Below are 141,919 nucleotides of genomic sequence, written 5' to 3'. Positions count from 1 at the left end.
ACTTTTTTTTCTTTGTTAAGAAAACGTAACACGTGACCACATACTTCATTGCAAAAGGGATAATCATGTGTGCACCGCATATTTTAACCGTCCGTTATTAAACATTTTTAGTTAAAATATCCATCAAATAAAGTGTTACATCTATTGGTTAACATGAAAGTGCATGTAAATAATAAAGATATAATAAAGGACGTTTTAAAGGTATATCTAATTTTTCTTTTAATGTGGTATATTTTATACACTATACTTGTCAACTCGCACTTTCTGACTCGACTCAAAATCTTTATTTTTTGACTCATGACTTGACTCGTAAGAGTCAGAACAATTTTTAATATAACATAATTATATATATGTGATACATATAGACCATATATAAGTTGATTATCTAAATATATTCATTAAAAAAATATTAAGTGTTCACTTTTATATAATATATATCTAATTTTATTGTATATAAAAGTTTGCATCCACTGATTCATATATTTTTGAACTAAAATATGTAAAAGATAATATCATCATCATCATATTTGTAACATCCTGAATTTTTTTAAGACCAACAAAAAATTAATCTTTATTATAGTTTTGTCTTTAAAACAATTTCTTAGTATTTAAATTTGAGATATAAGGTTAAACTAGATAGAACTTTAGTGGATAGCGGATATTTTACCCATCAAGATAGGGTTTATAGAAATTGATAAACTAGGGTTTTTAAAAGAGATGGTATAGGGTTTATAGAAATTGATAAACTAGGGTTTTTAAAAGAGATGGTTATGTTATAATGTTTTTCTAAGATCTTATTTGTAATAATACATATTAATATGTAGTTGCATGAATGTTTTGATAAAGTTTTTTAGTAGCTTTTATGGTTAAAGCAAGAAAATGAAGATTTTGAGTGATAATGTAGTATGGTCATATAGTAGTGATTATGAAAAGCTAGAAATAATGTTTTGTTTTTTTGAGTAAAATGTTGTATAGCCATATTGATGTGAATAGAAATGACATTAACATGCGTAGTCTTGGAATTTTGATATGGCCGTGTTTGGTTAAATTGAGAAAATGATGAAATTGGTGATTATGGTATTAATCAACCCAATGTCCATGTATATAAAAGATGGGTTGGGTATTGAAATACTACTAAAGCTAGTAATTTATGACTCGATGGTCTTGTATATGTTGCCATTGTGTTAGATGACCAAAGATGCGTTTGTGTTCATTGCTAGGTTGAAAGCTTCTAATTTGTGTTCTTACGGTCTATCATGGATTTGGTTGTCGCGAAGGAGGTGAGTACTCTTGCATACGATTATATGTACGTTGGGTTGATTATCATATGATGGTGGATTTCGTGTGTGGTAATCGATTTGGCGTTAGGGCCTAAATTGAGGTCGGGGCCTAAGAACCCCATAGTTGAATTGAGATGAGGCCTAAGAACCTCTTGTGTTTATTGTTAGCGTATATTGATCTATGTATATGTTGTTAGCGCAAAGGTGAGTATGCAAGTGATGGTATGACGATGCCATTGGCTACATGTGATAGTTCTTTGTGTGTTTTTGCCCTCCTTCGTGTGTACAAGCGTATGCAATAGTATTCACTAAGCTTTGACTTACTGTTTAGTTGTTTACCCTTTTTATAGGTTTTTCCCGAAGTGGAAACAAGATTTAATGCTTTGAAGAATGTGGATGATTTGAATTGTGAAATGTTGACTTTTGCAGTACAATTGGTTTGTGGCTAGAACCCGTAGTAGCCCCCCTTTGAACTAGTGGCTCTCGGTACAAAGATTTTATTTTGGAGACTTCTTGATTTGTATGGTGTATTTCAGATTTGGTAGAGTTGTTCTTTTGTAAGTTAAAGGTCAAAATGTTGTATGGATCATTGAACAAAACGGGTAATGAACCCATTTTATGTTAAAATGTACATTTTAGCACATTGAGGTTTTTGAAATGTTTGATTTCATAAATATGTCTTATTTGAGTCATGGAGTCTTGAATTGAAATGATTTCATGATGCATTTCGTCAGGTTGGGTAAATGTGTGTAAACGACCCGTTTCGTTGTAAATTGTACCCTTGATCAAATTAAATCTTTTGAAACGTTGAGTCATGTGTCCTTAACTCATTTGAAGTTTGGCAAATTGGTTTTAAGGTGTGGAAATGATTGAAGAAAGTTTGCAAGTCTTTTAAGTATTCATATGGTTATGTTTTCTTCACCTGGTTTATGTTATCCTTCATCTGGGTTGTGCTTTTGTTCATTTGGGTTGTCATTCGTTCATCTGGGTTGTCATTCGTTCATCTGGGTTGTCGCTTGTTCATATAGGTTGTCATTCCTTCATATGGGTTGTCACTCCTCCACCTGGGTTGTCATTTGTTCATTTGGATTGTCGTCATCTAAGTTGTCGTTTATTCATCTGGTTATTAAAAAAAATGTCTTGTTTCACTTAAATCGAGTGGTGTCGTTTCAATATTTAATAAAAGAAAGTCACATTCCGAATGATAATGGATTACTAGAATAATTTATGTTTTAAAATGGGATAAAAAATTTATTATTGTTAAAAGATTAAAAGATGAGATATTATAATATAATAAAATATATATAGGTAAATGCTTACAACCTTTTTAGAGTTGTATTCATAACTTGTAAGTCTATACACTTTGTCTATAGTCAATGAGTCATAGTTCTTGAATAAAAAGACAATTCTAGTAAAAAGACATAAAAATAAGAAAGAACCGCACCCCACTCGCCTCTCTCTCTTTTGTCATCCTTTCTTTCTCTCCTTTTGCTTTCTGCCTTTAATGGCTTCTTGGAAACGGATGGAATCTTTCACCTTCTACGTCTACCTGTCATCAGGAGCCCAAGGTTACCTATCACCTTTTCCTTTCTTCCACCTTTTTCTCTCCCTTTTCTTTGTTTATCCAAACTCGGACGAGTTTCCGAGTTGAATCGACTTGGACTGAGTCACACTGAAAATCACGAGTCAGAATGCGAGTCAAGATCTTTTCGGAGTCCACACAACAATTCACCTCGTTTTCCCTTCGTTTTGACTCGACTCGTACGAGTCACGAGTCAACTCGTACGAGTTTGACAACTATGCTACACACTCATAGCAAACACTCAATTTTATCATTAATAAAAAAATTATACTCATGCCTTTTTCTTTTAACTTTATGCATAAGTGAATGACTCATGCCATAAGATGACACTGTGACATTTTTTAATTCTTTTATGGTCATATGTAGGCATAGTAAAACCATGATTTGTTTTATGAAACCATGTCTTTGTGTTGATAGATCAAAAGCAAACACAGTCTTTTTCTGTGTCCGTAAACGTTAGATCCATTCACTCTTCTTTTCTATTTCTTTGTCTCTCTTAACTTATATCAAATTTTTTCTTAAAGACCCACACATACGATGAAAAAATAAAAGAATATGACTCTACCTTTCTACATCTACATGTTTCATCATCTTATTCGGTCAATGAAGGAGGACATCCGTTGTTACCGGCAATGGTTCCAACAATTTCGACCACTACAAGTCGACCTGTATCTATAGTACCACTCGGCACCGGCGATGCTCATCACAACAGTTCTGCGAGACCACTACAGTTACAACATCTATTTTCTTAATCATGTTAACGTGTAGATCCATGATTTGAAAATCTATTATGTATGTTTTATATTTAAATATGAATATATAGATTTTTTCTAAATACGTATGAGTTTGAAAGGTATGTTTGTATTTTCTTCTTTCTTTTAACCTCTAGCGAGAAATAGGACGGCGCTTGGAAGCATTGAGTTGATAGCCGAAGATATAATCCAAATTTCTGTTATCATTTTAGTTAAAATTCACTGATTATAAAGAGGTGTTAATTTTTTCTTTTATTTTTCACCCAAAGTTAGTAATGTATTTTTGTTTATATTGTTACAAATATAATTGGGTTTTGAAAGTAGTTTTTTTGTGAGAAAATGTCGCCGGAAAGTCAAAAATTGGTGGTGGTTGCCGAATTTATATTGTGGTTATTGTTGTTGTACTTCCTAGATACCTTTTTGTACATTGAAGGGCCAAATGCGAAGAAACAAAAGTTTGTGGAAAAAAAGCAAGAAACCTCAAAGTTGTGTGGTAAAAAGTATAAAAAAAAGAAGTTGGTGTGCTCATAGGAAAAGATGAATGTTATTTATGTCAGGGGTAAATATAAAGAGGTATAAACTTTGGTGAAAAAAAGTCAAACCCCATAAACTTGAAGAAGAACAAAATAAACGAAATAATTAAGCTCAATTATAGGTAGAAGCAAATCTAATAGATCTCAACTCTCATATATCGCCAATAGATTATAGAGTTAAATTACCCTCGAGAGCCTCGACTTCTTATTATAAAGAAGAAAAATTTCCAAATAAAATTAAAAGCTTAAAAATTAACAAAAACAATATTGTTCAAGAAGTAAATTAAAATGGGGATCTTACTGCCTCGGAAATGGATTTTAATATTTAGTGGATTTAGAACAAAAATTGGATTTTAGTCCAGGATCAGTTACAAGAAAATTGATAGCTGATGGATTTAATCAAGATAAATGGAAGCCATTCTCAGATATGACTTTTTGAGAATTTCTCAAAAGAATAAAGAAAAAATTTTCAAGAAGAATTTTATAATTATTTAATAAAAATAAATAAAGTAATATATAGTGTACCATGGTTTGTTGATAACTATATAATAAATTTTATTTGTACCCTTGATAGAGTTTACATTATCTAAAAAGCTATAGAGCTTTTTCAAGGACGACTCGCCTGTAGCGCTATTGGGAGAGTCGAGAGCGCGAGCCCTCCGAAATCTGCACGTCCGAAATGGACCCTCTAATTCTATCATTCAGAAGCCTCGGGACCGTATCCATGAGGGTACAAAGATTTTTATAGCAACCGTAGCATTAGGATCAACATTGTAAGATTTTCGGGTTTCAAGGTCATACTTAAACCGTATGATCCTTATAACTCATGATACTTTGACATTGGAGCTTACTTGTTCTCAAAACAGGTGGTCAAGCTAGTATGGAAGTCGATAGGCCGGCAAACCGGAGACGTATGATCACGGTCCCGACCTTACCAACACCGGGTGTACTAATCAATGAACCCCCGAGACCTACTTTCTTTTCTTACAAAATCAACCAGGCCTAACCGGTCACGACATGTTGATATTGATTGAGTTGGAGGGACTTTCGATTACTGAATCCATCCATAAACGTAGACCCTGATAACCTTCGTAACCAAAGCATCATGACAACATCCGAAGGTCACCCTTGGATTCTTAGGGGGCAAGGAAGAGGCTTTTATGTTAGTTGTAGCGCGTCTTCCCTCTTTATAACACTTAGGAAAGATTTTGCAGTTTTTTTCTTATGATGACCTCCAAATGTTAAAAACAATATATCCTCCTCAAAGTTCAATCCAACTTGAAAAGGAAAATGTTAATTTAAACTTTATTAGTATACAAAAAATTATTTGAAAATAATACATTAGGTGTTACCATAGACCATATAAATAACTTATTACAACAAAATAATTTCACTAATTTATATTTAATGGTTTAGGAGAAAGATAGGTTCTGTAACATCCCAAATTTTCTTTTCGTCTTCTTTGACCTTGTGTATCAGTCAACTTGCCTCGTGTCACTTATTATGTCTTTATTATTATGCGATAGTATTTATTATGTGTTTAAATGTGATTAAAATGTATATTATATGTGTTAATTATGTGTAATTAACAGTAAGCGGTGACATAGCGATTAAATGTTATTTTAGGTTGTTAGTGAAAGGATTAGAACTTCAGGGACTTAGGGTGACATGTTGGGAAAGTGTTGGCTGGAGTTCTAGGTTAGGTTAGGATCAGCCATAATCACCTCATTTTATTCATTAATCACCAAATAGTGCAGCCATGAACCCTCCTTAATCCATCTTTACGTTCTAGAGCTTCCAGGTAGAAATTTGTTGTCCGTTAAAGCCTTAATACGTCCCCATGGTCAAAGTTCATGTTTGAGGTATTATTCTCCTTTATATTAATTGTATTTTCAGGTTTTGTAATTAGTGTAATCTCAGAAGGTATGTGTAATTGATTTCATAATCGAAAATTAACTTTTTTGGGTCAATTGGTAAACTATTTGTAATGTAAATGCTATGATTGAGTAAGGGTTGGTTTTGTATCATCAAAATGGTCACTTATATGTGTAAACACGATCCGGAAGTATATGTGGGTTTCGGTTTTGGTTTGAGGGTCGAATTGATGTTAAAAACCAAGGGTTTTGGATGTCTGAAATTTCAGTCATGTTGTAAAAATCATAGTAAATACATATGAACGAGATATCTGATGAATATTATCTTTTTGAAAAGGTCTATGTGTCGACTATATCCGTCTAGAACAATGTTTTTCTTGATTTTGCCTACAAATGGTTCAAAAATGTCGATTTCCAGAAAGGGTCCGATTTTGGACGAAAGCTGATAGGGTTGTGTATGATAGACCTTTTGGCTATCAAGCTTTTCGAGAGCTTTTCAGGAGCTTTAACTTTTTATTTTAAACTAAAAGCTCCTAAAATATTAAAAGCTTTGTTTGGATGCAACGAGCTTTAACTTTTATTTGAAAGAAAAAGCTCCAAAATAGAACGCTACTTAAGTAGCGTTTCAGGAGCTTTAGCTTTCCAATGAAGTTTTTATTCTTTAAAACTACACAAATACCTCTTGAAGTTGCAATTACAGCTACCATACCCAAATACTTTTAGAAAATAAAAGCTACAGCTTACAGCTCTAACCAAAAGCTACAGCTTACAGCTCGTACTAAAAGCTACAACTACAAGCTACAACTACTTTTGCCAAACATACCCTTTGAGCAAGTTAAACTTATTGAAAAATTCTGTAAAAATTCAAAGATACTCTTAACATGTAGTGTTAGATGGTGTAAAAGTTCATGTCTTAAAACATTCGGGATGTAAATTAATAAGCCTCTCAAAGACAGCCTAGTTTTGTGAAATGTGTCTTGGCTGTTGCCGGGTTCTTGGTCACTGACCTAGTTGTTGTTAAGTCTATCTGTTGCTCATCAGTTCATAAGTTGGTTGCTCTGCTGATCCATCAGCTCTCATTCATTAGCGACTCTTGTGATCTGTCGCTGAACTGGTCGTTGTGCCGATACTATGATTGGTTCTCTAACCTAAGCTTGTACATTGTGTCCATAGGTCGTGGAAACATCTATCAAGCTCTATAATCATCTTTTGTGTATTTTTAAGTCATTTGAGGTAAGATATCGGATTTCCCCCTGTGAGACGTAATCAAAATGTGTTTCCTATTAAATATGAAATGGCTAAATGAAATCTCAGGTCCTTTATGTGATTGGCTATATGGGAGGGTTCTTGTAGGATCCAATTACGGGAACTTATGATGTGAGGATTGAAAATATCGACCTATATGTAGTTGGTAGTAATGTCATGTGTGTTGCTACCTTTATGCCCTATTGATGTTTAGCTGATTTGGGAGGCTATTAAAGGATATATAGGTTATGAAGCTATGTGGGATTTTGTTTGATATGCATGTGGGATGTGATAGTTACCCATGTGATTGCCTTAACTCACCTGATGTTCGATTGAGGAGGTTGAACTATGACAGGAGGGTGATTGAGTTTTCTTGATATGTATAGTGTGCTTGGAATTTGTTGTGTTATCCTGTAACTTTGTGTTATTATGTTATATATATTGACATCCATCGTGTAATTTCATGTCATTGAGCTTTGTTGATCAATTTAGTTGCTTGTAGTAAGGCTAGTAACCATAGTGTTGCCGTGATCACTTGTGTACGTGATAGGACCCTGGAATGTGTATAGGTATCTTGTGTTGTTGGTAAAATAAAGAAACAGTTATTACTTGAGAATAAACAGTGTATTGTGTAATTGGCACTACCTTATCCCATAGTGAATCGTGTAATTGACACTATGTCATTCAATAGTGTATCATGTAAGTGGCACTCTGCTATGTCATAGTGTATCGTATAGTTGACACTATGCTATGTTCCAGTGCAATGGAGATAGGATTCCTTGCGGGTAGGAATCCATATGAGTTGAAATGCTAGACAATTTATAGGATTTATGGGCTAATCCTATATGTTGTATATGTGTTAATGATTTGTTGCAGGTCATATTTGTTGGAGTAACCTGATGTGTGATCTGATAGACACATGCATCAGATTTGCAGGTTATAATGGTAAAAATATTTACGAATGGAATATTGATGGCTATCCTGAAAGACAAATTTATAATATACAGTGGTACACAGAATGATGATGTACTGTACAATATATAAAAATAATGGAAATAATGATAAAAATGTAGCAAGTATGATAGTTGCAGGTTTTAAAAGCCAATTAAAAGGATGGTGTGATAATTAACTTACCACTATAGATGAGACTCAAATACGGAAGACGGTTAAAGAAGAAAATGGTACAGCAAAAATGAATGCGGTTTATTCACTAATAATTTGAAATGCCCATTTTTTTTATATTTTTTATATATAGAAACATTGTTAAATAACATATACACAAGAATTCTTATTAATACATATGTATACAAAAGGTCCCGACTTTTATACAAACTAAAACTGGCCAACAGGCCGTAGCAACAACTATTCAACAGCTTATAAGTTGAATTTAAATCTGATGTAGACTTTAATACCATGACCATTAGAAAGTAGACTTCACCCCCTTTCGGTGGACAGCTCATTTGATAAAAATTGAGTTACCGTTTGAAAGTTATGACTATTTCATTTTCAGTTGATTCACTTTCAGCTGATTTACAAGTAAAACTGCTTTAACGGGCTGTTTTGTGACATATATTTGACACGCTTACAAAAGCTATTGCACAAAACCTATACCATTTAAAAGACACATAAAGTTATTGCACAAAACCTATACCATTTAAAAGACATAAAGTTACAGCCATTCAAAAACAGCCCAAACACATTTATACACGCTTACAAAAGCTATTGCACAAAACCTATACCATTTAAAAGACACATAAAGTTACAGCCATTCAAAAACAGCCCAAACACAGTCAGGGCTGTTTTACGACCCATTTTGAACCACTATTCTTTGGATAAACCTAGACATATCTTATACCGTTTCTAAGTCCTCAGAGTCTACTTTCCAACCCAATAAGCCACTTCTACCAAAACTGAACCGTTGAAGAAATACAGGCCTCCAAAGTGGACACAAAAGTCATTTTTCTAACTTTTTCACCAAAATGGACAACGACTCCTCATTCTACCAAAACTCAATTTCAAAACACCAAAACTTGCAGGATTAGTTAAAATTTGAGTCTTTCCTTCCAAAATTTGAGCTCAACTGAGCTAAACAGGCCAATGGTGCTAACACAGACGCTATATGACTTTGACTAACTAAAATAAATACCAATTAACTTGTCATCGACCAACAAGGTTAACCAAAATAGTGACGACCCGTTCCATTGCATATTAATTCAAAATAAATGGCATTTTAGTTCAAGTTGGGCATCAACTCGGCAATCCAAAAAGAGACTTTCATATACCTATTAGCACAAGTAAATCCACGCTAAGCTTCCTCACTAGCCTTCCCTTCTAGTGTTCTTTCTTAACACCGGACACGCTCCTATGGGCCAACCTCGATCCACAACCCCTATAAATTCCTATCCCAAATCCTCATTTAGGATAAAATACTATTCACACACTCAAAATACTTAGTGGCGTGGATGACGAATCCATCACCGTAATGAAATTGCCAGCAAGTATCCGAAACCTTCCCATCTCATCCCCGACAACATTAACCTCTCGTACCTAAGTGAGCACCCCTTGCTTAAACAATGTGTATCAATAAAAGTTATTAGTTTGGAAAGTTTTCATCACCCAAGTAAAAATACAAATACAAATTAACACATCCATTGTTAAAATTAATTGTAATATTGATGTATAAAAATATATATTTATTTATAACTGTTTGCATGTTAATATATAATAAACACTCTCATTAAAAAATATATATTAATATAAGTACTCTTGCATTTAAAAATCTACATTTTAAAGTTAGTAAAACTATGACTTGTATTGATTGATGTATAAAAATATATATTTATTTATAATTGTTTGCATGTTAATATATAATAAACACTTCTGTTAAAAACATATATTAATATATGTACTCTTGTATTTAAAAATCTACAATTTGAAGTTAGTAAAAATATGACTTGTATTGATGTGGACTCAAATTCTCGACAACTCCGGTACGTGCTCGTTATTCCTTGTTAAGTGTATTTATATGTTAAAATTTATAATTTATATAAATATTATAATATACATATGTTTAATCAAAATAGATGCATAAAAAACGTGATTTTTTTCAATATTGACGGATTAAACACTTAAATAATGATAATTAGTAATACACTATGTTAGTTTCTGGACTTTTATTGCATAAAAATGTAGTTTTTAAGTGTTCTCACCGTATTTTGTATGTTGATATAATATATATATATGTATTATAATATATATAACCTATATTCCCCTATTTTTTCATGCTCTGATACCATAAAAGCCCAAGATACGTCTAAATAGCCATTATTTAATCAAAAGATATATTAATAATTAAATAAAGGTTAATTATTAAAATTTTAATTACGTAATTTAACATGTCAAGACACCATTTTCAAATCATATGTCTATGAATGATAAAACACTCAACCACGCCAAACCCGACCAAAATAAGGCTAAGTCAGACCAAGACACTGGTTTATTCTTGATGATTGTTGTCTAGTTTAATTGACAACCTTGAATTAAAAATCAGGGGCGGAACTTCATAGGGGCAGGGGGTGTCTCGGCCCCTCTAAAGGTTCAAGGTTTAATTAGCATTTATCTATAAAATATGAGGGCTGGATTAAAAAATATCACTTTTTGTATGCTATGGTCCCTCTAAAGTACAAAAAGTTCATTTTAGCCCCTCCATGTAAACCCCTCAAGTTCCGCCATTGTTAAAAACTATTGGTTATTCAGACTTAATCTAAGAGTCTATTTTATTAGACTCGTGAAATTATAATATGGGTTGGTGTCATCTAACATATTAATATTTAGCCTTTTATTATGCTAATTAACTAAATAACAAATATAATTAGTGAAAACTAACCTTATAGTAGGCCTTAGAAAAATTAAATATCCAAGACTAACCGTACTTCAAGATTTCTTACAAGCTTTTCTTATTTTATTGATTATTTTCAAAAGTACAATGAGAAAACTTTTGAAAGTACAGAAAACTAGAAAAGAAAAACTCCTCCATAACTATTACAATTGCATGGCTTTTATGGAGTTTGAAGATTCTACTTAATCTTGATTTTCTTCCTTGGAATTTAAGGATAACGTGCTTTTTTCGATGGAACATACATGTATCCCTTGATGTGCTTATTCATGTAATCATGTTAAGTTATATAAATAAATATTTGTATAAGGATTTTAACAATATAATAAATATATTGTTTATCATTTTGGATAATATTTGTATGCATATACTAGTATTTATATCCACAAAACCATACATGTGTATCTATATCTCGACACTACAGAGTAGGTATGTCATGTATAAAAATATACCCGTGTACTTGGGCCCTGACAGCTGCATATCAACCCCTATTAGTTAGTGATTTTTGATAGCATGTGTTGAGTTATCCTTATATACACTGAGTTATTTTTATATATACAAATCCTGACATTGTCGTCATATTACTTTTCAAAAATGGATGACAAGTCCAACACCATTCTTTCTAAAAGGAATTTCGAAAATTAAAGTGATATGTAGTATACTGACAATGACTAACTTACTTTGGAAAAATATTTTGTTTTTTTTGAACGACAACTTTGAAAAAATATTCGTTTCATTTTATAATGCTATCTCACCCTCTAAAAGCCATCATACAACTAATCTGGCTAATCTTTAAATATGATATGAACCAAAAAGTTTATCAATGTTTCCATACAAAGTTACAAATTATCTGACAAACATTTCAAGACCGGCCATTATGTTCCAAAAATGAAACCAAATTCACGACCCTTATTCTTTCAAAAATTCTTAGTCGGCACTTATATATATATATATATATATATATATATATATATAAAGACTCTGGTAATAATCTTTACCATCTCATACGAACAACTTGAAATATATATCTATTAAAATGATAACAAAAATCCTTTTTCTTGAATTCAATTTTGGGGGTGATGAAAACAACAAATAAAATAAATACTTGATGAAATGAATTTGTGAACACTTTATGTCCATATTATATATATACAACTAAAAACTAAATGTCGATATACTGACACTGACACTGTAGCTAAAAGTAAAATACTTATACATAAGGTCGAACTTCTAAAGCCGGACTAATACATACGAATAACTAGCATCTTTACATTCTTACCTACAAAATACATACACATACATTTTTTCTTTAACCAATTCCACCAAAACCGCCTCTAACACCACCCGATCAACCACCAACACTGTGACGCGGCTACAACCTTTTATACATGGCCTTGATAGAAGTGTGCAAACATGAGATACAACTTCTTTTTTCATTCATTAACATTTCAACCGAGAGGGATAGAGTGGTAGATAAAATATTGACACATGTAAGAAGTTTGTCTACTACCTAACACGTATAATAGTACTTCATTTCTGCTTGAGTTGAAAAAGAAATGTAAATAAACCACCCATTTTAATATTTATTCTATCTTCAATTAATTAGTTATTGAATATAAAATTACTTCGGTAAATAAAATGTTTTGTTTACAACTCTATTAAACATAAATATAGTGTTTCATATAGTTGCTTTAGAACTTTAATTTCGTATATTATTTTTATTAATGTATCATATTGAGAAACTCATATTTTTTTTGTTTGCTAAATTATTTGTATGTTTCTTTGAACTATTGTTAGCTTTATAAGTTTGTCTATTAAATGTTTATTTAAATACGTCATTTTTTTATCTGCCGCGAAGCGCACATTTAAAATACTAATTCTTACCGAATTTCAAGTGCTTAAAACCAAGGGTTAAACACTCAAAGGATTCCAAGTATATTGAAAGAGAAGATGGATTATTGGTGGGTTCCGAAAATATTTTAAAGATAGTGGTGTTGGGGATGATTTACGTGGTGTTTCTGGTGTCACGTTTTCCGGTGAAGTGAGGCATTAGTCAGGGCGGTGGTGGTGGTCGAACTACGAACAGATAGGGGGAGGGAGAATATAAGGTGTAGGGTATATTTAGTTTTTACTTAATAGTGAAGTATGTGGGTTAAAAGAATGTGGGAGACTATTTGTTGCTTTATATATATATATATTATTTACACTTACAAACATGAGCCCATCATATTTAGTCTTAAATTGTTATGTGGCTTTGGGTATGGGCGGGAGAATGAGCCGAAAGTTTATAGAAGTGTAGACTACTAGATTAGTAGATTGAGTTGTCATTTTTATCCATTGTATTGTTATGTATATGTATTAATCACTTATTCTTTTTGTGCATTTGTAATAATATTGCTACATTATAGCAGTCTGTACTTAAGTCATTTTTAAAAATAGGTTTTGATATTTAATGTTTACTAATATTTCTCATGCAAATGGTCGGTTGACATGTCTAGGATATGTGAAGGTCTTAAGTGTAGCGATTTATTGTCATATAATGTGTTCAAGTAGTGTATTGACTAAATAGGTTCATGTTAAAAATGGATGCACATATAATGTATATTTATTTAAATTGGTAGATATAATAACTTATTTTCTTATTATAATCGACCTGAAATTTAGTCCAAAATTCTACGAGAACCATATAAAGGTTATTATATTGAATGGGTAAATGTCAGCCCAAAAGTAAAAGAGGTAATATCCAGATGTCATGAAAGTTCCCAACGGATGGACACGTGCAAGATTGAAAGGGAAAATACATTTTCAAGAAAATTCTCTATAAAACATCAATGACATGGAACTCTAGGAGGCAAGAGAAAAGTTTTGGAGTTTTTTCAAGTTTCAAGTTGAAATTTACAAGAATCTTGAAGTGCTTTTGGTATCAGACATGTGATTTAAAAATGGTGTCTTAACTAAATAATGGCTAATTACATATAACATAGACTTTATGATATTAGAGCCATGAAAAGTTTATGAGTTTTTTTGTTTGTTTTGTCAATGATCAAATATGACACTACTTAATTTTACTAGATCTATACCATATTGTAACTATAATCTATACCATATTATAAATATAGTCTATACTATATCTATATATATACTATATCATAAAGCAAATTACATTTTCAACTTTGAACATTCAACATTTATAATTCATCAAAACCACATTACATCTAGATATATATTCAATTGATCATTAATCCACAGTTATATGAAAGATGAGAGACGCCATCAATCCCAGAATTACACAGAGCGCAATGATAGGAATTGACGTCCACGCCGCGTCCAAAAAAGTTGACGTTGATGGTTTACTTATTTAGTTTCTTAGGCCCTTCCTTATAGGCGTCCAAAACTTGCGTTCACATGTGTTCTGAATATAGAACTTATTAGCACTACTGTGTCTTGAGTTGTCCTATTTGTTTCTCCCATTTTTAGATGCGCATCCACTCAGTTTTGTGGGTCCTTTTGTTTCAAGTTGTTACAAATAAAATAAATAGGTAAAGAATAGAAGAAGAAGTGGGGGTTATAAGGAGTGAAATACTATTGGGGTGTTCTAAGAGAAAGAAAATCTAACGTGGCTATAAGAATAGAGGAAGAGTATGAGACTTATAAGAAGAGGCCTTAGAAACATATGAAATGAATTATATATTTTAGTTGGAAGAATTATGTTTTTTAAAAACATGATTCCATAATTGGTAGTGCAGTACATGATTGGGATTGAAGTTAGACAGCCAAAACAACAAAATACTCCGCTTTATAACAAAATATCAATATTTAGGTTTAACGATTTGAAAGATTTGAATGTTAACTAAAAATTTTGAAATTATTTTATTTTAACTATAAACTTGAACTTAGCAACATGTATATTTATATGTCGAACTTCAATTAAAGAGAAAACCCATTATGGGAAAACATTTGAACATCTTAGAGGGTGTTTGGTTCATGAAATTTTTAAGAATTCAATCGAATTGGAATTTGAATTCCATTCATTTACTTGTTTAGTTGGAAAAATAATGAAATTGGAATTCAAAATTTTTCTTCAAATTCCATAAAATAAAAAACTCACAATTCTTTCACTAAACCCATGAAAAGTTATGAATTCAAATAATTTGACAAAAAAAACCCCCAAAAAGAATATAAACTTGTATATAAATGAAAGGACCAAACTCGACTCGACCATTTTATAAGAATTTTTTTTTAAAGAATGTACTCAAGTATAAATATCGACAAACACATTTAGCAAAACTCGTTATAAAAGACAACGCACAAAAATTAGAAATTTCAGCATGACCTGTTCGTAAAATCGTCGTAAAAACTTGTTACGGATTATGAGTTTTCTAAAAATACATTTCAATCACAATCCAACTCATTTTACTAATACAAAATGACTCAAAGAAATAACCAAAACTTCTTAATTCATACACTTGACATAATCAATAATTAATTAAAGTATTATGAGCCAATAGTTCAAAGGGGTCTCTACGGGTCCTATCAACGTTACCATTTTCCGCATTTAGCTAAAGCAATCAAAATCCATAAAGCAACTTCAAACTTCAATCTTTATATTACTTAACTTGGCTTCCGCTTCCGGGACAACCTATAAAAAGGGTAAACAACTAAAAAGTAAGCAAAGCTTAGTGAATAATCTTGCATACGTTTATACACACGAAGGAGGGCAATGCACAAAGGTCTGTTGCATATAGAGTATGGCACCGTCATGCCATATCTATAATACTCACCTTTGTGCTAACGCATTACATGGATCCATATAAATGATTACAATCTCAATAAACAATATCAATGCTCCACATGAGCTATGTCCCACAGGGACTATGGCCACTACTTAGGCCCGTAATCAAAGACGGTCACTACTTAGGCTCAACGCCAAATCAATTACCACACACGGAATCCACCATCATATGGTAATTGACCCAAGGCATATATAAAAGTATGCAAGAAAATTCACCTCCTCCGCAACAACCAAAAATCATAAATCAAGATGACCGCAAGAACACAAAATATGTATTCTTCAACCTAGCAACAAATCACAAACGCATATAGGATCATCAACAAGTCATAAATCACAAGCATTCGAATTCACATTCACATTTCAAGTTTACATTTTTATTGAGTTGACTTATATTACAAAACTTCATTTCTATAACCATAAACACAACAATTTGTTTATACTATTACTTTCCACAAAGCATCATTTCCATATTTGACTACAAAAGCCACCAACATTCTTATTATCACAATAACCCTTTTCAACTCAACAAGATGCATATAATCTCATAGTTTTACTGTTTCTCATGAGTTATTTCATGGTTAAGAATAAAGATTTGGGTTACAGTATTTTTAACACTTTAAATTCAAGGTGTTTAGTTTCTCCATGATTTTTGCCTTAATTTATGGATATCGTTTACTATTTTTGAAAAATCTTTGAACCCAACAGCTCAAATTTCTTACTTTTTGCGCAACAGAAAGTTGTATACATGTTCATGGTCCAAGCAATCTTTGAAAAAACCCATTAATTTATTTTAACTTCTGTACATATAAAATATGTTACACAAAAAGTGAAAAGTCCTGAATCTTCAAGAATTGAGAGTTAAAATTCCATGAACATGACTAATTTTTCAGCTAAAAATCATATTTGACCAACTGACTTCAAACATGCATATCTCAAGTTCTACTCACTCTTTTTACTTGATTCCAGTGGCCAAATTTATATGACACATTTATCTACATTTTATCTTTGGTGACCAACATGTGAATTCTCCTTCAAAGGTGACTTCTTGTCGTTTTAAAAACTAATAATGTTGTTGTTGTCATTAACAAAACAGCTTTGACACTACTCACTTCAAATGATCCTAACTTGAGTTCTACACCATATTTTTACCTCATTCCAGTGGCCACTTCAATCTAACACATATAGCTACATTTTATCTTCAATGACCAACACAAGATTTGACCCGTATAAGTGTGTTTTAAGCATTTCAAAACCAGATACAAAATCATTTCTTGCTGAAAGATCAGCATGACCATACTAACTTCAAAAATTCATAACTAGAATTCTACACCATATTTTTAACTCATTCCAGTGGCCACTTCAAGTTAACACATATACCTACATTTTCCTTTTAGGAATCAACAAGTGAATTATCGTTTACAGGGGTGTTTTACACGGTGCAAAATCAGAGACAGAATCTGTCAATTTCTTTCTTCTCACTAAAATTCATCAAAACCCCCAAATTGATTAAATTTCAAGAAACCTAACTTGTATTATAGTAATTAACCCAATATATAGAAAACCCTCAAATTCCCAAATATAATTAGTTACATGAACCCTAATTTCTACAATACATCAAAACTAGGTTAGAAAGATTATTACCTTAAGAAATAATTAGTCAAATAAATTAGAAATCAAACTTTCTCTTCTTTCTTTTTTGCAAAATCAGCCCCCACACCCAAATACACACCAAATCCTCAATTTGATTGCTAGAAATCTTGAATGCTCATGTTGTTATTATTATTATTATTATTATTATTATTATTATTATTATTATTATTATTATTATTATTATTATTATTATTATTATTATTATTATTATTCTTACTTGCAAGATTCATGTTTTGAAGGTAGGAGATATTACCAAATCTCTTGAAAGACATTGGAAGAAGGATTGAGAAGATTTTGAAGGATTGAATATTTGAGAGAAATGAAGTTTTGAGTCACCAAACAAATGGCTGGACTTGTTCCCCTCATGTCAAGTAAATTTCAAAATAAATGGGTATTATACCCGTTAGCCACTAAAGTTCCAACCAAATGAACTTCATAATCAAAAATAAAATATTAGGAAATTATTTTAATGTCAAAATTATAATAAAGGTTAATTTTCATTGGCTTAAAAATTTAGGATGTTACAATAAACCACTTTGTATTGGCGATGTTGGGTGATGTGCCGCCACCATTTGCCAACGACCATCTACTACCTCACTGTCGTGATGGTAGCCACCGCCGACGATTAGATTACATCCAACAACCACCCGTTAGGCATTTAGAATATCGTTAATGTCGCTAGATTAAACACCCATGTTCACCACCATGGTTGCTGCTCCTACTTATTGATGGTGCCACCATCACTGCTTATTATTATTATTATTATTATTATTATTATTATTATTATTATTATTATTATTATTATTATTATTATTATTATTATTATTATTTATATTACTATTTTTATTATTATTATGTATTATAATTTATGTGTATCGTCGCTGTTTGCTTTTTAATTTTACAATCAATCTTTGTGATGTGCATAAAGTAATGGGAGGGGTATAATGATGGGTGTTTGTCTATTTGTGAGGGTCAATATACCTATACGTTTATTATTGGTAGCAGTAGTATCATTGTTAAAGGTTAGTTTTGTCTTTTAACATAATTTATATTTTTATTTTTTAACTGAATCCGGTGAATTTTGAAATCAAACACAAAACAGATTTTCAGATTCCAATTGACTTAAACTCTAATTTATTTAATGTCACACCTCGACTAAGACAGGAAACTTGAGGTGCAAGATAAGCACATGGATGCGACATAGGAATAACTAAATGAGTGCATAGATTAACCATAAGTAGTCAAATACATAGTTCAAATAAGGAAAATAGAAGTCACAAACATAGTTTCAATAGCATTCAAATAAAACATAAGATAAGTTCTCACGCAGGGGAAACGATTAGGCATAATACAAACTAGCACATAGAAAAGCATGCAAAACTCCAAAACCTAAGCCTGAAGTTTGCTACAGGTCCCATACTACCATCCTAGCCACGATTTTCTTGATTACCTCAAAGGTTGGTGAGTTCGTAGATTTGAAATCTTGATTGTTTACTTGAAATCCTCATTTGAATCACAAATTGTTCACTTAAATAATCACTTGAAAATATCATTTGAATAAATAAGTTTATGCCGTCAAATATGAATACGCGGATAACATAGTAAGAAGTGGCTATAGACGTACTTACAGTACATTTAGTATGAATACATATAAATGTGTCCTTATAGTCGACTTGGCTAGAATGAATACAAGTATGAAGCCTCTTACGGTCCTAGACCTGGCTAATGAATCCAAATACGAAGCAGCTTACGGTTATACACCTGGCTAAATGAATACCAATATGAAGTCGCTTACAGTCATAATATGAAGCCGCTTACAGTATCCGGATAAATGAATACCAATATGAAGCCACTTACAATCATAGACATGACCTGGATAGAATCCTCAAGAATGTATAGTAGTCTAATAGCCATCGAATAGCAACGAAAACAATTACGACATAAATGAAACACATTTTGTATTCCTTTCACCCCAAAACGTAAGTAAAAAGGGCTACGAAAACTCACCGGACAGTTTGCTAAGATGAATACACAAGTTTGCGAAGAATAAGTAGAATGTATGCTTGACAGTCAACCTAACCAAATAAAATGAATCCACATATATCATAGGATAATACGATTAATACGATTATATGTGTACTGTTTATGTCTTATGAATACCATTTACTTTAACTTTGGAAAAAACGTGTCATTGTTAACTTATGTGGTTAAGAGTTCAAAATCTATTGACAATACTCAATACGAGTTTCTGATTTTATTTCTTATCGAGCTTTGACTAAACTTGACCAACTTTGCAAGTCGTGGCCCTTTGTGTATTCTTAACCATTTGTGTGTTCCTGGGCATTTGAGTGTTCCTGACTATTTGAGTGTTTCTAGTCATTTGAGTGTTTCTGGCCATTTGAGTGTTTCTAGTCATTTGAATGTTCCTGACCAAACCAGATATGTGTGTTCTTACGAATAACTCTCAAATCACTTATCTTCAAAATTGTTTAGTGTTTTGGAAATACGTTTGTACTTTTACGTTTCTTATCACTATTAGAAAACAATATTAAGCATACGGCCTCTAAAACGAACCATAAATACGTGACCCATTTGGTAAGAAAGTAAGTTTAACAAAAGTCACAAAATCCTTAAAAAGACATAGACTTTGTAAATGTATGAAACTTTAGGTTTAGCTATGACTAGTGTTTCTACAACTACCGAACATAAAAAGTTTCAAGTTTGATGATTAAAAATAAAGTTTGTTTTTAACAAGGTTTCGTAAGACATAAACATAAGACAAAAAGTTCGGGTTTTTGATAAATTACCTCAAGAATAGAACTGTTCTCGTTGTTAGGAGTGAAAAACTAGTAAAATATAATGATTTGGTGAGTGATTTTTGGGAAATGATATTTGTGTGTTGTGGGTCAAACTAGAGGAAAAATTTGAGATTTGTGTGTTTGTATTTGGTGTTTTTGTTTTGTGTGTTTCTTTTGTTAGGGTTATGGGGGTATTTATAGGGTGGGATTTTGAGGGTGTTTGAGTTTTGGGTGGTGTTGTGGTTTGAGTGTTCTTGATTACATTTTTCTTTTTATTCTATCACTAGCATTTTCTAAGTCTCAACTAATATTAACAATAAAAATAATAATGAATACCCTTAGTTATTTCTTTAAACTCTAAATTTTGAAGGTTATTAGACCAATATATATATATATATATATTTTCTTTTTTTCTTGAACAACAACAATAATTTTATTAACTTAAAATCTAGCAAGGTGCTAGAACAAAGTTACAACCTATTATACGAGGGAAAACAGAAACAAAAAGGTCCAGAAAACCAAAACAACAGAAATTAGAAGTTAAAAAAGTTTCATTTTTTCCAGCTTAGATCAAGGATATTCGAGCGGTTTGTAAGCCAAAGGAAACTGGTTCCTTTAAGATCTTTGACATCATGTCTTAATGATGGGCTTTTTGCTGAGAAGACGGAGTCGTTACGACTTGCGAGTTTTCCATATCACCCAAACGTACGTAGGACATGATTACGAGTTGGAAGAGCTTTTGAATTCGATGGTTAGAATTGACCTGTTTATAACATTCCATAAGATCTTTGAGATTTTGAGGTTTCTGAGCAGATATACGACACCATGAGAGAATGAAGCTCCATAGATAATCGCCAAATGGGCAAAAGAGAAAGAGATGCTCAGCGGTTTCATTTTGTGTTCTACATATCGGGCATATAGACGATGAAATTGATATGTTTCTCTTTGCTAGCTAATCCGTTGTCCGTTCCATCTCTATTCTCCATCCAAGCACGTTTACTTTGTGGGGGGCGAGCTTATTCCACGGGAACATCCAATATTTGGGTCCTTATTTTCAAAAATCACTTAACGTTACACAATTGTCGTGCGCCTAACACGTATAGCATTGATTGAATTCCATTGAATGAATATCATAAATTGTCTATATGACTACATGAATTCTTAACGAATTCGAACCTCAGGTGTAACATTTAACAATTTTTAATTCCATAAAAAACATTTTACGAACCCCTACTCACACCACAATTTGAGTCTAAAACTTTTAGTGTTTAAATTCCCAAGTATATCAATAATAGTTAATGTACGACATCTATCCTTAAGTTTTAAATAATTACAATACCTTTTTACAAAAACCATTTTTTTACGTTAATTAAACTTATGCCCGTACAATGCGGCGGCAGTGGGGGTAGTGGTGGTGACGGTGGTGGGGGCGACAGTGAGAATGGATGTGGGCCACGATGGTGGTGAATGTAAAAGTAATTAATGTTAAAAGTGGTATTGCAGTTATTTTAAGTGTTGAAAGATCTATATTGTAAATTATTTCATTAAGGGTATTATATGTATATTAGATGAAGATGTTTAAATTAGTGAATAAAGGAGAAGATAAAAAGGTGATTTGTTTTATTAGATAGTAATCAAGGTTGTAAATATCGCTTTTCGGTATCGTCTCGGTCGACCACCGATAAGCGATATATCGAGGATTTATCGGGGATATTTTGGATTTATCGGGGTTATATCGGAAATATATCATCTCGGTCGACCACCGATAAGTGATATATCGGGGATATATCGGCCGAGATAACCGAGATTTACAATTATGGATAGTATGGATAACCGCATCACTCACCACCACCCTCCTGCCACCATAGTTGTCGACTCAATTCGAAATCTGATTTTTCGACTCGTGACTCGAAACGTGACTCGAATCGTAAGAATCAGGATATTTGAAAATATAGTATTTTTATAATTATGTGCAAATATTTATTATAGACATATTGTAATGTATTAACGTATTGAGCTAAAAATAGAAGATACTGCTAAACTCAAATCAAATATAAAAACATATAAAAGAGTTATGCTTAAAAAAAATTTAAAAAATAAAAAAATAAAAAATATATTTTATGACTCGTGACTCGGACCGACTCGCATCACAAAACACGAGTCATGTTACGAGTGTGGAGTAAATCGAGTCATCCCATCGAGTCGTTGAGTTTTTCCTTTGTTTTGACTCGACTCGTATGAGTCGACTCGTACGAGTTTGACAACTATGACTGCCACCACCACCACCACTACTACTGCCACTGTCCACCGCATTGCACAAACACCTATAAACACAAAACATATCTCCATTATTTTATAAAAATTATCACACTCTCTCTCCTAACACTTTTCAACACTCTCTCTCATAAAAATGTCTCCATACGAAATTACCATTCTATCCTTACACTGTATTCTCGAGTTTTTTTAAAGGATAGGAAAGGAGAAGATTGGATAAGGAAGGAAAAGAAAAAAAATTATATGTTAAAAAGGCAATCTCGAGTTACATGGAAACTAATGAAAAGAAAAGAAAATATCAAGTTAATAGTGTTCTTGAGTTAAAAAGAAAAGAAAAGAAAGGGAAAAAAGTTATAACTTTACAATTATGCCCTTTTCTTCATAAGTTTTCATTAGTTAATATAGGTAAATTAGTAATTATACATATAACATAAAAACTTTCCATCCAAATCCTTCCAATTATTAGGAGGAAAGTTTTTACATTAGAAAGGACTTAGTTTTCTTTTCTTCCCCTTTCCTTTCTTTTAGCAAAGAAACTCAAGAATGCAAAATAGAAATTTTTTTTTTTTATCTTTTCTTATCCTTTCCTTTAAAAAAAACTTGACAATGGAGTGTTAATGAATGAATTAATTCTCTCTCTTTTTATTCATTAATTTAATCATTTCCACTTAAAAATACCTATAATACTCTTAATATAATAATTAATTTACAAGTCCGACCCAACTCTTAAAATAACTACACTACCCCATTTACATTATTTTTTTTACAATACTGCCATTACCCATCACGCCACCACCACTCCCAACCACCACCGTCAACACCACACTACCACCACCAACACAATGCGGCTACCACCACCGTCGCATTATGCGGGTAAAATACTAGGAAACACAAAACAAATACTCTCCTTTCATTTCTCTCTCCTTGTTAAAATATTCTGGAATTTTCCATCAATTGTCAAAAAGCCGAAAACTTTTATTACGTATGGAGAAAAGGAAGATCTAACATTTTGTTTTTTCTTGAGCTTTTTAGCTTGAGAAATTACTTAATTTAGCTAAAAATGTCTCAGGCTAACTGGGAAGCTGATAAAATGTAAGTCGTTATTTGCTAATTTATCAATAGTTTATTGTCGTTTTTTTAAGTTTTGTAATTATCTTTACTTTTAGCAAGATTTGTGATGTGGGTACCTTCCATTTTTGCTGTTTTTGTTCTTTTTGAGTAAAGTTTTGATTTTTTGTTTTGTTGTTGTAGTAGCGTTTGATATCTATCAGCTTTTGTGTTCATCATTTTCCAAATTATGTAATTAGTCCTCTTTGTTTACTATATAAAATCACTATTGCTGCATTTTCAAGAAAAATAAGTTTTTTGCTTTCATTAAGCTTTTTATGTGAAAAGATTTAATATTTTTCCATTAAATTTTTTTTCTTTGTAATTAACAGGTTAGATGTTTATATACATGATTATTTGGTAAAAAGGGATTTAAAAGCCTCTGCTCAGGCATTTCAAGCTGAAGGAAAAGTCTCAACAGACCCTGTTGGTATGATGAATACCTTGTAAAGATTCTTGTAATAATGAAATGTTTTCATGCATACTTCAATATATATATATATATATCTTATATTTTGTGAAATGAAATGCAGCTATCGATGCCCCTGGTGGCTTTCTCTTTGAATGGTGGTCGGTTTTTTGGGACATTTTTATAGCAAGGACCAATGAGAAGCACTCGGAAGTTGCAGCTTCTTATATTGAGGTTGATTTATATTCTCGCTTTTTCACTTGTAGGAATCTGTTCATTCATTTTATCCTAATGGGATGTTTGGATTTGTGTTTTATAAAAAATCAAATAATCACCTGAAACTGGAAGCGGCCTCTCTACTTAGGTAGAGGTAAGGTCTGCCTACATCATAACCTCCCCCATACACCGTCGAGGTATTGGGGCTCAAAACCCGCGGAATGCGGCATTGAGCAGTTTCTTTCTTTCAAATAATCACCTGAAAAAAAACATACCGTTGGAGATAATGTTAAGATGTAGCTATGTTTCGAGTAGTAATAGCTATTTTTCTGGTGTTAGATGTTCCCAAATCCTGATTACAAGCTACATTATATCGTTACATAATTCTAGCAAAAGGTTTAGGTCGGCTCAGAAACCCTGCCCCCGTGGTCCTTTGGACACAATAAACCTTCCCCAAAGACCAGTCCTAGGCAATGAGCACCTGTCTGTGTGTACCATCAAATGGAGTTGGAATGGATTCGAACCCGTGACCTTTTTTTTAGCTAAGTCTTCCATACTGGCCCCATAAAGCATGGTAGCTAATTAAATTTATTTTAATTCTCGTCTCTAACCTACTGTGTACCGAGCCTGCATTGTTATGCACATAACATAAAATTGTTTATGTGACATACATACTAATATACATATGCCGGTTTTAGAAACTTTAAATTGCTGCAATTGATTCAGTGAACCACGTTTAATGTAAGTACACCAAAATACATTTCCGAAAATTGCAGACGCAGTTGATTAAAGCTAGAGAACAGCAACAACAACCGCAACAGTCGCCTCATCCACAACAACAGCAGCAGCAACAACATCAACAGATGCAAATGCAACAGATGATGTTGCAACGCCAGGCTCAACAAGCACAGCAACAGCAGCAACAGCAACAGCAGCAGCAACAACAGCAGCAGCAACAGCAACAATCAGCACAACAACAGCAACAGAGGAGAGATGGCGCACACCTACTCAACGGAACTTCAAATGGGCTTGTCGGAAACGAACCCCTTATGAGGCAGAATCCCGGAACTGCTAATGCCATGGCTACTAAGATGTACGAGGATAACTTGAAAGTGCCACTTTCAAGGGATTCTATAGATGATGCAGCTATGAAGGTAGATCTTTCTTCATTATCTTTTCAAATATTGGATTATCTGCAGCTATGATATATACAGTATATATATATATACACGAGTTGTTCAAATTTGTAAAGTGATATGCTGATGACATAACGTGTATGGCAACATACTATGGGAGGATAATTATGTTTAATTTTCATATGAACCAACGCAAGTATCTTAAATCGTAATTTCCCTGAAGTCATAGTATTATGTGACGACATAAATAGATAGAGAGCATGTCTTTAGTTGTTTTAAAATCAATATTATTCTTTAATACTTTAGTATTTTGTTCAAACAACAGCGTAAATGCATGCAGTGTTAACAATGAGATGAAAAAACGCATTGCATGGCAGCTTTTGCTAATAGCCTAATACAGAGATTTATCATTCTTTATCCAATATATCTGATTATATTTTTCGTTTTATCACTAGCAACGATATGGCGAGAATGTTGGACAACTTTTGGACCAGAAACATGCATCGGTTTTGAAATCAGCTGCAGTAGGGCAGCCTTCAGGGTAATGTGTTTATTCAATGTTTACTAGAAAAGATATTTATTGTGTTTGGAACTTATGTAAAATTGAAAAATAGCTTCTACCTGGTTATTAAATATTATATCCCTGTGTTACTAAAAAAATGACATGATTTTCTCTAAATGAGAGCCATCTGTTATTTAGATGCATCATTTGTATAATAAAATAAGTTCATTGCATGCTCTATGTATAGTAATGTAAAAATGAAATTTTGAAACCATTCTTTTCCAGCCTTGTGTTGCATGGTACTTCTGGCAGCATGTCTCCTCAAGTCCAAGGTCGGAACCAACAACTTCCAGGAACTACTCCGGTAAGTAGATGATAGAATCTAGAGTTTAATCAAATATTACTGAATTGATTACAGGCATTGATAGGGCCAATTCGACAGGGGCAATCTCTCCAATCACAGACAAAGATAATCAGAATATTTTTTGGATGATAGAAAACTAAAACATAACGTGCTATATATAATGCATAAATTTAATAACCACTCTTGGAATTTGGATGGTGAGGGACTCCTCACATTCCTACTGCCATGTTGCTTGGTTGACCCAGTGGGTCTATCCAATTACCAAAAATTGTATTAAAATGCTCCAAATTCAGATGCCCCAACCCGCGACAACATGTTTCTTTTTTCGAGTATCAATTTTAAGATGAATAACGCCTTGTCCTCAAGGCGAAATTGGGAATTGTTCAGCCAAGTGGTCATAAGATTCCCAAGTAGCTTCTTCGGTAGGACAATGACACCAAGAAATTAACAGTTCTAACACTTGTTTTCCTGCCTATGCCACCCATGGATGTGATACCACAGAATTGGATTGTAAATCAAATCCCCAATCTTTAGTAATAGGTAGAGGTGGGATAAACATGGAATACCGGATGAATTTTGGCATCAGCAGGTAACTCAAGCTCGTAGGCAACCGCACCCACCACACGTTTAATACGGCATGGGCCAAAGAATCTGGGAAATAACTTTTCGAATACTCGTTTTGCCAAGCTACATTGACGGTATGATTGGATCTTCAGGAAAATTGGTCACCCTGAAACGATACTACGATAGTTTCCTGTGTTTAGGAGTTAGCTTGGGCGTGCATACGATTTTTAGCTTTACTAAGGTTGAAACGAAGCAACTTAAAGCATCTCGTCTCTATCAAGCAATTTTTGTTCTAGTTCCGCATTTTTGTCTCCCTTTACCATAAGGTAAGAGTGGAGGAGGTGCTCCCTCATAAACCACAAAAAAGAAAACGTTGTAGTGTCTGTAGAGGTGTGATAGCCGGTATTGTGCCAAAATTCAGCCCAAGATAAATAGGCAGTCCATTTGGTTTGTTGTTGATGGGCAAAACATCGGAGCTAACCCTAGAGACAACGATTGACAACCTCTGTTTGCCCATTCGTCTGTGGGTGATAACTCGTGCTCAACTTCAGTTTGGTTTGACGCAAACGAAATACTTCTTGCCAAAAGTTGCTGATGAATATCACATCACGATCAGAGACAATGGAACGTGGGAAACCATGTAATCGTACAATCTCTTTACAAAAGACAGCAAACCACACCTTTAGCTAAATGGGTGAGACAAACACAGAAAATGAGCATATTTGCTTAAGCGATCCACAACCACCATGATAGTGTCATATTCACTGAAAGGGGGTAAACCCACTATGAAATCCATCGATATATCTTCCCAAATCTGTTTTGAAATCAGCAAAAGCCGAAGTAAACCTGCGGAGGATAACGTTTGGTTTGCTGTTGACAAATTGCACACTGCTTTACATAGATTCGAACTTCATGTTTCATTTTCGGCCAGAAATGGTTGGCTGACAGACGTTTGATTCTTTTCAAGAAACCCCCATGGCCCCCCATAGGGGTGTTGTGTGCTTCCTGCAGAGCAATGTGAGCTTGATATTGGGCGGGTATCACCAAACACTTATAAAACTGTATCCACCAAGTTGAAATCAGGAACGAATGTTGGGTTAGAAAGCAATTCTTGGATGATGTTACTTGTGTAGAGATCGGTTTGAAGCCCCTCTTTATTCTCAGCAATTTCTACACAAAAAGGAACGGTTAAAGTTAATAAGTCATCCGAGACAAATCATCTGCCCCGTGTTTCTCTTTCCTATCCCTGTGACAAATAGAAAAGTCATGAGGCATAAGCTTGAGTAGCAATTGCTGCTATTCGGTGGTTGTTACACGCTGCTCAAGTAAGAATCTTCAAAGTGTAGTGATCTGTGCGGATGATAAAATGACGACCATTAAATAGTGGTTCCATTTTTGTACCACGAGAACCAAAGCTAATAACTTTTGGTCGTAGGCTGATTTCATTCTGTTAGAAGGTGAAAAGCCCTTGCTAAATTAGGTGACCGGGTGTTCATCTTGTGACAACTGACAAGTAGCTCCCACTCCATCAGATGAAGCATCACATTCAGCTACAAATGTTGTGGAGAAGTCTGGTAAATGTAGAACAGTGTCAGATACCAGGGCTTAATTTAGGACTTTAAACGCCTCCCAAGCTTCATCAGACCAAACAAACCCGTCTTTCTTTGTAAAGCTGTGAGAGGTCTCGCAATTAAACCATAATTTTGCACAAACTATTGATAATAAAAATCCTCGAACCTGCTTAACATTAGTCGGAATCGCCCATTATTGAACTGCCAAAACCTTATCCTGGTCCACCTGAACCCCTTCGGGTGTAACCACGTGTCCAAGGAAAACCACTTTAGATTGGTCAAAACAACATTTAGTTAATTTGGCAAAAAACAGTTATCATGCAACAACTTCGGAGTTTGTTCAAGATGGCCTGCATGTTGTTCCATGCTTGGGCTATACATCAGGATATCATCAAAGAAAACCAGTAAACGACATAGAAAAGGGCAAAATAGGTTGTTTATAACGGCCTGGAAGGTTGATGGGGCATTTGTCAGCCCAAAGGGCATGACCCTAAACTCATAATGCTCTGAATGAGTGCGAAGTGCTGTCTTTGGCACATCCGGTGCAAAAACTCAAATCTGATAGTAACCCGACCATAAATCCAATTTCGAGAATATTTTTGCCACATGTAACTCGTCCAAAAGCTCATGGATATTCGTGATAGGGTACTTGTCAGCAGTAGTGATCTTGTTAAGTGCCCGATAATCTTCACACATACACCAAGAATTATCCTTTTGTTAACCAAAAGTACGAGCTTGAGAAAGGGCCGGTAATCGATTGGATAAACCCCGCTGTTAAGAGTTGCCCCGCTTCTTTATTTCAGTTTTTGGGAGTGGGGATATCGGTAAGGGCGGATGTTAGGTGGAGCAGAATTTGGGATTAAGGCGATTGAGTGAGTTTGGGTACAGTTAGGTGGTAAATCTTTCAGTTCGTCAAAAAAGTCTGGTATTTAGTAATAATAGCCTGCTTACAGGCTGGCATTTTTAGGCCTAGAAGGAACAAATTGCAATTTGTATCTCTTCCCATCCACCATAAAAGTCATAAACATCTCCTACCAGTTCGCTCCGTATGCAGGGTAGCAAGCCATTGTACACATAGTACCAAATCAGCCCTACCAAGAAAAAAAGGATGAAAATCTTGGGTAATTTGGACAAGTGGTTAACACCCTTGCCTCTGGTCTCAGAGGGCAAGGGTTGAATCCTCATGCCTTGCAAGGCTGGAGGTCCTTTCTATCTTAATTAGAACCTGGAAGCAACCTCTCACCATCATGGTAGGGGTATGGCTGTTTACATCTAACCTGCCCCATATACTGTCGAGGTATTGGGACCCAAAACCCGTGGACACTGCATTGGAGCATCGCCTTTTTTTCTTTTATTTATCTGCACAAAAAGATTTTTGCAAATTCTACTGCAACGAATCACATCCCCATTACCGATTTCAACACCAAATGGAGCTACCAATTGGGTAACAAGTTTCAACTCATTTACCAAAATCTCAAAAATAAAATTGTGGGTAGAAACCCACAATTAACTCGAATTAATACCCTAGTAGAGTTCAGTGTACTGTGGACTCTCACGGTAGTAGGATGTGACTTCCCCAATAGTGCATGTAGGCTGATTTCAGCTGTGTCTTCCTGCACATCAGTTAATTCTATGGTTTGAACACCAAATAGAGCTACCAATTAGGTAACAAGTTTCAAACTCATTTACCAAAATCTCAAATAAAATTGTGACTTCCCCAATAGTGCATGTAGGCTGATTTCGGCTGTGTTTTCCTGCACATCAGTTAATTCTATGGTTTCTAGTGGGGGTTGCTCATCATCTCCCTCATCGGCTTCTAAAGTTTTGAATTCACACCTATGCCCCAAACCATACTTGTCCCCACATCAAAAGCACTCACCCTTAATGAAGTGAGCCTGTTTTTCTGCATCAGTGAGTTGAGAATTGTGTTTTAGGTTTAGCTTTTGGTTGGTTACTGGATGATAAAGAATAGGCAAGGTTGTAAATAACGGTCAGCGGTCACTCGGCGGCCGACCACCTTTAAGGATAAATCTCATTTCACAGAGATATATCGACGTTATAACGGAGACTATAAATTATAAAAGGGATTTCTTTTTTAAAAGATATATCTTAACAAAATCTCTACAAAATAATTCAATAACCATAAAAAACTATTAAGTATAACATAAATTACTTATCTTATTTTTATATGAATTTTTTGTTTATTTAAAATTTACAACAATAGTGTACCTACCCAAAAATGTTGGTGGTTTTATTTAAACTAAGTCATCCTTCTGTTTCATAAGATATTTGTATTGGTTTCAAAACTAAAGTTAGCCTCATAAACACAAAATCATTAGGTTAAATATATGTATCTATCTATTATCCATGGCCCCAGCCTCGTTAAGTTCGTTGTTTGACCCTTATTGACCGCAACCAATAAATCTACCCTACAAGACACATAACGTAACGACAGACCACCTTTAAGCATTATAACACCTTTATAACGGCTTTTAAAACCTTTATTTACAACACTGAGCATAGGTCACTGGAGTGTAGGGTTTTGATTCAGGTTTCAATTGAGAGTTACATTTTCTTTTCGGGGCTTGAATGGTTGAGTTTGGATTTAAATTCAATCATTAGGCTGGCTCACGGCTTTGAAACTGAATTGGGTTATGGATGCGAAAGTCTGCCTTGCACTCATCCTTGAGTCCATTTAGAAAGACTCCTAACAAGCAATGTTCGGGCCAATTGGAAACCTGAGATGATCTATGTGCAAATTCCTGTCAGTGCTCCTGGATCGTCCCGGTTTGCTTGATACTACACAAATACTGATCCGTGTCCTAGAACTCTGGTGGCCTAAAATGATTTTTCAAAGCAGCGGTTAATTCTTCCCAATATGCAAACCCTTGTTCAGCCGATATCCATGAGTAAAGATCCAGTGCATCGCTTTCGAAATGCATAACTGCAATATCCATATCCAAGGTTTGGTAAAATAGCAAGTATTTTTCTGTTTTCAATATCCAACCCCTTGGGTCTCCACGGCTGAAAACGGGAAATTCAATTTCGTGATAGGGACAGTGATAGGGACAACGCTGCAAACTAGGATAGCTATGCTCCCCTTCATCATGCTTAGTTCCGCTACTACTCGATTTCTCTCTGGCTGCCGCTTGTCGCTTTAACCCAGCCATATCATTCCTTAAAGATTCCATGGCTTCAAGTTTAGCAGCAATTGCACTCAATTGTTGTGATAGCATCTGGTTGAAAACCACTGTTTTCAGAACCGCTCAGCTTAGTTGTTTATTCGTTTCCCGGCAATGGAACCAAATGATAGAATCTAGAGTTTAATCAAATATTATTGGAATTGATTACTGGAGTTGATAGGCCCAATTCGAGATGGGCAATCTATCAAATTACAAACAAAAATGATCAGAATATTTTTTGGATGATAGCAAACTAAGACATAACATGTTATATATAATGCTTAAATTTAATAACCACTCTTGGAATTTGGATGGTGAGAGATTCCTCACATTCCTACTGTCATGTTGCTTGGTTGACCAAGTGGATCTATTCGATTGCCAAAATGTTAGAAGAAATTAGGGTTTTGAGAGAAAAGAGAAATGATTTCACACACTAATTGTATTATTTCATATCACAACCAAGTATTTATACACAAAATACTAATCTGACCAAAATAACTGCCCTTGACTAATTTTGACTTCTAACGGACACTAAACAGAATATTCAAATAGTTCCACAACGCCCCCCTGAACTATGACATATTAACTAATTTGACCCAAACTATAATATTCATATATCAATACCCTCCCCTTTAAAGGATTTTTGGCCTCAAAAAGGAAATGAAGGGAAGCTAATGTTCAGGTCATCAAGATACTCCCAAGAGGCTTCAGACACTGGCAGACCTTCCCAATGAACTAAAACCTTCATAGCCATTTTGGAACAACGCTTCACAACTTGGCAATCAATAACTGCACCAACTGCATTGTTGAGTAAGAAGGGATCCCCATGAGTGCATTCAAAGATATTTGAGGCTCAACTTGCACTAATTGTCCCTCATTCATCTCCACAATATCTCCCGCAATCTGTTCCCCTGTTTCTACTCCATAATCTTCCACTTCCACTAAAAACAGTTGTTTTTTCCCTTTACATACTCTATTATGGCCAGGAACAAAGTTTTCATTACAATAAAAGCACTCTCCCTTATTCCTCTTATCATCCATAAACCTATTAGTGACCTTAATAGGTACTATAGCATTTGAAGGTACAAAAACCACAGGTGTTGCTAGCAATGGTTGTTTAGCAACATTAGTCCATTGATTACTAGGTCTGCTACCTCCTCCCTTAAAACCTGAGCTACTGGCATATGAATGAGGCTTACTAAGGGATTTATTACAAGTATTCTGCATTTTTGCTATGCATATGTATCTCTTAGAGTTTTAGGCTTAAACATACGAATAGGACACTTAATTTCAGGTTTCAAACCCTCAATGAACAAGCTGATAGTATACTCTTCAGCGAGACTAACCTTAGTGAGTAAAGCATCAAAATGATCACAATACTCATCTAATTCACCTGTCTGAATCAAAGCCTTCAGTTCTCCCATAGCATCATCCATCATTGTAGTAGAAAACCTAGCAGCTATGGCTCTTACATAATCAGTCCACCTTATCTCCTCCATGACCTTCTGGCCAGCATTCATGTATGCTAGGTGCCACTGCAAAGCTCTGCCATCCATATGTATAGCTGCATATCTAACCTTCCTTGACTCAATAGTTTCATCAATTTTGAAGAAATGATCGCATTTATACAGCCACTGATCCACGCCATCGCCATTAAATCGAGGAAAATAAATCTTAGTTAGCTTATTATTACTCATCCTATCACCGTCTTGATGTAGTGTTAATGAATTACGATTTTGCAGCTCATCAAGACGTTTGGCCATGTCGTCCATGGCGGCTCTCATGTTGATCATCGACTCCATTGTTGAAGCCGTATCCTTCTGGTTCTGAGCAAATTCCTTTTGAAACCGCTCAAAATCCTGAGTTCGCGTTTCCGGCGCCATCGATTTTAGGAGAAGAGAATCGGAATCTCAATCGGAAGTAATGCCGGAATCTGATTCTCCGGTGATCGGAGTCTCTGATATCAATTTGTTAGAAGAAATTAGGGTTTTGAGAGAAATGATTTCACACACTAATTGTATTATATTATATCACAACTGAGTATTTATACACAAAATACTAATCCGACCAAAATAACTGCCCTTAGACTAATTTTGACTTCTAACGGACACGAAACAGAATATTCAAATAGTTCCACAACTCCCCCCTGAACTATGACATATTAACTAATTTGACCCAAACTATAATATTCATATATCACAAAAACGGTATAAAATTGCTCCAATTCAGCTGCCCCTGAACCTGCGACATGTCGTTTCTTTTTTCGAGTATAAATTCTAAGCAAAATTGTATCAGTAGATGTTCAACTTAGAAAGAACCCTTAAAGATAATTACTCAAAATTTGTAATGAAAATATTAGGCAACAGTATTTCTCTACTGTGTATAATGTGAAATAATTTTCTGATTTAGCATTTTTGGTACTAGATCTTTTGTTTCCATCAAATTACTGCTATTTTACATGTGATATGATCTTATATTGTAAACTTTATGTCAAGCAGGAGATAAAGACAGATATGAACCCAATATTGAACCCCCGTGCTGCAGGTCCTGAGGGGTCGTTACTTGGAATTCCTGGTAATATTGGTTTAACTCTTTGGATAATAGTCATGTTCATCTATTTCATATGCAAGCACCACTCACATTTTGTTTTAGGTTCTGTTTAGCAACACTTTTCTTTCATTTACTTCCTAGAAGTGAACCAAACAAAAACAAGTGTTTGGTAAATTGAAAAAACTAAATTAGCATACCCTGTCTTGTAAGTGGAAATTGCCTTTATTTGTGATTTTACAAAGAAAAGTTTTTTCAAATCTAAATATTCCTTGTTTTTAATTTTTTTCTAATAATATAGGCCAGTTATACCATTTACTTTTTTGATTTTCTGTCACTTTCCAAACCGCATCACGAGTCTGACACTCTGGTACATGAAAAGTATCACACCAGAAACAGAATGCAAAATTTGCTAAATGATGCCTAGCCATCCATTCATTTAACCAAGTTCCTTTTTACAGGATCAAATCAAGGGGGTAACAATTTGACATTGAAAGGATGGCCTCTCACGGTGAGTTCATGAACGATTGGTTACATCAAATACTTTTACCTTCCTATTGAATAACATGGCAAACTTGTGATGATCGTGTATGTTCTCATTGAAAATCTTGAACGCTTTTCAATTAAAAGTACGCTACGAATCTTTGATGTTTAAATGTAAAGGTGCAACCCAAGAAAAATATTTCTTTGATTGAGGTTCTATCAGTTGTGTGCTTACTCTACCTTGGTTTGGGTTCCACAGGGTTTAGAGCAACTACGGCCTGGTTTACTACAGCAACAAAAGTCATATATGCAGGGTTCCCAGCCTCTTCATCAGCTACAGATGCTCACACCACAGCATCAGCAGCAGCTTTTGTTAGCACAACAAAATATGACATCACAATCAGCTAACGAAGAAAGCAGAAGGCTGAGAATGCTTCTTAATAATAGGAGTATGAGCATGGGTAAAGATGGTCTCTCTAATTCCACGGGTGATGTGGTTCCGAATCTTGGATCATCTATGCCTGTTCTACCACGTGGGGATCCAGATATGTTACTTAAAGTACCGTTTTTAATTCTTATGCTACCTTTTTCTTTGGTCAAACCTTGAAGGAGGAAAAAAAAAAGAGGGAGGGGGGGGGGGGGGGGGGGGGGTTCTACCATATTATGTAAGAATGGAGTCAGTTACGGTTGTATATTGATTTCTAATGAGTTGGATGTTTAAATTTTAATCCATTTCTGTGAATCTGTGTCAATATGACTCAACTTTTATTCATAAAAAGGATTTAACAAGGAAACTGAAAAAATAGCTAAAATGGAGATGGATCAAAGAGTTGAAACATTACTCAGTTTTTTTTTATAGTCATTTGTACTTGAAATATATTGTTTATCTGCTAAGTTAATGTAATGGACAAAACTAATGAAAATTTAACCCAACCAAATCTCATCTGCCCTAAATAATGACCAATTTTAACCCTAAGCCATGATAAACCTTTACCAAACCATCCCGATCCACCTATTTGACATCTTATATGCATTATTATGATATGTGTTAGGCAAGTGCATAATCTTTGGCACATTTGACTAGTTAATAATAGAATATAACCCATTATATCTCTACATTTATGAATTTTAATCTTCTCATTTCAAAACACACTGGTCATCTTTGCTACTTGGGCATGTAAGAATGTATTGTCTTTTAAATAACTAAAGTGCACCTTTTGCAGCTAAAGATGGCTCAGTTACAGCAGCAGCAGCAACAGCAACAGCTGCAGCAACAAAACGGTAGCCAGCAGCAGCAGCAGCATCTTCAGCATTCTCTTTCTGCTCCAATAATTCAGAATTCTAATCTAAATCTTCAACAAGATAAGATATTGGGGACAAGCAGTGTAACTGGTGATGGCAGCATGTCAAACTCCTTTAGAGGAAATGATCAGGTCAGTTCACTTTCATATGGAATGCAAAGTTTTGGCTTTTTTAGATGTGCCTTTACACTGATTATAGCAATTTGAAAAGGCAATAGTCAGCAGAGTGGTAGGATAAAAGTCATGTTATTTATCAGATTCTTTTTAGTGTCGGAATAATCAGATTTAGACGTGTGGCTTACAAGATTTAGCTGATTCTGATATTATTGCCGACTTTAAGCAACTGACTATCTGATTCTGATTCCTAGTCTCAAAGTTTTACATTGGGCAAGAATTGCTGTAAGAACTCTGACTAGTAAAAAGAAAAGAAAAAAGGTGGAGGTGGTGAATATGATACATTTACTTATAAATGGATTGATTCGGTTTAGCTGATCTCTAGGGTATAACAGAAAATAGTTAATGATTGCCAAATGAAAATCTTTAATCTATAAGACCTCCTAAACTGTTCTATTCAGAAAATTTAGATATTCTCCTGATTATGTAATGCTATAATCTCTTTGACACACTTGTTATTTATAAACAAAACATTAAGAGAAAATGCAGGATTAGTCAACCTGATCTGATACGTACAGAATTTATTACCCAACCTGCTCATCCAAACAACCCTATTCAGGATTAGTCAACTTGATCTGATACGTAGAGAGTTTATTACCCAACCTGCTCATTCAAACACCCTATTAGATTCGTTATAAGTTAGTCGAGGTTAATGATGAGGAAAATAAACTACTGTGGTCAAGTGTAGAAAGTTTATCCTTGAATACACTTTATAGTTTATAATAATGTCTAATGCTTCCATTAACCAGGCTGGAAGAAAGAGGAAGCAGCCCGTGTCATCTTCGGGACCTGCAAACAGTTCTGGAACTGCAAACACCGCAGGACCATCACCAAGTTCAGCACCTTCAACGCCATCAACTCACACACCTGGAGATGTAATATCAATGCCTGCATTGCCACATAATGGGACCTCGTCAAAGCCTTTGATGATGTTTGGCACGGATGGTCCCCCCACTCTTACCTCCCCATCAAATCAATTGGTGAGTGTGAAGTAACGTTTGTGGTGAGATGGTTAAGGTATATTGCATTTTAGTTCTTATTGGCAATATTTTTGCAGTGGGATGATAAGGACTTTGTGCAGGCTGACATGGATCGTTTTGTGGAGGACGGATCTCTTGATGATAATGTCGAGTCTTTTTTATCTCATGATGAGACTGATCCAAGGGATGCTGTTGGCCGTTGTATGGATGTAAGCAAAGGTGAGTCACATGGTGTATCATTATAACGTATATAACCTTGCTTGAAAAATTGTTCATCGAAGTTGGCTAAATGGCTTGATGGGCATGTTAATGGTGGAAAATAAGTTCGATCTGGTTTTGTTGACCCGTGAACACTTCCTTGTCTAGTTTTTACCTGAAAATAAACACATATAATTACAAAAGTAATCAGTAATAAAATCACAAATAGAACAATTTTGAGTTAATGAGGTTTTAAGCTCTTGGTTAGCTTTGGGAAATGTTCAAACCAATTAATATATTATGTGTTTGAGCCATTAGCAATTTAATATATCCTAACTTAAGCCATGATAATGAGTCTTCCGTGGTTGTAACTTATAAGTAAAGACCGTTTTGCATGTTTTAGGAAATTGCGATGAATATTGTCTTCTGTTTACTATAGCCTATAAGTAGAAGGTTGTTTATTTTATATCCCAATATAAAGGTGTTTTTCTGTCTTTGCAACTTTCATCTAGCCTTATCTCCCAGTATAACTTGCTTTGTTTACTTCTCTATTCTTGTTAGACTTTTTGAACCATTGTCTTTAAAAAATGTTATGATATACTGCAAGAATGAACTATAATGGCTAAATGTGTCCATAGATTGTTAAATATTTTTCCTTCATAATTACAATCCAACATTTGTTCAAAGCTACTGGTCTTGACTTTCTCATACTATGGTGGTTTTTTTTTCTTTCACTAGTATGATTTCTCACCATTTTCTATGGAAAAGTAGAGTTCACATTTACAGAGGTGAATTCTGTTCGTGCCAGTGCGAGCAAGGTAGTCTGCTGCCATTTTTCTTCAGATGGTAAACTTCTCGCGAGTGGTGGCCATGATAAAAAGGTAACAATACCAAGATTACTTTATTAACATCTGAGCATTAATTGCATAATGATATATCTAATTTGAACCAAGATTTCACTTTGTAAAAAGAAAATGTGGAGATTAAAAGATTTAGAGAAAGCACGTCGAGAATAGACTTTGTCATGCTTCCAAAGTATCTTTGTTGGAGAAAAAGATGGAAATGGTGGCTACGTTTATGACTTCTGGCTATTGTTTTTTTCATAACTTTAACCAAGGCTACGTAAACATATTTTACAACGAAACTACCCCTTTGTTTACTCTGATAACATTTTTAGTGATAACTAACCCTTTATCGAGTATCCTAACATTTTTAATGACAGAAAGCTAATTTTAGAACACCACCTAATTCTCTATAATTACAAAGCTAACCCTTCTCTTTTCTTTAGTTATTTTACATGTCCTCTCTTATTTCTTAACATTATTAATTACAAAGCTACTCCTTGTCTTCTGTCTTAAATTTTATAGCTGGTAGAGAGATGACAAAATATGGATAGGAACAATATAGTTAAAAAATGATTTGCTTTTCTTCCCCTTTTCAACTTGAGAAAAATTCCAAGCGTAATTAAAACTCAGCATTTCCTTTCTTTCTAACTTGTAGACATCAGAAAAAGGTTATTATCTTTGTGATTTTTTATTTTTTCAAACTCAAGAACAAGAAATTAATGTGTGATGGGTTTGTAACGCAGGCTGTATTGTGGTATACAGATTCACTAAAACCAAAGAGCACTCTTGAAGAACATACATCAATGATTACAGATGTACGCTTCAGCCCAAGCATGCCACGACTTGCAACATCATCTTTTGATAAAACAGTCCGTGTTTGGGATGCTGATAATGTTAGTTCACTTTTTTGCTGCTGATTCAAATTCAATGTATTTCTAAAAGTTTCAACTTTTGACTCCATGGTTGGATTAGTTAGAGATTTAGTTCTGCCTGTTTATTTGAATTGCAGCCTGGGTTTTCATTACGTAACTTTATGGGGCATTCTGCATCTGTGATGTCATTGGACTTTCACCCTAATAAAGATGACCTGATATGCTCATGCGATGGGGATGGGGAAATCAGGTACTGGAGCATAAATAATGGTAGCTGTGCACGTGTATTTAAGGTATATTAACTATGATAAACCTTTGTGCTTTTTAATTTTAAATACATTTCTGTCGATTAAAAATGGGCAGGCTTTCCTTTTGTTCCATAATATCTAATAGGAGTTAGTTCCATTTACCACTATAAACTTTTTAAACTTTAAAGTTCCATGATGTGAGATGGGACATTGTTACTCATGAAAGGAGACATGAAACCGAAGACTTCCACCATGTGTCTCCTCCTTTAACACTGTTATGTATGTGAATACAAGTTTTTTTTTTTTTTGTAATTTGGTAGTAGACGATCATGTGTCCCATGAGATATAAAAAGCAAAACAGTGCTGATTATTAAATCAAAGTCCGGTTCGGACTGAGCATGACCTGGCTAAGGAGTAAGGATTGGTCAGGGTCCAAAAAGGCCATGCTTTCTGGGACAGGCCTCACTTGTACCAAATGCATTAACTGTACCGTTTTGAGTGTTGATGGATCAGGGTGGGACGGCTCAAGTGAGATTCCAGCCACGCCACGGAAGATATCTTGCAGCTGCAGCAGAGAACATCGTGTCAATACTGGATGTGGAGACACAAGTTTGTCGACATTCTTTACAGGTTCTTTTGTACTCATCTTTTATATTTATGTATATTTTCTTTATATGAAGTTGTTAATAAACTTTGGTGGGATTTTGCAATTTAGGGACATACTAAACCAATTCATTCTGTTTGTTGGGACCCAAAAGGCGAGTATCTAGCATCTGTTAGTGAGGATTCCGTTAGGGTGTGGTCCTTTATGTCCGGAAATGAAGGAGAGTGTATACATGACCTCAGCTGTAATGGAAACAAGTTCCATTCTTGTGTCTTCCATCCTAGTTATGCTTCGTTGTTGGTCATTGGCTGTTACCAGGTTAGCTTTCCGATTTTCTCAACAAGTCATAAGAAAAGGTTTAGTTATACATCTTTTTTGGCGTATTTACATGATTAAATAGTGATAGATTAACGAAGTACACGCTTCCATTAGGGCTTAGACACGGCCCAAAATTTGCTTCTAAATCTCTACACTTTTAACATATGGAGAAATTGCTTTAATCTCCACGTGAACATTTTTCTAGATCTCTAATCATATATTCTAATTTCAATGTCTTCTATTCATAGTGATTATCATTTTTGCATGTTTATAAAATTCCAATGCTTTTATTATCTTCATTCTTTCTGCACACTTGCCAGTGGGTTATTTTTTTTATAAATATGCATTAATTGTGGTGAAATGAACACATGGAAATCGTATTTGTTACGAGGATGAGAGATTATCTTTTTCTGACATGTTCCTTGCGCTTACTCTTGTAACTCGTCTGCTGCTGTCTTGTTGATAGTCTTTGGAGCTATGGAACATGTCAGAGAACAAGACAATGACATTGTCAGCACATGAAGGGCTAATTGCTGGTTTGGCATTGTCGACGGTTACAGGTTTGGTAGCTTCAGCTAGCCATGATAAAATTGTTAAACTTTGGAAGTGAAAGTCTCACAAAGTTTGCAAATTCCATGTATCATTACGTTTGTCACATGATGTAGTTTGTGTTATGTATTGTATTCCTTGTGTTTTAGGGATGCCAACTTTTAATCTAATCAGTATGTGTTGTAGCGATCATCTGTAATGGAGTTTCGACTCCAATTTAGTTACAAAAGGGCCAACTTAAGTTACGTATTACCTTTAAGGCGGAATATGAGTTGAACACAAATAATAGAGAGAAAAGGAAGCAAGGGTTAACCTTGTTGAGGAAACAAGTTGTCTTCATGGAGCCTATATGGCTATGTAATAAGGTTTGGAAGGCCATCCTAAACACAAGCAATTTGGTAAACGTGTTCGTTGTGTTGATCCATTTATATGATTTAAACACGTTTTGTTTCCACCAAAATTGTTTATTTATTAAATGTTAATTTATTAAAGGAATTAGTCGTATCGACATCAATCGGAATGCAATTCTTAGCCATTTAGCAAATCAAACTTGAACCCACGAAAGAAAGTATAAAAATGTATAAAGTTGGAGAAAGAAACATTGTTCCTTACTTTTGCATCCTTCTGTCTCATTCTGTACTCCATTCTTTGCCTTTTGCCTTCTGCCACCATCATTTTGGGTGCATGTATATATATGTATATTCATACACACATACTTTGACACATCTAACCTTTATTTTTTACAAACACATATATCACATACTCAAGCCTGAAACTTTGACCATAATGTCTTTATACGTTATTATGTATTACATATGCTGGCTTGTAGAGGTACGGTTTTTTATTCCTAAATGTACGTTTTGTACAGTTTACTACAAGATAGTTGCATAAGACTAGTCATAATTATCTTATCTTAACTTTCGATAAAAGGTGATTATCAATATATACAAGGGCGCAATTTAGGATAAAAGTCTTCATTTGTTGCAAAAAAATGTAAGGAGACGTCAAAAGTGACACGTGTCTAATACAACTTTTTTATATTGAAATGAAATTTGCAGTCAGAAAATCTCATACTATATCAATCTTAATATATATACCATTTTTTTTAGGGTTTAGGGCTTTCTTTAAGGTGCATTAAATAATTGTACACTTACCATAAAAATCAGGGGTGAGCTTTTGATATAGAAACGTATAACTTTTTTATGCACATTAAGTGAAGCCTTAAGGACTTCATTTAGCATTTTACTTTTTTATGATTGATGTGAAAAAATTATTTTGAGATGTTTACTGTTTGCTGTTTACATATTATTACCTGCCATAATTATAAAAAGAAAAATACATTGCTTTTGCTATTTTTTATAAATTGGGTTTTGTTAATAACATTCCTGAGTAAAAACAAATTTGATGCATTATAATTTATACCTTGGTGTTAAAAATTCAGGTGACGGTTTTTAATATAAAATGTACAAGTTTTTAAGCATGTATTAGATTGTCAGTGACGATGTCATTGTAATTTTCCTTTTTATAATTGTTGTAAGTAAAACTAATAAAAACAGAAAAGGCAAAATAGAGGAAAATAAAGGTAAGAAAACATATGGTCCAAACTAGCTCCAACATGTCTTAATAATAATGCAATCTATACAGAATCTATATATACATTATATCTATATGTACGTAGTACTAGAGAGAGATGAGATGAGAGTGTGAGACACAGAGAAAGAAAAGGAGGGAGCTTGAATTTAAAGGACAAAACATTTTCTGTTATCTAAAATGTTGGGAAGTAGTTACTACTTTCAAACATTGAGCAAAAAATATAACTCTAAAAGACTTGCCAATTATTCCTTGCAGTTCTTAATGCTCACCTCTTCATCATCCTTCAAAAGACTCAATTCTCTGGTATCTATCTATCTATCTATCTGCATTCTCATTTTACGTTTCTTTTATTTTTATATACACTTTTTGACCTTGTTCAAATTAAGATGAAATATTTAAAATCTGATTTAGTAATGCTGCATTTCTGTAAGTTACTCCCTACGTGGCATTTTAGATGTCCATTTTGGAAAATTATGTAGTTGTAGGAAAATTTATCACAGAACATGTAGGTTACATATGATCTATGTTGCCTTTTAGATGCCCACTTTGTAAAATCATGTAGTTTTAGGAAAATATATCACAGAATATGTAGGTTACATATTATCTATGACTCTATGCTGCGGTTTAGATGTCCACTTTGAAAATTCATGTAATTTTTGGAATATATTGATATATTTTCCTGAAATTATGTGATTTTTTGAAGTGGATATCTAAAATGCGACATAAATTATATGAACCTACCTATTGTGTATCAGACATGTCACACAATAGGTAGGTTACATATGATCTATGTTTCATTTTAGATGTCCACTTTAAAAACTCACCTAGTTTTAGGAAAATATATCACGCAATAGGTACGTTACATATAATCTATGTTGCATTTTAGATGTCCACTTTGAAAAATCAAGTAGTTTTGGGATAATATGACACATAATGGGTAGGTTACATATTATCCTTGTTTTGTGCACAGTTTTTAAGAATTTAACTTCATGATAAAATGTTCAAGGGTGGAAAAGTAACCTTCATATGTTATTATTTTGAAGTGGACATTTAACTCTGGACAAAATTTTATAATAAAAATAAAAGGTGTACATCTAAAAACAGATGGAGAGAATTATAGATTGCATTTTTAAGTGGCCAGATTGCAGTACTTTACTATGCTAGTCGGGATGGGTTTATATGGATTAGGTTATTATGGGTGTTATGTTTCAAGTGGTACTTTTGGTGAATTTGAAGTTTTGTTTATTGCATTGTATTTTTAACCTTGTCCGATTTACAGAGACAGTAGTTAAGTGTTTTGTAAAGAATTTTGTAACTTTAACCATGAACCGGATAGTTAAATGGTTGTAAAAGACAACCAAAAAAAAGTAACTCCTTTAGTTTGTTACAGGGTAACATGTATGTTTAGTTGTTACATTGTCTTGTCAAGGTTGTCTAATTTGCAGACACAGTTGTCAGGTGTATTGGGAGATAGAGTAGGGAGGAAGAGTAGTCTATCAGTGATGGCGGGTAATGAAGATGACACTAACACCGCCAATGATGATGATGACGATGATCAACCATTTACTCCTTGGGTTGTCTCTGTTGCCAGGTCATTTGCTTAATTACGTACTCTTTAGTTATAAACTGATCATTCTTCATCACTAGTGTTTTGAGGTATGTAAGAAATAGATATTATTATTATTATTATTGTAGAGCATACCCTGAAGGCCTGAAGAATTTTTTTTTTGTTTTTGTTGTGCCTACCATGGCAAATGGCTTATAGTAGCATTGCAAATTCCTGCTTTAGAAAGCAAAAGTTCAAAACGCATCTCTTTTCTTGAACACATTAGGAATGAAATTCATCAATTTTTGTGTTTCAGTGGGCACACTTTGTTGCGCAGCCCGCAACATAACAAAGGGCTTGCTTTCACAGAGAAAGAAAGAGATGCTCATTACTTGCGAGGGCTTTTGCCTCCTGCGGTATTCACACAAGAACTCCAAGTAAGTTCATAATTTAAAAGTCGTTTTCTTTGACCATTTTGTTGACTTAGGACTACATTCGTATTTCATACCAACATACTTAAACTCAACAATCAAGCATATTGATGGGATGTTAGGATATGTTCCTAAATATAATATGATTATATAACTTGGATTGCAGTAATGTATTCAATGTATATAAGTAACCTACTGTATTTTTAGGAAAAAAGAACTTTGCACATACTCCGCCAATATCAAGTTCCGTTGCATAGATATATAGCCATGATGGATCTTCAGGTACCCCTCAATCTCACATATTTTCTACTTAGGTACACAGATTTGTTTGTTGGATATCTAATCAATACTTTTTTGCATTTTTGAGCAGGAAACCAATGAAAAATTATTTTACAAGCTTCTTATTAATAATGTCGAGGAATTACTCCCTATAGTCTACACTCCAACTGTTGGTGAAGCTTGCCAGAAATATGGCAGCATTTACCGGCGTCCACAGGGACTTTATATCAGCTTGAAAGACAAGTATGTATCATTAATTAAAGTTCAAATATGGACTCTTTTCTTTATACTTGGACTGATTGTGAAGTTTGTTATACTTGACTATGCTATATCAGGGGAAACATTCTTGAGGTGCTGAAAAATTGGCCAGAGAAGAACATCCAAGTTATTGTTGTAACCGATGGTGAGCGTATATTGGGGCTAGGCGACCTCGGTTGCCAGGTAAAATCCAGTCTCCGGTCACTGCATATAATTCGTTTTTCGTACTTTAAGATATGCACTTTGAATGCTTATTGTGTGGTTTCACCATTTTGTGACTGCTTATATGTTTATTCTTTCTCAATTTGTTTACTTTAGTGTTTTTCTATTACAGGGTATGGGAATACCCGTCGGAAAACTGTCTTTGTATACCGCACTTGGAGGAGTTCGCCCTTCAGTCGTAAGTCTGAATATTGATACCATGCAATCTTAACCGCTTTTGAGAACTTTACACATGTATCTTTAATATTAGTTATAACTTTGAAATCCTTCAAAAATGGCAAATCATAAACATAAAAGATCTACAATGATAAATTTGTGTATGATAAGAATTGCAACTTGAAACCTCCTGAAAATAATATACAGTTGACATCATGAACTTGGAGCATTTGCAGCTTTTTTAAAGTGTGTTTTGAATATTATAATTGGACTTTTGTATCTGGCTACTAGTTTGTGTCATGTGCTAACAGTTCTAACTTCATTTTGCTTACAGTGCTTACCCATAACAATTGATGTTGGCACAAAAAATGAGACATTGTTAAACGATGAGTTCTACATTGGTCTCAAACAGAAAAGAGCAACCGGAGAGGTATCGTTGATCAGTTATTTTTCATATCTTTTACTTTCTAAACTCATAGCCTTAGCTTTCACAGTTGTTGTTAAATCCTTTATTAAGATGATTGCTTTTCTTTAAACTTAGGAATATGAGGAATTGTTAGAGGAGTTCATGACTGCTGTCAAAAAGAATTATGGAGAAAAAGTTCTCATTCAGGTCTGTTTGTTGACTTGTTTTTTTGGATATGTCAAAGTCTAAATGTAAACCTGTTTTGTCTGTTCAGTTTGAAGATTTCGCCAACCACAATGCATTTGATTTGCTGGTTAAATATCGAACAAGTCATCTTGTTTTTAACGATGATATTCAGGTATCTTAGCTTTGTTAGAACTTCCATAGGAAAATGGGTTGAGTAGACCCAAAACAATCTTTTCCAACATTTTGTAATCTTAATCATACATAGTCTGTTTATGAAGATATGATGTAAATAGTAAAGTAATATTATTTCTATTATAATACTTAAATGATGTAAGAGGTTTTATATATCCAATTTACACTTTAGGATGTTAATGATAAAGTATAACCCGAATCTAACCATATATATGTAAATTGGTCAAATATGCCTCATTTTTGGTATTTCAATGTGATTCAGGGTACTGCATGTGTTGTGCTAGGAGGTTTGCTTTCAGCTTTAAAATTAATTGGAGGGACTCTATCTGATCATACATTCTTATTTCTGGGTGCCGGAGAGGTCAGGATGAACTATATATATTTATATTCACTAACCAATTTCTCACATTAATGTTTGTTACTTATGATTTTCCTATATATTTTCTATTGTTGTAAAGGCTGGTACTGGTATAGCGGAGCTAATTTCACTTGAGATATTGAAGAAGGTAATTTCTTCATGATTTTTAATCTTAGTAATTTTTATGGCGAATTGCAATAAGTTGCATGGATGCATAATGCCTAGATGTGAGATTAGAGAGTCATATATGGGGCAGTTTGACAATGCTGATCATAACTTTGTAATTGCAGACAAAATTGACTGTGGAAGAGTCTCGACAGAAAATCTGGCTAGTGGACTCAAAGGTATTAGAAATATTAGAAGTGGCAACACTGGAAAGTTTAACTGTTTCTGTCAGCTCGAAACATGTCAAGAAATGGCTACGTCTAAGAACTTTTACCATGGGTACTGTTCCTATAAGCTATATTACGGTATGAACTTTAAAGTGTGTTCCTTTGCTACAGGGCTTGATTGTTAGTTCGCGCAAAGATTCCCTTCAACATTTTAAACAACCATGGGCTCATGACCATGAACCGGTTACAGGACTTTTGGAAGCCGTGAAGGTGTGATTATATTTTCATATAATATATTTCTTCTTATATTATTTTTTCAAAAGACTAGACTCTTCATGGAATGTTCATTAAAGATTGTTTACATTACATCTGTTAACACAGGCAATTAAGCCAACAATATTAATCGGAACATCAGGAGTGGGGAAGCAGTTTACAAAAGAAGTTATTGAGACCATGGCGTCTATTAATGCAGTGAGACTCTCTTATTATCTCGCATTGATATAAAATAATCGTTTTCAAAGGTGATAATTTTGACCTATACTTCTGAATAGGTCGATTCAGGTTATGTTTTTGTCCCTAATGGGTCAAACATCTAAAATATAGCTTATTTAAATAAGTCAAACAAGTTCATAGTGGCTCAAAGTGTTTTACTAATGCATTCGAAAATTGTTATTATGTGTATAAAAAAAGATCATTATTGGTATATAATTTCAACCATATTGGCACACTAATTATACATGAGAAGGCTAGAATTTTCAGGAAAAAAGAGGTTTGGGGTTCAGACCCTTTCGATCCATACTAAAACGTTATTTGTTAGCAACCCACCCATTTTGCACCTCTAAACTTTTTGTGACACTATATACAAGATTTGATATTATTGTTTTGTGTGTAGAAACCTCTCATTATGGCTCTCTCTAATCCAACGTCACAGTCTGAGTGTACTGCTGAAGAAGCTTATACATGGAGCCAAGTAAGTTGGGAATACTCTTCATTCGTCATTTTGTGCAATTATCATGTAACTGTACTCGAAGAAACTAAAATGTTGAAAAACCAGAACTACTGGAAGGCTGATACATGCATAGATGATCCAACACATGCTGGTAGAAGTCTAAGATTATCTGACTCAAATGTCTATAATAATCTGTAAATCTGTAATAATGTTACAATATCAAAAATATATAAAGATAATGACTGATCCGATAAGTACATGATGAGCTCAAAATATTTTCAGGGTCATGCAATATTTGCTAGTGGAAGCCCATTTGATCCTGTCATATATGATGGCAAAGAGTTTGTTCCGGGACAGGTATGGCACATATATGCAAGAAAAAACTTGCATAATTTCACTTTTCTTGATACTTGAAACCTAATGTTCTTATGTTACTCTTTTTGTCAATTTTAAATGTAGGCAAACAACGCTTACATATTTCCTGGATTTGGTTTGGGGTTGATCATGTGTGGAGCAATCCGTGTGCACGATGAGTTCCTCTTGGCAGCAGGTAAATGGGAAATAACTGCTCCCTACATCTTTGAGTTGCACAATGCGACCTTTTCTTTGAAGTGCTATGAGTTTATTTCGTGGGTGCATATCCACTTAAATGGTACACATGAAAATTAAATATTTATGTAGATAAATACCTAGTTGTTGGAGTGTCATCATTTTATTATAAATCGTATGTCCGGGAATAATTTAAGCCTACGGGGTCACACGAAATGACACGGTAACTCGATAATATTAATTGATATATTAAAGTAATATATTGATTAGTTTGATCACGAAATGATTAATTAAACATAATTAAAGGGTTAGTTATATATAATTGATTAAAGAGGAGGATTAAAATGTGAAAATCGGAAAATGGACTTGGACCTAAAGCCCATTAAGGGGGGAACGGCACATGAAGGCTTGTTTTAAGCCTTTATGTTGCTTACTTTCCAAGTTAGGATTAACCTAATTAAGCCCTATAAATAGATGCTTAATTCTTGGTTTTTCATATGCTTTTTCACATAAGCAAATTCTCTCCTTTTTCTTCCTTGCTTTGAAGTGGCCGAAATTCCTTCTTCTTGAGGGGTTTCGACTTTGAAGTTGAAGGTTCAAGCAAAAGGTTTGTTTGGTTTGTGATCGAGTACTAGCATACGTTATTCGGAGTGTCTAGTGTGAGATCGTAGAGGGGTTTTGCTTTAAACCCTAAGCATTAATAATAATCTTGTTATTATTATTTTTATTGAAGCTTGCATAAGGTACACGACTCAATTCTAGTCTTTGTTAATTAATTTGATTGCATATATGCTTCGATTTCTTCCGTTGCGCATACTCGTGATTATGGTTATTTATGTGTTCATATTCTAACACTAGTATCCATCTTTAACTTTCATACGGCGAACATCAAATTCATTTTTGCTATAGGATGGACATTTGGGCATTATTGTGATCACTAGCAGTCGAACGTGTTTACATAAAACAGGAAATGAGTCTGTAATAGGAGTGACATTTTCAACCTGTTTTTGTGTTGATATAAGTTGACTTGGGCTTTATAGTGATCACTAATGGGTCGAATGCGTCTCTGTTTAGACTAAATTCTTTCATTTTTAGCTGTTCAAAAGTTGGCCATTACATAGTCAATTGTTTATAACTTCCTGAAGTTCTTCTGTAAAAAAATAAATCAGATCCTTATTTATTGTAATAAAATGCATCCTATATATCTTCTATATACCGAGTGACTTATGATATACGTATGCAAATAAATAGCGGAAGCTTTGGCATCTCAAGTGACCGAAGAAGACTATGCCAAGGGTATTATCTATCCCAGTTTCAGGAATATCAGAAAGATTTCAGCAACTATTGCTGCAAAAGTAGCTTCCAGGGCATATGAATATGGTAAGTATTCGTATAATGAAATGCATAAGCTATTTTTCCCTTTAGAAGCTGTACCTGATACCGTTGTTTTTTCAGGTTTAGCGTCTCATCTCCCTCGTCCTAGCAATCTTGTTAAATTCGCAGAGAGTTGCATGTATTCTCCGACCTACCGTAATTATCGTTAATTATATAGTTTTCAGGTTATGTTTGTTTACTTTCCTGTTATAGTGGTGGTTTTACTAGTCTTCTAAGCGTACAGGTCATATGTTGTGCACTTAAAGAGTTAAAGTATTGTACAATGTTATTCAAATGATGGTACAGTCTTATAGGTTTTACATCTAAAGAATTAGTTCCAACTTTTATTTGTTGCACAACTAACCTTTATGTTTATTAGAATATTTGAGACCAACAGGCCCTACACAATTTAGGGATGTGCATGGGTCGAAACCCGGCCTAACCTATCATGTCTCGAATCAGGTTGATCCGTGATCCGCAAGTGCCTTAAAAATGGAAACATGACCTGGCCCATGAAGATTCGGGTCCGGTCGGTTCGGGTTGTGTTCGAGCGGGTCACGGGTATTCTTCACATTTTCTTGGTTTTTGGCATCACTCGACCCTGCCCGACCAAGCCGTGACCCGGTCCGTTAGGGCTTCGGGCGGATTGATACGGGTTCGGGCGAGTCACATGTTTACGGATCGTAGCTTTGTTGGCTCTTATACGATAGGTACCGGCCTCTTTCAGTGGTTCTTGCTTGCTCTTGCTTGCTCTTTAAAGTTGATCGGGTGTTGTCTCGTTCCTTCAGTTTGTTCGGATTCCGATGAGTGGGAGGCCTAGTCGATGTAGGCCCCCAAACGGCGGGCAGACCAGTCGAAGGAGTAGTTCACTTACCTGTTTGTACATCTCATCGTTAGATGTTATAGTGGATGTTCGCTCCTCTTTCTCTTCCTCTTTTTCTGCTTCTGCTTTGCACATCCTTACTAAACATTATGTTCTTCTCATTCATGTGTAGCTGTGTTGGTAAAGAGTAAAATAAATTTGGCGTTTACAAAACATGAAGTCAATTTTCCGTAGCTTGATTGATCTTTGTATTCGATACCACTCCATCGACTTGTTGCCACTCACCAACTTTACCTCACTTGTTGCACATGCTTCGGCTAAGGGTCTAGTAATACACTTTTGCTCTTGGTATATAACCGAGTTGATTAAAAGAAGCAGTTTCACCCTTTTCATAAAATGAGGTTAGGTGTTTGATCCTAATAGTCAACACCACTCCATCTCCTTATCATTTAGTCAGCTCGTTTTATCTCTTACGAAATAAAAACATACAATGTTCAATAACATAATTAAAAGTCATATAAAATGAGAATCACATTTGTTTGATGTTAATTGACCTATAATATTGACAAAAGTTTTAGTAATATCAAAAGAAGCAATGTTAACGTAAATTTGATTATTCCTAAATGGTCATTAGTCTTTGTGAACAAACAACTTGGCATGACAAATTCAATAAAAAATAATGAACTAAATAATTGATTATATGATTAAATAGTAACAATTTTATATGAAATATCAAAAATAAAATTAAAAAATGATAGCATTTTTCTTAGAAAAAACAAAATTGAAAACCATTTCCAATTTTTTTTTTTTAATTCAAAATAGTCAAATTTTGAAAAAAGTTTAATACTCACAATTTAACATTCAAATTTTTTTTTTTTTAATTTATTCAAAAAAGTCAAACATCTAGATTTAAACAATCAAACAAATGCTATATTTATTTACATTAAAAATTAAAATTTTAAAGACATAACAAATAAGTATTATAATTTGTCACATAATTTATGCTAACTTTGGCATATATGAAGGCCGGCTCAAATATACACCAAAGTTAAGTATGGGCTTTGGGTCTCCAAAACCCAAAGGCCCCCAATTTTTGCTAAATGTTTATATACATCTAAATTTATTTTACTCTTTACCAACACAGCTACACATGTTTTGTAATCTATCAAGCAACGGCCAAGCTAAAAAAAAAAAAGAAATCTCTAAATAAAAAAGGAACGCAAAAAGATTAAACGCAACTTCTTTTCTCAAAGTCTTCATCTTATTGAAAATTGAAGAGCCTGCTCCGTCGATTATGATGACATCATTCAAGACTCATAATTACAGTAAAGTTGAAAAGGCTACAACCCTTATTATGATTGAATATTTGGCTATAAATATAGGTAAATTTATACCATATAGTTTCTATTCTCCAAAAATCATACATTGATGCTCTCAACTTCTTAATTCATATGCTCAAAAATTCTGTTTGATTGTTTCTGTAAATCAGAATCATTGGCGTTGTAGCGTCACCACGGTTAACTACCAACGACAGCGGCACATGCACACCGACACTTTACTTCGTATGTTAGGAAACTAGGCCCCAAATTTGATCTTGTTTAAGGTCATCAAAATGCTTGAACCGGCACTACATATATGATTAGCTTTCATGTAGGGATTTGAGTTATGATCTTAAATTTTAAATTTCAAAAAAATGAATATTGCTACCGGCCTGTCAATTTTAGTTTTTTTTTTCCTTTATAGATGCGGATCGAATATCACAACGAGGGGTACAGACTATGTTTTATTAATCGGGTCCACGCTAAAGAGTCCATCACCAATACACAATAAGAGGAAAGTAATAAATAGAAATAAGAGTTAATTACAAAAATCGTACTAGCAACTTTCGTTCCTAAGTTTAATAAATTACAGTTTTAGTCTAAAAAACTTTCCTCCGTCAACACTTTTGGTCCTAACCATAAACGTCCGTTAAAAAGAAAGTCACGTGTTTGGCACGTAATGGGTAATCTCATATATTAACTTAAAGTTAATTATAAAAATTGTCCATATCGTGAACCACCACTTTCCGTTTTGGTCCCTAGCTTTTAATAATTAATTTTAAGCCAAATTAGTTAATTAAATTTAAAAACCCAAAATTTTATCAACACATATTAAATTAAATCTTATATACAAACTTTTTGAATTGAAGAGACGTAATCACTATTCCCCCATAAGCACCAAATTGATGTAGTTATAATTAAGTAAACCATTTCTTTCCATTTTAAATGACATTTTTAACTATTGTTCTAAAGTGAGTAAATATCTGAAAGATAAGAATAAAAAAAAAATATTATACACCATCATGATACATATTCCCAAATAAATGAAGCTAGTAAACATGAGCCAAAAATATGTTTCATGTATATTAAAATTTTGAATTTATAGAGGTTATTTATTTATACTTATTTAATAACTTATTTTATTTTGAAAATGTTAATAATTTTGTGCATATTTAATACAAGATTTAAATATAATTATACTATTACTGAGGATATCTACTTATACTTATATTTTTTTATAAAAATTATCACACCATTCATTTTTAAAAATAGTTACATTGTAACACCCATCATTTAAAAACAAGGATTTCCAAAAATTTTCACCTTACGGTGTCAAAGAAAGCGGAATAAACGTTTAAAAGTCCAAACCAATAAATTCAGTTTGGTTTATTCATCAAACGGTGTTACTAGCCATATCATTGAAACAAGTCTAAATGGAAATCCATCGGTTGCCCAACATAAAACAACCGATCACAAGTCAATATAATTCATAAACATCATAACATAAATTCAAAGGTCTAGAAGGAGCAGCCACTGTGGGTAAACTATGTTCATCTTCAAGCAATCTACCCATGCCTCGCTCTTTATTCATCAATACTCAAAGCTTGCTAAACCTGAGGGGGCAACACATTTCAAGAAAACAAGTGTTAGCTAACGAATTAGCTAAGTAAGAGTACACAAGGTTTAGAAAGCATTTGTTCAATTTTAACTTTATATAAGCGTCGTATTACATAATTAAGGCACATATCATCACATAACGTCACATCTTTGCATTAATCATCTTTCATATAGGATAGATCATCCTAAAGGTGCCTAATCATATTTAGCATCTTCACATATCACATCTAAACATCTTTTAAGTTTTACATAAGTCACACCCGACTAGATGGATTAACCTTACAGTCCATCAATGTCGTTAAGGAATGACAAGCCAATCCCTGAGTAATCCGTATGTACAAGACAAGTGGGGCTGGTAAAACCTTCCATATTACTCTCCACGTTGTACCTCGTTGCAAGGAGCCACCCAAGCAACCACTTCAAATGCACAACCCTGGTAAAGGCATGTACGGGTTAAGCTTAACACTTTCATCTCTGTAAAATAGATCGAGCATTAACATAAATCACATCACATCAATTCACATTAATGTTTGGGCCCTTAAACGTGTACGTGACATGGCACCTTAAAGAGTCTAGTGAACTAGATGAACAAGCCATACAATCATACACATTTCAATAATCATCAACAAGTGTCATAATTCATTACATCATAAGACAGTACATATCATTTCATAAGATAACATCACATCACATATCATTGGGACTGTATTTCAGGTCTCAATGGTCATTTACCTAGCCTATAACACCTCTCATGTAACCCCGAATACCCATAAGCAATCAAGATATCATTGGGGAAGTTATTATAAGAAAACCATGCTTTTGTTGAACCCTCAGCGTGTCAAAGTAGTGTATCTTACCTCGTAGAAGCGTACGCAAACGAAACTAAAGTTACCGAGCTTTGTAAGTATTCCTGACTACCTATAATCATTAAACGTCATAATAAGCTAAACAAGTACCTACTTACTTTTGTTCATGAATCAAGCCTAAGTATCTATAAACATGACCCATGACAAGGCTTGATGCATCGGACATTCGATTAATACTTTAAAGCTTACATAACTCGACGAAACTCGACATTCACTCACTAAGTTAACCTTTCTGGAAACTTGACATCACAATCATCTTTTAAAAACATAACCATTAGAAAGTAGACTTTCTTACGATTCTGTGGATAACTTATTTGTTAAAAACGGAGTTACGGTTCAAAAGTTATGGCCATTGAAAAATTCCGTCGCTATTGCGTCGCAACTACCAAGTTCCGTCGCAGCTATATGTCACTGTTTTCTAGTTGCGTAGAAGCTTAGTAGCTGCGCCGCATTTAGCCCCGATTCTGCACAAACCTCATTGTTTAACCTCCAAAACTTAACCAAACACACCTCAAACGACCCCAAACCTTATGAACGACTTTTAACCCTCAAAATCCATCATTTTAAGACTCTAATGTTGTCATGAAAACAACCCTTAACATCCAATTGATTTGCAACACAACAACAATCGTTTTAGGTTACCGAATCGATTAAAACTCACGGTTTTGACTCCAATCAACCCTCTAAAGACCTAGATTAGTTATGAATCGAATCAAGGGATTGAAAGAACATGAAATCAATGTTATTATACTTGGGATACCTGAAGATTATAAAGAGAATGTAAAAACTTGATCAAAACACTTTCGAATCAACCAAACGAAGATGAAATCGAACAAGGAATTGATTATGGCAATGGGGAATGGTTAGGTCTCAAAGAGAAAAGGATAATATGATTAATTAGAAGCTAATGACTTGCTCCAAGATCCTAATCCCATTTTTTAGTTTCCATCTATGTCAAAACTAGTCCTTAGGCTTCCTTATGGCTCATATTTAGCTCAAAACACCTATTGGGAATACTTACAACAGATTAAACACTTTAAGTACATCAAAAGGCATATAAAACATATCTTAAGCACTTTAGCACATTAATCATTAAGGCACCAAAGCCTGACACATATAACACATTAAATCATATAGTCATATCTTAAGCACTTTAGACCGTCTTCTCCGTTACCGTCGCCGCATTGCGGGTACCATGCTCGTAAATATAATAGGCGTATTAATTTGCTTGGTAAAAAAAAAAAATCGACTATCGTGAATTATCAAAGATTAGGTTAGTAAAATGGGCTAAAGGCAAATTTTGAAAAGGTTAAGAAAAAAGAAAAACATAGTCCAAATACGCCATTCAGTATCACAAATCACAATCCCAGTAATGTGTTCTGGAAAATTCTTGAAAAAAAAAATATAAGAGAGTAAAATATAAATCACCGCCACAACACAAAAAGAAAAACACAACAATATAACGGAAAATTAGAATTTTAGAAACCAACGCAACATCCCATAATACTAACAACATTCATCATTCATTCATTATATACATATATTTTTTTGTTTTATTTACACTATCTCCAACTCTGCTTGACGCATAAATTCCCTTTTCTTGTAATTTATTTTAAACTTTTGATTTTAATTTTGATCAAAGCAGTATTCTTTTTTTCCCCTGTAATTATAAATTATATATATATATAGATTTATGATACATGATATAGAGATAATGTGGAAAAGAGATTGATCATCAAAGAATTATTGACCAACAGACGGCCTCAGTGATTAACAAACAAGAAAAGTGTTTGAAAAAAAAAAAGAAAAAAAAAAGATGAATATGGATAGCGGTCCAGAACCACCAACTGAAGAACCAGAAGATGATGACCCCTCTACTGCTCCACTTCCCGATACAGTATATATCTATCTCTCTGTTCACATATTTATATTATATATATATATACACACACTATATTTATTTTTATATGTATAACTAAACTATAACCAAACCCCGGCAAAAGCGGGTATCAACTATCAAGATGTAGACAGTCGTAGCTCTACTTTATTTATTATAGTTGTATATTGATTCCCAGAATTAGAATTAGAATTAGACTAGGGGGCCGTTTGGTTACCAGAATATATGGGAATTTGGTGGAATGTAATTTGAATTTTCTTTCATTGTTATGTTAGGTTAATATGAGAAAGTCTAAATCTTATTTAACCGGATTCCCATAAATTCTAGAACGAAACGGGATCCTAAATGTATAAATTTTTTTTTATATTATTATATCATTGTTATTTTACTTTTGTACTGGTTAAATGGATTTTGTCATCTTTTTTCATAGTGTGTTTAAGTCCATGTTTTTTCGAGCACTCGAGTGTTGGTTTTTGTTGTTTCTAGTTGTTTTTATTAATAAAGAAAAGAACTTTTTTGCTCCCCTTTACAAGTGAAGAATGAATTGAGGGTTGAACTGTAGACCGCTTGCACAGGGTCGATGTTATTAGTTATGAATTTGAACTGGTCATAATTCTTGATTTTGCTGTAATGTGATTAATAATAATGATATATTGATAATGATAGCTATCATATTGGTTTTTCTGCTTGCAACAGGTCCAGTTTGGTGGTTCTCCGTCGTATAAGGTTGAGAAGAAGCTCGGAAAGGGGGGATTTGGGCAAGTATATGTAGGCCGTCATATCAATCCACCACTTCCGCACGAACTCACTGGGCCTGGAGCAGTTGAGGTATGATCATAGTCACATGCTTTAATAATCGCTTGTTGTCATTTTTGTAGTGGCATTGATGAATGTCGTTTCTAAAGTATCATTTATGATTGAAAATGTATAGGTTGCGTTGAAGTTTGAACACAAAAGCAGCAAAGGATGTAACTACGGACCACCATATGAATGGCAAGTCTATAAGTAAGTGAACCCATGTTTTCGTTTTATCGTTTGTATGTTGTGAAATTTCATATGCTCTAAGTGCCTATAATGATGATTTTTCCTCCTCCAATTAATTAATAGTGCACTTGGTGGAAGCCATGGCGTGCCTCGTGTTCATTATAAGGGAAGGCAGGGTGATTACTATATAATGGTACGTCTTACTCATCTTTATTTTTGTATTGGCATTTTTTGAGATATAAGTCTTATGTGGATACTAGTTAGCTAACATTGGTATCTTTGAAGATCATGGATATGCTTGGACCTAGCTTATGGGATGTCTGGAGTAACAACTCGCACTCGTAGGTCCCATTTTATTGTGGCTTATATTAGCAGTTAAATATATGCTTGTTATTGAAATAATTATCAGCAGCTTTTACTTCTTCGCTTGTTATGCTCAGGATGTCAATTGAAATGGTTGCTTGTATTGCCATTGAAGCCATATCTATATTAGAGAAGATCCACTCCCAAGGGTATATGATTCATTTGTTTTTTTAATTACGACTTCTCATATCCTCCATTTTTGGTAAAAAGGGAAATTTGTGTAGTATATGTGTAGTTGATCAGGTACATGTCAGTAACTCTAGATGGTGTAAAATTTTTGGATGACTCACAGGTATGTGCATGGTGATGTTAAACCTGAGAATTTTTTGCTTGGTCACCCTGGATCAGTAGATGAGAAGAAGCTGTTTCTTGTTGATCTTGGTTTAGGTATATCGTAGATCAATTTTATTAATCTTTCTATGCATAAGCTTGTTTCAGAAATCTCTAGAGTGAAAAGCTGAACCATTTAATACCTGCCAGCTACCAAGTGGCGAGATACTTCATCTGGACTGCATGTTGAATATGACCAACGACCAGATGTGTTTAGGTATGTTGTGACAACTTCAATGTAACTGATAATATATGTGAGCCATGTTCAGTGGATATGACGTCAAACTGGTATGTTTTCTGTGGTGGGCCAAGTGCTAATTGTTTGAAAATATAGTAGAATTTGTCTAGATAGTCAGTGTGATGTATTTTGCTAATGGTTAATGTAAATGTGTCAAAATGTGTGAGCCATGTGAGGTGGATATAACGCGAACTGGTATGCTTTTTGTTGGTGGGCCAAGTGTTAATTGTTTGAAAATATAGTATAATTTGTCTAAATAGTCAGGGTGATCTGTGTTTTAAAGGTTAAATTAGCTGAGTTTAGTCTATTTTTAAAAATAAAATCATCTAGGAGCTAGTGTGCTTTATAAATAAATAAATTCTGGACGATCAGTTTATCTGTTAACTATATGGTTAATTTATTGCTTTTTACCCATTTGACCACTTAGTGGTCCAACATAAATCCAGTCAGATCACTGTAGGTTCAGGCCCCTTTAATTTACACTCACACACTCACTATTATATAGATATATATATGAGTATTAAATGTGTAAAAGAAAAAAGAGAACAAAAGTTATACGAACTAATTTTCTGCATATAACAAATGAAAACATGGGGCATATATATAGCCTTACACATACATGTAAAAGCAAAACTACCCAACTAGCCTAATAGTAGGAAACTGCCATGACCACTTTCTTTTAGTTTCCCTTTTACCTGTTCATAGCTAATCTCACTTTCTAGATTAACATGCATAAAAACCTTACTAAATAACTTACTAATTATATGATAACATACTGAAATAAAATACTAGACTCAATCTAATTAAAACCGACACATTGACTTGTTGACACGTCAAGATTATCCCAACAATCACTTTATAGAGGTAGATAGTGTATACTATTCTTCTGCTGTTTTTCTCTAAACAATTGTTCATATTTAATATCCATTTATGTATTGATATTTCTTATAATGAAGGGGAACCGTCCGCTATGCAAGTGTGCATGCTCATCTTGGAAGAACTGGAAGTCGACGGGATGATTTGGAGTCCCTTGCTTATACACTTATATTCCTTCTCCGTGGACGTCTTCCATGGCAAGGATTCCAGGTGCAACTTTATAGTGTTTCTTATTAACTTATTTAAATTCATAGTCTCTTATCTTGATAAATAGTTTCTTATGTTCTTTGGTGGTGTTTTCTTCTCCTTACATAGTTTTCTGATATATTTAGGGTGAAAATAAAGGATTTCTTGTAAGCAAGAAGAAGATGGCAACTTCTCCTGAATCCCTTTGCCTCTTCTGTCCAGCCCCTTTTCGGCATTTTGTTGAACACGTTGTCAATTTGAAGTTTGACGAGGAGCCTGATTATGCAAAGTACATCTCACTTTTTGATGGTATAGTTGGTCCAAATCCAGATATTAGACCAATCAACACTGATGGTGCTCAGAAGGTAATTTTTTAGAATATTAAAATTGTGATATATACCTATATTTTATGATATGTTTGTATGTATATTCTGTTAGCTTGTGCATCAAGTTGGACACAAGAGAGCAAGATTGACGCTTGAGGAAGGTGGTGATGAACAACCGACAAAGAAAATTCGCCTGGGAATGCCTGCAACTCAATGGATAAGTGTATATAATGCTCGGCGTCCAATGAAGCAGAGGTAGTGTACTGTGACTGTTAATATCATACACATCTAGTTCTCACTTGGATTGTTCACTGGAAGCAGATGTGGTATTTTGATTTGTTCTCTTATTTAATAGGCCACAGCCTGGGATTTTTTTTTGTTCCTCCTAAGGGTTGAATGGTTAAAACAAAAAACTTTGCTGAATTAATCATAATTTGTTTTTTATAAAAAAGGAAAGAAAAGGTGACGGGTGAACCTAACGTCATTTTGCCAAAAATGTAACCCAACGTGCCCATTTTTCTAGATGTAGACCGTAAAATCTGACTAGAATGAGTGGATCATTGACAATATATGTATGGTGGTGTAGATACCACTATAATGTGGCAGATTCTAGACTTGCTCAACATATCGAGAAAGGAATTGAAGATGGGCTATTAATCAGCAGTGTGGCTTCTTGCTCAAACCTATGGGCTATTATCATGGATGCTGGCACCGGATTCAGCTCTCAAATTTACCAACTCTCCCCTATGTTTCTTAACAAGGTCTTCCAATCATTCCCTGCTCTTGGATCTTATTTGTCTATCTGAAGAATCTATCTTGAACTCCTGAAATGTGTTGCGGAAGATTATCATCTTACATTTATAAACTCGTTTTGTTTGTTTTTTTCCCCAAAGGATTGGATTATGGAGCAGTGGGAGAAGAATTATTACATTAGTTCAGTAGCAGGCGCTAACAATGGGAGCTCGTTAGTTGTAATGTCAATGGGTATGCAGAATTATATACCAGCCCATTATATCTTCTGAACCTGAGTGTCATTTTGTTCCTTGCTAAATTTAGGTACCCATTACATTCAGCAGTCATATAAAGTCAGCGAATTTTTTCCGTTCAAGTGGATAAATAAGAAATGGAGAGAGGGGTTCCATGTCACTTCTATGGCAACTGCAGGTAGTAGATGGGCAATTGTTATGTCCCGTGGCTCTGGATTTTCTGAACAGGTACGCTTTAAGATACAAAAAAGCTTACTGTTACGCCCTTGTTTAAAGCTGTTTATGTGCAGTTCGTATTCTGTTGTATATGTATATCGTCCTTGAGCTTTAGCTCAATGGTTGAAAGGCCATCCCCCCATTCATGAAGTCTTGTGTTCAAGCTTTGGGGAGGACATAGGAAGTCCTTTTATGAGGGCTTGGCTTGGGTATACCTAGGGAGGTTCAAGTCTGAGGGTGCAGGGTTTACCCCTATTAATCATCGTGACTTCTGGCGGATTAGTAGGGGGTTTTCCCCCATTGGGTATTTGAAATAGGCATTTCTACTTCGAGGGAGCTCTCTAGCGCGGACTCAGTTAAGACCACGTGTGCTAGACCTCCCAATGTCGAATCGCGACACGAAGTTTTCAGGGAAATTCACCTTCCAAAAAAAAAAGAGAGTATATCATAGCCACAGGTTTGAAGATTAGAACTCTCCAAAGTATACTCATCATATGTTTATAACCTTTTTACAGTTTGTTTTTACATTTTTTTTGTAACTATTTATAAAAAACTCTTGCACCTGTTACTTAACCCTACAAACTTGTTTGTTTTGCCAGCTATCCCAGCTGTGTTTCTATGCATGATTGTCCATAACAATCTGGCTTTGCAATATGTGATTGCAGGTAGTGGAACTAGACTTTTTGTATCCAAGTGAAGGTATTCATAGAAGATGGGATGCCGGATATAGGATAACAGCTACTGCAGCCACATGGGACCAATCTGCTTTTGTTCTTAGTGTGCCGAGGAGAAAACCTGCAGATGAGACACAGGAGACTCTGAGGACTTCAGCCTTCCCCAGCACACATGTTAAGGTTATGTTTCACATTCTCTCAGTCTAATGTATGTTTGTTCAGATTTTTGTCTTGATTTCTGAACTTTGTTGTCTATTGCAGGAAAAATGGGCAAAGAACCTTTATATAGCTTCTATGTGTTATGGTCGAACTGTCTCATGAGGTGTCACAGTTTTGTCTGGTCTTAAATAGTAACCAGTGAATCAACTGCCTCTTTCTATTTCAAAGAAAAGTCCAATTTCCATGTGCAAACAGGTTTACGGTTCTGAGCTAACACTAACATAGGGAGTTTTTTTTCTTTTCTTTCAGTTCTTCAGATATTCTTCTTTTTAGCTGCCCGCATTTCCCTATGGCACGACCTTGTACATACCTTTTCAACAATAGCCGCATGGTTGACGGATTGCGCACATGTTTTCTTTGATGTTTGGCATTAAGTTTCGATGAATGCTATAGGTGTCCATCCATCCTCTAAGAACTTAACTAGTGGAAAGCAATTTGCACAATCTGGTGAACCTATTACTCATGGGACATCAGTTGGTGATTATTTTATTTTTTGCCATCTGCTCTTCAACTTCTTGTCCATTGCCTTGGATACAGATGACACGCTGTGTTCCAAACCATTAATGATATTCACATGTGATGATGTTTGAAGTTCTCAAAAACCTGTAATTCGGGGGGGGGGGGGGGGGGGGGGGGGAGCATAGGTTTTACTCATTCGTGGGTCGGGTTAAGTCATTACCTATACTTTGATAGTGCACAACTATCACCTACTAACGGGTCCATGTCATTGAACTACTTGATAACTTACACATGCATTTGCGACTAACGGTGCAAGTAAATTTCATGGGTGTACATACATTTTTAATGGGCAGGTGTCGTAATCTGTGACATGCCTTTTTTTTTCCCATAACAAAATAAGATTTTATTGAGTAGGACTAGAGGGTGCTAGAACCAAAATTTCAATTATGAGCTACATTTTTTTTTTAACCAAAATACGGTAACAAGTTTCAAATTATTACATAGATGGAATACAAAATAATCTGCGGCATGCCTAAAGGCTAAATTAAACCTAGAGTCAGTCACCTAGGTCCCCATGGTTGGTCAAATCCTACTCTTCCATAGCAATATCCGTCGAACGTCTTTTAAGGCATCAAGTTTTCCCTATGGTTTGTAGATGGACATTTGGGTGATCCACGGCTCAAGTGGAAAAATGCATATAAGTGGGAGTGTACTATTCACAATTTCATATATGAACATATCAGATCATCAAGTTATTATGTAGAGGTTACACATGTGATAGTGACCTCTATTATACTACATGATCACAACTCGAGTTAACAAAGTCTATTGAAACTCAATCCGCAAGCATGTTATTTATTTGGATAATAAACTTGTATACATGCTTCATAATCTCTTACACGTCAAAGTTTCCTCAATTAGCCATGGTTCTTTGAGTTGGATCTAACCAAATTTTCCCTACACCAAACTTTAGTACACTTGCTACTAGCCCTTTTGCAATTCAGAGCGACACCTTTCCTTCATTTGTATTAGGAAAGTGTTTAGATAAGTGGCTAAATAATCAAAATCTTATCAAGCCATTGAACAACTAAAAAAGTACACATGAATCAAGTAATGGGCACCTGGGATTCGATGACGAATTGGACATTTTAGTTCGGTTGGTGAAAGTTCAAATACTCCAAGCTGAAAAAGAGGGGAATACAGTTTTCTTTCAGCTTGAAGGAGATCTAACGTACGGGCATATTTAAACATTAACAAATTCATATATGAATACCTCATTCGTGGAGCCAAAGCGATTCTTAAATGCACAAATAACAAAACAATTAATATTTACAAGTACATCATCATCCTTAAAATACATATTCCCAAAGGTTTAGGATAGTTCATCCAGATATAACTTTAGATTATAGAGATAAAAAAATCTTAAAAGTATAGCAAGAAGATAACAATCATAAATCGGGTATAAAAGTACTCACCAACATTATCAAAACCATAGAAGTATAAAATTTGAATAAAGTGTGATCAAATGGTGTGAAATGCATAAAATTTGTGAGAGAAAAATATAAAATTATGGTGAAAGTGATGAAATGGTGTGGAATGGGGGTATGGTAGTGATTTAAATAAGAATTTTTTTCTTAAAAAAATAACAAAACGAAATAGTAACGGCCTAAAGATTTCAAAACTAACGGCTAGATTTTCAAAAAAATTCATTTTTTTATTTACAACGGTACACACTTTCGGTCCCACAAACAGGGACGGAGCTAGAAAACTTACTGTGAGGGGGCAAATCTAAAAATCTTATACTCTTATGTCATACTTAGGACTGGTCTTGAATTTTTTATTCCTATGACGAGTCACTTGAAAATACTTCTATTAAATTTTGTCATTGAATTTTAAATTAAAAGAGGTACAGTTAGTTTATAAACGCAAATAATCAATTTTTTGGATATTATATATATATACTAAAAAGCAAGTTTGCTTTGTGAGACAAATGTACTGTAGCTAAAAGTATAAACTATAAAGCTAGAGATACAATTATATAATGCATAGATAAAACAAAAACATTTAATAACCTTAATGGCCGTTAAATATAACCATAAAAAGTACTACAAATCAGGTCCTTTTTCTAACTGTCGTTAACTTTCATATTTACAGTTTGCTTCCCCAAAGATTTATTGTTGCACAACCAAAATAATTAACAACGGTTAAGTGTTGTTTGGCTAACTAACGGTAGGTACAAAATGGCATTTAACAGAGATTTTTTTTTAAATTTTAGTTTTTTTAACTTTTGCCACTAAAGTTTGCCTTAATTACCTTTTGCCACGTAACTTTTGGTTTTTAATCTTTATCCAACAAAAAATTTATTTTTTTCTTATTTTTAACAAATATCTTTTACTTATTTCATAACTTTAACAAGCTTTGCTTTCATGTTCAAGTTTCTTAACAAGCTTTGCTCTCAAAGTTTTCTTTTATTTGCTTTTTACTACATAATTTTGTTACCAAAGTTTCATTTTCTTTATTTTAAACAACGACTTTTATTTTCTTAAATTTTTCGCTACGAAAATTTTGTTTTTTGGGCTTAATGTTTTTTAACATTTCTCACGAGAGTTTTGTTTTTCCCCGTAAAAATAGCTGAACATTTGCAGATAAAAGTTGGAAGCCCTCACAGCAAAACAAAAGATATAGATAGATAAAACAGATGAGAAGATGAGATGAGGATGTTTGGAAACCAATCTCACTCCTCAACAACAAATGTATCTTGTCATTCTCGTTCTTATGATCACTATCACTTCGGTTTTTTTTGTTTTAACATTTTTTTTTGTGGGCAACAGAAGAAACAACAAGGACAGAAAAGAGGATGGTTTGTCTGCGGTGGCAGCTTAAAGCCTGAGAATTTAATTCCAGGAATTATTATTGGTTTCATTTTTGGTGTATTATTCGACTTTTCATCCAAACTCAATCCAACAAGCAACAGGAGGAGGAGGAGGTCCATCTTATCATCATCATCATCATCATCATCATCATCATCATCCAATACCCACAATGATCATGATCTCAAAATGGTTTTTTTTCTTTCTTTTCATTCTTCTTTTTATTACCACTTTACTGTTATTTGTTATGCTGATTTCGAGATATAATGTATTAATGTTTTTGCTTTTGTAAGTATAAATGTTTTTTGACAAAGTCGTTGTGTTTGACGAAGTAGCTGTAACCGGGCTTTACGAGGTCAAAACATATCAGTTTCAATAATAATTGGAATATAGTTAATTAGTTAGGGTGATATTTTGGTAATTTATTTTTGGGAAAAGTGAATTGGGTGAAAATCCCACATGCTAATTCTCAAATGATTGGGCCCTCATGTTTTTTATGTACTAAAAATTGGTTTGTGAGGGGGTTTCACCAAAGTTAGGTTTGTAACAGCCCCATATTTCACTTCCCCTTTTATTTTTCCATAAAGTCAAGATACATTTCGAATTAAAGCTACTTCAAGTAGCTTATACTGTAGTTTATTGTCATTATTAAGAGCTTCTAAAGCTACTAAAATATTTGGTAGTCAAACATGAGTTTGAGGCTTCAGCTTATGAAAGCCATAAGCTCAAACTCTCATAAGCTGCGTGCTAAACATACCCGTAATGTGGGTATTCTTTCACACCTTACAAGCGTGACATGAATTCGAGTACTACAAATGTTTTCAAGAATTTATTGCGTATTTTTTGATATGCTTTAATTTTAATGGTGGAAAATAAAACCACATCTTGTCCAAAAAAAGATGAAAGGGTCCAAATATGAAAACGGGCGATAAGGATGGCTATGAATTTGAATTATAAGCCTCTGAAGAAAAACAAACTTGATAATTTACATATAATGTGATACTTCATCTTCATGGTTTTAGTTTTAGTTTGGAAGTTTACTTTTTATTAACGTGTTTTGGGCTTGGAATATTTTGACACGTTGTTAATAGTCTTCACTTTTACACATTCTAAATTATATAAGAGGATGGAGTGTGTTTCTTTTGATGAACTTTTGATTTTTGAGGTCGTAATCGAGGCATCTTAATTTAGAAATATTATGTCAAGTAACTAGGACTGATGTAATTTGAGAACAATAGATGAAAACTTGAACAGAGTGTTACTCATATGATGAGAAGAAAGTGGATGAAAAAATTACATGCTTTGAATGAACATCATAAGGGGATTAGAGACTTAGAGTGGCACTGGTACCCGAAAGTATTATACTGACCCATGTATAAATATAAGTTTATAACTATGGTCCCGTGTAAACGAGCTGATCTTGGGCTTGATAAAGCTTAAGCAGCTTGCTTTAATTTGGATTTATAAAACTCAACTTCTGTTTGTCAGACAATTCACATTTCACAGAATCTTAAATAACCTAAAGCATGACTGGTGAAGCTATGAAAGATCCAGTTAGTAGCCAGTTACCTAAAAGAAGATTATAACATCCATAATCAGTGTAGGATAGATGTCACACATTCTCAATATAGTTCCTGATGTCTTCAACACACCTAAACATAAATCTGAGGTGATCCTATAATTGATATCCCATGGACAGGTGAGCACCTGGCCAATCACACCTACCACAGCTATGATACTAGTTTCCAGTGCTCAAATGCATTGTAGACAAACTTCACGCCGAGATCAACTTAAAACGATGACGAGAGGTTACTAGTAGTTCACTATGAATAGCCTATATGTAGGACATAATAGATGCTAAAATTACCTAATTTACCTTGTATAAATATAACATTTCTTTTCAAGTTCACTTTTAGCTTTTTCAAACTAATTTATGATAAAGTTGTTGTTGATGTTGAGACCTATAATCATTGAACGTATGAAGTATATTCATTTGAGTGAATCTTGATTTAGACAGGCCTGACAAATTATGGTGTTGTTTGCAGGTTCTCGTTGTGAGACAAGACTTGAAGATGGGACAAGGAAAGATTGCATCTCAATGTGCTCGTAAGAAATTCCTGCAAATTCATTTTGCATGGGTTTTCCTTTTTTCTGTTACTTATTGGTTTTTTATGTTGGAATGCAAATTACAGATGCTGCGACAGGTTTATATTCTGATTTAATTCAAAGGTTTGCCTCAGACGCTTTCATTCTTATGTCTTTGATTATATTCTTTCAAAAGATAAGAATGGTTTTTCATTTTAGCCTAAACAAAGATTTCATTATTGATTTTGAAAATCAAATATAATATTTTGGTTAGGAACATAGTCACAAGAGACGTTAGACTAGCCACGGTTTTCGTGTATTAAGCAGTACATGTGACATTGTGACTCTATGACATACTTTGTTCAATCCCCACGGATGGCACCAGCATATGGATGGTCAATAAAGTTTGTGATGTGGATAAAGTGTTTATAAAAGAATAAAGATACTATAAATACTAGTGTTTATAAAATCCTTTGCTTTACCTGTAACTTTTATCTTACCGGTTGATCACTTTTCAACCGTTTTTCTAATAAATTATTTCTTCTGCTGTTCAAAAAAAAAAAAAAAAAAAATACTAATGTAAAAGTTCCTAACATATACTGCTTAATACACTGAAGTAGCGCATGAACTATTTTTTTTTTTTTTCATGGTTTTTTTTCATGTGACGTTGCTACTTTTGACTTGAACGTGAAGCTTGAGTCATAAGCAACCTTATTTGTAAAACAAAGTGGAAACGTCACAGACTTCCCTCCAAGGTTGTAGATATCGGTTATCGGTTTATTATCGGTCGACCTCCGATAAGTGATAAGTAGGATATATCGGGGATATATCTGGTACCCTAAATTGTAAAGAAATTTATCTAAAATTTATATATGTACTAACAATATATACAATTTGTAATGCAAATTGAAAAGTAAGACACTACAAAAGTAACTTATTGGCTTATTGCAACTGAAATATGAAGTAATAAAAAGTAATTACAAGTTTACAACTTGAAATTATAACAAAAAGGAAAATAAAGAAAGTATAGGATAAAGAAAGTACTTAAGTAATTACAACTCGAAATAAAGAATTGTTGAAGATGAACTCAAATAATAAATAATTATGTAATAATTAACTTTAAAAAAAAAAGAAAAGGAAGTAAGAAACTTACTGGAGCATAAATAGCTGTTTCCGGAGGTGGATTGGCCAGCGGTGGATGCGCTGGCGACTGGAATCGCCGGAAATCACAGCCACAGGTAGGCCGGGGGTGGGGTATAGCGAGGTGGGGGTTAGGTGTGTGAGAGGCTGAAGCAGTGAATGAGAATGGAAGCCAGAAACCCTAAAATCTTATTTTAACCCCCGTTTTTTTTTATATAAAAAAGTCAACTTTTTTTGTTGACCGAAAAGGACCGAAATGGCCGATAAGTTCCGAGATTGACCGAAATTTGACCAAAACGATAACCGGACCCGATAACTCATTTTTCTTATCAGTGAATGGCCGACATCCGATATATCACCGATATATCGGCCGAGATGGCCGATATTTGCAACACTGCTTCCCTCCAAAATGCACTGGTTTAATTCGTTTTACAAATTGTTTAATATGTTAACATCTTTTTTTATATTTCATGTTGAATTTAGTAAGCATTGAGCATAATTCATAAAAGACCAACATACCTTTGTACAATTCCCATTAATAGACTAATAGTGATGTATTTCTTTTCGTTAGCAACCAAAAACCTGAAAATTTGTTGTATGTCGACAAACGACATAGAACCTGCCTATGTAGTCAATTTCGGTGGTATACCAATGGTATTTCGGTTTTCGGTCCTCCACTGGTTTCGGTCCTCCATTGTATACCTCAAGATTTCTGTCCAAAATTTCGTTACCGGGATTTTCGGTCAAATTTCGGTGGTATACCAGTTTTTCAGATTTTATTTATTTTTTATTTTTGTCCTAACTTAAAATACAACATAAGAAACACTAATTTTTGGCTTTTTGCAAGTATTAACACTAATCTATCAAGTATTGACACTTTTAAGCTTGACTTTTGATATTTAGATTAAGTATTTAATTAATACAACTGCTATTTGTGTATAATTGTGATATTTTTGGTATATATATAATTATATATAATATTTTACATAATATTAAACTTACCGAAATACAACCGAAATTACCAAAATTTCCTATACCGGTCCTTGACCGATACACCGAAATTTTGGTCCTTAACTACTTAGGAACCTGCTATGCGTGGCAGTGATACGAACCAGCCACCGATAGCGTGAAGCGGCTGGAATTTAAAAATTGACTAAGTGATTAATCTAGATTCTTACTACTTTTTTTTGTCTATCCATTCAACTGAGGGCTTCGAATTAAAATTCGCAGATATGGTTTAGAATCAGTAGTTTTTCATGGAGAAATCTAAGTCTAAAGTTGGGTATTAGGTTCAGGTATAGACTAAGAATCGAGATATCGATGCAAATTTATCCATTAAGTAAATCAGATGAGTTTCATGTTGTCTCGGGAGTTAAGGATGGGGAGGGGGATGAAGCGGCATCTCTTTCGTATTATCACAAAAGAACTTTTATCTTATATATGAGAGCAATAAAAAGCTGACCCGAGTTTGACTGAGTCTGGCCGAGTTGGCCGTGTTTTATCGACTCTGGCCTGAATGTATCCCGTTCGCAGACTTTGTAATCTGATCCGGCTGGAATTGACTCGTTTGGTAGCCAAGTCATGAGAAGATCCTGTGTTCTCGGCCGAGACAGCCGAGTTTTACACCTTGATGGGATCTACAAAATGAAAAGTTAAAATCTGTATGGCAGTGTGTCACATGAGTTTAATTGTTTTCTAATTATTAGTGATCGGAATCTTTTGCATCGGTGGGAGCAATGCGGGCAGGCCAAAATAGTGGTCACATGTAAAAATCAACAAGAAATGTAAGCAGGTGATCTATTTCAACTTCTAAACTTACATGCCACATGTTTTTTGTTTGGTTTATGTATTAATAATGCAGCTTGTATTTTATTAGGAATAAGCTACAGGAAACAGCTGAAGGAATTGGCCTTCCAACTTATGTTGTAGCTGATGCAGGACGCACACAGGTCAGATATGGATCATGGAGCTATATCCGACTCTTTTGTAAACATGGTTTTTCTGGTTTTGAAGATGATTAAATTTATGGTAGTCAGCAGTCTGATCATTCAGAGTTCCGTCTATGTTTTCCCATTTTATCCAACCAAATGTTTTGCAATTCTGCATCTTGAAATATGCTCTTTTGACTGTTAAAGTGATAATAGCAATTGTGAAGTCTCCCATAATATTAGTGCTTGTTGAAGGTAAACATGCAGAGAAACCAATAAAATCTAATCATTGTATTCATGATGATTTCTAATATTCTCTTTTTGTACCTTTATACAGGTTTCGGCCGGGTCAAAAACAGTACTTGCTATTGGGCCTGGTATGCGATTGTTTTTTTCTTCTAATACCTAGTTATTGTAATATAATTATTTCCCTGTCACCAAATATCAAGTTTAAATCACAGTTTAGAAAGTTCCATGCACTAAAACTCTAAAAGCACATTTTGGACTCCTTTTGACCATTTTTGTTTATTTCAACTATTCTTTTATTTATTATTTTTGGGCATTGGAGTTCAACATATACTATAGCCTACATTGACCCCGATTTAAGTATTCGGGAAAGAGGCCCCCCTGTGGGGGTTATAAGCTGGTTTTGAAAATCTCACCAAAACATATTGGGGGCCACATTTGATCTATTTGACTAGGGGTGGGAACAAGTTGAGTCGAGTCGAGTCGAGTTTCAGGATATTTAGGTTTGTATGTTTATTTATTACTCGAATCGAGATCGAGCTCGTATAAATATTCAAAATTGAGCTCGAGCTCGACTCGTCTCATTAGTGTTCGAGCTCGAAGCTCGTATTGTTATTTGAATAATTGTAGGATTAACTTAGTTCGAGTTTCGTTTCCATGTTTAGGAGCTCGAGCTCGATTAGCTAGTGTTATAGCGCGGTACATGTTACCATTAAACATTTATCGATCCTCATTGGTGTATACTGAGAACTTTGATCACATTACTAGGAATAGAAAGAGTCTATATGATATTCGTTACTTTATTGAACTAAAGTCAGTTGCTTTATACATATAGTTATACGTATGTTATCCTTACTGAAAAAACTTTGGACAAAATCAACTATATGATATTCGTTTTCGTTTTAGTACTAAAGGATACCTAATATGTATTAGTTATCAAATATGTTACCATTAAACATTTATCGATCCTTATTCGTGTATAATCGAAACTTTACTATGAATAAAAATGATCTACTAAAATGATCACTATTGAAATAAAGTTCTTCACAACATACATGTAGTAATATGTTATCATTATAGGCCAAGCTTTGGACAATTTAACTCTATACATAGACATATATATATATATATATATATGGGAAAATGATCCGTACTGCAGACTTTACCTAAGCTTAGGTACTACCACATTAAAAAAAGTTACATATTAAACTTTTGAATTTAATAAACATACATAACCCCCCTGAATTTTACATAAACTCCCTCTGAATTTTACATAATCACCCCCTGATATATATATATGTATATATAAAATATCAATTATAATTTTGATAGATCGTTTTTATTCATGGTAATATGATAAAAAGTTTGTATTTTTGCATTTATTCTAAAACAAGTTATCTTACAAAAATTAAAATGAATAATAAGATATTTTAAATATATATAAAAATGATTTAGATAAAACATATTATATTTACATTTTTTAAAGAATATGTATTAGTTATCAAAATAATAAGTTTCCCCAAAATAATAAACCCTATATTATATGTTGGTGAATGGATCGAAGTTTCAATTCTTTCTTTTTGGAAATAATCGAGACCCAACCAAGGAAAGACAACTGATTCCTAGATCTATCGAGGCTTGGAAGAAGCCTTGGTGTGGGACCAGTATAGAGCTCTGGCGAAGCTTAGACAAAAGAGGGTGGAAAGCCTTCCAACGGACTATGGGAAAAAGACAAGATAAAGAAGTGTGTCGAGGTGTTGTCGAGCGAAGTCTAAGGTTAGACAGTAGACAGGAGTTCCAGCGAGCCTTGAAGAGAAAAGTCAGAGGCAAAGTAAGAACTAGCGAAGTCTACAGTGGATATATATATTTTTATATATATTATCAAAGCCTAGAAGAGAGAGATAAATCTTACGAGGCTTCAATGGAATCATCACTCTGGCGAGCCTTCAAAGGAAGCCTTGATTGCGCCTTCACAAAAAACAAAGAATATCGAGGCTTGGAGTGGGGGGCCAGATGAGGCTCCGATTTCGGTAGGACCCACTGGAGAACCTTGAGCGGACCTTCTTTAGGGAGTCTTTAGCGAGCTCTAAATAAAAGACAAAATGGCAAGCCTTCATATAAGACAAGATGGCGAGCCTTTACTCGTCGAAGTTTAAGAAAAGACAAAAGGTCTTAATAGAGCCTGTGAACCTCCAACATATTTATATACAAATGATAAAGGGAGGACAGGCTAGGTCAAGGTTAGAAAGCCGGGCCCAAACCATATATCTAAGTCTCGAACTCGCGTTATGTCTAACCTTCAAGTCCGCCCTAACCTGCTGCGAGGCTTAGCAAGGATGATAAGGCATCAAGCTTCCAATTAAAGGCTAGATAAGCCTTAAGAACAAATAAGTATCCACACTTATGTAAACCCAAGTACATTTTATTACTATGATAATAAAAATACTAATATGTGAATAAATGGCTGGCAACATGTACTCTAGAAAGTTCTGAACCTAGTCTTGTCATGCTGAGTACTGGGCCCGAGCCCATTTCTGACAGGCCCAATTACGATATGACCTAATCTGATGCCTATAAATAATCCTCATCATTGATTGCGGATCAATTCAATTCACAGTCAAGTCATACATTCCATACAACATTCCTTACACATTTAGCAATACATTCATCAATCAATCATCACACAAAAACATATTAACATTTATCTCCTCCAGAGATCGAAACATCTCTCTGGGAAAATCATCATACACCTTAGATTTGTCAAGAATTTATTAGGTTTGCACTCTTATTGAGGAGATCTTGATGATTTTCATGGTAAAGCCCCTTTTGTGATTGAGCTTAACTTTTCATGCTCAAACAAAGAGCAAGTGACACATATTACTTTAGAAGTTGAAATAAATTGTAAAAAAATTAAGTTTGATACACTATAAAAGTATTGAGTCTCGATTATTTATTTATTTATTTAAGTAATACATAAGCGAAATGGATAGTAATGGTTAAAGACTTAAAGGTTTGATCCTTTATATATAATATATGCAAAGATAATAATAAAAAGATGGTGGTTCTTAGGGGTTAAAGTGTCATCCATTAAACTTGGAGGTCATGGGTTCAAGTCTCCTTAGTAACATATAAGTGATATTTTTAACCATGTATAACAAGGCTCGAGTAGCTCGACTAGTGGAGTAGCTCGACTAGTCGAGTAGGTCGTTCGGATCGAAAAAGTAAACGATCTTTCGAGTGAGCCGAACCCAATTTTTTCTTTTAAAGTTCAGCTCGTCTAACTAATCGAGCTCGTTTTTTGGTTCGGGTTCGACTCGAACTCGAAATAATTAAACTCGAACTTGGTTTAAACGTGTTCGAGCTCGAGTAGCTCGTGAACAACTCGGCTCCATTCCCACTCTTACATTTGACCAATTTGATTTCAATAACCTTCTTGGCTAGTTCAGATATATAATCCACTATGAGTCAATGACCCACCTGGATTAGGGAAGAGGGGTATAAACCAAAAAAACATGCCTAGGTTTCTGTATATTTGTCATACTTGTGATAGTTTTGAGCATTGTAGATGCTTCTTTTTATAAAGTCTTGTGCACTGTAACACATTTTGAACATTTCTTTTCCTTGACCTTTTTTGCTTTCAATCAATTAGTTTGCTTAACATGTTTAGCCAGTTCAATATGTAATGTAATAACAGTGTAACCTACAATGTCCCATTTAGTTTATCAGATTTGGGGAAGGTCAAGGAAGGGTATAAGCCTGGAAAACATGAATTTCAAGGAAGGGTATTATAAGCCTGGAAAATATGCTGAACTTTGTAACATTTATTTTCATATATTTGATTGTTACGAGTATAGTGGAGTCCTCATTTAGGAAAGCAAAAGGTTCGTTTACTGTGCAAAATCCATGATTTGGGAGTTCCGAATCCGCCATTGTTTAGCCCTTCCCTTGATGGCATATGTCATCGTAATAATTATTCATAATTCTATATCTCAATTTGGCTTAATCGTGATTATGATTGACCAGGTTACAAGTCTATAGTTGATTCGGTAACAGGGAAGCAACGCCTTCTTTAGCGTAGAAGTTAGTGTTCAATTTCAAAAGTCACCATATTCTTGCCTTTATCGTTGGAAGAAATCACTATTTGTGTCAAGACCTAATCAATGTTTTGGAGGCAAGTGTAGCAACGGCCAGGGTGTGATTACGATGGGTGGTCGGTGAGCATTTCAATTATCTCGAAGCACCAGATATTGTTCTGTCTCAATAAAAATACTTTGAACTACCATTCTCTTTTGATATTAAGGTGTTTATTAGAGACTAGGAAGTTGTGTTGATCTTGTGTTCTACCAGTATAATATGGAAGTATTTTTTAAGTAGTATTTCAAAGCAATGATACACTTATAATTGTGGTAGTGAATACTTAGTTTTGCTGGTTGAAAGCTAAATGTGTTGTTTCATCCTTTTGGTTAACAAGTTAGCTGGTGCATTGACATCGTTAGCTACTTGCGTTGGTAATGCTGAACAGTCAGTTTTATTGGAGTTCAGTCCAACAGTTGATCATTGATTTATAAGTGTGTACACTGCGAAAAAAGGGTGAGGTTATTAGCTTTCTGGTCTTCAACCAGGTCTTCAATTATTAAACTGTCTGCAATTATATCATATAGTTCATAGACTATCTATATTAGTTGCAAACTTATTATATTTGTATATGTATTTAATAATCATAAGTACTTTTAAAACCTAAAATCTTATCATCATATTTTAAACTAAATATACAAACTTCTAGAAATAATATATACAAACTTTTAATAAATCACACAAGCTGCTCGTGAGCCACGACAAATGAAAAGGGGATGATATGTGACTATGTGAATGTTACTATAAATACATGTGTGGGTGAGTTAATTAGAAACGCATAAAACAAATTGAAGCCCGCATTTCCTAAAAACTTCGAAATCAGATTCTGATGGGGTTACTATGGAAGTTACGATAGATTACGGTGACTCACAACCACCATTATCTCCGGTGACTCCAAACCCTGTAAGTCCTCTTTCCCCTCCAAACCTGGTAACTGTTATTTATTAAAAAGTGGTGTCATTTTAAAGCTTTGTATATTTTATTTCTAAAAGTTTGTATTTAAGATTTAGTTTAATATATGTTGATAAGATTTTGTGTTCTTAGATTTAGATTAACTAATTTGGCTTAAAGTTAATTATTAAAAGTTAGGGACCAAAGCTCAAAGTGGTGGTTCACGATAGAGACGATTTCTGTAAATAACTCGAAGCCAAATTATGAGATTACCCATCACGTGCCAGACATGTGATCTTCTTTTAACGGATCTTTATGGTCAGGACCAAAAGTGTTGACGGAGCAAAGTTTTTTGGACTGAAACTGTAATTTATTAAACTTAAGAACGAAAACCGCAAGTAAAGGTCCACGACAGGAACGATTTCTGTAATTAACTCTTTATTTTTATTTGTATTTTTTCAATATTGAACACAATATATCTTTTTCAATTCTCTTATATTTATAATTGAAGTTAAATACAATATTCTTTCTCTGGGTTTTGATTGTGAGAGAAGGCAAGAACCAAAAAAATAAGAAAAGAATCTTTGCTTAAAAAATCATCATATAGTAAAACTTGGCAATGGGAGACATTAAAAGATCTTCATCTCATCACTTCCATATGAAACTACAAAATCTGAAAGGAGAAACCTAGGGAATTATGATCTTAAAAGGCTGGAAAAAAAAACCCATAAACAAAGACTAGCTAGGATCTAAGTTGATGTTTAAGAACTAGATACGTTGTCGATAATCGTGACCAAAGTGTTGGGGGGTCAAGTAATTATCATCATTGTTAGGAGCACTAAACATCACATTTTGATGATGGAAGTAATGTTCATGTTGGGGTTGGTATTGTTGTGCCCTTTGCATCTCTTTTTGCCTTCTCAACTCGAGCACCTTACGATGTGAATTCGAGTGTTTGGCTAGGACAAATGTGGGGCTTGCAGCAGGACGATACTCTGGTACTAACCGACCGGACTTGTAACGAACTCCACATGCATTGCATAGCGTTTTTGGGCCTAATGGTCCAGAACGCCATTGTGGAGTTCTGTCAGTGGCGCAATGAAGACATTTTCGTCCATCCCCTTTTTGGGATAGGTTCTGCTCAACATCTTTTTTCTTTAGAGTCGTTTTCACACTTTTCTTACCCGTTGAGCTTGAGGCAATATCCGTCTCTGATTCAGAGGATATTATCGTTGTGGGGCCTGTTGATGATGTTGGAGAAACAACGTGGAGCCTAGAGGTCCAATCACCTGGTGAAGCTCTTGAACGTTTGGTTCGGGCCTTTCCTGGGACAGACTTGTCTGTTTTTGAAATTTGTTTATGGGCGTGATCCAAGGCCCCGGGTTGGAAGTCTTGGTTGTTTGGTGCGCTGGTAGGTCGCGTTTTGATTCCAGATAGCAGTTGCAGTTTTTGCAAATCCTCGCAAGAAAAGGACTCTTCCACAACGTTTGATAGCCATTCTAGCTCGGCTAAATCATCATACTGTACTTCAAATGAAAAACACATGATAACTCAGATTAAATTTGTTACTCTATATTATTACTATATAGTAAAAAAAATTTACTGTGACAATGAAAGAATAAATAGATAGATTTATACCTGGACGCAAAGGTCATTAGAGAATTGAGTATCAGTGCTACGTCGCGCGACATTTCCAGAAATCTTATGGTCGGGGTAACAAGTGTCAACGACTTCATTAACAAAAGGAGCCTCCTCGTCGACATGAGGTACCATTTCGACATCGTTAGGAAAATCAAGAAGGTCTTCGATAACAAAATGGTCTGTTTTTGATTTATCATGAGTGGTGGTATTATCAGCATTTTCCATTGTATGTTTTGTTTTGTTTGTTAGAGAAATTAGTAGTGGAATTGTTTGTTTGTTTGATTAGAATGTAAGTAACGTAGAAAAAGGGAGGGTGTTACTAGTGAGTGATGGAGAGTGTAAGAAGAGTGTGTGACAATTTACAAAGAAAGAAAGAAACGTAGAGAGGGGAGAGTTTATTTGCGTTTGAAGGGGACAGGCCCGACTCCTACAATTTTGGAGGATTATTCTGACCAATATTTTTAACTCAAATTACCCTCTAAGTTTTCAATATGATATAATTTTGGTACAAAATTGTTACTTGGTGCAAAACCCCCTATCTTCTTTTGTTTTCGGTTAAAGATCTGTTTGAGTTCTTCCAACTAGACAGAATTGGTAAAGAAGAGAAGGAAGTCATAAAAGGTATTGTGTTTGTTTCGTGTTGGTATATATGGAAGGCTTGAAACGAAGTAAGATTTAACAGTGGCGTCATTAATACGGAAAAGATATTCCAAGACATTAGATCGATTGGGTTTCTTTGGTATAGAAATAGAGGAAAACATTGTACGACTAGTTGGGAAAATTGGTGTAATTTTGCTTTGTTGTAATCGATTGTACAGTTTGCCTCATCACTTTGTGGTGGTATAGGCCGTGTGATTAATAAAAGTTAACTTTAAAAAAAAATATATATATAATGTATATGTATAACAGCTTATTACATGTATTGAATCATAAACCTTAAAATTAGGAGATGGTTATATATATATATTTATTGTGTAAGTCATTTATGTATGTAATAACTTTTTAACAATAATTTTGGGGACTATGGTTAAAAATATGTACATGAAATGATAATGACAGCCCTAAGAGCTGTCACTAACAACATATTACATGCTTAAAAACTTGTACATTATATATTAAAAACCGCCTCTTGATTTTTCTAACAGCAAGATACAAATTTTAATGCACCCAATTAGTTTTTATTGACAACCCTAAGGGCTGTCACTAACAAAACTCCTTAAAAAAATATACGTCTTTAACTTAAATGTATCAGTATTTTCTCAATAAAGTAGGCATATTTCAACTAATAAATGTTTAGAGATTGCGAGGAAGTTTGTCTAATTTTTTTAATAAATTTTGGGTTCGATTCTTTAGAGTATCTAAAGTAATAAGTGTGTAAGATTTTTTTTAGAACGACATTCTAATCTACTATTACTCCTAAATTACAAGCATGTGACTCTCGAAAAATCCCTATTAATCCACTCTCACAAATGTGGGAAGTGGGACTCAAATCTAGGTCTAAGGTCAAAGACCTTACCAATAGGCCACCAACTCCATTAGCAAGTGTAAGATTTTTTTTAAAAATTCTGGTTGACTCTTGCAGATGTTCAGTTTAGTGGTGTGAACAGATCCAAGCCCAAATCAAATACCAAAAAAGTGAAAAGGAAAAAAAAAATTTTGAAGTGTTTTGGTTGTTTTTTTTCTCTCCATTTTTCTGTTTTTCAAGACATTTTTAGAAAAATAATAAATCTTTTTACAAAAGTAACTTAAAAAAACCTTTGAACCATGATGTTGACATGTTAGATAGAATTAAAAAGAAAAAGAAAAAAAGGTTAATGCAATTTTACATTATATTATCTTATAATTTTAAGAGAAATTTTAAGATAATCTATATAGAGATATATATCATTTCTTATATTTTATAGACCTGCCAAATTAATATTAGAGTAAATTACATTTTTTATTCCTGAAGTTGACACGTTTTTCACTTTTCGTCCCTTAAGTGAAAAAATTATAATTTTGACCTTAAAGTTGACAGATTTTTTCAATCATCGTCCCTCATCAAACGTCGTTAAGTTTCAACCGTTAAGTCGAACACGTGCAACACACGTGAGGGACTGAAACTGCAAAAAATGAAAAGTTTAGGGACGGATTCTGAAATTTACTTTTCTGTTGTCATCATCTTCATCTTCTCCTGCTGACTTTCGTCTGAAAATTCGCCGGAAAACTCAAAAGTCCGATATCTCACTCGTTTCTTCGAATTAAACCACGAAACCACCACCAAACTAATTTCCGCACGAATCTTATAACCGAAACGAGATCCAATGAATCGGTTGTCACACCCGAATTCTTTGTATCTCAATCTACTAATCTAACTATTGTAACAACTTAATAACCTTAACGATTAACCAGTAAACTATATCGAAAACCTTACGATAAAACTAACATTTAACTAAATCGCAAAAAATGAAAGGTAACGAACGCTATGAAACTTAACACAATGCTAGATGAATCAATAGTAAACTTGTAACAACTTTTAGAATGAGATTTCGACGTAAGGATTTCATGAACAACGGATTTAAAGTTTCTATACAAAATATAGAACAAGAGCTATAATCAACCAAATGACGAACTGTAAATTGCTTTGAACTTCTATTACATAAATTAAGAATCAGGTGACGATGATCAGAATTTTTGATCTGAAATATTTGAGTTGCAGGGGCTTGTCAGGCCTCCTGGTCCATTCGTCCCTCTTTGCTTCCTCTTTATATATATTTCTAATTTTTCGATCTTATGTCTTTGTCTCATTACCAAAAACCAAACCCACATGAAGGTCTTTCCCCATTTTGTACTTTTCTTTTTGGTGCAGAGCTTATGGAATAATAAATGAGGCACACCATTGGTGTCTTAGTGAGGAACACGTACACCTAATCTAACATGGACTTATTTGCGAAAACAGAAATATTGCATTCTTGGAACAAACTAAATCGTACAGAAATATTGCTCAAAATCCATGTTATGGGTATTTTGAGTTTTCCGGCAAGTGTTGAATCTGAAATCTTTTAGTTAGGATTCGTGTGGAAATTAATTTTGAGAAGTTTGGTGATGGTTTCGTGGTCTAATTCGAAAAATCGAGTGAGATATCAGCATTTTAAATTTTCCGGCGAATTTTTGGGCGAAAGTCAGCCGGAGAAGATGAAGATGATAACAACAGAAAAGTAAATTTCAGTTTTCGTACCTGAACTTGTCATTTTTTGCGGTTTCAGTCCCTCATCCCATGTCCGACTTAACGGCTGAAACTTAACGACGTTTGGCGAGGGACGATGATTGAAAAAATCTGCCAACTTTAAGGTCAAAATTGTAATTTTTTTACTTAAGGGACGAAAAGTAAAAAACGTGCCAACTTCAAGGACGAAAAGTGTAATTTACTCTTAATATTAGTTCTTTTATGGTTTTATTAGCCTTGTAGGCCCAAATACCCAATGTCAAACAGCAAACCAGTTTTGACCCGATCGAAAATCTTTTTTGTTTTTCGGCCCGACCTCTACCCAGTCTCCTACATAGACTACTTTCCTTTAATGGTCACAAACTCAAAATGACTCGATCCCATTTCAACTTTTCTTTTGTTATCGATGTAAGACAACTTTCTTTCACATGTTATCAAATTTATTTTCTCCATCCACTACTTGCTATATCGTCATCAACGAATTATCCTATGTATTGTTATTTTTTACTCCAGTTTGAAAGATTGCGAATTCTGCACTACTAAGTTAGACAATATCGACTATATATTTCGTCCAGTCCGTACGGTCCAGTTTCAGTTAACCTAATGCATCATTGTATGCGATTTGACCTAATGTATTGTTAGGCCATCAAGCCAAAATACTAACTTCAAATTATCATATTTATAACTCTTATATACTTTTTTTTTATATAGAAGTACACAAAAATATATAAATTATTTTTGAAGAAACTTAATAAATCGGGTCAACCGAAAAACCATGTTACGAAGTGAGGTTGACTTGACTTATGGACAACCTCAAACACAAATTAAATTGGCAACCCTTAACTTGTCCCCTTAACTTATTCCTACACCTCCTCTTCACGTCTCCTTTAAGTATCTCTATACAACAATATATCACCCTTTCTTACAATCTTAACCATTCCAAAACCCCCCTTAACATACAACCCAAAAAAACCAAAAAGAAAAAAAAAAAAAAACAAGAAAATGGACCCTTCTTATCCCTCAACATCCACACCACCATCACCGCCGCCGCCGCCGCCACCACCACCACTAGACTACAACCAATACCCACCTGAACCTCTAACCGAACGAGCCCTTCGTGCACTTGAACACCGTCTACGTCTCGTTCATCGTTCCAATTCCGACTTCTTCATCTTGGGTGCTACAGGAAATGTATATACCGTCAACCTCTCCCCTACTCCGTCATGCACATGCCCCGACCGTACCACCCCATGCAAACATATTCTCTTTGTTTATATACGTGTTCTTTCCGTCTCATTAGACGATCCTTGTATTTGGCGCCGTACTCTCCAACCGTGTCAACTTACACGTCTACTAATGTCTCCAATCTCACTTGATACACTTGTTGGTGTCACGATACGACAACGTTTTCAAGAAATGTATGTTCAACGTGCTACTACACACCCAGATGGAAAGGCGCCTCCAGTACAGGCTGAAGAAGGGTCCACGTGTCCGGTTTGTTTGGATGAGATGGGATCATCATCAGAGGCTCGGAAACTGGTGGCTTGTGCAACGTGTAAAAACCCGATACATGAAGAGTGTTTATTAGCATGGAAAAGAAGTAGTAGAAGAAGATCGACGAGTTGTGTGATATGTAGATCAAGGTGGAGAGATCGAGCCGAATTGGAGAGGTATATTAATCTCTCGGCATATCTTAGCCATGATGAAGAAAATAATAATACTGTCAATCTTCATGATCAAGATGGTGAAGATTATTGTGATGATGCTTTAGTTAACTAATTAGTTTAAGTAGAGATGATTATTAATTTGGATTTGTTGTTGTTCAGTTTGCTTGATTAATTTCATGGGATCAATTTAGATGTAAATATAACATTCATTGTTATTTAGAGATTCATTATTTATGTTGGATGAAATTTAATTAGTCTCTTTCTATACTATCTATATAAACAAACTACATCCTTCAAAATTTAACACTCTACCTTTAAAATCTCTATTTTACCCTTTTAATTCATACTACCATCAAACATTTTATCCCTGAAATTCCAAGAATACCCTTAAAAAAAAACTCTTACGCGTGTCCCTTCCCTGACCTGAAGTTGCTCACATAGTATACCAAAAAAACACACATGCGTTACCGAATTTAATAATCAATCAGCATAAAAAACTCTCACTCTAAAACAACAACGTCCGTTTGCACTTTCAGCCGGACTTAGAAACTCTTTAGTTGAATCATACATTCATGTAATAACACGGTACCGGTACTTAACAATCGTTTTTTTTCTATGCCCCGTTGCATCGCGCGGGTACAAGACTAGTATTCTTTAATTTGAAGTCATCTATAACCCCTTATAAAACATATTGAATTATCCTATTTTAGGAAATTCTAACACTTTTTTTTTAACCCAAAATACTCATATTTCTTAATACTAATTCCCCTATACACCTAATCTATATTTTTATATTATCTAATAAAAAAAACAACTCTCTTTTTAAATTTTACATGGGAAAACTATCTAAAAAACATTAATGGTTAAACTACATTACCAGTCATTTATCTTTCAAAAAATCTTCATCAACATTTTAAATCAATTACTTTTATATCAATTATCTACACCACTTGACGTCGCCTCCACTACCAACAGACGCTCCCACCACCACACCGTCGTCGCCATAACCACCGCCGCATTGTGCGGGTACCGTGCTTGTTTATGTTGGATGAAATTGAATTAGTCTCTTTATTCTTTAATTTGAAGTCACTTAAAATGTTTAGAGTCCAGGTCGCTGGCTAATCACAATCCATCCCAAATAAGCAAATTACAGATTATATATGTGATAATGATTAAACATATTTTTCAACATCTAACACAATATCTGTAACAGCAAAAATTAGTCGTTAGTAGTAAGTTTTCTCATGATATGCCTATGCCCATGCCCATGCCCATGCCCAAATTTGAACCCATGGTTTTACCAAATGAGGAAAGGGCTTCCTCGCCTTCACCCCCTATTCCCAGCCCTGGGAGTACAAACTCATTGTTTTCAGAAGATAAAACTGTTCAAAGTTCTGCTATCTGTGGTCTCTTATATTCTTACCCTGGTAAAAAACCTGGTAATATCACTGTTGCTTTTTTCCTTTTTTTTTTTTTATAAGTCCCATAGGTTTGATCCTTTAGAATTGTACTCAACTCCGGATGAAGCAAAAACTCTCACCTCCGTTATGGACCACTAGTCCACTAGCCTAGAGTTTGACTATCACACTCATTGACTACGAAGTAGTCTTATGATTCCACATACTCATAGCGAATTTACGTAACAACCCTCAGACCCGTTTACCAAGAATACTGCTCTACACAAACTAACTTGAATCACAAGTTACATTTGAGTTTCTACAAGTTCTTTCGAAGTTCTATATTCTCACCGAAACATTTTGATGCCTATTTCTGTTTATATGTACCAATGCAAATGACATGAAACTAGGCCTCAATATTCATCATGTGTATAAAGCAGGAACTAGGCAACTTTTTCTTTAATACAATCTCAACATTTCTAAATGAGATGTACAGCAAACACACCTGTAATAAGGATTAATACAAAACATAGACGGGCCTAATCCACATTAAACATGCCTGCTTAGTGATTGGTACTCGTTGATGATCCAAGATACTCTTTAAGCATCTCCTTAATCCTTTGTTTCATCATCTTATCTTCAACACCTGCAAGCATGTTACGATAAAACATCTGCAAACGTATGAGTTTACCACGATCACATGATTCCAGCATATTCTCCCACTCTTTGGTAATATCAAATGTACCCGAGTTCTGTAACGAGAGTGGTATATCTTTATCTTCTTCAAATGGCTTTCCAAAGATAGAACCATGAAGAATGCTGGCGTAACGCTCCATTATACGAAGCTTAGAGTGCAGAAGATTCATTTCATCCATCATAACTGATAATTTCTTCTCAATCTCGGTTGCTTCTTCAGGATCCTTTTCCACAACGGGGTTGTTGGCAACAGTTTCTGGACCCTCGACATTTGGTGGAGGCCACAACACGGCCTTTGGGGAGAAAAAATCAGCCTCTTGACCATTTCCGAGGACACCACTTCTTCCTCTTCCCCAAGACCAAAGCTTGTATCCACCATCTGCAAGAATAACAGTATGAGCAGCACCACAAGCTACCTGAACAGGTTCTGAAAATCTTGGCCCAGATACGTCATTGATTAACCGGGGAGAAAGTGCATCTCCACCATCACCTTCCGTAAAAGTAGCTTCAGGACATAGGCCCAACCCGTTTTCCATTCCCCAAGACCAAACATTCCCAGATGATGAAACTACACTTGTGTGAAACAAACCACATGCTACAGAAACTAAGAGCACGTTTTCGGGCAACTTATCAACAATTTCTGGGTACAATGAGTTTTTTGTGGTTCCCTGACCTAATTGTCCGTTATTACCACGGCCAAAAGTCCAACATAAACTTTCTAGTGGAACACTCTGTGTCCTTTTATAAGTAAGTACACAAGTATGGAAGGCTCCGCAAGCTACTTCATAAGCTTTCCATAGAGATCTTGCGTTGAATTTGTCAACCATTTGAGGGTTTGGCCTCATATTTGTATCTCCAAGGCCTAACTGGCCATGATTGTTGTTACCAAATGTATAGCATACGAGATCACCACCTTCACCATTGACTAAAGCTGCAATGTGCTCACTTCCACATGCTACCTTAACCACAGTGTGCCCATAGAAATCAACAGACATAGGAGTAGGTGTCGGGTCAAGTATAAATTCTGATTCACTTGAGTTTCCTTGTACAGAGCAGTTGCCCCACATCCAGAGGGACCCAATATCATCTACTGCTAGTGACATCATACCTCCAGATTTCACTAAAGAAACCTGGTTAGAAAGGTAAAACGGGGTGTTTGATAATCAGCCAGTCGTAACGAAACATGGATTAAAGCTTTGAAAATCACTTTCTACGGTGTTGGGAATCTAAAAACTCTAACTATCCAAATGAAGTGACGAGCAAAATAAATATATGTAAGTAATTTACTTGATCTTTTGACAGTTAGCTTTGATGCAACTAGTACCAACTAATTATATGTAAAACTTATATTGTTCCTAAGATAATTAGATTATCATAATTAGATAACCACTTTCAGAAAGCAAATATAAACACCTCCAACATTACTTATCATATATCAGATAATAAGAACTTCAAGAACAAGTGAACATCTAGATGTAAGGAATAAGAAGTTTATGTTGGCATATACCTTACGTTCTGTTTCATTCCCTGCCTTTGGCAACTTCACCAAACAGGGAACAGAAGAATTATCTCCATCAAAACCTAGTTGACCATCTACCTTAGTGTCAAGGATGGTATGAATAACATTAACACCAAAGAAACTCATCTTTTGACAATACTGGAAATTTGGAACCCTCATGATGATTCAGTAAAAATATAATTGACTTGTATGTCCTATGGTTCTTCATACCTATTCTATCTAGACATATTAGTAATATATTGCAAGCTCAAAAATAGATTTTCAATGGAATTGCTGACGTATCATTGGAAAGGATACAAGCGTTATAGCCCCAGCTCCAAAGTGAACCATCATCTGAGATAACATAGGTAAAGAGAAAGAAAATGTAAGGTTAGGAACCTAAAATCTGCAGTCTTGTCATTCATAGGTTTTTCGCCAGCAAAGTCGTTTATCTTTTCAGATAACACTTATAATTATCCTTTCAAATATGGTCATATACACCAAAGGTACTTGGTCAATAATCAAGGTTACCCATCATCAAAAGGGTTGTGGGTTCTAGTACTATGGAGGACAAATTGTAAATATGTGTGCATAATTGCCTTTATTAAGAAATAATATGGTCACAAAATCTGGTTTATTCTACTAAATCAAGTGAACAAAAGTTGTAAACTAGTCCCATGTTGGACATATTGTAAATACGTGGGCATACTTTCAAATAAAATTTTTAAAATATGGTCACATAAATCTTTTTATTCTGCTAAATTGAGTAAACAAATGTTTTAAACTTAAAGTGCCAAACATACACTATAAAGTGTTTATGACGAGTGTAGCTATCGTTGCTGCTTATTATATGCAGCCAGGTCAGATGGGATTATCATACCAATTGGTCTGCTAGAATCAAGTGACTGTATCATCTGTTTTTTATTCTAGAAGGAAAATATCACACACATCCACAGATATTTACAATTCGTCCACGATGGCCATGGGATTACAACCCAAAACCTCTTGGTTGATGGGTCATCTCAAATACTGCTAGGAGCAAGTCCCTTTTCTGAGACTAGACGATCTAGTGTGTCAAAATCGATCTTAGAATAATTTTGAGTAAAGTATAGATTGTTAATTTCAAAATAAGTGTCAAAAATGAGTTGACTAGAAATGAACTTAATGTCCAAAGGGAAGATTTCACACAAGTAACACAATTAGGCCATCATTTGTATTACAAATTTTGTAATATAATTTGGTCATTGGGCTAGTAAACATCATCATCATAACAATAAAGAGTATTGAATAGTCACTGTTCGGGGAGAGTTATGCAAAAAGAAGCAGTTTTAATAGGTAATAATAATAGTACATAGATAAAGTATATAAATCTACCAGCAAGAGCTAGAGAGTGATAAGCGCCGGCAGAAATTCCAGTAATCTTGACGCTATCATTCTGATCCGTGAAATTAATATTAAGTGGAAAGAGCTGATCGAGGTCAGAAGCATTGCCCAGACGGCCGAAGGTACCTCTACCCCATGTATATACCTGTCCATCACCTTCAACATTTTCATTATCACCATCCAGCCAACACAATATATAGATGCGGGTTATTATGCAAAGTGTCTTAAAGTGTGAAGTGTGCCAAGCAGCTTAAATATTACTAACATACAACTTAACTAATTTTTTCCCTATTGAATCTGTCAGTGTTATCTAAGATGTATCTTAACATACAACTTAATAATTACTAACATACATCTAAGTTACTAAAATCTATGTTAGTAATAGTTAAGTTGTATGTTATTGATAGTTTAGAACTACTAACATACATCTTAACTATTACTGGCATTCTTAAACTAAAATTTATGACAGTAATAATAAGTGTATGTTCTTAACTGTTATGTCAGGAATAGTAACTGTATGTTAGTACTTCAGGTCCACCATCCACCATCCAGGGTGCAACCATAGTGGCGAAGAGCGAAGCCTGTTAGGTAGATCACCCGATCACCCCTATGACCTATCACTCCCACCAGCTACCCTTTATTAATAGTGTAATCAACTACGACCGAATGTTCATGTTGTGTGGTGACATATGAGATTGTTTAATCAATATAAGAAACTAAATATTTTGTTCAAAAAATGTAATAGACCTTTACATATGGGTCAATTAATACAAGGACTTATGTTTTTATTTTGTTCAAACAATGTAAGGTCGGTACACATTTTACATCATTTGAACAAAATACATACACAACATAACCATTCGCAGTTTAATATCCTTCGCAACCCCCCTCTCCACACGCGCACACACACATAATATTAATAGTTTGCTAAACAGTACCTAAAGGCCAACCCCCCCATTCATGTAGGTCAGAACAATTCAAATGAATGAATGAAGTGCAAAAAGTAAGTGGATAAGGAAGAGGAGTATTAGTTACTGGTAAGTGCGAGAGTGTGAGCTTCTCCTGCTGCAATTGCGATTATTTTCTTCTTCTTCTTCAAGCTCCCCGCTTCTTGTTCTGCCATCATGTTTACAGATAGATGTATGAATATACTGTATACAGTATATTGTAATTATATTGACGGAAAATTCGTATATAATGTGTCTGCCAACCACCCCAATAGTTGTCCTTTCTTGTTCGCCTCGTTATCAAATATTTTATTATTTCTTTTCATTTAATTACAAAATAGAAACATTACACTAATAAATAAAAACATAAGAAAGTGGAAATTAATGATATAATTTAGATTTATTTTAATTAAATAACATAACTTCATCACATGTTTAATAACTTAATTTAAAATTTATAATTGGTCAATTGAGATTTAACTGGTTGTTTTTCAATAAATATATTAAAATAAGAAGATTAAAATTTAAGATAAGCTTAAGATAATTATGTTTCCATTATGGGGATATATTCCCTGCATGATGAGGCAGCAAAATCTTTTGATTTTTTACTTATCTTAATCCACCACCAAAATCTCATTTTATCTCCATTATTAATTAATATTTAAAATCTCATTTAGTTTCAAAACCATTTCCAGAATTCCGGTTTATAGAAAATGAACTATCGCCACTACATTTCACTTTTTACTGCCAAATATTTAAATGAAAAGGTTTTTCGTTATTATTGAACTTTGATCACAAATATTATTTATGCCATGATGAAGCAAGTAGAGGTATTTTTTATGCCCATAAAATTAAAACATTCATATATACATAGTAAAGACTAAAGAGTAGTTCTCTTAAAACTGAATTATTATCATCAACACAAATCTTTACATAGAGCATTAAAGATGCTCTCCATTTGTTGAGTTGTGTCACACCCCACCATAGGCGGAATCGTAGGATATGACGAAAAGATATAGCAATAGCACATGGAATTTGTAATAGAGTTATACTAAATGAAATCCAAATAAATGTAATTCCCACAAGGGGGATAAGTCTAGGCAACACGCCTCAAATAGCAAAAGATGTAACAAATAGCAAATAGAGTTCAATGATTAAATGCAATTAGGAGTCCATGAAGGATCTCTTTATTAGTCTTCCTAAAGTCCTTATACTCAATCTCCTTAAGCATTGTTAATACCTGAAAATAAATGCTCGAAAATGTCAACATAACGTTGGTGAGTTCGTAAGTTTAAAGGAATAAAAATGAGTTTGCTGTACATGATATATCAAGTTTGGACAATAGTGTAAATATAAACATGTAGTAGCATACTAAATACTGATTAATGCCATCATAGTTATCCAACAACACAATCCCCATCACTCCTGCCAACAACTCAATCATGCTTTAAATACCAACAACTACCAGCTGGAGTATAAAGTTGGTCGATAGTTTTCCAATAGTCTTCAATAGATATCAAAAGACATCTATTGCATCAAAGAAATCAATACAGCAAGCTAGCATACACATTTTATAATTACACGTATTTGTCCATGAAAACAAACAAGTTTTGACACAGCTAGTAAAGGAATGAAAAGTGTTTTGAGCATCATTTTCCCCCAAAGAAATAATATAAAAAGGGGCCACGAAACTCACCTCAACAAGCAAGTAGTTATGCAAATCCAATAAGGTCGCTAGAATCTACACAACATATATATATAAACAAGTTACAATTATGGACATGGTCAAGAACCGTCCATTGTAACCCGTATTTGATGAAATACACATATGGCTACTTTCAAAATATTCACAACTGATTTGTCATATATTATTAGGTTACAGGTCACATAACTTAATATATAATATTTGTTGTAATGATTTAAGATTAAATTCTACAAGTTCATATTAACTGAAATTTTTGATAAATTTATCTATTTTTCATTAGGATGAAACGAACAATTCAAGATTCCAAATCTTAACTACTGTTACCTTAGAGTGTTATATACTTACATGAATTTTTACATAATTTATTTGACACGTTAACTATTTTTAAAAATTCAATGATTACAGACTAGTCAGAAAAATCACTGTTTACGCACAGAAAAGTTTTATAAAAGTTAAGGGCCTTTGAAGCTTCAAAAAAATCCAATTTTTTTACTGTACAATCTTAACATCTCAAAAACGTTTCTGTAGAAAAATAAATTTCCAGTTCATAAAATCGACCAAGTTGTGACTATTTGAAGTCGACTCAAATCTGTTCGGAAAACTCAGCTTTGCGCAGTTTTGTTATAAAATTCGTTTGACAACCTTAAACTTCATATTTTGACACGAAACTACTTCCACTAGAAAGTAGACTTCCTGAAATTAATTTTAGACACCAAAAACGTGACTTAACCATCTTCCATGACCAAGATACGACCTTTCAAAGTTAACAAACCGAATCTGTCCAGATTCTGAAATAACTCAAACTTACTGTTTTAAAGACTACTACAACTAATATACATATATAAACTTTCAAATCTTTCCAACACCTATTTACATCTGTTATTATGATTTTCATGCCTTCATAATTGGATTTCTTTAATTACATTAATTATTATGATATAATAAATACATAGAGTTTTAACAACAATGTGATTTATACTTCAAGCTTTTGATTTAACCTAAAAAAAACCCTTCATTCATTATTATAAATTTGCCATAATATATATTCATCAAAATAGGTTACTTATAATGAAAGATCAATAATATAAAGATATTATATATATATATATATATATATATATATATATATATGAAAAGAAGAGATAAGTAATTTTACCCCAAGAATGATGATCACTCCTTAGATACCTTGACAACATAATATATAATCTATTAGAATTTTACCATAAAGTTTTATATGATAAGATCCTATGAAAACAGATTGAAAATTATATTAATTTACCAAAAAAAAAAAAAAAATCCTTAGAGAAGAATGCTAATTGTGTGTAAAGAAAAATTGGTTTTGTGGTGGTCTTTTCTTTTGAATCTACGGCCGAGCAAACTCAGCAAAACAAAGAGTGATTGTTTTAGAGTTTTTTTTTTATATTATTTAGGGTATAGTTATTATATATTTATATATATATATATGGAGGTAAGTGTTTTAGTTAGTTTATGATTAGACTTAATGCATTATAAGAATTCTAATGGAATTAAAATTCCTTGCTCACCATAAATTGTTGTAATATATATATGACAAAAAAATTTTCACTAAACATATGATATTTTACTATTACTATTACCATCTTACTACTTATACTAATTATATATTATTTTTATAATTATTGATTTCGTTCACCACTAAATAGCGTATACTAAATTATCAATGTCTAGAAATAAATATGACTAACAATTACAAGTCTAGAAATTACGGGGATAGTTATAGTCATCTATGTTTAGGAAGATCAAATATCTCAATCATAAACTATTGAAATTCAAGTAATAGAAATCCCATATTGGAAATGATCACCACATTTCTATGCTTGTTACACTATATAGGCATATTGACTAGTCAAGAAATTTGGAATGTAAATTAGAGACTATAATAAATTATCAGTTTTGGTGACGGATGTCACAAGTCGACCACTGAAGACACTACACTCTCTCATCGGATTTTGTATTTTTTTATAAAGTAAATATGATTAGAAATTAATTAAATGAGATGTTCTTGAATATTGTACATTTTTTATAAAGTGAAAATGAGTTTGAAATTTAATTAATGAGATATTTTTGCATTCAATTACTCCGTATTACTTAATTAGTATAACTAAAAAGTCAAAAAATTTAATTGTTGTCATACGTAGGCTAATTCTAAAGAAATGATGTAGAGAGTTTGCTGCTTCATCATGTAGGGAATATACCCCTTGTATTATATGATTTTTGGTAGAAGTTATATCAATAAATAATTTTTTTTAAATGAAATATATTCATATATTTTTGTATCAAATGTTTATAATACAAATATAAAATATTTACGGTTAAAATTGAAAAAAAAAACTTAAAAGATTAGACCAAGACAACAAGACAGGACGAATGAATTTTCTTGTTACGAGAATGATTTTTTTACCCATATTATTTCCATTATGTTTTTTTTTTCTTTTTGTTTTATGACTTTTTCTTTTAAATTAAGTATTAATTTAACGTAATGTCTTTTGTTACAACGCCCAAATGACATATCATTGTTATAATTAAAAGGAAAAATGATTAATAACCTTAATTGGTATGCTTAAAGATAGACTAATAATAATGATGACACATTACATGATCAATGATAAAAATTATAAGTGATAAAACTCATTATATAAGTGCTAAATATCTAAATCATTTAGCCATATCTTTAGCCCAAGTTTTAGATCTATGAATCATTTTCTAAATAAAAAAATCAAATATTATATCTAGTGTAATTAGTTTAACTTAAATGTGTGTATTGAGGAAATTGAATAAACAAACAAGTAAATGTTCTAAATCAAATCTATTTAGTAGCTTACCCCAAATGAATTGATCGGATACAATTCAGTGAATCGATATAACAAAAATGTGTGTATTTTGAGAGGAACAAAAATGTAAAACCAATATGTCAAGAAAATTCGTTTACGTCCATCTGCCAAAAACTGCTTTTAGGGTAGTTTTTTACTTTCAAAATTATCAAATTCGACGCCAACCAGGGGCTTTACCCTTAGATCCTGCAATTGCCCCCGGACCCCCTTACTTAGGGTCGTTACCCATAAAATCATAATAAACTTAAACAAATGTACACTCCACACAACCAAACTTATTCGATATTTTATTATGATAATATTGGTCTTTAAATAAATCCAATTAGATACTAAAAATATCCAACTGTGTGTTCCCGATAAGGCTTAAAAAATATTTGGACACCTCGAATTTCACATTAGTCTATCAAGTATTGCACATTCATATAGGATAGTTTTAACATTCAGTTGGACTATAGTTTTAACATTCAGTTGGGCAAAATTTTTCTTTTTCATATTATTCTATAAATTAGAAAACTGGGTAAATGTATTCATCCATATATGCTGTTATTGCTATGATATATGTTATGAAATTCATTTTGATTTAAAACACTCAACACATGCTTAGAGTATAAACAATCTATAAAGATGCCGCTGAAGGGGCCTTTACCCTTTCCTTCTCTTATGGCTCAGCACGAAATCATCATCGTCACTATCGTCCACAACTCTTTTATTTGCTTTTGCGTCCCCGTTTTTTGAAACAGGAGGGGGTTGTGGCTTCTTTGAACTTTCACCTCTACTCGGTGGCGAAAATTGTTGTGGCTTCTTTGAACTCTCCCCTCTGCTTGGTGGAGATTTGATAGGAGTACCCATTCTTATTTCCTTTTGTCTCCTCTGCTTTTTCTCGTATGCCTTTTTTGCTCTTTCTGGTGATAACATGCCATGTTCCATCATCCTACACATCCAAATGCAATAAATCTCATGTCATTGTGTACACATGTGGTTCTTTTTTTAAGTTCGAGTACTGCAAAAATATGTAATAACGCACACTAATGCAGCTATATGGACACTACTCAAGTTAGAGAGCTTTATGTCAGTCATGCCAAGTGCTACATGCAAAAATCAAACTAAACCTTTCTTGATTAGGATCATAAGCACTACTAACTAGTAATTAGTTTGAGTTTTAATGGATCAAATACAAATCAATTAATTTGGATGAACTAGACATTTGTTTTATGTCTTACTACAACGGATCAAACAGATATTACTTACAATACTACTTGGAAAGACTAAAGAGGACAACGAGTTATAAGTCTACCATGACATACTTCTTTATACCTCGTTGCAATATCCAAAATGTTGAATCATTGTGTTTATAAGAATATTTTTCATAATTTGATTTACTTTTTATGAAACTAAAGGAACAGAGGGAAAACAAATGTTCTTATGCTAACCCCATTCATGCTTACAGAAACACCTGACCAGGCAACCTGCTTATTCTGCAATCTATATCTAAATAATACCAAAACGACTACGATGTTTGAACTAATTGCAGTATAGAAAACATAGAAAACCTCTAGCTTGGAGACATAAAGAAGAAAGCCATTAGATTAGATATGAACAAACAAATATTTTACATACGGAGCTTGCATGTTTGTCAAACTCGGTGATTTAAAATATCTAGTTGTTGCAAATTTCAGGTTCTTCAACTTTCAACCCAGATAATTCCTTACAGCCTACTTGTTACTAAGTCTAGTTTTTTGACAATTTACAATCTGAAACTGTGAAACATAATCTATTTCAAAACTAATTTATCACTTTTAACACATCCTAACACCCCTTTAGTATTTGATAGCTCGGTCAAGAAAACACATGCTTATGTGTAAAGCATTATGCAGGTACCAAAGTGATTTCCTTACATATGAAAAGCATTAACGAAATGTACTCACCAAAACTCTGCCATTTCACTAGAAGGAATCTGCTTCGACAATGACTCATAAAAGATCCTCAGAGGTTCTCGCTGTTAAACACAAAATTAAACCCAAAAATGATGACAAAAGGTAAATGCAAAATAGACTTAATTAGAAATAAATGAAAATCAGTTGATGTACCTCTTCAGGAACATCAAACTTCTGGCCAGGCAACGAGTAAACTTTCTTCGTTCTAACCGTTGTTGTAGTTGTTGTTTTCTTGGAAGTTGTCACAATGGACTTTCCTTTCGCCTTTCATCATGAAAATTGACAAGTTCATCCAAGACTCAAAAATAAATATAATTCTCAAGCATACTACATCGTAACTGCTTTAGTATAACACGCAAAAAACCATTAAATTGGTTTTTGACACTGCAGATACAATTAAAACCTCGGTTCTTTATACTTTAATTCCAAACACGCCTAATCAACCTTGTAAAGTACTAGAAGGATAATGGCATGTGAGCAGAAAGAACTTCGATCAAATTGCTAGTGTATGAAATAACTTTGAAAATGTACACTCAATGTAAGAAGCACCATACAAGTCCTTAATGTTTGATATAAAAGTTAACAATATTTATGTAAGTTGATGATGTTACTCCTGTTTTTAACATCTTGAACTTCTTTGCAGCTTATATTGATATACTAATACTAATTTCTAGACACCATATTACTTAAAGGGAAAATTCTGAAAATGGGTAACATACCTAAATTTCCTAGTAAGGGGAATTTAAATGTTCTTGAAGAAAAAAAAGGATAACAAGTTGAGAAATGTTAGGTTGACAAACAAATCTTTAACCAATCAAATCAAGTTATATTTTTTTTCTCTTTTCTCTCTTTGTTGATTTGTCCACGTCATATGACACATGTGTTTGTAACCGTTTGTTTGTGTTATTTGTAGATCTAGCATTGCTAATATCTTTACTACTTTATAGACGTTCTAGTCCCATGTTGAAAAGTTAGAAAAAAGGGACATGCGAAATTACTTAATTGCCCTGAATGAACTAATCTACACCACTAGTCCACTACCAGTTTTACATCAACCTACATCACTTGACTCCGCCACCACCAAGGATAGTCTCCGCCATCACCACCAGTCACCATCGCCGCATTGCACGGATACCCTTCTGGCATGAACTTATGCTTCTTTAACTAAAAAATATTTAACGGTCCCCTAAATAGGAAAGTTATGTACATATGTTCAATTTTTTCGGAATTTCCCCTTACTTAAAACCTATAAAGAAAACATAACCATAGTAATAATAATACAATTACGACTTTCTTGTTTTTGCTACATTAGTATATAGATTAACGTTTGGAACAAATGCTCGAAATTGCGTCAAACTTGTCTCATTTTGCTATTGTATGTTTTCACCTACCAAAAACTCAGCTCAATTATATGTATATATCTATCGAGTTACTATTTCATAAGGTAACAAGCAACAACATTTTCTCCGAATCATATAAGTTGCCACGTCATCAAAACAAGTTCCACCACACATCATTCAATAATAATGAAATCAGATAACTTTAATACATGGATCATAGCAATTAAATTACAATTTCACTAGAATTGAATAAAGAAAGTATTTAATTCACATAATAATAATAAAAAGAAACAATTACCTCAGTCTTAGTAGTGGCTGAAACTTTTTGTTTAGATTTGGTAGTTTCTGAAGCCATTAATTGATTGATTGATCTGATCTGATTCAGATGAGATCGTTTGATTGTTATCTGTGTTTTATACAATTTTCATATCTGACGGATTAAGCAATGACAAAGATAGATAGATATATAGATAGATACAGAGTGGGTGTTGTAAAAAAGATGGAAAGAAAAGAACGGTGATTTGGTGGGTATGTTTTTAACCAACTTTTACTAAAAATCGTTACGTTATAGGTGAATGGTAGGGGTAAATTGGTCTTTGCAATGGTGGATATCATCTTTATTTATTGATTTTGAAATTTACTTTCTTCAACACAGCTGCTTTAAATCATTTTAGCCAACAACATTGAAATTCAGTTGTACTTTTTTATCATTAATAACACAAATTTCCAATTTATTAATGTCATGCATTATTTATTATGAGTGCTAGACGTGAAACCAAGTTCATTTGGGAGCGAGTGGAACATATGAGCCCTAAGTACCCGCATTTATTTAGCGATTAGTGTTTTGTTGAATTTCATGACGAAGTTTTTTTAACGTAGAAATGATTTAACATCTGTTATTTTGACTCGATTGACTTCTGTGCAAATTAAAAAATAAATGATATTTAGTGGTGTAATTGAAACTATCATATGATTAAATGACATATTATAAGCTAGATGAAGTCGATTGGCCGACTTATTCGATATTACTATGCTTGATGACATTTAATTAGCTAGCAATATGTGATGGGTCAACCCATGGACAAACCCTTACCCAAGACCCACACTCATGACCCAACCTTATCCTCCCAAAAATCCTTACACCCAATCCTCCTCCATTCATTCATTCATCCACCCATCTTAATCTCTCTCTAACTACACACACACTCTTACAACTCTCTTACGCGCTCTCTAAATTTCTCTTCTTCATTTATTGTTGTTTAAACTAGATTTAAGTAAGAATAATCATCTTCTTCATCATCTAAACATCATATCAAAAATTTGGGATTTAAGGTGTAAGAAAACTCATATTATAGCTCAAATTTAGATTTAGCAATTGGAGGAACTTTTGGTAAGCTAATTCTATCTCATGATCATGATTTTATACTTGTAATCATGTTTCTAGACTAATATAAGCATCCTTGAGTCAAAATTCGGGTCAAAGAAGAATTTAGGTGAAAACTAGGTTCTTGGTTATTGAATTAGGTCAAAAACCGATTTTTGGGCATAGATTAATGTTTTGGATCAAATTTAGGGAATAGGTGATGCTTATTTATGTTCAAGCTTGAAAATGAGTCTTGAAGATCCTTGGGTCGATTTTGGGGTCACTAGGGTTTCATTAGGTTGTGACTTGGGTCAAAACGAATTTTAGCACGATTTTGGTGATTGATTCAAGTTTGTGGAAGTGGTTTATGTCCAATTGATGTTAAAATATGTTAATTTATGCATAAAAAGTGTCTTGGAGCTTCCTAAATCGATTTCAAGGTGACAAATGGTGTTTGGGTTGAGTTTGGGTCGAGTTTGGTCAGAATCTGGGCAAATCACGTTGTGAGTGGGGGTCATCGCGCCGCGAAAATCAAGGTTCGAGCACATAAGTGGGTCGGAAACATTTCTCAAGTCGTGAGTCTGAGCCCTCACTCTGTGATTGGGTTGTTCTGGTCGCGCAGTGAGGCTGGTCTCTCGTGGCGCGATTGTGAGTCTTTTTTGCGTCGCTTTCAAACTTTCATAACTTTTAAACCGTAAGTCCAATCTTAATGTATGACCTATTGTTGGAATCGTATGAGAGTCTACTTTCATATGGTATCATCCATTTGGGCTGAATCCATGTCCATTTCTAAAAATGTTAGGTTAAAGTTCCTTTGTTATTACTCGGGAAAGCCGCTGGAGTGTTTGTGGGTTTGTAGTTTGACTTAAACTAACTAGACCTTATTGCCTAGGGTATTAGAGTTGAATTTGATTTTATCGTGATATACATTGATAGGTTGTGGACACGTGGCGGTTGTTGAACGTTTATAACTCTATATTAACTTGTCGTTTTGCTTGGAAAGCAAGGTGAGTTCCGTAGTCCCCTACTCGATTAAGATTCGGGTTGAAAAGTGTACACGTGCTTGATTGATTAATTGATTTGATTGACAGTTTAACTTATTGTTTGTTGGATTATGCTTTTGATTTTAATTATATGATATGATTAGGATAGTTGTACATACATGGAAGACGATGATATTACTCGATACGACGTACTCCCAAGTATCGTATACTTGATGAATATTTGTGGTTGTGGTTGTATTGTTGTAGACTTGTTGTCGAGGGATACTTATGATGCTTTTAATTGGCGTACTATTACTTGTGAACACTTATTACGTGTTCTCAATCTATCTTGTGTAGTTCCTTGAAAGGATACCTATGTGTGTGGCTAGGTTATACATTAAGGAAACCTATATTACGTTCATGTGTAACATATGGGCGTCACATAAGTTGTTACTTGCCTTATTCTTGTTCATATTGTGATTGATTGACGATGGTTTCTTATGAGCCGTTACTACGAACTCATCAACCTAGTGTTGACCTTGTTTAGTTCACTTTTTAGGTATTCAAGAGAACCTAAGACCTGAAGTTTGATTGATGCTTGTCTCGGGCTTGGACTTATGTGGATCAAGGATTCATTTGCCCATTGCTTTGCTTTATGCTTAGGATCGATATTCATCTTTAGATAGTCTTTTGTAAACGTTTGATGGTCACTTACTCCTTGTTCATTTTGGTACCTTATGTTTGATGTTTGGATTCACCAGATCCCTCTTTATTCATTTAGTTTTGTTCTACGATAATTTCATGCATACGTTATACCTTTTCGGTAGTATTGCGAGCCTAGCTTGGGGTGTTACAATAAATCAACCCAATACGCAAAAAGCATAACATGGTGCCTGTTTGGGGTAGAACTTTTACTACTAGGATCCTGAGTAACGTTTATACTTTAGTCCTTCTGAAATAAATACATAATACTATATAGGATGGAGAATCCTTGATCCTACTTAGTGCGATGTTCCAGTTTATATTTCTGATACAATATGATCTTGATATCTACAAGATCTATGACACTACAAAAAAATGCCATTTAATGGCACACAAAAAGTGTCACTAAATATCAAAAAAGTGTCACTAATGTACTATTGGATAATGGGTGACACAAAAAAAAAGTGCAACTAAAAACGCTGTCACTTAGTGACACTTTTTGGTGTGTCACTATTGTACTTATGGTTTTTAGTGGCACTTTTTTGTTATGTTACTATTGACTTTGGGACTTTTAGTGGTACTTTTTAGTTGTGTCATTAAATTTTCAACAATTTTTGTGGCAATATTAGTTGTGTTATTACAACCTTAATAGCTTTTGTTGGCATACCTTGTTGTGTCATTGCAACCTTAATAATCAAAAATACTTTTAACATTACAAGATGAAAAGAACTATACCATCAATTCAAGTAAGGTTATAATTCTTATTCAAGTAATGTTCTCTAATATACAAGAAAAACGAAAGATAGACACAAGTCGAACAACACAATTTGAAGATGCCCATTAAAGAAAAGGAAAGCGCCTAATCTAGAACTTAATTTCATATAAGAAACCTAAAACTTTAAAACCAGCCATCCTTCATCCAATTTAGCAAGATTTTGTAGCTCATACTTTCATGTTAGCAAGTAATCTGAATGGCAAACAAGGAAATGCCAAAAATTATAATCTGTAAAAAATAAGGACTAATACATTAACATATATAAGTCTAGCTATTTTTGCACAACTTAGATATGCAATAACACTCAAATTTAAGGTATGTAAATGCAAGTCTATCTATGAAAGACAAATTAGAAAAGATTTGTGAGGGTACCTGAAATCTTGAAATAGAACTTTAAGTTCAGTCACTCGGTTTCAATTTCTTCTTCATCCAGTCTTTTGAGTTCCATAGCTAATGAAACAAATGAATATAAAATTCAAGATGAAAATAATAAAAAGCACTAATATAGTGTTTCTATAAATTATAATATCGAAAACAAAATCATGTAAATGATTATTTTTATTACAATAAAATTCTACATTACAACTATTAGGCCAATATATCCCCTTTTCTCTGGTTAAATCTAACTTGGAAACCTTCAACACAAGTGACCATAAATCTCAAATAAGATTAAAACAAAATTAAAAAACAAACGGAAAAAGCTTTATTGTAGTTAGACAACCGGAAACATAGTATATTATATTTCCAGAAGTATCTCTTAACCATGACATTCATGGTTTATTTGTTACACAAATAATCAAATTAATATTTTAAGATTAGTTGCGAATAAAGGAATACTGTGTGCACATACCAAATAAAATTTTAAAATCTCTTGACAAAGTTGTTTAAAAACAAAATTTCAGCAAATTACTAACAATAAATAATAATAATAAACACTATAAAAGTAAAATAAAATAAAAAAAAAAGAAAGAAAAAGATCTGCCATAATTTGTTCATCGTTTCCAGCCCAATCAAGATATTATCTATAGATTGTATTAATACAAACCTAAGAAAATTAGGAAGGGAAATAAGAATGAGGAATCTTATAGTCAAGGCTGGCAAAAGCACAAAAAAAAAAAAATTATACAAAATCACCTCTTAAAATTTTATAGCAATAGTTCGATTACGGTACCTTTGTCGACATAACCATAATTATGGCTATGGATGGAATCATAAACTAAGGCACAATCTTGAAGATGGTATACCTCAAAAAAAAATTCAGGATGAATTTGAATTATTGTGACTGCCCAATTTCTAGGGCAAAAGATATATAAGAGGGAAACGCTGAAAGTTAAAGGAAAAGGCCCGCCTAATTTTTGGATGAATTTTGAAAAATTTCGTTTTGAAGTATACAAAAGTATCAAAGTACATTTAAGAGATTAATCACGGGAAGACCAACGTACTTTCCCATTTGTACATGGTTGCCCATTATACTTTTTTATTGATGAGGTTTACCCACATACTCTTTTTATGTACAAGGTTGACCAATATTACTGAGTATCACAGGTAAACGGGTCAACTTTGGGTCAACCGTGTACAAAAAAAAAGAAGTATGTGGGTAAACCTCATCAATAAAAAAGTATGATTGACAACCATGTACAAATGGAAAAGTACGTTGGTCTTTTCGTGATTAATCAAAAAAAATAAGTAGCGATGTATGGCTAAAAAAATATCTTATGGATGATCCCGCATATTTAATACATGCGAATCTTTCTTACTAAAAAAGGACCAACAATCAAATATTTTATACGAAATCCAAAATACAAAAATTTTGAACATTTTGACGTTGTGGATGTTGAATATGATTGCAACCCAATAATAATGAATGTTGGTGCCTGACCTCAAAATTTTTTTTTTCTTTGTAACAAGGTCTTAACTCTTAAGATCCGTGCATTGCACGTCCGAGATGAATTATATTATTTTCATTTTTAATGTGTGGTTTAAAAATGATCTATAGTAGAACGATGTTGAGTTGTGTGTAAAAGTATAGTTATAATATGGACATAATTATGAAGATAGAATGTAAGGAAACAATTGACAATATAATATATAGTTGTGTTGATTAAAAAGTACATGTTTACGAACGTTGATTAAAATTGGATTAATCACGAGAAGACTAACGTACTTTCCCATTTGTACATGGTTGCCCATTATACTTTTTTATTGATAAGGTTTACCCACATACTTTTTTTTTGTACACGATTGACCCAAGGTTTACCCACATACTTTTTTCTTTGTACACGATTGACCCAAAGTTGACCGGTTTACCTGTGATAGTCAGTAATAATGGTCAACCGTGTAAAAAAAAGTATGTGGGTAAACCTCATCAATAAAAAAAAGTATAATGGGCAACCGTGTACAAATGGAAAAGTAGGTTGGTCTTCCCGTAATTAATCCCTACATTTAATGGCATACTACAATCAAAGTGTCAGTATATATCTAATATCATTTGTGACAGAAAAGATTGTGCCATTAGAAACTTGCTATAGTGACACATGACGTCTGTGTCACTAAAAGTGTGTACCACTAAATGGTATTTTTTTGTAGTTTGATTACACTAACGAATATATGTCTAGTGTGTTAGATATAATTTACCGGACTGAAGCCAAAAACGTGTTTTACAAAGAAAACGTGTTACAATGGATAGTCTACCATTTCCTCCATAAGAATTGGGATTGACAACAGATTTACTTGATGAAGAATAGTTCTCAACGGTCATATAAGCTATTTCTTCAGCGTAAAGAGCAAGTCCAGGAAGATCCCGATATTTTGGAGATATAGTTCAACGTCTAGCTCTATAAATAGAAGAAACCAACAAGCATTCATTCACACATCAACACCAAGAACAGAATACATATTCTGCAATCATCATTCAACGACAACAACTTAGTTAATTAGCAATTATTGTTCGTCATTCATTCAGTTGTTCGTTCATTTCACTGTAATCATTCAAAAACCTAAAGAATAATAAAAGAACAGCTGGAGGGTCGATTGCATCCTCTTGGGGTTTTTTACCTAAGATCACTTAATTGGATCAAGGGTTTTTCCTCGTCAACAAAATTTTGGTGTCTTTGTTCATTATCGCATTTATTTAGATTTCAATTTTAATTTGCATTAGTTTACATTATCTTCAACCGTTTTCTTAATTACTCAAAGTATTTCTATCTCAAAGATCTTCTTAAAACTCTTTTTAAACCTAAACTCAGAGTTTTGTTAATTTTGTTAAGAAAACTTTCCTTTTTAATTGAAGATCCTTGAACACCAAACCCCACTTACAAATACTGATATTGCTTATTTTATATATATTTATTTTACACGATATTTATTTTGGTTTAAATTACGATCATTTGATGTATATTGGTACTTTAAATATGGTTTATTACACTAGATTTTAGACTCGTGTCAAATACACGAGTTTTACAACATTATCAATACAAAAATTTGCATATGGAACAAAAAAAAATACTTATACGTTAAATGTAAAAATATAATTAAAAAAATTTTGAGATTTGCAAATGTAAATACTGGATGCTATATCACATCAAGGCTGGATGGTATTGCAAGGTTTCTTTTCTACAAACTCATCGAAAGAAACAATATCTTAACATTGATTACACAATTGACCGAGTTCTCATTGTTGTCTTACAAAAAAGTAATTTTATTTTAGTTAGACATGATTATTAAAAACAATAAAAGTAACAATTGCTTTGTGGAGTTTTTAATGATGTCAGGTAGTGTGATTTTATTTGTAGGGTTGGCTTATATAAGAAGAATTTGTATCTTAAATACCTTTTGATTCTAATTAATAAAATGATTATCCTAATAATAATTTGATTACAGTTGCTAATAACAACAATATTACAATTAGTTTGATTACAACTAATAATAGATAACAAAGTATTGATATAAATATTAATTCTATTTAATTCAAATGTTATAACATTTTAACTTATAATTATATTTTGTTATCAGATAGACATTATGCAAAAATGTTTATTATTTTTAAATTCGGTTAAAACGTAAATTGGTGATGAAAATTTTAAAATATAAATTAATTGCTTCTTTAATAATTATTTGAGATATATCTTAATCTAATAATCAAATAATGATAATTATATGTCAGATATATCCTTTTCTAGTTTGTATTAGGATTATATCTTTAATTTTTTTCCTAATTTTTATTAATATTTTTATTAATAATAATTATGACATAATCAGTGTTTCAATTTGATGAAATATCTTTGATTGAAGTTATTAATAAGTTATCTTTTAGTATATACAAAAATAAAGATTAAGATTAAGATTATGTAATATGTGTATGTATAGATAGATGGGTGTCTACATGTTACAGCGGTACTTTAAAAAGCGATGGTTAAGTGTGGTGGTGGTGGATATGGAAGGCGATAGTCGGGGTGTCGGTGATGATGGATACTGTTACACTAGAAAGTGATAGTATGAAAGAAAAGATGGCAAAGAAGTGGTTAGTGAACGTGTGTTACTTATTTTAGGGTTATGAATAATTTATGTATATTATAAAAAATGTTCAAAGTATTAAATCCAATTCCCCATATAAGGTTTATTGATTTATAAATTATTATAAACGAAAGTTATCTCTAGACTTTTAGTGTAACTTGGATAGTTTTTAGGATATGGTTTCTTTTTATTTAAATCTTGAATATTTTAGCTTTAAATAACATAAGTATCTAATTAGTTGTAGTTGGATTAGTCTAGAGTTTTTTTTATAGGCATTTAATTTTAGTTTTAAATAACATAACTTAATTTTAATAATTTGAAATAAGTCACATATTTAATTTGATAATTTAAAAAAAATTCGAGGATTGTGATTGGTCAATTGAGATTTGGTCAGTTGCCCTTTAGTATACGAGAGAAAGTACCCGCGCGTTACAGCGGTGAGATGGTGGGGGTGATAGGTCATAGGATATGATAAGTCATAGAGTGTGATAGACAAATGCCTTAGCCGTACCGGTTCCGCCCTAGGATTTAAAATTTCGTCGAAAGTATATCGAATGACATCTCTAACGAAATAGCATGAAATTTTAGGAAAACCCATACAGTTTTTATAATTTTTCGATATACGGTTTTTGAGATAAAAAGTTTTGAATGAGTTAGAGGAATAAAAATTTTTATGAAGGAGAGAAAAAAAATGAGTTGTTGGAATTTGAGGAGAGAGAGAGAGGAAAATGAGTGGTTGAGATGTAAGTTTATTACATGTATACGAGCATGGTACCCGCGCGTTGCGACGGATATCATGGACGACGGTGGCTAGGGTGTTGGTGATGATGGACGACGACAGTGGATATTCACGGAAATAAAGGGGGTGTGTATTGTTTTGGTATACCATAAGAAAGAATATTTTGTATGTGTTGTTTTGGAGAGAGAAAGAGAAAATGAAGATATCTATGTTTTGTTTTAAGGGAAAGGGTAAAAGAGTAAAATCCCATGTCCCAAACTTGTAAACTTTTCAACACCCCATATAATTTATAATATGGAGTATAGAAGTATAGATTATTAGGTAGAGATGTTTAAATTAATGAATAAAAGAGAGAGTATTATAGGTAGTTCGGTTTCTTAATTTAGATTTGAAAATGTGGGTTCCTGATGGGTGTATGTTTTTTATTTGTTTCCTAGTCTTTAAAATTTATGTTGTACAAGTAACCATCTAAACTAACACACACTTTAACGAGCAGCGAACCCGGTCAGTTGAGTATAGCCTAGTGGTAAATTACAGGATCGTTCGCAGGGACGCGTTGCGTTACCTAATCTAGTAGTACGCGTAATTCTAGTTTGTTTGGGGGTTTGTCACTAACTCCTAATAAACTAATTTTTAGCAATTAAATAAGAAAATATAACCAAATGCTTTGCAGCAAAAGGCTACTCTGAAAATAGTTTTGAAAGGAGGAATATCAGTAATTAAATTAAAATACTTGTTTGGCATCTCCGATCTCATGGTACGACCAAATACTATCCTACTGGTTTGTTAGCCTGTTGGAAACTTAATCACGGTTCAGATTCTCGTTAGATTCACTTTACCTAAGTAGTAGTGCTGTCGCTAGACTCACACTACCCTTTAAAACAAATTCTCGCTAGATTCATTGTTTTAAGTATTATGACCTAAAGTTTGTGTTACTAATTCATCTTTTAGTTACCCGGCTCTTAAGCCATGACCAGACATAATTCCCTCCGGTGACCACAGTGCTCGTTTCCAAGTCAAAGGATCGCGTCTGGTATTGTTAAGCTTCATGTTCAATTCACCCTAGTTACTATGGTTCTGGATCCCTCGGTTACAAGTGAATCACTTTTTACTTCTAGTTATAGACCGACTAGTTGTTTTCTGTCCTAGCATATTAGTCCTAGTACATGATCATAGACAATCATCAAAATTAAACTAATATGTTTAGATATAAAACCAATAGCAACATGACTTACTAATAAACATGGATCTACGATAAACAGTAAAGCACACTCCAACAGAATCTAAACAAACACAGTAAAACAATAAGCGTCTACATGATCACATTGATCCAAACAAGTATTCAGCCTACTAGCCTAGCATTATTAAAGGAATAACAAAGTCTGAGAATATAAAAGACATAGTTCAAAGACAAAGAGTAAATAAAGATGAAAGATCTAGACCAAGAGTGAAGATCGGAAGGTGTTTAGATGCTCCAAAACCTTCTTGGAATCTGCAATTTCGATCTAGGGTTATTCCTGGGCGGCTAGGGCTGCTGAATCGGCTCTCTCTTAGGGTTTTGAGGGTTAGTTTGACTTAAATAGGTGTTTAAGTCGGTTACTGATCTAGGCCGACCAGCGGCGCTGGTGGGCCTGCCAGCGGCGCTGGCTAATGGGCTAGCGACGCTGGTGAAGCTTCGAGCGGCGCTTGTGGTCTGGAGAGCATTTGCTGGTGAGCACCAGCAGCGCTGGGTATGTGTCCAGCGGCGCTGGTGGCTGCTGTCTTGCACTTGAGTCTTCGTTTGGCTCCCGAACCACTTCCTTGTGTCTTGTAACTTCATAGGCTTCTTTCTTGAGTCAGTTGATGTCATTTACCCTCTCTCGCATCTTCCGGGAACCTGCACAAACATATCATTCATTAAGTATCGATAGTTCCGGAATATTAACTCATTTAAGCTTAGAAATGAAGCCTTTCTTTAGGGGTTTTTATCACAAAATGGACGCTCATCAGTTCCTCTATCATAAGGTATTTTAGATTATAGATATGTAGTTGGATGGAGTCTAATTGTAAGCAAAAATGGTTTCTTTTTATTTATTAAAAAAGAAATATTTTTAAAAGTATAAATTGGTTATGGAAAACAAAAGGTGTAAATTAATTTAAATATGTATTGATTTAATTAATTTGAAAAAATCAAAAGTTATAATTGGTGAATATAGGTTAAATCAGCTTTTTTTTAATATATATATATATATATAGGGGAAAAGGGAATATAAGGCTGTCCGACACATAAGCTTAGGTGTGGAACCCCTCACATACTAATATTTTATTATTTTTTGTTTAATGAATAAATGCATGGGCCCCCATGATTTTTATGGATTAGAAAAACAATATGTGAGTGTTCCACACCTAAGCTTAGATACCCGACAGCCTTATATATATATATACGAGAGCAAGTACCCGCGCGTTGCGGCGGTGAGATAGTGGGGTGATACCTAGGTCATAGAGTATGATAGGTTATAGGAGTTGATATGTCATAGAGTATGATAGTCAAATGCCTTAGCCGTACGGGCTCCGCTCTCGGATTTAAAAATTTGTCGAAAGTATATCGAATGACATCTCTAATGAAAGAGCATGAAATTTTAAGAACACCCATACAATTTTTATAATTTATCGATGTACGGTTTTTGAGATAAAAGATTTTGAATGAATTGGAGGAATAAATGATTTATGGAGGAGAAAGAAAAAAGATGATTGGTTGAGATTTGAGGAGAGAGAAAGGGTATTATAGTTATTTTAGATAAATATAGAATAGATAGGAGGAACATTTTGGGGAAGTACTTAAAATCAATATTGAAAATTTCAAGTTTAATTTTGAAAATCTAGAGAAATCTGCTTTATAATATAGTATAGATATTATGATTGCATGTTCAAAAATCATTAATGATGCAAATTAACTAAAAGATGGATTGGACTGTCGGTTTGCCATGACCCGAGACTACAGTCCTACTCGGCTAGAGGTGCACAAAAAAACCGGTTAACTGAACTGATTCGAAAGTTAACCTATAATTGTAACCGGTTAGTAACCGATACAGTACAAACCGATTATAGGTTAGGAAAAACCGCCGGTTAGTAATCGATTTGCACTTTCAAAACCAAAAACCGATTCCTAATCGGTTAACCGATAATCGGTTTTTATTTTTAGTTTTAACCGGTTAATCAATTAATTATATATAATTGGGATTGTTTTCTATTTTATACTTACCACTCACCACTTACTGGGTGATATATATATATATACATCGAGATATAAAAAGAAAAATGAAGTCACATACATCTGGAAAGAAAGAAAAAAACATCGGAGACCGGAGAAAGAAAACCCCCAGTCATATATATATACATTGATATATGTGATAGCCATGAGGGGTGGATGATGATGAAGAGAAATGGTGTTATCAGTGGTGTTTGTGGGTAGATCCGGACGGAACAACTTGTTTTATGTTGAAAAAGAAAACCCCTTTTGGCTTATATATTATTGATAGTGGGCGGTTAAAAAAATAACCAATTAGGTTAACCGGTATCGGTTAACCGGTTATTATTAACCGAAACCGATTACACCGGTTATAGTTTTTTAAAACCCAAACCGGTTATTAACCGGTACCGGTTAACCGTAATCGTTTTATTTTTTTTATAAAAATAACCGGAATCGGTTACTAAAAAAAATAACCGGAACCGGTTGACTGGTATTTGCACCTCTATACTCGGCTACTCCTAATCTTTTTACACATGACATTTATACGGACAAACATTTTCTGGTGGGCTGAATGGATAGACCAAAACTATGGGCTATTGATTCTTGAATTGGGCTGAGCAAACTAATGGAATTGAAAGAGGGCCAGCGGCCTACCTGTGGAAACATTGGACAAAAACAAAAGTCATAAACTCTTTGCTGGAGCCTGGAAGGAGATTTGGTAAGTTAGAGTCGGTCGAGAATCTTATTTCACGTGGGCAACAGTTGTAGAGGTAGTCTAGGGAAAATGATAAATTTTTATCATATCTTAAAAATTTTAAGAGGATTTTTAAATTAATTTTTTGGAAAGATTAGTATTTTGTGAAAAATTTAAACAAAATCCTTAGGATTTCATTTAACATGCCTAAAAAGCTTATATATTTTCATATAAAAAGTTCATTTTTGAATTTTATGGTAAGTATACAACAAATTAATGCACGTTAACGAAAGCCTTTAAAGTTTCGTTTAGTAAAACCAGTATATTTTTTCTATATGTATTACCTAATACCTATCATTAATGTGGAGAAGAAACCGCAAAAAGAAAGACACCTCACGATTAGGGGAGTTACTTTTCGGTGGGTTTTTGTAGCCGCCAAAAGTCAAGTTTGGTGAGGAGCAGCCGCACAAGACAAAAGAGCGCCAAAAGTAAATATTAGTTATAGCAGTATTCTAAGACTTTATCATTATAGAACTATTATTATAAATTTTATTTATTTGATAGTTATCAGTATTATTTGTTTTATTATGAGTATATAGTTGATTTTCTTTATATCCATTTAGATGATGTGAGCAACTTATGAAATTATTACACTTTGTTATTTAAAATCGTTAAATGCGGTTATTATATTTGGTTGGCGATGCATATTTATTTGAGTTTACCTGTTGTTTTGGTTGAAAGAATAAATCGGTTTTTAAGTAATTCAAAGCTATTAAAGTTCGAGATAATATAGTGATAGAGATTAAAATAATCGAATTTGGATATGATGGAGAGATCTAATCAGAGGCAGTTGGAGAGAAAACTTTTCAGATTAAATTGTAAAACCAACTTAGGATATAATTCTTGATTGTTAGAGTATAAAATTTTCGCAAGAGCGATAACTATACTTTTCACAATTAAAGATTTGAGTATAACGAGAGTTAATCTTGACTACATATATTAAGTTGTTCGACATTGTATGTGACATTGTGATAATATGGCTGATGTGTGAGCTATTTCAAGTGGATGTGTTTTTATTTACAAAACAAATCTCTTTCAGGATAATTCTTCGGAATTACCAACTTGTTTTCAATTTACTAACCGACCTTCAAATCAAAAGTGACGTTGAGTCATAAATATTCAACCTTTAGAATTACATTAAACTCACTTATTTCTAATTAGCAACCCCTGTGATCAATCTCGAACTTACTGATAACTAGTAATACACGATAAAGTATGCATATGTATAAAAGTCTAACTATTAATATTTTTGTTGTTTATAAATTTAAGACCGGACTTTACACATCAAATACACTGATTCTTTTATCTCGTTACGCCGAACTTTCAGCGAACAGAAAACGCTAGAAAAATGCCAATAAAGAAGTTCTTATATTTATTGCTCATTATAAATCACGCTTTCATTAACATATATATTTTTCATTTTGTACTTTCAACTTAAATTTTTTTTATTGATATATCTCTTGCTTACCAATTCTTTAAATTTATACATGGTTGATATTCTAGTGAACTGTTGTCTAGTTCATATCATAATCACAACGGGATTACATCATATTGATCTGTATCATAATCACGATCGGAATTAATACATCATTTTCATCCGTATCATAACCACATTGAACTAGAGATCAACAAGAACCGCAAAGACCTATAAATGTAAATCAAGATGATCACGCAAATTTATAAAAGTATCATACAAAAAACTACTTTTACATGATACGTTCTAGCTAGTATGTACAACAAGAACCGCAAAGACTTTTAAAAATAAATCAAGATGATCACACAAATTAATAAAATTATATATCATTAGAAAAACTAGTTTCACGTGGAGGGTCTAATAAGTAGCAAGGGTACGTGGTACTAGTACATAAACTATCATATGATGTATAACAAGCTTTTTTGAGTTGACACATTATATCATATAGTTTCAAACTATCATATAATTAATGCATTGCTGTAAAAGTCGCGGAGCATGGCCAATTTATCAGGAATGACTCGAGGATCAGTTGGGTAAGGATTCGATTTAGCCGTATCATCCTTAAAAATGGTCCAATGGCTGTCAATGCCACAAAAACGTGGTTGAGACAAAAGAAGAGGAAGACTATATATAAAGAGAGAAGTGAGAAACGTAAAATCTGTTTTCTTTTATTGTCGGTTTAGCAATTTGAGGGTTTCACTATAAATACATTTTAAAGCCCGCATAATTCAGATATACCTCATAAAACAGAACCACTGCACCCTAATTATAACCCGGTGGGACAATTTTTGGCAGTTTTAAAGGGAATTCCAGTCTAGAAAACACCTCCTGATCGTAAGATATTCATACCCGAGATTGTTAAATCTTTATTCTTATTTATTTCTCATTGTTAGTAAAATATGTCTTTCTATTATACAAACTTCGTTGTTATTTTAACTGCTCAGTGCCGCCTTATGCGGGTTTTGAGCCCCAATACCTCGACGGTGTATGGGGGAGGTTAAAATGTAGGCAGACCTTACCTCTACCTAAGTAGAGAGACTGCTTCTAGTTTCCACCTAAATGGTAGAAAAGGTCCTCCAACCTTTGCATGGGATGGGGATCGAATCCATGACCTCTGTCTTCAGAGACAAAGGTGTTTACCATTGATCCAGCCATGCTGCTTTATTTTAATAATGTCTGTCTAGTTGTTTAATAGTTGTTTGAACGATGTGATCATGTAAGACTTTTATGTGCTATCCCATTATGTGATTTGTTAGACTATTATTGTGTTTAATTGTAGATCCACACTTAACTCGTTTTTCGTATTATATATCAATTGATTATTAATTTATCTTTAATTAATGTGTGTATAGTCAATTACAGAATTAACAAATACTCGTATATAATAGGAAAATAATTTTTTGGTCTGTGTACTCTAGCGAGGACTACGAAAATAATAACCACCATTAATGGATCATTTGTTTTTAACAAATGAGGGGATGACCAACGGGTTGATAGCACAACGGTATCCCACACCTCCAATGAAGGCTTGTTTTTTGGGCAACCAAGATTCGAATCTAAGTGGGAGCAAGTTTTACCCCAAAAGATATTCAATGTCGTAGATGTCGTGTCATTTGACGATCTATCTAGGGATTTTCTTTGTGAACTACCATAATGACATTTTGCCCAGTGAATGTAAAGACCACAAACATATTAAAGGGGGCAATATTAAAGCAAGGTTGTCATCTATTGTAGTGGCAAAAGATAAACCATATTAGTAAGAATAAACAAACACTAACTACTTTGAATCTAGGGGGGGTAGGGGGGGGGGGCGGAGTGGAGGGGGCAAATTTATCAACCATCTCAAATTTCACCAATAAAATCACTCCAACTCAATTTAACCTTTCAACCCTTCCAACCCTTTTTATTAGTGGTCGATAAATTCTCAACCTTCTCATGAAATAAACTACATAATACTAAATCAAATCCTCGATCGGTGGTGGTTGAGCTGCTGGCTTATCGAGGTATGCCAAATCCAACGTCGATACATGCTCCTGTAAATCATACCGAAGACGATGATAGACGTTTTCGTCATGTAAACTCTAGGATCGTAAGCTGCAGGCACCGGTGGATCCATTATATGAACCGGTGAGATAGCTCTCCCGTCATCCTTTATGAGCGTGTTGTGCAATATACAACATGTGTTGATGACTTTCCCTATCTTTTGCTTAACCATAAACCGGATTGAACATTCCAAAATCTTCCATTTTCCCTTAAGCACCTCAAAAGCCCGTTCTACATCTTTTCTTGACGCCTCCTGCACTCGCTTGAATTTCATTTCCTTTAGATCAACTGGATGCAGATACGATTTTACAAACGTAGACCACTTAGGATATATTCCATCGGTAAGCATATACCTACGTTTGTAATAGCGGTTGCGTAAAATGAATGACGTGTCTGGAGCCGTTCCATTTCTAGTAGTATCATACAAGGGCAACCGATTCAGCACATTAATATCGTTGTTTGATCCGGGAGGACCAAAAAACGCATGCCAAATCCACAAATCATGCGAAGCAACAACTTCAATCATAATAGTCGTCACTTTGTGATTCCCCCGCATATATTGCCCTTTCTCGCCCTAGGATAATTCCTCCATACAACATGCATACAATCAAGGCTACCGAGTATCCCTGGCAGATGATGTCGCTCCTCATGCGCATCGTACAACATGGCGACGTTGTGGGATGTCGACCTACGTAAATACTCTCGCAGGTATAAATGGATGACTGCGTCACAAAAATACTCGAGACATTCCCGACTTGTTCTTTCGGCCATACATAGATAATCATCATAGTTGTCCGTCGGTTCACTCGTTGAAAGTTGTTTAATTGTCGATGTGCATTTTTGAATCGGCGAGAAACTCTTTCTTTCCCTCGCATCTACTCCATCTCGAAAATATGGGAAAGCCGCTTCAATGTCGGCAACAATCTTCAAAAAGAAACGTTGACTCACACAATACCGATGGCGAAACCAACCCTCCCCAAACTTTGCGTCTTCATTGAAGTAGTCGCGCATTAGTTTGTTGTGCGCTTCTTCTCTCTCATGGTCGATGTAAGTTCGTCTATCACGAGAGCTTCCCGAGTCTTCTAGTTCTTCTATTTGTTTGAGCGCGTTTTGAAAATAGTCAAACGTACTACCGGTGGATAATTGGGGAAACGGAGGTGAAATGATAAGTTCATCAGAAGAACTTGAAGACATTTTTAGGTGAAAAGGTTATTGGGTGTAAAGGTTTTTGGGTGAAAATGTATGTGTTTGGTTGAGTTTTGTTTGAAAAAAATTGATAGATGTATAGATATATATAGAGATTAGATGAAAAGGGTTTTTTTTTTAATTAAATTGAGCCAAGGGCTCTTTTGACCAAGATTGGCCCCAGTCGCACGCTCCCTCAACTCTCTCTCTCCATACATGGCTATCGGGTATATAACCTTCCATCCATGCCGTTCACCATACCCGCTGGAGCTGGCGGTGGTTATGCCGGCAGTTTCAAGGCATAAACTTGCCATGCCGTTCACCACTCCGCCCCCTAACAAAAATGTTAAACTAATATTGCAAAAACCCCTTTGGATCTAGCAAAAAGTCTTTAATTTAACGAATTAATGAAAATCTTTTATTTGTATCTTTTGGTAACGAAAATGTAAGATTTCCAGTGTAGCAGTCGTGGTTTATATCAATCAATCTAATTATTAATATTAATTAACTAATCTATATAATATAACTACAAGAGCAAGTTGGGGGTACACTTGGCACCTCTAATCCTTCATCCTAATTAATCCTTTATTTTTCTATATTTTTTTAGTTAAAATTTTATAGGCCGACCTATATTATTATTCTATTCAAAAATGAAAAAACCCTTAAAAATTCTCAACACAAAAAAAAGCTTCAACTATCTAACGAATTCTCAACAAAGAAGAAACCATAATGAACTAATAATGGACAAAAAATTAAACTAAAATAGATGAATAATAATAATAACAGTCAAATAATAATGATTTTACATGAACAAAATACATATATAAGAAAAACTTTTTTGTTTGTTGAGTAAATCGAAATTTTTTTTTTTTTTGAAAATTCGTGCGGTAGTTGAAGTTTTTTTTTTTTGTTGAGAGTTTGTGAGAGTTTTAAGAATAAAAAGATTTGTTTTTAAGTTTTTTATAAAATAAGAATATAGTTTGGCCTGTAAAATTTTATTTAAGAAAATAAACTTTTTTCTTACGTTATATATTTATGTGTGTCCAAAGAAAGAGAAGAAGCCCAAAAACAAATATGAAACATGTTTAGGAAAAAAGCCAGTAGACGAAGCTTCCTTTTTTTTAGAATTTGTGAGAGTTTTTCCTAGATTATAGATATATTCAAAATAATAATTTTTGGAAGAGTTTGAAAGATAATTTTTTATTTTATTTTATTTTACAATAGAATAAGAATATAGGTTGACGTATAAAATTTTAATTAAAAAGGCTTAAGGATGGGGATTAAGGGTGCTAAGTGTACCCCAAATCTCATCTTTTAGTTATATTATAGATAACCTAAGAAAAAAAATATATTGTTTGAATTAAAATTTTATAGGCCGACCTAAATTCTTATTCTATTAAAAAATCAAAAACAAATCTTTTTTTACTTAAAACTCTTCCAAAATTTATTATATATATACAATCTAAGAAAAACTCTTACAAATTCTCAATAAATAAAAAAATCTTCAACTACCTCACGATTCTCAAAAAAAAAAAAAAAAAGATTTCCATTTACTCAACTAACAAAAAGGGTTTCTTTAAATATGTATTTTGTTCATGTTTAATCATTATTATTTGACATTAAATTATTATGTTATTATTATTATTATTCATCTCTTCTAATTTAGTTTGTTGTTAATTATAGGTTAATTATGGCTTCTTCTTCAACTACAAAAAATAAAACCACGTTAATTCACATTGAAGATCTTAAGCCAACACATGTTAACATCATCTATAACCCCATGTTGTGCATGTATGGACTGTTTCGGAATGAAAACAACCAGAATAAAATAAAAATCTTCGAGATAATCTTTGTTGATGAATTGGTATGTATTTTTATATACTTTTTTTTTTTAAGTTTCTACTATATTTGCATATTTGTTTTTGGGCTTTTTTTCTTTCTTTGGACAAACATAAATATATAACCTAAGAAAAAAGGGGTGATAATTTGTATTTGGTTACAACTTTAGGAAACTGAAAGATCTAATTGCTTTTCTTCACCTCTTTCATCATTTAACATCTTTCTTTCTTTATTTCTTTAAAGTGCAATTTTTTTATTTAACTAATTGTAACAAACTAATAAACAAAAGTAACAAATTTGCTAATAAAAAAGAAGTTGAATAAAAGGGGTTAACTGAAATAGATATTGATATAGAGTTAATCTTCATATGTTTCGTTGTTGATATACTATAACTAAAAGAAGATGTTGGGGGTACACATGGAGCCCATGAAAGTTCTTTTTAGCCATAAAGCTCTCTCCTAATTACTTTAAAGCTCTCTCTCTTTTTTTTTTTATATATTCTTTTAATATTTTATTTGCTTATTAAATGGATAATTCAATTTAAAATCATAAATCTCTTTCTATCAAAACAAATATTTTTAAATTCTAAAGATATATAATATCCTTAAGACTTTCCTAATAAATTATAATATATACAACTTAAATTTTTATTTAATCATTTTCATTAATAATATTCTTTGTCTTCCGATCAATAATAAATAAATCAAGTTCAGAAATTTATCGACAAAACAAACATACTGTTTTTTATATCACTTTCATTTTATTTTTGGTATTTTGTTTATTATTTGATTAATTGTTATGTTATTGTTATTCTTCATCCTTTTTAGTTAAGTTTGTTAATTGTAATTTTTATTATGGCTTCTGTAAGTCCCAACTCAAGAGATGGTACTAACTGAAGACACCTTTATGTCAATGGTGAGATTTCTTTGCAATATAAACATTGAACTGGAGATGACCAGTTGCAGTGAATGTATACCAAGTTCTTGGTTAGATTACTTATTAAGGTGACAATAAGTAAAAGACAATGCAATAAGTAAATACAATAAAGTAAATATGGTAAGACCAAGTTGTAATTTTTCAAGTGTATTTTATTTATTAACTTAAATAAAATACAAGGTTGTTGCGGAACCAAGATAATACACGAATGTAAATATCCTAACAACCTAAGAAATATAAATGATCTAATACTTGAAAATTCTCTTTAACAATTGAAACACTTAAAGTTGTGAAAAGTTCTCTTTTATGATTGAGAGAATATTGCACATGTTCACCAAGAATATGCAAAGTCTGATTATGCAAAAGTTATTTCTTGGTTGTGCAAAGACCTTTATTTATAGGCAAAGTTGGCATTGGGGTTCCAACTTTGCCGCTCAAATATGGTTGAGAGCATTTAAGGATGTATTTTGAAATCCTTTCAAATGCTAGATAAAGTAAGACAATGTCTCACTTTATTCAACCTGCTTTATGCACTTTTATACTTTAATCAAAGACAATTGCTATTGTTAGGATAAAGGTACATAAAGCAAAAAGGTATTCCTCGTAATCAGTGTAAAGCTTTGTAAGTACTTTACACTGATTCTCTCCAGTTCTCGATCGGGGTAGAAAGTCAACTGGGCTTCGCTGCCATTGCCATTCTCTATCTTCTAATTGTTGTCTTCGACTTTAACTGGAATGATTGCTGTATCTGGTCAGATCTCAACTGGAGGGATTCGTCAGTTGCATTAACTATACATTGCAACTGGACTCTTATATTCTGGACAAATCTTCTGGTATTCAGATGCAGCTAGAGACGCTCCAGTTTTTAACGAAACTGGACCTAACAACTTCTTCTTCTAGTACAAAAGAATTTATTCTATTAAATTTGCTTTCATGTTTTGTTATCTTTCACATGTCTTGTTATTGGCTATCAAATAAGAACCAAATTAAAATGAGAACAAATGAGAACACTTAAATTTACATTTTGATGCACTAAAAGTCCATAAAACTGACATAGTGCATAGCTAATTATAATTATTTAAGTGTTTAACAACACATTGATTCGTCAAAGTCGAAAAAATCACGTTTTTTGTTGGATGCATCATTTTGATGAATATGCATCCAAGATAGATGCACAAAACAAAAAATGTGATATTTTCGATTTTGACGGATCAATGTGTTGTTAAACACTTAAATAATGATAATTAGTTATGCACTATGTTAATTATATGGATTTTTAATGCATCAAAATGATGTTTTTAAGTGTTTTCACCGTTCTTAGTTTAAAATTGTTCTTACCGTGTTACCCTATATATATATATATATATATATATAAATGAAGATTATCCGTATATCGGACGAACCGAAGACTAGTTAGTTTATATAAAAGAAAGTTTAAGAATGAATTTTGTTACGTACTAGAATCCAAATTATAATCCCTCAATAGTATCGTACATACGATCAACTCACGACACTTAGTATGTGCTACAGTGCTAGCAATAGCTTGACTTAATATAAGCTAAAAAGTTTTTATTAGATCAAAAAGGATAAAAGATTAAACTAAAAGGTTATTAGAAACAATTTTTTTCACACAAAAATGGTTTAACTAGGTTACATAATAATAAAACAAGTAAAGTTGGATACATATATGTATAACAACAAAAACAAAGAAAGTTGGATACATAATATAACAAAATAAATAAAGTTGAATAAATAAAGTGGCACCCACAAATTATAGAGTAAAATTACACACAATACACAAGTTGGATACATCAATAATGTAGGGTTTAGGGTTTCAAAATATAATGAACTATACATGAATATTTTTGTTATGAAATAAAATGAACATTCGAATAATTCATTATACAACATAAATATTCATGTATAGTTAATTACATTAAAAGACCCTAAAACTCTTTAATGTACATAATAAAGGTTTTCATATTTAAATACACACAATAACAAATCAAATAAAGATTAATACACTTTCCTTTTAAGTGTAAATAGATATGAAGCTAGGTTACGGACAAGTCTTCAAGTCCTAGTTCAACTTGTCATCAAAGTACCTAGCCTCACTCAAGCATATGCTATCATTCCTTCTTACTCTGTGAAAAACAATCAAGACAATTTAAAAGCAATGTTAGCAAAATTATATATATGTATTATGAATTACACGTGTCTTCAACATGAACGTCACCATATGTATTATGAATTACATCATGATATAATAGATTTATGATATATATATATATATATATATATATATATTATATTTATATCTAGCAAGTTCCTAAAATTTAATGAGTACCAAAGAATTATGATGTGGATAAATGTTGTATGTTTGGCAAAATTAGCTGATAGCTCTTAGCTGAAAGTTGTTAGCTGGTAGCTGTAGCTGAAAGCTGGTAGCTGAAACCTTTTAGTTATATTTAGGTGTTTGGCAGAGTAGCTGGAGTTTTTAATATAATGTATAAAATGACAAAAATAGACATAAGTAAAAAATAGATAATATTAAACATGATGATATATTTTATATATATAATCTTTTTCAATTTTATACATAGAGAAAAATCATTTTGTTTTCAATACGTATGTATGATACCTAAATAATACTCGTAAGCTTTATTCCTACAAATTTGAAATGTGTTATCACATCAAAGCATGAAAAGGAAACCCAAAAGTTTTTACTATGTACGAGTATAAAATAAATTTACATACAAGAGAGTTGTTGGTTAACTATAGGATATTTAAGTAATTTACGTAGAAAAGCTTGTAGCTTCTTCTCTAACGCTTGTAGTTGTAGCGTTTCACAAATGAGCTTTTCGCATGACTTAAAAAGCTTGCAGCCCTTTAAAACAAACAAAGCTTTTTATTATGTAGAAGCTTTTATTTAAAAACTTAAAGTTTAAAGCTTTTAAAAGCTCTTAAAAGCTTGCTACCTAACATACCCGATGTGGATTATTCATCCAATTTAGTGGCTTCTATATGTAAATTGAAGATAGATAAATATGTACCTTGTGTACGTTGGAATCTACTTTATTTGTAGTGTTTCAGTTTTAAAATTCAATATAGATGAGAGCATATACCTTATCAAAGAGCTTGTAAACAAATTCCTTCACTTCAGTGATAAGTTGATGATACTCCGGTAGTTCTGGAAAACTACAAAAATCATGAAACATGTTTGGGTACTTTGCTAAGTGTACTTTTTTTCCAGACTTTTGCAGCCACTCGTAGTACCTTATCTGCCAATCTTTTAGAACATCAAACCCACCCACAACTAACATGGTTTCTGGATAATCCAATTTTGTTATGTCTACTGCCCTCGGGCCACTAACGTTGATGCTTGGATGATCACGGTTATATTCTTCACCTTCTGGCATCAACGCTTTCCAGAACAGATCTGTTCTTTGGGTGTTTAAGAAAGGTACTTTAAAATCAAGTTCAATTTCAGACTTTGTTCGCTCCTCTCCTCCAAAAAATGGCTGAATCGTCACCAAGCCGACCGCCTTCAGATGGTAAACACATTATGTTAATTGTCATTTCATTTGCGGTATAATTGTTTATGTTATGAAAAATATTGTAGCTTAAACTTTAAATATAATGTTGTATGAAAAGTCGCTAGTTTATAAATAGACGACCTTATATTTGGAATGGAACTCTCTAGTAATCCACCCATAAAATCTTACCAATAACCCACAACTCCATAGTATTCTATAACTCTATTGAAATACAAATGTCATCACCCATAAAATTTAAAAGTTGATACCATATATAGGGGTTTAATATTTTTAAAAAAATGTAAAAATAAAATAAATAGGACATGATCTTGACCTTTGAATAGATCATGATAAAATAGATTCATGAAGCTTTAGAAAACACAAGTATATATATATATATATTGATGCACGATGATTTTCATTATTCACGGAGATTTTCGGTTAAGAAAAACATATTGCTTTATTTGTTTTACTTTAATAATTGATTTTTTTTAACTGAAAGCTAAAGATATATACCTTGAGTTGTTGGAAATTGGTTAGGCAGGCGCTTAGATTAACAGAATGAGCTAGGTTTCCACCTGAACTATCTCCAACAATAAAGCACCGAGAAATATTGGCATTTTCAAGACCACATTTAGCGAGGTTCTCTGGATTGTCAAGAAATTTCAGCACTTCAATTCCATCCTGATATTGTGTAGGATATTTTTTCTCAGGGGCAAGACGATAATCAGCAGAAATAACAACGGCAGGCAATTTCACAGCAAAATCTGTGCATAAATCATCATACATCTTCACGTCAGCGGAAAGGAGGGAATATCCGCCTCCGTGACAATATGCAATAAGCGGCAAATCTTCAATTTTGTGCCCTTTAGGGATATATACACGGAACCAAATGTTGGAAGTTGGATTTACAACAACGTCATATGAGTTGATAGTATCGTCTACCGGCGCCGGGTCTCGGGGCGGAAATAAATTAGCGAGCCATCGACGTACTGTTCCGTCTTTTTTCTGAACTAAGTCGATATATAGGCCTATAATAGCTAGACTTATTCTTGTTTGTAAAGGTAGGTCGAGTTTGGGAATTGTGGGTGTAACTTCCATTGTGAAAGAAAATGTTATCCGAAATAAAATATTATGGAAAGAAATTTATGAATCGAAATATAAGAAGAATGAGTTACTAATCAAGGTTTAATTACCTCATATTTATACTAGCAACATCATCTTAGTTTTGAAGAAGTCATCACACGTTTCCCAAACATAGATGCATTTTATATTAGCATGACAATTTTGCACATGATGATACACCCAGTTGAGATAATAAATAAAGTTGGGGTAACTTGTAAATTAATAATATATATATTTTTATTTTTCTTTATGATTTTCAAAATAATATAGATCATATATACATAAGAGGTGGTGATTTTCTTTAATACCATGACTGTGCATGATCGGTAAATCGTGTCCATTCCATCAAAGACCCAATTTTATGTGCTCAAGGTCTACGATAGCACATGATCAAAAAAGTAAATAAACAATATAAATTGTACATGTGAGGTTCCCTGGAGATGTGCTATATTTGTATTTAAACTATTTATTTGGTGGGAATTAGTACTTGAAAACGTAAACACCTTTATACAAACTATCATAGTGTGTATTGAACTTTAAATCTATGTATTGTATGTGATAAAATTTTAAATCATGTGCATTATATGTAATCGACTAATAAAAAACTTACAAGTGGTAGCGTATATGATTGCTACATATACTCGGATACATACAATGCACAAGATTTGATAGTTTGTTACATACAATGCACATGACTGAAGTTCGATGTATACTATGACAATTCATGTAAAGTTGTTTACATACTGAAGTACTAATCCCTTGTTTGTTGTAGTTATGGTTTTAATGGGATTATTACTTCAAAAAATAAATAACTCTACATGAATTGTTATAGTGTGTCGAACTTTAATCCTATGCATTGTATGTAATGAACTTTCAAATCTTGTGCATCGTATATATTCAACCAATGAAAGCCTTACAAGTGACAGCTTATGTGATTGCCACATATACTCGGATACATTTGAAGTTTGTTACATTCGATGCACATGATTGAAGTTCGATATATACTATGACAATTCATGTAAAGTTGTTTACATTTTGAAGTACTAATCTATTATTTGTTGTAGCTATGGTTTTAATGGGATTATTACCTCAAAATGTAAACAACTTACGAATTGTTATAGTGTGTGTCGAACTTTAAAACTATGCATTGTATGTAATGAACTTTCAAATCCTATGCGTTATATGTATTTAACCAATAAAAAACTTACAAGTGGCAGCTTATGTGATTGCCATGTATACTTGGAAAAATACAATGCACAAGATTTGAAAGATTGTTATATTCGATGCACAAGATTGAAGTTCCATATCTTTATCTTTACTATATTATAAAGCAGATCTCTCACGTCTACATTTTAAGTTTCATATTTACTTTCCCAAAATGACCATATATCAATTATATATTTACCAAACACCTTTTCCCTCTCCTCAAATCTCAACCAATCATCTTTTTTCTCTCTCTTCCATAAATCATTTATTCCTCCAATTCATTCAAAATATTTTATCCCACAAACCGTACATCGATAAATTATAAAAATTATATGGGTGTCCTTAAAATTTCATGCTCTTTCATTAGATATGTCATTCGATATACTTTCGACAAATTTTTAAATCCGATGGCGGAACCCGTACGGATAAGGCATTTGGCTATCACACTCTATGACCTATCAAACTTTATGACCTATCACCCCGACCATTTCACTGTCGCAACGTACGGGTACTTACTCTAGTATACTATAACAATTCATGTAAAGTTGTTTCTATTTTGATGTACTAATTCCTTTAATAAACTATACATTCTCAAACCTTATCCTTATTTGGTTGACTTTTTAACTACTAATCTATACTCATATATAAAAGATTAACCTCCTCTCCAAATCTCAAATTACAACTTCAAAGTATCAAAAATACCTCTTTTCTTTATTCATTAATTCAAACATTCTCACTTAATATACTTGTAATACCTTTAATAAAACAATTTACGATATAAACCCATCAATCCTTAAAATAATAACTATATTACATTCTTTAACATCAATTACTTTTATATTTACCACCATTGCCGCCCCACTATCCGTCACCGCCATCACCGCTCCCACCCATCACCACTGTGGCCGCCACCCCACATTGCTATTAGAATTGGCCACCGTGGCCGCCCCCCCCGCATTGCTATCAGAATTGTTGTTGCATTGCGTGTACATATGACTAAAATATAATAATGACACAGTTTCGTTATAAAGATTGCATGTATTAGCATGTTACGAATATTGATATCATTATTGTTTATATCTCTTTTAATATTGAATTGTGAGTATAGATATATTACTTCATAAAAAAAAACTTTAACTTGTAATTATATATACATGTCCAATTCAAGAGATGAATTACATTACTATTTATTCTATTTGCAATTCTTATATTTCTTTATTAGTTATTATTATTTTGTTGTTTTATAATATTTATGAGCTACTAACGTCCCTATAGTCTCATGACCATATGCAACAATTTTGACAAAACAACGATGGAACATACGATGTTTCTTCGGGTCAAAGACAACAAAGTGGGGAGGCGATCTAAATCAACTCTCCAAGCTAGAAAGCAAACCTTCTTGGGCACCCAATTAATCCAAATGAAACTATATTCGGGGATGGAGGATACTTGAGACTCAAGTCTTGGACTGAAAAGGCCAAATTCGAAACTAGAGACCATCATCTATCATTGGTGTTTTGAATAGCTCAAAGTTATAATTTAGACAAAATAAGAGGTTGATATTTAGATCACTACAACAAATTTGTCGTTTATAGGCAATTCTTCTATCGTTGTTTAAAAATACGTAAAATTTTGTTAATTTAAAACTTGTAAATTTTTTCACAATATTAGAACCAAGACCAATGCCACCGTATCTTTCGAAGAAGTAACTTCTATTTTTCCAATGATATCCAACTAATTTTTAAGCTAGTCTATCACTATGTAGTGTACAGTAAATAGAAAAGGAAGCTTCTAGACTTTAAAGACGAGAACGGATTCTTGCCACCCGAAAATAATAATATGTTGATCATCATCAGTGGCATTCAACACCGATTTATCAGTTTTCCATGTTGACAACCTTGACCTGAACATATATATCAGATCAACGCCAGTGTTCAATTTTTGACAGGTTCATATTCGCTCCCACCTGCATCCCGGGATACTCGAAAGGGGACAACCAGGTTCATTTGCGTAAGTAGGTTGTTTACAATTTTCAACGAAAGTTAGCTACATGTAACATATCCATTTTTCTTTCATATATCCATTCAAAACAAATTTAGCTTACAATTTTCATACATTAATTCAATGGAGTTATTTATTTATTGTTAAAGTCTTTAACACTCGTTTAATTTTAAAATAAGAGTAGAATAGTTTGATGTTAAGAAAAAAAAAACTTCCATAAATTCATTGAAATATTCAAAATAATTAACATTTCAATAAACAACATGTTCATCGGTAAAATCATGAGTTAATCTAAAAATCATAACTATGTGGATTTTTTCATTTCTTAATTAGTTGCTTTTCGTATGACCATTGGATTTTGGGAAAAATCCATAAAAATGTAACCTATTTACATGAAATTCCTATTAAAGGTAACTTAATTATTTTGTTTTCGTCTATTTAAAGGATCATATTTTCTAAAAATTCCTAATAAATGGTATATCGTTAGTTTTTGACAAACGGAGCTCGTTAAGTGCTACGTCACCCTTCTTTTTGAACCCCCTGAACTTCTTAACCCATTCCTATTTCTTTTTGAACCCCCTGAAGTTCACGGCTGCTGGAAAATGCAACAACGACGCCGGAAAAACTTTGACCTCCTATTACTCCCTCGTTCTTACGAATCAGGACCTGAGATCGGTCGCAACATGTTCAGAAATGAATTCCGAACAAAACCTGACCAAAAGTAAGTTTGATCTCCTTCGTCGGAAAACTAGACAACTCGCCGGGAAATTTCAAATCGTGATTACTCTTTCGTCTTTTCGAATCAGAACATGAAACCTATTGCAATCTGCTCTAAATTCAATCTCGAACAAATCCTAACTAATTTTACAATCCAAAAATGTTGCCGGAAATTTCGACAGCTCGCCGGAAAAACAAAGAACACACTAAAACTCGATTTCGAGGTCTGAAAATCAAAATATAATCACTCGAAAACAGAGGTGATAGAGTGGAATAAGTGTTGCTATGAGCTACATTGAATAAGTGTGCCAACGAATTGTTGGGTTTTATAACTAATTATCACAACAAATCACAAAGCACGCAACGGAAGACAAGATCTATGTAGTTTAAATAATTAACCAAAGTATAGAATTTGTACCTTATAATGGAGAGATTGAAGACAAAAACAAGGTTTAACTTAACATCTCTACGATTGCACACTCAACGATGGAATGTATGTATGCTAGTACTTGATCACGAACCGAACAACCCTTTGTTATTGCTCTTGAATTTTGACCCAACTAAAAACCCTTTGTTTTTCTTGAAGTAGTCGACCGAAACAAGAGAGAGGAAGAGAGAAGAGATTTTTAGGGTTTTAGAAAACCTAAATTAATTGTGTGTGAAAAACAATTAACCTAGGCTTCTATTTATAGGCTTAGGAAACTTAATGGCCAAGTCTTGAGGGATTTGAGCCCTTGGTCGACCGTCCCCCCCTAGAACATTCTAGAGGGGTTTCCTAATTGTTTCCTAATTCCAACTCTTCTCCGTTAAGTCCGTTAATTAAGTACCGTTAACTTTTAACTCTTTTAACGAACCTCCGTTAGTTATTCGTGATCAAATTAATCAATAAATTACATTTAATATATTAATTAATTTATAGTTACATTCATGTTGAGGTGTGACCCCGTAGGCTTAAATAATTTTCGGACATACGTTCATTTTACGTGATCATATTCCAACAGCTCCCACTTGAGCTCGTAACGAATGAAGCTAATAACATTGGTAAGCGTCTAGCAACACCCCAATGCTCCCGAAAACATTTAAGTACTGTTTAAATGGTCAAGACATTTATTATCCCTTTGTTCAGATACCTTTGTTAAATATGAATATGGATCGAGATCATTTCATAATTTAACGATTATGTTTCTCATTGTATAACTAATTAATGATTACCAAATATAATCGAGAACAATCTGGATTTATTTGGGCACGGCCATGCAAACATTTTAATTAGTCCTAATTAGGGCGCCAAATGGTATCATACTTCAATTTTCAAATTGAAGGAACAAATCCTATATTGACTACACGTGTGAGTCATCATATTTCACGACGCTTTCTGAAAATAGCCCTTTATGTACCCCTTATTCAGGTGAGTTAGAACTATATCAAGTAAGTGCGATTCATATATGCTGACCTACTTGTATCTCAAGTCAAAGGATCAATAAAAGTAACCATGTGCGAATTTCACTTAATGACGATGATCCATAAAGTGATAATTCGTTAGTGGGGTAGTCCGATATGCATCCGCTATGGATATCATGTGAGTTTGGTGGGATCCATCCATTACATATTCCAAGAATATAACCAATCACTCACATTTTTCTTTGTTTAATTATATTCCAATATAATTAATCGACAATGTACAATTTAGAATATTCAATAATATATAAAATATTAAATGAAATATTCAAGGATTAAACATGCAAATATAGGACACAATTTAATATTGAATGAAATCAAACATATCAAGTACTTTATTTCATTATAAAAAATATAAATTGTTTAACATCCCTTATCCAAACACTGAAACAACAGATTTACATGAAACAACTAGCTAATTTAAGTCCTATGCCATCAGCATGCCTTTCAAGCTTGGGCCTAGACAAAGCTTTCGTGAAAGGATCAGCTAAGTTAAAATCTGTGTGAACTTTGAGTAAATTGATCTCTCCTAGTTCGATCTGCTCTCGAACATAGTGACATCGTCTAGCATAATGTCTGGCACCTTTCTGAACTCCGGGTTCGTTGGCAATGATTAATGCACCGGAATTGTCACAGTACAAATCAGTGGGTAATTCATTTGAGGGGATCACGTCGAGCCCGCTAATGAACTTATCCAGATTGCTTCCATTGCGGCTTTTGAGGCTGCAATGTACTCAGACTCTGTTGCAGACATGGCGACTGTGGTTTGCTTCTTGCTTTTCCAGTCCACAGCTCCTCCGTTTAAAACGAAGACGAAACCTGATTGAGACTTCGTGTCATCTTTATCAGTTTGAAATCCAGCATCACAGTATCCGGTCACTTTGAGCTCTAAGTCTGGATTTCCTCCATACACCAAGAATATATCTTTAGTAGCTCGTAGGTACTTCAGAATATTTTTAACAGCAATCCAATGGCTTTCACCGGGATTCTGTTGATATCGGCTTACGATGTTTTGCGCGAACGCTACATCGGGTCTAGTGCATCTAACCGCATACATAATAGATCCTACAGCCGAAGCATAAGGAATTCTACTCATACGCTCTACCTCACTAGGCGTAGAAGCACCTTGTTTGACAGATAAACTAAGTTTTTCTTGCATAGGTATAGACCCACGCTTAGAGTTCTCCATCTTGAATCGCTTCAAGATCTTATCAATATAAGCACTCTGACTTAATCCAATTAATTGCCTTGATCTATCTCGATAGATTTTGATTTCAAGAATAAATGCCGCTTCTCCTAAATCTTTCATGGCAAAACACTTTCCAAGATGGGATTTAACATCTTGCAACATTGGAACGTGTTTTCCTATGGTTAATATGTCATCGACATACAAGACAAGGAAAGTAACATTACTCCCACTAGCTTTGCGATATACACATAGCTCATCGGGATTTTGAATGAAACTAAACTTTTTGATTTCTTTATCAAACCGTTTATTCCAACTTCTTGATGCTTGCTTTAGTCCATAAATGGACCTTTGAAGCTTACATACTTTGTTGGGATGTTTTGGATCAATAAAACCTTCCGGTTGATCCATATAGACTTCTTCATCCAAGTAACCATTTAAGAAGGCAGTCTTAACATCCATTTGCCATATCTCAAAGTCATAGTACGCAGCTATGGCTAAGAGAATCCTAATAGCTCTAATGTCCGCGACTGGAGAAAAGGTTTCTTCATAATCAACGCCGAAACGTTGAGTATAACCTTTCGCTACGAGACGAGCTTTATAGGTGTGTACATTTCCATCCATGTCAGTCTTCTTCTTGAAGATCCACTTACACCCAACAGTCTGAGCATTTTGTGGAAGATCAACCAAGCTCCAGACTTGATTGTCTTTCATGGATTTCATTTCCACCTTCGTAGCTTCAAGCCATTTTTCAGATTCCGGATCTGATAATGCAGCTTCGAAATTCGGAGGCTCATCGAGATCTCCAACAACGTCTTCTTCTACCATTAGACATAGTCTTTCGGTAGGACGTCTTGTCCTTTCGGACCTACAAAGTGGAATCGCTTCATTATCATCGACTTGAGGTTCATCACTTTGAACATTTCCCCCCCCCCCCCCAAGTTGATGATTGCTAGTATCTTCAGAAGGTGACACATCTTTCTCTTGAATCTCATCAAGTTCTACAATCCTCCCACTGTTCTCTTGAACTAACTTCTTTTCAAAGAACTCAGCATAACGAGCAACACGAACAGTGTTTTTTGGCGGGATCATAGAAGTCGTAACCCATCGTTTCCTTAGGGTATCCGAAAAAGATGCACTTAGTAGTTCTGGGTTCAAGTTTGTCAGGCGTATCACGCTTCACAAGTGCCTCACATCCCCAGACTCTTAAGTAAGACAAATTAGGGACATCACCATGCCATAATTCGTACGGTGTCTTGTCAACCTTCTTGGTTGGAACCATATTGAGAATGCGTACAACAGTCTCTAGAGCATAATCCCAAAACGAAAATGGGAGAGTTGTACGGGTCATCATCGATCTTACCATTTCTAGCAAGGTTCGATTTCTCCTTCCAGACACTCCATTATTCTGAGGAGTGTATGGAGGAGTAAGCTGTTGGACAATGCCACATGCTGTAAGATAATCCTTAAACTCTTGGCTTAAGTATTCACCACCTCGATCCGAACGAAGAATCTTGATGGATTTACCGAGTTGATTTTCAACTTCATTCTTAAACTCTTTGAATGTTTCAAAGACTTCATGTTTATGTTTAAGCAAGTAAACATAACCATAACGACTGAAATCATCCGTAAAAGTAATGAAGTAGCTAGCTCCTTTTCTTGACACATGTCTAAATGGGCCACAAACATCGGTATGAATGAGTCCAAGAAGATCTTTAGCCCTTTCTGGCGTATGCGTAAAGGGTTTTCGTGTCATCTTGCCAGAAACACATGACTCACATTTATCAAATGATTCATCATTCAATTTTAAGATCCCTTCACGTTGAAGTCTTTCAATGCGGTTTTTGCCAATGTGTGCAAGATGATAGTGCCAAAGATAGGTAGAGGTCGAGTCAGTCTTGGCTCTTTTGCTAACATTATACATTGAATTATTTGAAACACAATCACGCATATCAATTTTATAAATACCATTAAAAGCAATAGCATCAAAATAATGAACATTATTTTTAGAAACTGAAATACCAATATCATTAAAAACATTAATGAATCCGTTGTCTTTCAACAAAGAATCTGAAATAACACCTCTAGTAATAGAAGGTGCATAATGACAATTGTCTAGAACAATAATTAAACCGGAAGGAAGAACTAAATGAAATTCTCCAATTGCTTCAACAGCTGCTGGTAGACCATTGCCCACTATCAACTGCAAAGCTCCGGGCTTCAGTTTCCTCCTTTTCCTAAGCCCCTGTAATTCATTACAGATGTGAGTTCCACAGCCAGTGTCATAAACCCACGATTTACGCTTAGTTAAGGAAAATAATTCAATTGTGAAGATACCTGAAGTACTAGCGCCGCTAGTATTCTTCTTCTTCGAGTTCAACTCGGCAAGATACTTAGGACAGTTCCTCTTCCAGTGCCCGACTTCATTACAATGATGACAGCTCTGGTCTTTAGCCGGATGCTCTTTCTTAGCTGGAGGAGTCTTCTTTGGCTGGGAAGGGTTTGCAACTTGCTTGCCCTTTCCATTGCCATCAGCTTTGCCTCTAGCTCTTCGCGATCTTTTAGCTTTTTGGATCCGACCCCCTTTGATCATAAGAACATTAGAGTCATTGGCCTTTTTAGGAATCTTCTTCTCAAATTCAATGAGCATAGCATGGAGTTCATTAACACTCTTTTTCATAGAGTGCATGTTATAGTTTTGCACAAAACTCTCAAATTCATTGGGAAGAGATTTGAAAATCATGCCAACTTTAACATCTTTATGATAAGCATACTCCATTGATTCCATCTTGTCAAAAATGCTCTTCATCTTGAGCACATGACTGCTAACCGGCTTTCTAGATTCAAGTTTCATGTCATGGAGTTCCACGACATTGTCGAAAAGTTCCACTCCGGCTTGTTTCTCATATAAAGATTTCAGCTCGCTGATCATATCATATGGAGTGTAAAGTTCGAATTGTTTCTGTAGCTCAGGAGACATGCTCGCAAGCATCAAACAACAAACTTCATTGAATCTAGTGTATTGAATTCTATATTCAGCTTTTTCAGCTGCTGTAGCATTCTCCGCCGGTTCAGTAGGCCATTGTTTTTCAATGACATCCATACGTTCTTCAACTCGCAGAACAATTCGTAGTTGACGAAACCAGTCATTGAAATTTGATCCAATAAGCTTTTCTCTTTCAAACATTTGCCGAAAAGCATTGGTGTTTGTGGAGGGATTCATCGCCATCTACAAAACAGATTGCACTCAAAAGGTAAGTGACGATCAGTAATTGCATTACAAGTGCAATTCCTAGATAGTATGGGACCTACGTAAGATGCTCGATTCATCAAGCGATCTTTTGTAGTCATGTTTTGTCCCATCTTTTGCCATGGATCAAGGTCTCACCGCTTAACTCGCTTTAAGTCGTCCAACTAAGAACGTGCAAAATTGACCACCATTGTGTACCAGTGAATGGGTTTTGCCATGCAATCGTCATTTCACCACTGTGTACCAGTGAGTAAAACAACGACCCCATGTGTCCTTGACAAATTGGATGGCAATGACTTGAGTTTATTGGGTCATACAATTTGATATGTGATCAAAAAGTTATGTTTAGGAGATTCATGCATATCTTCTAAACATAATATTTAATAAAATCATTTGTATAGTCTTAGCAACACGAGAGAGCTGGGTAGCTCCATTTGAACGCACAAAGAAGCGCAGGGGCAAAGGTATGCGATAAACGCGATTTAAAAACCCGCCCTTTTAGAAGGCTAGCGCACTCCGGCTTATACCTCTCTTAGAGTTTGTTCAAATGGGTGAGCCGGTGTATCTCAAGGTTGTAGGACTCCAATTTTATTAAAAAATCTCTTATTTCGATATTGCTTAGTCATGTTTATCTTTTTTCAAAACAATTTTACATCACAATTTATATGTCAATAAATATGCAAAATTATAAACTATAACTATTTAAGCATGCAACGAGTTATGGTAGGCCACCTAAACATGTCACTATGGTTTATTTATGTCTAATCCGGCTCCCCCTTCAAAGAAGAGGACCACATACTTCAAGTTGCCTTGATTGCGTAAGCCTTAAACATGTACATCACAAATAATTATCATATAATCACATAGTTAGCTTTCTGGAATTTCCAGTAGCTTCACGACCTGTTTAGACCTGTTTCTGGTCCGATTCAGATTTCGACCAGAACTACAAAGTTTTAGCCCTATGTGTTGAGAATCTACAGTTCAAATCACAGGTTCTAACTCATTACGGATTAAAAGATATGAATTTTGTAGTAAACTGTCGCAAAACAGAAAATTTATACGAAAAATTCACATTGTCACACAATTAATTATACAATTATCTAGCATAATTAACCCTAATGATGAAGATTTCATATCAATATATCTAAGTAAGAATCATGAATGATTTGCATGAAAATTTCATGATTTTTACTTCTTTTTAACAATTAAAAGTAAAGGTACAACACATAATTACATACGATTTATCACATAAACATGTAATTAAATCAAAACTTGGATTAGGAACCCTAAAAAAAAACTTTTTTTTTTTATTTTCTGGAAAAAATTTTCGAACCATATATATATATTAAATAAAATCTTTTTCTAATTAAATAATGTAATTAAATTACAAAACCAATTTAACTATATATATATATATATTCGAAAATTGAAGATTAAGAACCTTAACCCCCCTTCAAGTTTTGATCTTTTGGTAATCAAAAAACATACATAGTAGGCTCGTGATACCACTGTTGGGTTTTATAACTAATTATCACAACAAATCACAAAGCACGCAACGGAAGACAAGATCTATGTAGTTTAAATAATTAACCAAAGTATAGAATTTGTACCTTATAATGGAGAGATTGAAGACAAAAACAAGGTTTAACTTAACCTCTCTATGATTGCACACTCAACGGTGAAACGTATGTATGCTAGTACTTGATCACGAACCGAACAACCCTTCTATTTAGAAAACCTAATTAATTGTGTGTGAAAAACAATTAACCTAGGCTTCTATTTATAGGCTTAGGAAACTTAATGGCCAAGTCTTGAGGGTTTTGAGCCCTTGGTCGACCGTCCCCCCCTAGAACATTCTAGAGGGGTTTCCTAATTGTTTCCTAATTCCAACTCTTCTCCGTTAAGTCCGTTAATTAAGTACCGTTAACTTTTAACTCTTTTAACGAACCTCCGTTAGTTATTCGTGATCAAATTAATCAATAAATTACATTTAATATATTAATTAATTTATAGTTACATTCATGTTGAGGTGTGACCCCGTAGGCTTAAATAATTTTCGGACATACGTTCATTTTACTTTTACTGATCATATTCCAACACGAATATGTCTATAGATTGGGTAATTTGTACTTTTGTAGCTTGAGTTATGGCCAGTGGTTGGAATTTGATCTAATATAGTTCTGGTTAAGTGTACCACATAAATATACATTTGTTGGTTGTTATTGATTTTGATATCTCAATGATGGTTTTGAACAGCATGGCTCAGTGTATAAACTTGCGTTTGGTCCAAAAGCATTTGTCGTTGTATCAGATCCTCTTGTTGCCAAATATATTCTTCGTGAAAATGCGTTTTCTTATGATAAGTTATGATTTTAAGTTCCTCAATTCTTCTATAAATTCCTGCCATGAGTAATCTATCTTTTGTTTAGTCAAAGTCAAGTGCCACATCAGTAAAACTGATGACATGGCATCGGTGACGTGGCACTTAACGAGCTTCGTCTGTCAAAAACTAACGATAGACCCTTTATTAGGAATTTTTAGAAAATAGGATCTTTTAAATAGACGAAAACAAAATTAGTTAGCTTTAATAGGATTTTCGTGTAAATACTACTTTTCCAAGTTCTGCTTATATGATCATCATACAAACAAAACAACAAATATTGTCGTTGGATAACTAACTATGTTGTGTATCTCAAGTGTTTAGCGAGCACTAAACAGTTAAGCGGTTTTTGTAAAGTTATATATATATATATATATATATATATATATATATTTGAACGGTAAATTGGGCTCAGCGGTATGGCTCTTTATGTACTCAACTTCAATTTTAAAGGAAACTCATACTGGAAAACCCCTGTCTTTATTCCTGGGAGCATTTTGCTCACACCAGGATTTGAACCCAAGACCTCACAGTCTCGGGTTTCACCATATACCAATCCATCTATTGATGATTGGTAAGTTATATATTTTATTATAATATATATATATATATCAAATATTTAATATATAAATATTATGTGTTACTTTGGAATTTATGGTTCATAAAGGTGTGGTTCATCTTTATATGGAGATGCAATATCGAAAAACTAAGTTTAATTAATGATAATATCATAGTTTATTATCGCTAGATGAAGTTGACTATGAATTTAATGCCACTTGTTACATTTTTTATATATTATTATATGAACTTTTAAAATGGGCCAGTTTAAAAAAAACTATTTTTTAGCACAAAATTTAAGTTAGATGGTATTCTTATTTTGAGAAAAATGCGTGTGTTCGATTATGATACGGCCCATAACATGAATATGTTTATTTTCAATCACTGTCCTATGAAAATTAGATAACAATTAGGATTGTTTTCATATTGTTTGATAACAATTAGGACTTTTGATTTGAGTAACAATTGTAACTTTAAAAAATTATATATAAATACTTTTTGTAACGTTTTTAAAAAATTTAAGAAAAACCTTCTTAAATTGATGACTAAAAATAAATATAAATTAAGTATTTAGGGTTAAAAAGTTTAAATTATTGATGAAAACAAAAAATGTGTAAATTAATGAAACTTTTTCTACAAATTAATATTAATACCAATATAATAATATATTTGGATAATGATTATTATGATTTTTAATTTATAGTTAATCTAAATGGTGACATATTTTTTATTTATTTAATTATTTAATTATCTTCTTTTACCAAATTAGATATAGATTGTTAATTTACTAATTGTACGTAGTTATCCTTGTAGGTATTATATTATCTTCTTTATCAATTTGAATGTAATTTATTAATCGTAGGTTGTAATCCTTGTAGCTAGGTAATCGACTTATCCTTATATTACTTTTTAGATAATGCGATCATTCGATAATCTATTTTTTAAATTGTTATTTTATGATATAAATTGAATTATGACATCATCAAACTTTGATTCGATAGAAATTGAGTTTTATGATTGGTTAATAACTTATTAGGTCAGTTTTCTTTCAATATATATAAAGATTATCAACTACAATATAAGTTAATGAAATTACCATGTTTTAATTATGGGCTAGAATAATAAAGTGTTAATCATGTAGGTGTATACTTTTATAATTATGTATTAAATGAACTAATAAGATAAGTACCAATGAGGGAGTCGATGACACAATTAAATGCATGGTGCCTGATTAGTTATAAGATGACAGTGTTTGTCATTGTGTTTTTAGCTCCCTAGAAGCAACGAAAACATAGAAAGTTGGTGATGTTGCTAATTAATTTAATTAATTAAGGCTCAATACATAACAGCAAAAAGCTAGATCTGAGTGCATGAGTTTAAGGCAAAGATAGTGAACACGTTAAGGAGGGACTTGGTTTTGTGGGCGTGGTGCATCAACTACGGAATTAAAATAAAATGGCCTCAAGTTAACGGTCCAGGAACTTAATTATTAGACTAGGCTCATCTTGGGAGATTTTATCTCACTTTGTTTGTATCTATATATTCGGTTGCCCTAGTTCGATATATATATAAAGCTTGATTAACTACTTTTTTTTTTTATAAGAGTTATAGATATATATATATACTGCATAAGATTAATAATATCATTAAAAGAAACAAATAAAGAATATCCTAAAGAAGAATCAGCTGTAGAAACAACAAGATTATAAGGGATTGAGGTCATAAGATTTGTCATTAACCTTATATATACCCGTTCATATTCAATAGTATTTGAAGGTTCTCGGAAATTAAAGAAGTAACGAGTTGAGTTACATAATTATCCTGTTTGATGTAAGATAACTACTTTTGTCATATGAAGGACACAACAAAATGTTGTATTTTCTTATTAAAACTTGGTAACTATATCCCGTACGTATGTTGGGATATGGGGACGACGAGAGGGGTTAATTAGGACATATTTATGTATGCCTATATTGTTGATTATAATTGTTAAAATATGTGATGTTTAATTGTTGAATGACCTCTATATGTAGTACACTAGACTCTAGTAGGGTTGTCATGTCAAGGTGCATGTTAAGGGCCCTAATGTTGAAATAATGTAGATGTTGACACTCGAGTATAATTGACGTTGGAAGTGTTAAGCTTAACCCATGCTAGCCTTGGCTAGTGTGTTGATATTGGTTGTCGTTTGGGAATAGTCTAGATATTTCCCTCACGACTAAGTCTCGTTAGAGTTTGGCGGTTTGGTTTGGACTGGCCACTGCAGTTTGAGAAACAGCTTAGTCGTAGATTGGTTGTGTCTATCCTAACGACGCCGATGGACCACCGGAAGGCTTATCCCATCATGTATGGTGTGAGGTACCCTATAGGTCTTGTGGCCGTTTTCACACAACCCCATGTTTCCCTATGACAAGTGACATAAGTTACTTAGCTATTGTAGAGACATAACCTGATGTTGATATGTAGATGTTTATTATTTTACGTTGATATGTGATGTTGAGGTTGCTAGGCACATGTAGGAATATGAAACTCGTATTGCTCGATGATGTTGATGTTGTTGATTGGTTGACAAACGTATGAATGTTTGAAAAGATCTTTTAACTAGCAAATCTTTTATTACTCGTGGTTATCGTACTCGGCTTTTAAAACTAACACTTGTTTGTTTAAAATGTTGTGTTTCCTTAAGTTGGACATTGAAATTTGCATAGAGTGAGGCTGGAGAGATGTTGCTATAGATGATGACATTTATTAGTTTTAACCTCATTTATTTAGATGATATTTATTATTTCTTCTATCGCCGTCATCGATATTATGATTATGGATATTCTCGAATTATTGATTTGATGCTAAAAAGTAACACCAAACATATGATGGCCATTCCATTAAGAAATGGTTAGGTTTTTATTGGGAAATTTCCTCATTTTATGTTATTTATTTAAAGGTTTTTCTTGACAATCAATATTTTTAAATGTCGGATGTTACAATTACTCTAAATGTGTGACCAAAATAGATAATATATAAATGGTTTGTATATTTATGTTGAGATGTTCCCACAGTTCTAACACAAATTTTTTCAAGATAATAAGTTTTAGGGATTTGTGCATAAAAATGTAATTAACCCCAACTTTTTTACGATTATGTTTGTCCAACTTTAAGAACCTCTAGATAGTATATGTACCGAATTTTAATATTTTTTTTATTTTGAATGTACTTAATCACTTAGGTTTAAAAAGAATACATACAATAGAAAAACAAGTAAAAGTGGATATACATAACAGCAAAAGCAAACAAATTGTTGGATACATAAAATAGCAAAAAGATCACAGTTGAATACATAAAGTAGCAAAACAAATTTTAGAGTAAAATTACACAGAAAATATGTTGCAAGTTAGATACACCAATAATGAAAGAATTACACTTTAATGAAGGGTTTAGGGTTTTATAATGTAATGAGCTATAATGAAGGTTTATGTTGTGAAATACCATGAACACCTGAGTTATTCATTAAACAACATAAGCATTCGTGTATAGTTAATTACATTAAGAGACCCTAAACTCTTTAATGTACATAACTGAAGTTTTAATATTTAAATACACACAATAGCAAACCGAATAAAGTTTAGTACACTTTCTCTAAATTGTAGATAGAAATGAAGCTAGGCTAAGGACACGTCTTCGAGTCCTAATCCAACTTGTCATCGATTTACCCAGCCTCACTTAAGCATCAGTTGTCATTCTTTCTTACTCTGTGAAACACAATCGACACAATTTAAAATCAAATGTTAGCAACTTTCTATTATATACATGTTATGTATATACATATACGTGTCTTTTATGTATATATATATACAAATTACATCATGATATAATAGATTTATGATATATATATATATATATATATAGCTAAGATTAGGTTTATGTGAGAACTATTGAGATATGAACATAAGTAATTTTAAGTATCACTTGATAATGAATATATTCACACATACCATTCGCGTATGAACATAAGTTATAATATAAAAGTTCTCATTAGTTCTTCCAATTCAAATGGTTTTCATGTGAACCGTTTCCTATATGTGTATGTATATGTATATGTTTATGTGTGTGTGTGGATATATATATATATTGAAATATAGCAAGTTCGTTTAAATTATGGTGGATAATTGTTGTGTTGCATAAGAAGTGGATTATTCATACTATCTAGTCACTTCTATAATTAGATGATAGATAGATATGTACCTTATGTTGAAATGTATGAGTACATTATTTTTAATATTCAATATGGATAAGAAGTTGTAATATTCAATATAGCTGAGAGCATACCTTATTAAAGAGCTTGTACACAAATTCCCTCATTTCAGTGATAAGTTGATCATATTCTGGCAGTTCCGGAAAACTACAAAAATCATGAAACATGTTTGGATAGTTCGCTAAGTGTACTTTTTTTCCAGACTCTTGCAGCCACTCGTAGTACTTTATCTGCCAATCTTTTAGAACATCAAACCCTCCTACAACTAACATGGTTTCTGGATAATCCAATTTTGTTATGTCTACTGCCCTAGGGCCACTAACGTTGATGCTTGGATGATCGCGGTTATATTCTTCACCTTCTGGCATCAACGCTTTCCAGAACATATCCGTTCTTTGGGTGTTCAAGAAAGGTACTTTAAAATCAAGTTCAATTTCAGACTTTGTTCGCTCCTCTCCTCCAAAAAATGGTTGAATCGTCACCAAACCGACCACCTTCAAATTATAAACACATTTGTTAATTGTTATTTTATATAATGAATAGGTGTTTATGTTATGATCATATATAATGATAGACTTTAAGGTTGGAAAAAGAGTCACTAGTTTTTATGTACAAGGTCTTAGCTCTTAACACCATTTTTTACCCTATAATTCTTTCTTTTTTTAACGACAACTATCATATTTTAATGTTTAAATTACAAGAATGGTTTTGATAGAACTAAGCACAAGATGAAAGACCTTATCAAAGACTCACCAACTAACATATTTCAGTAGTTTTTATAATTCTACTGAAATACATATAATATTACTGGCAAAAATAAAAATTTTAAAGTTGATGTTATATATATATATATACCTTGAGTTGTTCGAACTTGGTTAGGCAAGCGCTTAGATTAACAGAATGAGCTAGGTTTCCACCCGAACTATCTCCAGCAATAAAACAACGAGAAATATTGGCATTTTCAAGACCACATTTTGCGAGGTTCTCTGGATTGTCAAGAAATTTCAGCACTTCAATTCCATCTTGATATTGTGTAGGATATTTTTTCTCAGGGGCAAGACGATAATCAGCGGAAACAACAACACAAGGAAATTTTACTGCCAAATCCGTACATAAATCATCATACATCTTCACATCAGCGGATAGGAGGGAATATCCGCCTCCGTGAAAATATGCAAAAAGCGGCAGATCTTCAACTTTGTGTCCTTTAGGAATATATACACGGAACCAAATGTTGGAAGTTTTATTCACGATGACGTCATAGGAGTTGATAGTATCGTCTACGGGTGTGGGGTCTCTGGGCGGAAATAAATTAGCGAGCCATCGACGAACTGTTCCATCTTTTTTCTGTGTTAAGTCGATATACATGCCTATAACAGCTAGTGAAATTCTTGTTTGGAAAGGCAGGTCGAGTTTGGGAGTTGTAGGTGTAAGTACCATTTTGAAAGAAAATGTTATTGAAAGTGAATGTTATTTGAAAGAAAATATTATGAAAAGAAATTTATGAATCGAAATGTAGGTAGAATGAGTTACTAATCAAGTTATAATCACCTCATATTTATAGTAGCATCATCATCTTGGTTTTGAAGAAGTCATCACACGTTTTCTAACATACTATACGTACAGAATATGTTGCATGTCAATTTTTGCACATGGTAATACACCCACTTGAGCTAATAAATAAAGTTAGGGTCCTTGCACATAATATTTATATTTTAAATAATTTTCAAAGTAATTTAGAGGATATATACATCATAAAAGGTGGTGGTTTCCTTTAGAACCATGACTGTAAATAATATCAGTCAATCGTGTCCATAATGGACTAGCATTCCATCAAGGACTCAATTTTATGTGCTTAAGGTCTTCCACAGCATTCCATTAAGGACTTAATTTTCTGTGCTTAAGGTCTTCCACACAACCTGGTCAAAAAAGTAATTGTTCATGTAAGGCTGATTCTTTGAGTTGTGCTTTGTTTTCTATATATATTATATATATAATAAAGCAATATGGTATGTACAAGTCTTCATGCATGAAGTATAATTACTTTCATTTTTCCAAATTTTTATTTTCACTCTTAAAAGTTTATATATTTTAACTTTTATCCCATGATAGTACTATAACCTTTTATACATGATATACATTTAACTTTTTGTTTTTTTATTCCTACCCTTTAAAGTTTATATCTTTTAACTTTGCCCCCAATCTAAGCTTTCGTTTTCAGTTTTTTGACATCAAACTATTGGGTTCTCATGTTTTCATTAAACAATTTTTACACGTTTACGTTAATGTAAAATTTAATTCAAATTACTATATTAAATCACCCTCGTCGAAGTGTCATTTTTTTGCATTAATAGCTACTATTTTGTTATATGTTTTTCATATTTTCTTATTCTTATTGATTTTATACATTATTTTTATTATTGTTATATGTTTTCTTTGTGTTTTAAATATGGTTCGAATATTTGACATAAAAATGTATTTGTAGTACACTAGTACATTATATATTGTCAGTATCGAAAACTTTGCTGCTTAAATTAAAAACATGTTGTGCCACAATGCGGGGGTACAATGACTAGTATTTGTACTAAAAGTATTTATTGGATTATGGTTCTAATAAATTATACATTTTGAAACCTTATCCCTTATTTGTTTGACTCTTTAACTACTAATAATATATAAAAACTAGGTTTGTTACCCGGGTGATGCCCCGGGAGCCATAACATTATCTTCAAAAACCTTATACAACTAGGAGTTATCATTATTTGTTTCTTATTTAAACGTTTGCTTGAAAATGAATTGTTATGTACAAACATTAGATATAACAATAATTTACATGATCAGTTGTATAAATAGTTGAAGAAATAAAAGAAAATGAATGTTAATTATGTACCAACTATATATGATTAATTGAAATTTTTTAAACAAATTGAAATTTAAAAAAAAAAAAGAAACTTTAATGAAACAGAGAAAAAAAAAGAACGAAACGCACTAACATTATATACTAATATATGTGAAATACAAAAATAAAAGAAAAGTACCATACGAATCAATATAGAAAAAAAATAAATAAATAACGAGGATACCATATTAATTTTGTATGATAGATTGTAAAAAACGACAAGTTTGTTAAAAAGCGACAATTTTAGTTTAGATTATAAGGCAAAATTAAAAACGTAAAAAAAAAAAAAAACCAACGCAATTCCTTTTGTTAAATTGGGCGACCGATAAACAATATCAATTTCACACATATACTATTTACTCAAATGCCCATTAGAAAAATGAACCTAATTTACATCAGTTTATGTAGCTCTCGCTAGACACTCCAAAAACATCTACGAATTGTTAATACTCGATAGAGAAAAGGACCTAATTCCCTATTAGAAATAATGACCTAATCTGTAGCCATTTTTTGTAATTTTCGTTTAACACACAATAAAAACTTAATGGCCATTAGAACGAGGACCATTGTTGTAAAAGTATTAAACGGTAGAGACTTTTTTTTACCAAAAAGAGTGCTTGCACGGAAATTGATGCACAAATTTTATATGTATATATATATACTCATAAAAGGAATGACAAGGTTTAGTTATGAAGATTGCATTGCATGTTGCGAATATTGATATGATTAATGATTATATCTCTTTTACTATTGGATTGTTAATAGATATATTACTTATTGAAATATCTATAACTTGCTATGAATAAATGCGAGAAATGAGATAAATTTATATTTTCTTTACAATTCTCATTTTTCTTTTAGTGTAATTTTTGTGTTTTAGAACATGTTATCTGCTTATAAGTCCTAACTCAAGAGATGATATTACCTGAAGACACCTCAATGTCAATGGTGAGATTTATTTGCAATATAAACACTGAACTGGAGACGACAGACCAGTTATAGTGAGTGTATACCAAGTTCTTGGTATGATTACTTATATGGTGACAACAAGTAAATAACAATACAAAAAGTAAATAACTTGTAAAGTAAATTGGTGAGACAATATGTATTTTTCAAGTGTATTTTATTTATTATCTTTAAATAAAATACAAGGTTGTTGCGGAACCAAGATAATACACAAATGTAAAT

The 141,919-nt window shown here is 33.4% G+C and overlaps 13 protein-coding genes across 15 annotated transcripts; 5 read left to right on the top strand and 8 right to left on the bottom strand.

The window, feature by feature from the left end:
• Positions 1 to 23,634: 23,634 nt before the first annotated feature.
• Positions 23,635 to 41,248, top strand: LOC122611055 (transcriptional corepressor LEUNIG-like). Of its 2 annotated transcripts, none has more exons than XM_043784011.1 (18): positions 23,635 to 23,767; positions 24,115 to 24,212; positions 24,316 to 24,425; positions 25,184 to 25,561; positions 25,999 to 26,084; positions 26,331 to 26,409; positions 34,225 to 34,300; positions 34,735 to 34,784; positions 35,016 to 35,315; positions 35,980 to 36,189; positions 36,981 to 37,211; positions 37,313 to 37,430; positions 38,181 to 38,290; positions 38,998 to 39,147; positions 39,264 to 39,419; positions 39,888 to 40,004; positions 40,090 to 40,296; positions 40,763 to 41,248. In XM_043784011.1, exons 1-18 carry the CDS (start codon positions 23,736 to 23,738, stop codon positions 40,904 to 40,906), a joined length of 2,652 nt encoding a protein of 883 aa, XP_043639946.1. In that variant the 5' UTR covers positions 23,635 to 23,735; the 3' UTR covers positions 40,907 to 41,248. The 2 variants fall into 2 exon arrangements, with proteins under 2 accessions (XP_043639946.1, XP_043639945.1); XM_043784010.1 differs by having other exon boundaries at positions 37,289 to 37,430.
• Positions 41,249 to 42,511: 1,263 nt separating this feature from the next.
• Positions 42,512 to 50,023, top strand: LOC122611056 (NADP-dependent malic enzyme-like). The gene is made up of 20 exons (XM_043784012.1): positions 42,512 to 42,741; positions 43,890 to 44,029; positions 44,301 to 44,421; positions 44,623 to 44,697; positions 44,786 to 44,937; positions 45,030 to 45,135; positions 45,287 to 45,352; positions 45,665 to 45,760; positions 45,872 to 45,943; positions 46,011 to 46,094; positions 46,377 to 46,475; positions 46,573 to 46,620; positions 46,763 to 46,816; positions 46,976 to 47,074; positions 47,186 to 47,275; positions 47,697 to 47,774; positions 48,036 to 48,110; positions 48,213 to 48,303; positions 49,554 to 49,682; positions 49,758 to 50,023. The coding sequence occupies exons 1-20, from the start codon at positions 42,616 to 42,618 to the stop codon at positions 49,844 to 49,846; spliced, it is 1,890 nt and encodes a 629-aa protein (XP_043639947.1). The 5' UTR covers positions 42,512 to 42,615; the 3' UTR covers positions 49,847 to 50,023.
• A 5,744-nt stretch (positions 50,024 to 55,767) lies between these two features.
• On the top strand, positions 55,768 to 62,107 carry LOC122578807 (casein kinase 1-like protein HD16). 2 transcript variants are annotated; one of them, XM_043750851.1, is made up of 17 exons: positions 55,768 to 55,903; positions 55,991 to 56,198; positions 56,895 to 57,026; positions 57,130 to 57,203; positions 57,306 to 57,375; positions 57,468 to 57,523; positions 57,623 to 57,694; positions 57,838 to 57,932; positions 58,026 to 58,092; positions 59,070 to 59,199; positions 59,322 to 59,540; positions 59,614 to 59,756; positions 60,088 to 60,262; positions 60,395 to 60,485; positions 60,558 to 60,715; positions 61,369 to 61,557; positions 61,639 to 62,107. In XM_043750851.1, exons 2-17 carry the CDS (start codon positions 56,118 to 56,120, stop codon positions 61,696 to 61,698), a joined length of 1,812 nt encoding a protein of 603 aa, XP_043606786.1. In that variant the 5' UTR covers positions 55,768 to 55,903; positions 55,991 to 56,117; the 3' UTR covers positions 61,699 to 62,107. The 2 variants fall into 2 exon arrangements, with proteins under 2 accessions (XP_043606786.1, XP_043606787.1); XM_043750852.1 differs by lacking the exon at positions 55,768 to 55,903 and having other exon boundaries at positions 55,926 to 56,198; positions 61,639 to 61,699; positions 61,846 to 62,107.
• Positions 62,108 to 64,706: 2,599 nt separating this feature from the next.
• LOC122580311 (probable peptidyl-tRNA hydrolase 2) lies at positions 64,707 to 74,766 on the top strand. The gene is made up of 8 exons (XM_043752586.1): positions 64,707 to 64,808; positions 64,887 to 65,117; positions 66,971 to 67,031; positions 67,118 to 67,154; positions 69,857 to 69,934; positions 70,027 to 70,099; positions 70,416 to 70,455; positions 74,348 to 74,766. Exons 1-8 carry the CDS (start codon positions 64,767 to 64,769, stop codon positions 74,395 to 74,397), a joined length of 612 nt encoding a protein of 203 aa, XP_043608521.1. The 5' UTR covers positions 64,707 to 64,766; the 3' UTR covers positions 74,398 to 74,766.
• Positions 74,767 to 76,064: 1,298 nt separating this feature from the next.
• On the bottom strand, positions 76,065 to 77,215 carry LOC122610432 (GATA transcription factor 12-like). Its single transcript, XM_043783424.1, has 2 exons — positions 76,988 to 77,215; positions 76,065 to 76,870 (listed from the first exon to the last, which is right to left on the bottom strand). Exons 1-2 carry the CDS (start codon positions 77,213 to 77,215, stop codon positions 76,118 to 76,120), a joined length of 981 nt encoding a protein of 326 aa, XP_043639359.1. The 3' UTR covers positions 76,065 to 76,117.
• Positions 77,216 to 81,166: 3,951 nt separating this feature from the next.
• On the top strand, positions 81,167 to 82,096 carry LOC122580538 (mitogen-activated protein kinase kinase kinase 1-like). Its single transcript, XM_043752812.1, has one exon. The coding sequence runs from the start codon at positions 81,198 to 81,200 to the stop codon at positions 81,972 to 81,974; it is 777 nt and encodes a 258-aa protein (XP_043608747.1). The 5' UTR covers positions 81,167 to 81,197; the 3' UTR covers positions 81,975 to 82,096.
• A 1,591-nt stretch (positions 82,097 to 83,687) lies between these two features.
• On the bottom strand, positions 83,688 to 88,049 carry LOC122579468 (ultraviolet-B receptor UVR8-like). Its single transcript, XM_043751650.1, has 5 exons — positions 87,872 to 88,049; positions 86,828 to 86,992; positions 85,772 to 85,807; positions 85,463 to 85,548; positions 83,688 to 85,085 (listed from the first exon to the last, which is right to left on the bottom strand). Exons 1-5 carry the CDS (start codon positions 87,960 to 87,962, stop codon positions 83,823 to 83,825), a joined length of 1,641 nt encoding a protein of 546 aa, XP_043607585.1. The 5' UTR covers positions 87,963 to 88,049; the 3' UTR covers positions 83,688 to 83,822.
• A 4,777-nt stretch (positions 88,050 to 92,826) lies between these two features.
• LOC122578521 lies at positions 92,827 to 96,165 on the bottom strand. The gene is made up of 4 exons (XM_043750496.1): positions 95,931 to 96,165; positions 94,446 to 94,556; positions 94,284 to 94,354; positions 92,827 to 93,289 (listed from the first exon to the last, which is right to left on the bottom strand). The coding sequence occupies exons 1-4, from the start codon at positions 95,985 to 95,987 to the stop codon at positions 93,001 to 93,003; spliced, it is 528 nt and encodes a 175-aa protein (XP_043606431.1). The 5' UTR covers positions 95,988 to 96,165; the 3' UTR covers positions 92,827 to 93,000.
• A 15,958-nt stretch (positions 96,166 to 112,123) lies between these two features.
• Positions 112,124 to 112,732, bottom strand: LOC122610431 (protein ALP1-like). Its single transcript, XM_043783423.1, has one exon. It carries the CDS (start codon positions 112,730 to 112,732, stop codon positions 112,124 to 112,126), a length of 609 nt encoding a protein of 202 aa, XP_043639358.1.
• An 8-nt stretch (positions 112,733 to 112,740) lies between these two features.
• Positions 112,741 to 113,400, bottom strand: LOC122610430. Its single transcript, XM_043783422.1, has one exon. It carries the CDS (start codon positions 113,398 to 113,400, stop codon positions 112,741 to 112,743), a length of 660 nt encoding a protein of 219 aa, XP_043639357.1.
• Positions 113,401 to 118,827: 5,427 nt separating this feature from the next.
• On the bottom strand, positions 118,828 to 120,842 carry LOC122610429 (probable carboxylesterase 18). Its single transcript, XM_043783421.1, has 3 exons — positions 120,219 to 120,842; positions 119,292 to 119,711; positions 118,828 to 118,833 (listed from the first exon to the last, which is right to left on the bottom strand). Exons 1-3 carry the CDS (start codon positions 120,801 to 120,803, stop codon positions 118,828 to 118,830), a joined length of 1,011 nt encoding a protein of 336 aa, XP_043639356.1. The 5' UTR covers positions 120,804 to 120,842.
• Positions 120,843 to 124,583: 3,741 nt separating this feature from the next.
• LOC122610428 lies at positions 124,584 to 130,498 on the bottom strand. The gene is made up of 2 exons (XM_043783419.1): positions 129,851 to 130,498; positions 124,584 to 124,700 (listed from the first exon to the last, which is right to left on the bottom strand). Exons 1-2 carry the CDS (start codon positions 130,496 to 130,498, stop codon positions 124,584 to 124,586), a joined length of 765 nt encoding a protein of 254 aa, XP_043639354.1.
• Positions 130,499 to 137,885: 7,387 nt separating this feature from the next.
• Positions 137,886 to 139,272, bottom strand: LOC122610427 (probable carboxylesterase 18). Its single transcript, XM_043783418.1, has 2 exons — positions 138,688 to 139,272; positions 137,886 to 138,326 (listed from the first exon to the last, which is right to left on the bottom strand). The coding sequence occupies exons 1-2, from the start codon at positions 139,270 to 139,272 to the stop codon at positions 137,886 to 137,888; spliced, it is 1,026 nt and encodes a 341-aa protein (XP_043639353.1).
• Between the last annotated feature and the right edge of the window lie 2,647 nt (positions 139,273 to 141,919).

The sequence above is a fragment of the Erigeron canadensis genome, chromosome 8, assembly GCF_010389155.1.
Source record: "Erigeron canadensis isolate Cc75 chromosome 8, C_canadensis_v1, whole genome shotgun sequence".
In the NCBI taxonomy this organism is placed as follows: Eukaryota; Viridiplantae; Streptophyta; class Magnoliopsida; order Asterales; family Asteraceae; genus Erigeron; species Erigeron canadensis.
The sequence above is the reverse complement of the archived record's forward strand: the minus strand, read 5'-3'. Positions and strand labels throughout refer to the sequence as shown.

Excerpts from the sequence above, each read along its gene's own strand:
- LOC122611055 (XM_043784010.1), top strand. The coding sequence starts at position 23,736 with ATGTCTCAGGCTAACTGGGAAGCTGATAAAAT. Across the intron at positions 37,212-37,288 it reads CCTCCCCATCAAATCAATTG|TGGGATGATAAGGACTTTGT; the intron begins GTGAGTGTGAAG and ends ATATTTTTGCAG. Across the intron at positions 38,291-38,997 it reads GTGGTGGCCATGATAAAAAG|GCTGTATTGTGGTATACAGA; the intron begins GTAACAATACCA and ends TTTGTAACGCAG.
- LOC122611056 (XM_043784012.1), top strand. The coding sequence starts at position 42,616 with ATGTTGGGAAGTAGTTACTACTTTCAAACATTGAGCAAAAAATATAAC. Across the intron at positions 45,136-45,286 it reads TAGGCGACCTCGGTTGCCAG|GGTATGGGAATACCCGTCGG; the intron begins GTAAAATCCAGT and ends TTTCTATTACAG. Across the intron at positions 46,095-46,376 it reads TTTTTAACGATGATATTCAG|GGTACTGCATGTGTTGTGCT; the intron begins GTATCTTAGCTT and ends AATGTGATTCAG.
- LOC122578807 (XM_043750851.1), top strand. The coding sequence starts at position 56,118 with ATGAATATGGATAGCGGTCCAGAACCACCAACTGAAGAACCAGAAGAT. Across the intron at positions 56,199-56,894 it reads CTGCTCCACTTCCCGATACA|GTCCAGTTTGGTGGTTCTCC; the intron begins GTATATATCTAT and ends TGCTTGCAACAG. Across the intron at positions 57,933-58,025 it reads TCTTGTTGATCTTGGTTTAG|CTACCAAGTGGCGAGATACT; the intron begins GTATATCGTAGA and ends AATACCTGCCAG.
- LOC122580311 (XM_043752586.1), top strand. The coding sequence starts at position 64,767 with ATGAGGATGTTTGGAAACCAATCTCACTCCTCAACAACAAAT. Across the intron at positions 64,809-64,886 it reads CTCACTCCTCAACAACAAAT|AAGAAACAACAAGGACAGAA; the intron begins GTATCTTGTCAT and ends TGTGGGCAACAG. Across the intron at positions 65,118-66,970 it reads ATGATCATGATCTCAAAATG|GTTCTCGTTGTGAGACAAGA; the intron begins GTTTTTTTTCTT and ends TGTTGTTTGCAG.
- LOC122610432 (XM_043783424.1), bottom strand. The coding sequence starts at position 77,215 with ATGGAAAATGCTGATAATACCACCACTCATGATAAATCAAAAACAGAC. Across the intron at positions 76,871-76,987 it reads CTAATGACCTTTGCGTCCAG|TATGATGATTTAGCCGAGCT; the intron begins GTATAAATCTAT and ends TTTGAAGTACAG.
- LOC122580538 (XM_043752812.1), top strand. The coding sequence starts at position 81,198 with ATGGACCCTTCTTATCCCTCAACATCCACACCACCATCACCGCCGCCG.
- LOC122579468 (XM_043751650.1), bottom strand. The coding sequence starts at position 87,962 with ATGATGGCAGAACAAGAAGCGGGGAGCTTGAAGAAGAAGAAGAAAATA. Across the intron at positions 85,549-85,771 it reads GAGCTGGGGCTATAACGCTT|ATGGTCAACTAGGTTTTGAT; the intron begins GTATCCTTTCCA and ends ACACTAAGGTAG. Across the intron at positions 85,086-85,462 it reads GGAATGAAACAGAACGTAAG|GTTTCTTTAGTGAAATCTGG; the intron begins GTATATGCCAAC and ends CTTTCTAACCAG.
- LOC122578521 (XM_043750496.1), bottom strand. The coding sequence starts at position 95,987 with ATGGCTTCAGAAACTACCAAATCTAAACAAAAAGTTTCAGCCACTACT. Across the intron at positions 94,557-95,930 it reads CAGCCACTACTAAGACTGAG|GCGAAAGGAAAGTCCATTGT; the intron begins GTAATTGTTTCT and ends TCATGATGAAAG. Across the intron at positions 93,290-94,283 it reads AGTGAAATGGCAGAGTTTTG|GATGATGGAACATGGCATGT; the intron begins GTGAGTACATTT and ends TTGGATGTGTAG.
- LOC122610431 (XM_043783423.1), bottom strand. The coding sequence starts at position 112,732 with ATGATTGAAGTTGTTGCTTCGCATGATTTGTGGATTTGGCATGCGTTT.
- LOC122610430 (XM_043783422.1), bottom strand. The coding sequence starts at position 113,400 with ATGTCTTCAAGTTCTTCTGATGAACTTATCATTTCACCTCCGTTTCCC.
- LOC122610429 (XM_043783421.1), bottom strand. The coding sequence starts at position 120,803 with ATGGAAGTTACACCCACAATTCCCAAACTCGACCTACCTTTACAAACA. Across the intron at positions 119,712-120,218 it reads CCAATTTCCAACAACTCAAG|GCGGTCGGCTTGGTGACGAT; the intron begins GTATATATCTTT and ends TACCATCTGAAG.
- LOC122610428 (XM_043783419.1), bottom strand. The coding sequence starts at position 130,498 with ATGGATGTCATTGAAAAACAATGGCCTACTGAACCGGCGGAGAATGCT. Across the intron at positions 124,701-129,850 it reads CAGCTAAGAAAGAGCATCCG|GTCCTGATTCGTAAGAACGA; the intron begins GCTAAAGACCAG and ends GACCGATCTCAG.
- LOC122610427 (XM_043783418.1), bottom strand. The coding sequence starts at position 139,272 with ATGGTACTTACACCTACAACTCCCAAACTCGACCTGCCTTTCCAAACA. Across the intron at positions 138,327-138,687 it reads CCAAGTTCGAACAACTCAAG|GTGGTCGGTTTGGTGACGAT; the intron begins GTATATATATAT and ends TATAATTTGAAG.